Here is a 136,860-nt window from a genome sequence, read left to right as displayed (position 1 = left end):
GTGGTCCCACCCGTGTCTCAGTTTTCAGGTGGATTTCAGGTGGGTGTGAAGACAGCAGGCGGCAGTGCCCTGGGCAACCTCACCTGCCCGTCAACCCGCACGGCAGCGGCGCTCCAGCGCCTCCCATGCCGGCTCTGAGGGTCTTCGGTGCCACATTCCAGTGCTGGTCGCCGCCCTCCATCCCGCCTGGGGGACGGGTGGCTCCCCGCTCCCCACCCCAGCCTGGTCCAGCTCTGCCGGGCAGTGGGAATTTCCCCAAACCGGGGCCACTTCTGGGCTCTTTTCTCTGGGGCCTCAGGGGGTTGGCAGCAGCTGTGGCCGCAGAAGGCAGTCATGACGGTGCTGGTGGAGGCCGGGAACCCGCTCTGCCCACCCCCTTGTATAAACAGGGCCCTCCTGGCTTGAGACTTTGTCTCTGTTATCTAATCCGACCCCCAGAGCATCCCGTTCCGTCCCTCACAGCGCTGGGGAGCGAGGTGCTGGTTCACCGTCACTGTGGGTCTCCCTGAATCACTGTAGCCCCCACAAAGTCTGACTCCCCCGATGCAGCCTGCACTCTGCGCGCTGCCCTGTGGGAATCAGAGGTCCCCGCTGTCTTTGTGCTCAGGGATTTCACATGAGGGAAGGCTCTAGAACCCCGGGCTCAGAATGACCAGCTGTGACTTATTTTCCCATCTTATGATTCAGTACATACACCTGTAACACCGCAAACTGCCAGACTGCATTCTCACGTTCTTCCTCAGCACGCATTTGCTGATACAATATTTCCCTGATGTTTTGCTGAGGTGGATCTATAACAGAGCTAGAGGTCACAGCTGCATCTTTTCTAACCCCTTGATTTATTTCTCTCTTATATTAGAGTCCAGATAGACACTGCAGCCCGACCACCAGAGGCCACTGTCCTCAACCCCAGGTGGTCCTCCTGGTGTATAGAGGCTGCTCTGCTCCCTCCATCACACTTTCATCCCAGCCAACAGAAGGAGGAAAAGGCGGAGGCAGCGGCCTTTTCTTTAAGGGTGTAACCTGGAAGTTGTGGGGATCACTTCTCCCAGCCTACTGGACTTAACTTGATCAAGTGGTAACAACCAGATGAGAGAAAGCCAGGGAGACGCCTTCTGCTGGGCAACCATGTATCTGCACACATGCAATAACAGTGAACACACTGTGATTTTTCACTGTGAACTGTTATTCTGTGGGACAGGAGAGACGTTGGAGAAATGAACTTCAATGGAAGGCAGGGCAGCTGTACACCTCATTCAAAAAAAGAACACAGTTGTGAATTTTAAAGAAATAATTCAAACTGCAGTAAAAGAACAAGAGCAAAAGTGGGGACGGATTCGGCTAAAGCCTCTGAGAAAACGGACAGCCCAGCCTCCCTCTGCCTGCGAGAGGCCCCCCGCCCACTTCACCCACCACCACCGGGGCATCTGGAACTGGTCAGCCTAAATTTTCCAAGTACTGTAATTGGAATTAGGGTTAATGTTTTAATGAGAAAGTTTCATTTCTCTGCCTTACTTAGAAAGATTAGCTGGATCTTTTAATTTAAAATTTGCATTTAAAAAGGACATTGGAGGGGTTCCTCTTCTGACCTACCCCTTGGGTGATGGACTAGCACATCTGCTCGCGCGAGTGGTAAACAAATGCGTTTATGAGATGCTGCCAGGTGTTCAGGGGTTCCTTCCTTCACGGAGGGCGGGGGTGGGGTGGGGTTGGGGAGCCCACTCGCCCCTGGGCGGGGCGCTGCTGCCACCTGCTGGACACAGGCTGCACTCAAGAGCCCGGCGCCTCCGCTCTCCCGGTGAGAACTTCCCCAGGATTTCAGGTGGCGAAGGGCATGTGTGTATCAGCGTGTCCTTCCAGCTTCTGTCCGGTCGGCAGGCGTGATGGGAGGGCTGGCCTCACTGGAGACACCTGCCAGAGGCTGCTGACAGCCCTGCCTTTGGGAAAAGCCTTCCCAGGGAGCTGTCCATGATCAACCACAGACCTGACGTCCAAGGACTCCTGTCCAACAGCCAGAGGTGCAGCTGGAGGGCCCCCCGCCGTGGCCGTGTGTCCGGCCGGGTTTGAGGAGCTGGGGCTGCGGGCCGCTGTTCTGGAGACTTCACGACCTCGTGGGCTGTCTCATGAGATGCAGAGGACACTGGCCTCTCAGCAGCATCTGTAAACGCGGGCCGTGTGCCTCCCGAGACCACCCTCTCAGCCATGCCTCCTCCCCTGTGTCGTACTGTCCCTTCCTGCTCCCCCTGGCCCTCGATGCACAGCCGCTCTGACTGGACTGTCTCTTCTTCCCATGTCCCACCCCTCCACTGATCCAGGCCATCTCCTGTCCCCGGATTTCAGGACCCCCTACACACTGATGACAAGTCTGGAACTTTCCCCAACACTCTGAGCTCGCAAACAGACCTGCCCCTTGGATACGTCCACCAGAATCTCCAAGGGGTCTCAGATTCCACCCTGACTTGACGAACCCCCCACCCCCCAGAAAGCTGCTTTTGCCCCAGTCGTCCTCTATTTGGTAAATGTTGCCTCTGCCCCCATGTTTGCTGAGCCCACTCCCTGGAAGGCCCCCACTTCCTAGCTGTCCCCCGGCCGTAGGCTCTGTCTCCGCGTGTGTGTAGGCCCACGCCCCTCAGCCCGCCTGCACCTCCCTTCGCACAGACGGTTGCAGTAGCACCTCAGCCTGTATTCTCACCCCAGCCCCCCTCCTGTCCTTGCACTGCAGCTGGAGCGGGTTTTTGAACCCGAAGTGCAGCCCCTCCCTCTCCTCTCTCCTGCTTGACCCCTTTCAGTCCCTGGCTTTGCACTTGGAAGACAGCCCTGACGGCGCCCCACGAGGCCCGACACCCTGGCCCCCTGCACACTGCCCACCTCGCGCCTCTCACTCCAGGCGCAGCGGCCCCTCTTCCCGAGGCTGCGTCTCCCTGAGCGGCCCTGTCCTTTCTGCCCAGATCTTCTCTCGCCACGGATCCTGGGTGCTCATCTTCCCAAGATTTGTTGGAAGGGGACCTTCCTGGTGGGGCTCCCTGACCTGTCTACCTGGGAGGGCCCCCACATTGTCACTGCACCCTCTTGGTGGCCTCCCAGGATCTCACACGTGCCTTCCCTGGTTGGTTCTGTGTGTCTCACTATTCAGAGTCTGTGTCCAGCTCGAGATGAGCCATCGTTAGGGCACTGGTGTCTGTCCCATCAGTGACCCCCGGGGCCCAGCACGTGGTTCCACACCTAGTGGGCATGTGTCTAATTAACACACAGGTGAAGATGTGACTCTTAACACATGGATGCTCAGGTGCCTTTTCTGTCCGACTGCCCCTGACCTCGGGGCTGGGCTGTGGCCCTGATTCCACTGAGCTGTGTAAAAAGCACACATTCTTTTGTTCCACTGGCAGAAGGTCCCCGGGGCAGGGGTGGGAATCGGGGGTCCTGTGGTCAGGGCCCTTCTTTTCAACTCTGTGCCTTGTGCCTGGACATGCCTGGCATGCGATCAGTATTGGGTTCCTCTGTTTCCTCCCCATAAACACTTTGGTCCTACCTGAAATGCCAGCATCACTCCTCCCGTTTGTCTTGGTAAGAAGAGTGTGAGTCTCAGGCACTGTGAGATTCAAGTGGAGTGTGGGGGTGACAAAGGGACACAGAGGCGCGGACTCAGGGCAATCTGGGTAGGAATGACGAAGACCCTGCTCTTAAGTCGAGGCCGGGCTTCCCGCACCCTCACCCGGGGGCTTTCCTACCCCACACGCCCACCCCGGCGCTGCTTCACAGCTGAAGAGGAGACGCCGGCCGACGCTCGTCCGGAGCCTAAGCACCGAGGCCTCTCCAGGTGGTGGTTGCCATGGGTACCAGGCAGCTGGGCAGGGCCGGCAGGGCAGCGTCCACTGGTCCTCAGCGCCCGCAAGCCCTTCGCTTCTGGAGACGCTCAAGCTGCAGTCCTGTGTGAGTGGCTGGAGAGCGGGGAGACCCCCGCCAGCGTCGGCAGGACGCCCCCACCCCGCGTGTCTTGCCCGCTGAGGTTGGAAGAGTCCCTCTGTCTGCCTCTCTGTGACGAGCCTGCCCCCCCCCCCGCCCCCGTCGTCAGCCCCTCCCACGTCAAGGTGGGAGTTTACCGCCCCAGCCTCGAGGTTGCTGCGCCCCCTAGGGTTCCCAGGGAATTTTGCTCCCTCACTTTTCCCCCTTTATTTTCACAGCGTTTACCTCTGTCTTGGTAAAAATAATAGCCAATGCATTTTTCCGGGCAAGCACCTCTTAAAATTTTAGGATGCTGGTGTCTGGAATCGAACGTAATATTTTAGAGGAAATTAAAGCTCTAATTGCTTTTACTTATTTTCATTTTTATTTATTTTTACCTTTTGTTGTTGTCGGTGGTGGAGGTTTTGGGATTTGAACCAGGGCCCTGGGCACGCTGTGCACGTGCTCTGCCACTGAGCTACACCCGCCCCCAAAGCACTTGTTGCTTTCAATGTGTTATAAGTAAAATAACATAGAGTTCCAGGCTTGTTAGTAATAATAACAGGTCTATTATCATGCAGTTGGATTAGAGTCTGAAAAACAAATATGATTGCTTCAGAGTTCTAGTAAAAGTGAGAAAAATGAGTCATTAAGGAATTTGAGACTGCCCCCCACCCGGCACCGCTGTGCACATTAGAAACCAAGGCAGTGTCTCCGAGTTTCCCACTGAGCCACGCTCGGGGCCACTCGGAGGGTTCACTTCCCTGAAACGTGTTTATTTTCTCTAGAAGATAGTCCAGGGTGTTTACCCCAAGTTCCTGTTCAGGCTTAAAGAGAGCTCCTTTTCCTGTATTTTTAAATCTGGAGCTAATCAGTCTTGTTAACGGCAGCTCCGTTGTGTTGCAGCTGACGGAAGCGTATCAGAGTTGGCCATCCTGTGTCAGGCAGGGATTAAACGGGGGAGGACTGTGGGGAGACCTGGTTGCTTTTTTTCGTGCTACGTGGAAAACAGTGTCCTAAGAACATGTAGATAATAGAGCAGTCGAGGCTTTTGTACAGAGGGTGGGGACAGGCCTGCCTGCTGTGCTGAACTTTCACGTCCAGCGGTGCTGTGCAAACACAGAGCCTGGTCCCCCTGGGCTGAGCCTAACCTGAGAGCCGTTCGGCTTGATGTGGAGCAGAAACCAAATGCATGAACCTTGGGGACTCTGGACGGTCCCAGGGCCAGCGCAAGAAGATTGAAGGGCAAAGCCGGTGGCAGGGGGCTGACACGTGTCGTGGGGGAAGCCAGGACAGGAGGGCACTCTGGATGGAAGGGTAAAGGCCCGGGCAAAGCCTGAGACGAAGATTATGAAGGAGATGTGAACAAGAGACACTGCGGGGGATGGAAACAGACACAAAGTGTTAAAAACCAAGATTGAAGGTTGGCACCGACAGGCATCGTGGAAACCGCTGCCCCCGACAGAAGGGAAGGCAGGACAGCAAGGGCGGAGGAGAGCACTCCTTCCTGCGTGCCCGCCAGGGCTCCCGGAGGAGCAGAACAGGCAGGTCACACACGCACACACGCAGGTACAGGGGTTTATTTAAGGGAACTGGCTCGCGCGCCTGTGGGGCTGGCAGGCCTGAAACTTGCAGGGCTGGAAGCTCAGGCGGGGCTTCTGTGTTCGGGTCTGGAGGCAGAACTCCTTCTTCTCCCGGAAACTTCCGGTTTTCGGCTCTAGGGCCTTCACCTGATTGGACGAGGCCCACCACATTAGCAAGGGTACTCTCCTCTGCTCAGTGGATGCAGATGTTGACTCATCCACAAACACCTTCATGCGACACCTGGATTAGTGTCTGATGAATCACCAGACACCTGTCTAGCCAAGTGGACACATACAATTAACCATCACACTTACCGAGGAAGGGAAGACGAAAAACCTGTTTGAAACACTAGGAGGTGTAGATCAGGGTCCACGATGGTGTAAATTCTCTCAGGGACCAGAAGGGACGCACACCAGCCCAGACAGGGCTGGCCGCGAAATCCACCTCAGCGGCGTGGTGCCACCCCCACCGAGGCTCGGGGGAGTCTTCACCCAGTGCTGGAGAGCGTCCAGTTTTCAAGAAGAGATACAAATCTATACTTTTAAAATGTAGAGTCTTGGTGGGTTTTTTTAACTACATATAATATAAAAAATTAAAAATAACTTGTGAGCCAATCAAAAGCTGTCTGTTGGCTGAACGCAGCCTTCGGGCAGCCAGTTACAGAGTTCCAAGATGGACAATAATTTAACTGTCTCCACACAGCACACAGGCGAGTCCCCTCCCGCTCCTCCCAGCTGGCAGGCCTGGGGCAGTGACGGCGCCGCGGAGAGCCAGGTGGGCAGGCGCACAGCCAGGGTCTGGATCTGATGCCTCCTCTCTGTCTCACACTCCGTGTCCACCACGCGCACCTCTGTGACCTCCCCTCTGAACCTCTGTCTGCGAGGCTGCCTGGGCACTTGGGAGTGACAGGGACTCCTCCGGGCAGGCTCTCCACCCGTGATCTCCCTTCCCGCACGCAAGAAACCGCTGAGGATATGAAGCGAGATGTCACAGACCAGAGACGAGAGACAAGAGCCTGCGGCACAAAGGAAGGCAAGATCTGTCTGTTCACTGTTTTGAGCTGTGACAGCTCATAGCAGCTCAGCACGCCCTGGGTGTGTGAGTGTAGACCGTCTACACCCTCGGACAGCCTGTCTGATTAGAAGCAGGCCTGTCAGGTTACAGAGGAAGAGAAAACAGCCCGGGCCCTGGGAAAGTGCTCTAACCCCCCGGGGAGGAGACGGCCATGAGATGGGGCTGGCCTGTCCAGCGGTGGTGGCGGGGGGTGGACGGGGGACAGAGCTGGGCTGTGGGTGTGCAGGCCCAGGGAGGGGGCGAGCAGAGGGAGGGAGGAAGGATGGTGCCTCACAGTCACGGTTCTCCTGTTTTCTGATCCCTGCCCCCAGACTGTTATCTGCAGGGTTTGTTCCCTTCCACTGAAGACCCCGGGCATTGAGGGTGGATGGGTCAGGACGTGGCCTGGGCGGGGGGCTGTCTGGCCGGCAGAGCAGCTGCCTCCTTCCAGCTTTGCGTGTTGGTCCGTCCTCGCCGCCATCCTTCCAGGAAAGTGCCATCACCCTCACTTTTCAGATGAAGATGGAGGCTCCGTAAGGTGATGTACCTGAGGTCCTTAAGCTAAACTCCAGCTGAGGCCTCAGCCCATCCCGCCCAATGGCAGCCCATCCCATCCTGACTTCAGAGCCAGCAGCTCCATCATCTCCAGCTGAGCCATCCAGGTGAGAGCTTCTCTGACAGAATTCCCCAGGACACTTGTCCTCGGGCCTGTGGTTTCAGGGAAAAAGAGCCTCAAAATTGAAATTGTGTGAGGTCTCAGTGGACTTGAGGTCACCGTGGCCGCATGACGAATTCACCTCGGGCCTGGGTCGCGTTTTCGCATCCAGGCACAGGGATGTTGTCTTCCGAGTCTCTGAAGTTATTAAGCATTTTCTGATCTTCAAAGAGGCCTTTCTCCAGCTCACTAGCAGGATGTGCTGCTATCCCAAAAACCCCATTGGGTTTGGCTACTTAAGAATAAACCCTGAAAACAGAAAAACAAACAAACAAAAACAAAACCAGGATGCCATAAGTGCTGGCAAGGAGGTGGAGAAATAGGAACCCTTGTACACGGCTGGTGGGAATGTAAAACAGTGTGGCGTGTCCTGGCCAGGTCCACCTGCAGGACGTGTGTGCTCCAGGGAGGGTTCAGTGGCCTGGATTTTGGAAAGAGAAACAAGAAGCTGACCAGGGTTTTGAAACGGTGATAACCTTATCTGCATGGGGAAAGAAATTCATCATTCAGGTGGAAACCTGGGCCCCTGGCCACCCCGGAGCTCAGACGGAGCTGAGATTCCTAAGGCTCATGGTCAGGACCGTGCATCTGCTATATACTAAGAAGTGAGTCACAGGAGAAAAGAAACCGAAACCTGCCACTGGCAGCGAAATAGTTGTGGGGCTGAGGCCCGCTGCATACACGGTCTGCTCACACTTTCCTTTTGAGTCATTTCCTTACTCAAAAAAGTAATTTGGAGAAGAACCGTGTTATTCCACGTCTGTAAAGAACAAAGCCATCTGAGCGCCGAGCGGGGTCTTTGGCATGAGAGACAGGACCCCGGAAACATCCTCAGAGATGCTGTTCCGAGGACCCTGAGATGCCCACGTACAAAAAAATGCCCCCACCACAGGATCCTCAGAAAATACCCAGAAAGGATTTACTAGACAGAACGAATCGCAGCAAAGCCTTGATTTAGCAGAGTTGTTGGGCGTCTCGTTCATGAGGCTCCGTGTTGAGGGTGTGTAGGTGAAAAGCTTTGTCCACAAAGGGCCCTCATCTTGGGGACGTAAACAAAGGTAACAGAGGGAGCTGGCCCCTTGACAATAGCCGAGGGACGTGCACTGGATGCTGTCGTGTGCAGGCTCCGTGCTCAGCGGAGTTTCATGGACAACAATCCCGTGTGCTCTCATGTTATTATCCTCCCGCAGAAGGGGACGGTTCAGAGCGGGGCGGCCACAAGCCGGGAAGGGACGCAGCAGGGTGCTGACCCAAAGGCCCTGACCGTGGTCACTCACCCAGTGTCTCTCAGCCCTGGCTGCACAGTAACGGAACGAATGAAGGGGACTTCAAAGCGACCTGTGCCCCTAGACCCACCGGGCCAGAACGCCTGGGGTTAGAAGAGGCATCAGGGCTTCTAAAGCCTCCTGGATCGCACAGCTGAGCCCAGAGACCGTCAGCGCTGCAGTGAGACCTCCCCATTTCCTCACACTGAGTGTGGGCAGGGAGGTGTGCAGGGCTGCGGCGACAGTGGGACGGGACCATGTTGGGGAGCGGTTATGCACAGCGCTTGCCAGCACGCCTTTCCAGGAATCGGCGCGGGCTGGCTTTACCCCACCCTGGGGCACCTGATGGCTGTCACACTGCGACGTGCTTTCACGTGTGGACTCCCCTGGGTAGAGAATAAGGGACCTAAACGTCCCACAGGAGGAAAGTGGCCAAGAAACATCTTCTGGGTCGATTATCGGGTTATCAATCAGCTTGACGGTGAATTTATCATAATACGGAAAATGTTTCTCTTAAACATGTTAGATTTTTAAAAGCGGTATTTAAAATTGCATATGCGGTAAGACGCAGGAGGAAAAATGGAAACTTTTAAAAAAAGTCTGGTCATTTATTTAATTTATTTATTTTTAAATGGAGGTGCTGGGGGTTGAACCCAGGACCTCACACATGCTGAGCACGCGCTGTGCCCCTGGGCTCTGCCTCCCCCGACACTCCTGGTCTCTAAAAGGGAAGAACACGGGCACAGAGCAGGAGGCTCACGCCGGAGGCTTTTACTCAGCCGTTCCACATCGTCATCTGGGCACATTTCCTTCATTTTCCCCCCAAGCATCAGAGTTCCAGAAAATTCATTTTTTTCTTTTGAAGGATATGTGAAAGACGTGAAATCTAAGGAAGAGATACACAATTCAATATTTTTGCCCTGGAAATCCTATTAAACTAACATGTGAACCAGCAATAAACACAACTTGCCAGCTGCAGGGTTATACTGTTATTGCTCGGCGTCAGGCAGGTGCCACGTGCTTCAGAAGCACAGCAGTAGGGTCACGGCCACGGTTCAGGTCTGGCTCTGATTAGGAGCCTTCCTGGGAGACAAACAGCTCAGGAACGGGACGTAGTTTTGCCATTTTCTATTACCCAGTGCCATCAGTTTTAACCTTAAATATTGCAGAGACCACGGGACTACCCGCTGGGAAAAGCAGGGGGCTCTCTCTGTGGGCAGGACAGGTGTGGCTCCAGGTGAGACCACCTGGTGTGGGCTGCCTGGGACCCTGTTTTACAAGGAGACCCTCTGCCTCGTCTAAGCACTTTGGGGAGTGTACCACCATGTTGAACAGAGAGTGAGAGATAAGGCAGTCAGGAAGGTGACTTTCTAAATCCTTTGTCACCATTGCAAACTACAGATCTGGGACATAATTTAAGAAGAATGAGAGGAGAAGATGCAGCCGTTGCTGGCCCAGGGGCCGGGGCTGGAGGGGGCCCACCTTCTCTGCGGTGGTCTGGCACCTGGGCTGGTCCCCACGTGCCTTCTGCACAAGTGATGCGGTGGCATCGGGTGGAAACAGTCATCTCACACGCAAACTGGGATCTCACACCGCGCGTTTCTCCCAGAAGGTGTAAAATGGGTGACTCTTTTAGAGCAAGGGAAGCAAATTGAGTTTCAAAAGCGTTTAGACATTCAAACTTAAAAAAAGTTCTAGATGCAATATTGAGAGATTTAGTAGGAAAGTAATTCTTACAATAAACTGGGGCACCAGCTGTGTGGCCTTGGATGTCATGTATAATCTGCACGACTGAAGCACCTGTCAATCAAACAGTTGTGCGCTAAGTGGCGCTGAGCTCGGGACACTGACAGCCGGGACCTGCTTTGGGAACCAACGCCCCTCTTCCCCATGTCAATGACCACAAGCCTGTGAAGAGGTAGGAAAGGAGCAGGTTTTTTTCTTTTCTTTTTGCATTTACAAACAAGAATAGGAAGTTAAAATGACTTGCCAAGACCAAGCGGAGTCAGAACCACACTGGCAACACTGCTTTCCGCCTCCTTCTACACCCCCGGTCCACCAGGGCACCTTTCTTCAGTGGTGGGTGTGCGGTTGACCTGCATCCGAATCGTGTGTAAAGGAGGCTCTGGCTGGGTCCCTTCGACTGGCTGCTCTGTCACGTAAATCAGCGGAAGGGAATCCCGGGAGCCAGGCGTGTGGGAGCCCTTGCTGCGGTCGTGCTGACAGTTGAGCCCGACCTTTGTAGTGTGGAATCCTAACTCACCATCATTACTGCTCAGACCCGGTGGTCCCGGGGAAGCGGGTGGGGGGCGGGCGTCCTCAGGAGTCATCGTCCCTGGGCTCACAGCCCCGAGCCTCGGCCTCCGGCCCGCGGCCTCGGAGGGTGTAGAGGACCCTGCGGTAGGAGCGGCGGAAGGCGGGGCTGGAGAAGCAGTGCACCACGGGGTTCAGCACGCCCTGCAGGTAGGTGAGGCTGCCCGCCACGTCGGAGGCGTGCACCGCGGCGCTCAGGGCCCTGCAGCTGCGCCCCCGCCGGGTGGCGGCCAGCAGGACTCGGGCCAGGAAACTGGGCAGGAAGCACAGTGCGAACAGCACCACGACCACGGCCACCAGCGCCTGCGCCCGCCGCAGCTTCGGCTGCTTGTCTGGGTCCCGGAGCCTCCTCTGGAGAACCCTGATGATGCTGGCGCTGCAGAATAGGATGAGGCCAAAGGGAAGGATAAACTGGAGGAAGAAGAGGGCTTCCTGCCAGACGGCACTGAAGGAGGACTCTGTCCGGGGCCCGGAGCCGGGGCACTGGGCCTCGGAGAGGAGCACGCTCTGGTGGGTGAGGGTGGCCACCAGGAGCCACATGAGGGCTGAGATCCCCCAGGCCGCCCGCGGAGCTAGAAGGTTGACCTTGAGCCGAGGGTGGGCCACTCGGAGGTACCGGTCCAGGGCCACGGCGGTGAGGAAGGCGACGCCTGACCCACGGCAAAGGGCCCGCAGGAAGGACATCACCTGGCAGGCGGTGTGACCCAGGCCCCAGGTCTTGTGTCTCAGGTAGAAGGTGGCGAGGAAGGGCAGGCAGGCGGCCAGCAGGAGGTCTGCCAGGACCAAGTTGAACAGGTAGACGGCGTAGGGCTTCCACACCTTTAGGCAGAAGAAGAAGGTCCAGAGGGCCACGGCGTTGCCCAGCGCGCCCAGCACGCACTCCAGCAGCAGCAGCGAGGCCGCCGCCAGCTCCGCCACCTCGCTGTGCACCGAGCAGTTGGGTGGCAGCATGTCCCCAAGTCCCCGGGAGGGCTGAGCCCCAGGGAGCAGGCTGCTGCTGGCAGTGCACTTTCCCACAGAAGAACAGAAAACACACTGACCAGCATCTGAATGAAGTCAGAGGCAAAGTAAAATTTGTTTGAGGAAGGAGGATCGGGGCAGAGGGAAAAAAATCCCTTGTATTTTTGTTTTGCCCTCAAAAAGGGGAAATTATGTTTCGCTTTGCATCATCTGGCATTCAGTGGAAGCTACAGTGTCCTGAGAGTGTCTGGCGTAGCCCGGCTGTGCACCCCAGCTGTCACAGAGGGGAGGGGACCTGGAAAGTTTAATTACATGAAGACGACTCGTCTTTATAAAGTTAAAATCATGATTGAACCAGAAAGTTGTTCTCTAGTTTGAACTGTTTTCCAAGCTCTGGTTCTACGTTCACCTGGAAGAGGATGTGGGGCGACCTGGTCCTTCAGGGTTGCCCGTTTTCACTTGTCCTCTCATTTTGTCAGATTTTATTTTCTGCTGAGGCTGCTTCCCTGCCCTCCCCCTGCCTGGGTCGGGATCTACAGCGCTGGACCGTGCTTGTAAAACTCACGGTTGGTTAAGGTGTGCAGAATCCACCAGGATGTCAGGTCTGTGAACCCAGGGGCGTGCCCTGTGTGCCTGAGACAAAACCATGCCTGGCACAAAATGGAAGTCAGAAAATACATGTGAATGAAGCTGGTCATTCCCACCCAGCGCTGGCCTGGCCCACCTGGGCCCTGGTCCACAGCTGACCCCGATTCCTCCCGGCTCTGCTCAGCCTGGTTTGGGCTTTGCAGTCAAGTCGGCTTTAGTTCTATCTGGTTTCTCCACTCGGCAGCCACATGGTTTTGGGGGAGCAAGTGGACGTCGGCGCGCCCAGCCTCCTCGCCGGGGCGGATGTGACACCACCTGCCTGCAGGCTCCTTGTGAGCCTTTGCGATCCTGTCGCAGGGACTGCACTCGCCCTGGATCTGGGATGCGTGGGTGGCTTGACATTGACTGCGGTCTCATTATTAACCTCTATCTGACATTTAGACTTTTAACAAAACTTCTTCTTCTCTCCCCGGATGGTGATACAGTTTTGCATCACACTTCAATTCCATGGTGCTTCAATGCCTTCGCTTTGGAGACTTAACCTGAGAGCTTTAAGAGGTGTCAGCAGTAAGAACGACGAGAGTTTGCGGCATGTTACCAGGTGTCTAGCACTGCCGTGCGCTCACCTGTGTTACAGCAATGAGCAGAGGGACATGCGGTGCAGCAGGGACAATTTTAAGCTCTATTTTATGGATGAAGGCACGGAGGCTCAGAGAGGTCAGGGGACTTGCTCGGGGTCACAGTGGGTGATGGGAGACCCTCCCAGCTCAGCTGGTGCCAGAGCCCGGGGTCTCGACCACACTGCCCTGCTGGCAGCACCCGCACTCCTGTGTTCATGAGAAGTCCACGTCTCAGGAAGCCTGCCACGGCCACTGATTTGCATGATATTTCAGGTAGCTTGCTTTGTATTCCTTCTGGCTTTAATTTTATCAAGGTTTTCCTCTGGACCACCAGCCCACACATCATCCCATCTCTGCATCATGCAGGTTCACCTGCATCTGGTTTCCTAAGAAGATGCATTCAGAGAATGGTCCAAGCATCTGGAATTGCAGAAGTGTCCCGACTGGTACCTCTAGTGACACCTTCTCTGAACCATATGCCCATCATAAACAGTTCCTCGGGGACACCAGGGGACAAGTTCCAGGCAAGGGTTGGCTGGAGGCCACGTGTCTCATCTCTAAGGGTGCTATAGCTCACGGTGACACTCAGAAAAGCCGGGAACTCACTCAACTATTCAGGGGCCGAAATTACACAAAAGCAGGAAAGCGATGGATTAAATCTCTTTCTCTCAACATACTTAAAACTCAGACCTTCCACGCTACCCTTCAGTGCAGATTTCAGAGCACAGTGTACCCCAAACTTGCTAAATTATAGATATTCTATCTCAACAGGTAACACAAACATGAATAATGACATATTTTCCTTTTTAAATGTAGAAAATCAAAAAGTCACAGACTTTGAAAAAATTCTGCTTCTTTTCCTCAGCACCCTGATTTATTTTCCTTACTCCTGAAAGGTTGACTTGTCCTTTACTTTCTTTTAAAGTTACAATCTTTGAACTTCTCCCTCAGGGGTCTTGTCTTATTAAACCTTATTATCCCAGAAGCCCAGGTTTCAGTAACCGTTCTATTTCCTCAGTGCTCTTCTTATGAAGGAGACTTCTCTGTTCTCAATTCAGTTTGTACGGTGTATGTTTTTTACACGCCTGTTCTTAAATTTAAATGCTGATGGAATCGTTGCTTAAAAGCAACACACAAATTTAATTCTACCCATTCTTCCTTTCTAGTTTTTCTTTTATGTCTGAAAATAACCAGAAGGAAGACTTTGTAAAGACTGAATAAATACTCTGCCTTAGATTTTCCTGTTAGTTGCTTTGAAGGTCCGCAGGGACCAGACTGTTCCTACAACACTGCCTTCTCTCTGCGACCAGCTGTAAGTTTGGGGTCCCCGAGACCACCCCCAGGTTCAATAATTTTCTAGAGGGAGTCACAAGCTCATTTATATTCACAGCTACACTTTATTGTAGAGAAAGGACACAGATGGGGATCAGCCAAGCAGGGATGGGCATGGGACAGGGTCCGGGGAGTAATCGACGTGGGGCGTCCCTCCCGGCAGAGTCAGGACAATACCGCTTTCCCAAGATCCGTGCCCAGAGCGTTGTCGACCAGGGAGGCCCCTGAGCCTCGTGTCCAGAGTCTTCTTCACTTTTAATGAAGTATGGTTGATTTACAATGGTGTGTTGGTTTCTGGTGTACAGCATAGTGATTCAGTCATACAGACATACACATATTCCTTTCCGGGTTCTTTTTCCTTATAGGCTATTACAAGATATTTAATATAGTTTCCTGTGCTCTACAGTAGGACCGCGTCATTTATCTATTTTATATATAATAGTTTGTATCTGCAAATCCTGAACTCCCAGTTTATCCTTCCTCCCCCCTCGTAACCATAAGTTTGTTTTCTATGTCTGTGAGTCTATCTCTGTTTTGTAAATGAGTTCATTTGTGTCTTTTTTGGTGTTTAGATTCTACATATGAGCGACATCATTTGGTGTCTGTCTTCCTCTGTCTGCCTTGCTTCACTTAGTACGAGGCTCTCCAGGCCCGCCCGTGCTGCTGCCAGTGTGTGCAGAGGCTTTTCTGGAGTTCAGGCTGCTGGTCCTCATGCTGGCCTCAGCCTCCAGGCCCCCGGAGGTGGAGCTGAGTCTGTGTGACTCAGAGCCCTGACCCACATCACATTACTCTCTGGCTGGACCCAAGCCCCTGGGTAAGAAAGCTACCCCGGCCAGCCATGACCTTCAAAGGGCTTGGAGATGACCTCTGGCAGCTGGGGGCAAAGGTCAGACATCTTTTGGGCAAAATTTAATTCTTCACTACACACGTAATTACTCAGAAAAGATTCAGAACATATTGTGTTGCTTGTTTTGTGCTGAGGCTGCAGACACTTATAATTCTTACAATACTGCCCAACGGTCAGACACAGATATTCCAGCGAGGACGACCAGCGGGTGCACAGATTTGTAGAGAACGACATGATAGAATTTGACACGGCGTGTTCCTGGCAGGAGTAGGGTCAGGGAGGGAGGGGGAACATCCCAGGTGCACGGGTGCCGGGGTGCGAGGGTGGGTGGGTGGAGCGGGGGAGCCACAGCTCGGCCCCGAGCTGGGACCTTCGTCTCATGTTGGGAGGGTGCGGGTTTCTCGCAGCCTTGGTTGGCGGCTTCCTCACAGACTCTCAGAAGCTCCCACACCCAGGCGACGGCCCGGGGTCCTTCTCCTCGCCTTGGCTTCACTCCCCCGGGATGAGACTCGCTGACTTTTCGTTCTCTTGTCCTGTTTTCACCTCCGGCCTGGGGACAACGAGCATCAGAGAAAGAAGCTATGTCATTTCCAAGAAGGAGTCATTTCAGAAGAAGAAACTGGAAGGACAATCTCAGAGGTGGGAAGTCACGCGTGGGCAGCGCCTGAGGGGCCTGAACATCTGTCTCAGTCTGTGGTTTGTGTCAAGGAATTTTAGCAGCCTCAGAACAGTCCCGCCACACGCACAGCAGCAGAGGAGGGGATGGGTAATGTAGTCAGTGTTTCGTGCATAAGAAATTACTTGTTATAGAAAATTTTTAATCTTAAAAATCAAATAAAAATAAAATTTCTATGAGAGTTGGTTAATTGTCCTCAAACTCCAACCCAGTGTGCAAATGCACTTTTTAGTGTTAAAAAAAATTGTTATTTTCTTCTTTTTTTCAGTATGGGGTAAAATCAAAGCGTTTCAGACTCCGATGGATGGAAAGCCCCTGAACTGACCTTCCCGAGGCCCACGCCAGAGGACAGGGCAGACAGAGGCCAGAGCGCAAGTGCAGCCTCGGCGACAGGGACTGGGTTTTAAACGTGTTCTTTTCCGTTTCATTGCTCTTGGAGAACTTGACGTAACTGATCAAAAAATGGCTTTCCTTATTTTTTGTGAAACTAGTGATTGGTGATTACGTTATGTATTCATTCATTGGTTTGCTTGTTCATTCAGTAAGTTTGCAGAGCACGTGCCACATGCCCAGTCCCGCTCCGGTGCTGGGCGGGCAGCGCTGTCTGGAGACTGGATGATCCGTTCAGGTGGGCACACCTGGACGGCCAGGTGGGGTGAGTGCCGTGAAGCTGGGGGTGGGGCAGCAGTGATGACAGTGGTGCTAGTTTGGAAGGTGGCCCCTCGAAGGCCTGCCTGGTGTTTTTATTTCTGTGGTGTTGTTGTAATGTCTCCATTTTCCTTTCTTGTTTCATTTACTTGTGTTCTGTCTCTTTCCTTCTTGGTGAGCCTGGCCAGAGGTTGGTCAGTTTTGTTTATATTTTACTCTTTCAAAAAACCAGCTCTTGGCTTGACAGATTTTTTCTATTTTTTAGAATCTCTATTTGATTGACTTCCTCCCTGATCTTTATCATTTCTTTCCTTCTGCTGACCTTAGGTCTGGTTTGTTCTTCTTCTGCTAATTCCTTCAGGTGGCAGGTTCGGCTGTTTATCTGAGATTGCTCCTGTTTTCTGAGGAAAGCCTGTATCACTGTGAATTTCCCTCGTAGGACTGCTTTTGCTGCTTTCCATAGATTTTGTGTGGTTGTATTTTCATTGTCATTCGTCTCAAAGTATTTTTAAATTTTCTTCTTTTATTTTATCATTGACCATTGGTTTTTTAGTAGCATGTTGTTTCGTCTCCATGCTGTCATTTTTCTCTCATTTGTTTTTCTGTGGTTGATTTCTAGTTTCATGGTATTGTGGTTGGAAAAGATGCTTGGAAACATTTCTATCCTCTTAACTTTGTTGAGGTTTCTTTTGTGCCCAAGTATGTGGTCTGTCCTAGAGAATGTTCCATGAGAACTCGAAAAGAATGTATATTCTGTTTTTTGGGGATGTAATGTCATAAAATACCAACCAAGTCCAACTGTTCTATTGTGTCCGTTAGTATCTCTGTTGCCTTACTGATTTTCTGCCTGGGAGACCTGTCCAATGCTGTTAGTGGGGTGCTAGCATCTCCTACTGTTATTATATTCCCATAAATCTCTCCCTTTCTGTCTGCTAGTATTTGTTTTATATATGAAGGCCTTCTTGAGAAGGGACATTTAAAGTGGATCCTTGAGGAGAAGTAAGGGCAGGATGCAATGTCTACGTGGGGGATGGGAAAGACACGCAGGATGGTCCCTAGAAATTGACATTTTTGTGACTTTCTTTTGGACGAATGGGTCGAATTAGCCAAGAGCATTAAAAAAAAAAAGAATTCTTTGGAGGGGGATTAGGTTTGTTTATTTATTTAACGGAGGCACTGGGGATTGAACCCAGCACCTCGTGCATGCTAAGCACACACTCCACCACTGAGCTGTACCCTCCCGCCTTCAAGAACATTTTTAAAATTAGACATTACTATGTACTCTTAGGTTATAAAAATGAAAACAATCTCATCCTGATGCAGAATTAGAAAGATCCATGGAAGGGGATAAGTGGCAAATAAAGTCTCATATGTAGAACATGATAAGTTGGTCTTTGAATCCTTTGAATTTTGTTTAAAAAACTTCATTCTGCCCTTTGTTTTCTGTCCCATCATGTGACATCACAGACACCTTTCTGTGGCGCCAGCATGAGTGAGCAGACGTCCCCGGGGGACGGACACAGCAGAGGCCCGTCCCCGGGGGACTGCCTGGGGGCGGCAGCTTTCCACAGGGACATACACGCTGCTGTCCACACCTCTGTGCTGCGTGTGCAGCAGGGGTTACTGGGAGGCGTGTTCCGTCGAGGAAGGCCCCTCTGTCTGCACCCTGAGATAAGCCTCTCTAGCCTGGTCCCCACTGGGCTCACCCCATCTCCCTTTAGCTCTGGGACCTGTACTTCGGCTGCTGGAGTGTGAGTTTCAGGGATAGGCCCTCCTTTTCCTGTTTCTCAGGCTTGTGGTCATGAAAAGCTGGCTGGTCCCCCTGCTGCGATGCTGGGCGGGCAGGTGCTCTTGTGGGTGGGTGGGTGGGGGCTGGTAGATTCCCACAGAGCTTGGAGGTGAGGGCAACTTTGAATGAGAACCACACTTGACTGACCAAGTATTCTTTACTTATCTGTCTCAAACAGAAACTGAAACCACATTTACATTGAAGTCCTCACAATCTGGGGGGCCCAGGGAAAAGGAGGCCCTTAACCTGGTACTCAGAAGGCAGGCAGGGGACATTGAGGAAAGGCAGGATCTGCCCAATATGCCAAAGTCCCACAACAGAAAAAGAAGAAGAGCGGGTGTTCCCAGATGACCCCATTCAGGACCAAAGGGGCTCCTCAACCTGGGACCACCAGTGGAGTTGAGGAATCAGGAGAACATTTAAAATTATACCGCAACTAGGACATCTTGGCTGCAGTGAACTGGCTGTCTTCCAGCATATCTGAGGAACGCTACATCATGATCTGGTCAGGTCGTTCCGCTTAAGGGAATTGCCTGGCCAGGCGCAGTTACGAGTGTGCTTTCAAACTCTTTTCCCCTTGGGCACCCTCAGTCATGTCACCTGAAATAAAACCACACAGCCTGAGAGCTGTGGGCTAAGTTTTACTGGGGGCAAAATGAGGGCTCTAGCCTGGGAGACGGCATCTCAGACAGCTCTGAGGAGCCGCTCCGAACAGGCGGGGGGCTCAGGGTATGTATGGCTTCAGTGATGGGGGGACGTGCTGCCAAGCACACGTTCAGGCAGAGGCTGCTGTTTGCCACCAGGAGCAGACGTCACTGTCAATGGTTTTAGTGCTTCTCTAGAGATGAGGAGATGGGAGAATTTGGGCTGATAAAATCTCCTGAAAATATCTGACTCTCTGAAGGCCTGTTCTGCCAGTTTCCCCAGAACACAGAGCGCCTCCTTCCTGGCCCCGCCCTGGCCTCCCCCCGCCCCCCCCCCGTCGGTGTTGGAGGTCCGTGATTCAATCCCAGCAGAGGGAGATGGTAAGCGCCAGTGGGATCCAATCCTTGGAGAGGCAGGTGGCAAGTGCCAGTTTTTAGTTGGCAGTCACAAATGGTCTTTCTACTAAATCACAGAATCAGAGCTGTTTAGAGCAAAGTGAGCCCTCAGAACCATGTTTATCTCCCTGCACTTTCCTGGAACTCCTGGCCACCGTCTACACCGCTGAGCACACACTTCCCACAGTGCTCGGTGCCCCAGAGCCTGAGCCTCCCGGTCCCCTTGTGCTGCTGCACCCCCCCCCCCGATCCCTGTCTGCAGTGCCAGGGGCAGCACCTCCCCGACCCCCAGTAACTTCGTCTCATTTAACTCGGAGTCTCACCTCCACCGGCTCTCCTCCTCTGTCTGTGGCGACCCTCTCGGATCCCAGCCGGGAACCGCTGCTCTCTGGGCCCCTGGTCCCTGCCCCACAGGCCAGCACGTCTGAGATGAGAACTTCTTTTCTTTAAAGTGTCTGAGTTGGGAAAGAGCCCCACTAAAGCTTTCAGCATGAGGTCAGGCTGTGTTCTGGGTCCAGGGTCACCACCGTAAAACTCACCTCTGAATCATGGAAGGTTGTACTCGAATCCGCTCTGAAAGTTACCCTGGGACGCAAGGTGCACTTTTGCTCTGGGACGGCATGCTGTGGGGTCCACGTCCACATGTTGATGTCTGTCCCCCACTCCCACCCCCCTGAGGTGGTTCTAAGTCCCCTTGTGTTCCAGTGGGTCTGTCTCGTCCATGCTTGTTGGGGATGGTCAGCAGAGGCCGCTGTGATTTTTGCTTTTTGCCACAAAGTGGATGCTGGACCGCAGGCTCCGGGACAAGCCCACAGCACAGAGCTGAGCTGCTGGGATGCTGTCCCGCGTGGAGGCCAGAGGGCAGGAGGCTGCACTTTGGGTTCTGCTGGAGACAAAGCAGCGTGTGCTCTGAAGAAAGCTGCCTGGAGCTTCCTCTGCAAATGCCAAGCTCCACTCCCCCGCCACATCACCGTCCGGGACTCAGCCCAGCATCCTGGCGCAGATCACATCCCTAGTGCACTCCGATTCATTTACTTTGCAGTGTGCTTGGAAACGATAAGAAATAAGAAGGTTCCTGTGTGCTCGGGGCTGGTTGCTGAGAAGGACTAGGAGGTGGGGGTCTCACGTCACCCCATGAGTCACGGCTCACCCACTGTGACACTGTGTGATTCCGGAAAGTCCCCGCATGTGGATGAGGCTCCCCCTGTGGGAGGGTCGAGGGCAAACTATATATTTATCTGTATTTAATTGAGACTCTGTGACATATTTTACCATAAACCCTTGCATTGTTTCTATTAATTTTTTGATAGAAGAAACTAAAGTGATACTGACTGTGGAAGAAATCTCAGGAAATTGAAGGAGAGTGTCGTGTGACTGTGAGGAAGGCTTCCTACTCCCCGGGAAGACGAGAGAACAGGAATGAAGGTACACACGTCTCTTCCTGGAAAGTGGAAAAGTCACACAGCTTCTCGACCAGGAAACGGTGTTCTTTTCTGTTGATACATCCCTGTGTCTAACCAGCCTCCCACCCGCCGCCCTGCCTTCAGCCTGGACCCCTGCCTAATCCCGCAGCACACGCCTGGGCTCCTCGGGGAACAAGCCTCGTGGGCCCGGGTGTTCGTGCCTTTAGTTTCCCCTTGTGTTGAAGAGCGCACACAGAGAGGATTTATGCTGCTCACATTTATAGAGGATTAAATATTAATCCTAAGCATTAATCCTAAGCAACAGTCATTCTTACTTCAAAACTGTGTGTCCTTATTGAGCTTTGATCGCAAAGCACAGACGAGCTGTCGGGTTTGCTGCCTGTGGACCGCGGGAGCTGTTTTAGGAACAGCACAGCCTAAGAGGCTGTGAAGCTGCGTCTGGAGCGGAAAACGGCTTTTCACTGTCACATAATGTGAGTAACTTGGAACCATCTACAAAATTTCCTGCATTCAAGACACTGATGCTCACTGTCCCGAGGCTGGAGCTGTCCTGCGGGACTGTCCACCAGGCCAGTGGCCCTGTGGGTCACAGAGATGGAGGGCACACAACGAGACCATCAGCAGGACGGTCCAGAGCCCTGGGCACTCGGCCACCCCGGTGAACAAAGGCTGCTCCAAGGAGAACGTGAACTTGGAGCCAGAGCAAGTGCTGGGTACCAGACATCTGGGGAGCAGACCCTCTACCCTGATGCAGCTGGAGTCCGACCTGCAGCCCGGCGGCCGCCCGGGGCCAGGACCACTTCCTGTGCTGGGTGGACGGCATGCAGGTGCAGCAGGCCCCTTCTGCCGACGCCTCAACGTTTCATTATTCATCACTGCACATTTGGGCTGCCGGTAAAGGGGACCAACGTTCAGCCCCGAGCCTCAATTCTCCCGCATCATTGCCACAATTTAGAAGGAGAGGAGGCGCTTTGTGGAACGAAGACATTTGGATCGGTTCTCCTGCTTAAACTCGCATTTCTCACTTTCTCCTCAAAAGTATCTCTGCTAGTGTATCACGTGTTTTTCTATCAAAGGACAGCTTTATGTCTTCGAGAACACCTGCAAAGAGGTTCTTACCGCATACTGCACACTGAAAGCTTGATAGTAAACACATTTTTTGGAGTCAGTTGGGATGAGGAATTCTGACATCTTCAGTTCCCTGCATAGGTGACATATTCCACTGACTTTGCACTTACTACATTCAAACGACACATTTGAAAATTTTTAATTGTCATTTAAGTTTGTGAAATCATAAGCTGGCTAGTGTGTGTGATATGTGAAGAGGGCGTGTCCCTTTAAGACTGGGAGACAGTTTAGAATCAATCCATGGTTTTCTGGTTTTCCGAGATGGGGTGGGCGGGTCAGGAGCAGCACTCCCATGGCCGAGAAGATCAGGATCCCAGCCTGGTGGCCGCCATGGACTTGGGGAGGTGACGGGTCCGCTTGTGGCTGAGAGAAGGGGTCTTCCCAAGACTGAGTTTGGGGCCGAGGACGCCGAGATGTTAAAGAAATTGGAAGGAAGTGCCTTTTCCAGGGTTACAGAATGATAAACTCAAGCCAACTTCCAAATGAAACGTCAGTAAAACCCAAGTGAGACAGGAAGGATGGAGCGACGAGGTCACTCGCTGGTCTTTGCTGTTGATACGTCTGATGATTATCTTCCATCAGGAAACAAACGCTTTTCACCTGTCAGTTTTTTCCTACCAGGGTTGAAATATCCCTTTTTAAAAAACTCTTCTTTTTCACTGAAGTGTGGTGGACTTACAGTGTTAGTCTCGGGTGCACAGCGCGGTGATTCAGGCACACATATGCGTACAGACGTGTGTGTTTGCAGATTCTGTTCCATTACGGCTCATTACAAGGGAGTGAGTATAGTTCCCTGTGCTGGACACCTGTTTTATATGTAAGAACGTGTATCTGTTAATCCCAAGCTCCTAATCCATCTTCTCATTCTTATGTTTACAGAAAGTGCGAGGTTTATGAATAAACACATTTCTGTTTATACACAAGGGCCATCACGACTGAGTTCCAGTTTGTCTTTGTAAACCTGCCCCCTCCCGCAAGTGCTCTGTCTTATGAGAGCCGCTGACTTCGTCCTGACTCAGCCTTAATCCTCATCTTGATAAAGACCCCGGTTCCCTTCAGATAGAAAGGAGGGGCAGTCAGCTGGGGCCGGGCTTCGGGAGGACGCCTCGCGCGCTCAGGGAACTTTGTTTTCCTGGTTCGTTTTGTTTCCAGTTGCCTGAGCTCCGGGAACGGCAGGAGCGCCGTCCTCCCCGACGTCTTCCCTCCTGGACCTTCACGCGCCCACAGGCTGTGCGCTGACAAATGTCTCTCGTTGGAAGCCCAGAGCTTGAGAGCTGGAAAATCACCTTTTCGAGCTGTTCGGGGAAGGCGTCTGGAGCAGGGGCACAGCACGTCTGCCTCTCCAGGGGCTGGGCCCTCGGGGTGGTCCCCGGTCCCCAAGCTTCGCCTGCTGCGGGTGTTAGAAAAGTGTCCATTCAACGCTGCAGACAGATGGTCCGTTTTGGTTTTTCAGGCAGGTGTCTACTCAGCTGGTGCTGATCACAGAGCCGAGAGCTCCTAAGGTTCCCTCCGAGACAGCCCCGACCACGTCCGAGGCCGTGCCGCCAGCCAGTCAGTTATGCGTATGTGTTATGCTGACTTTCTATGAATTGAAGCGTTTTCTTCAGGTCACCAAGGGGAGACCACGCGTGGCCCACTCGGGCCTCTTTGTTCCGTGGTTTCCAGACACTGAGACGGCCTTTCTGTGGGTCAATTTTGTAAGCGCTGAGGAGGGTGGGACCGGCTGTGATGAGGTGTCCCATCTTGCAGGGGAGGGGGCGGCCTGCACCCCTCCCCGCCTCGGGCTGGCTCCTGATGGGCCTTCTTCTGCCGCCTCAGGACGCCAAGGAGCCAGCGGAGACGGGCCACGCAGAAGATGGCAGGGCCGGGAAGGACCCCGAGACGGCGGCAGGGCCAAGGAGGTGCTGGTGGGTGGGGTCGACTTAGAGTCACCGGCCGTTACCCGACGGTGCCCGGGAGACCTGGCACTAGGCCTGCCCCGCCTCCTCTTCCCGCAGGACTGTTTCAGTAGAGCTTTGTCTCGGCTCCAGTGTTCTGCTTCCTTCCACAAGGGGTTCTCCCCCCGCAGCTTAACGTCCCGATGGCTGAGCGGAGCCACGGGTCTCAGCTTAACTTCCCTGATACAAGAGAGGGCACAAGAATGTAAACACTGTTAAAAAAAAATCAGAAATAGTCTCATCAAATTCCAGAACTCTGTCAGCATCCACGCCTGACGCCTTGGGAGAGGGTCCGTTTCTCTCTGCTCTGTTTCCACAAAAGCCCCCAGGCACCCCCCGCCCAGGGCCCCTAGCACGGGAGTAGTTCCTGATGGACCCGGCTTAGCAGAGACGGACAAAGGTCTCTGGTTCCCTCGAGTCCACCTGCTGCGAGCTGCATTTGCAGGCCAGGCTCCGGCCTGGCCCGGCCGTGGCCTCTGACCGTTGTCTGTGCTCTCTCCCCGGCACAGCGGCTGCAGCAGCATGTCTCCGGGCTCCGGGAGCAGGTCAGGAGACAGGAGGCTTGCTGCGTAGCCGCTCCCAGCCAGCTCTAGGCCCAGATCGACGTGCTGACGAGGCAGAGCCTGGAGCTGCGGGAGGAGCTGAGAGTCTCCAAGCTCTGGTGCCTGGAGACCAAGAGGAGCTCAGGGGCTCCGTGCACGTGGGCAGCAGCCGGGCACTCGGGTATCGAAGGCTGCTGTCTGCTTCCACGTAGCATCCTTTATAGAGCCCTGTGCATGTCACTGGGGCTCTGGGCCACCTGCTCCTCCAGGAGGCTGGGGACTTGCTCTCTCTAACCAACTCCACTTCCCATGAACAGTGAGTAACAGAACCCAACGGATCAGGACGCCCACTGGAATCCAGCGGGTCTGGTCTGCAGACATCGGCTGACCCTGCAGAGGGCGCTTCCTGGGGTTTTCGTGGGCTGGCCGGGGCTTTCCACCCCTGCTGACTATGATGACCCAGAGATGGGTCTGTTACCAAGCCCGTCGGTAGCCATGTGGCTGGTGAGCCCAGACCGGGATTTGGACCCAGCTCTCTGACCCCGGGACCAGCTCACAGGACCTCAGAGATGCCCCATCTAGGCGTCGGGTGGCTGATGACGTAGAGCCCATCCTGCCTCCTCCCAGACTTCGAGTCCGTATTCTCACCCTGCGGCAGCATGGCTGGACGCGTGGTCCGGCTTCCACGTCTGGGTGGCGGGGCTGCGAGGGGGCTGCGGAGATTGTGGGGGAGGCTGGGCTTTACTGGCCGGTCTGCAGTCTGTTTCCTGCAAATGCATCCAAATCGTTGAATCATCAAAGTTATAGGCCAGACGCCGGCATGAAGCCTTGCAAACACCCTGTGGATGTGAGTGGGGGGTACTTTCTAGCGGATTAAGGGCAGCGCTAACAAGTCTGACCCGCACTCACCGCGTGGACTTGCAAGTCTATGGTGCAAGGAGTTAGTTAGGACACTCCTGAGGCGGCAGGATGATTCTCTGTCTGTCTCTTAGTCTGAACTCTGGTACTTGGTGGATTTCCAGACGCCCGCCGGGTCTGTGCTCAGTGCCCGCCACAGGGCTGCAGGGGTATTCGAAAGGACAGTACCTGCTCTCAGAAGGACACACCTGATTTGAAGGAAACAGGACACGTATATGGTAAGTGTGTGGACACAATTTCATTTTTATTTATTGGGGGGGCAGATAATTAGATTTCTTTATTCATTTTTAATGGAGGTCCTGGGGATTGAACCTAGGACCTTGTGCATGCTAAACACGTGCTCTACCACTGAGCCGTACCCTCCCCCTTGGACACAGCTTTAGGGACAGAAGATCAGAAAGTCAGTGATACCAGGAGCACACGACACACCAGGGATGAAAGCCTGGACCAGCGTCTCCCCTCCCCGCCCACCTCCCCTCCCCTGAGCTCAGAAGCCCGCCCTCCACGGGAAGGGTCCAGCTGTTGTAGAGTTTGCTTTAGAGCAGGGAAGCTCCAGATTCTGCACTCCAAGTCTCTGATGAATTGTGAGAGACGACACCAGAAACGTGATCACTTTGTTTTCCTTCTTTGCTACTTTCTCAGTCGAAGACACTTGACGCAAGGCAATGAATCTGGGTTGAGTTTATGGTGTGGCCTTTGGGAAGCTGGGATATTTTCTTTTATTATTTTTCATTGGTTTCTGGCCACCTTTTTTTTTTTTTTAATTGAAGTGCAGTCAGTTACAAGGTGTCAGTTTCTGGTGTACAGCACAGTGTCCCCGTTATGTGTTTATATATATGCATACACATATATTCATTTTCATTAAAGGTTATTACAAGATACTGAACGTAGTTCCCTGTGCTATACAGAAGAAACTTGCTTTTTAAAAAAATCTACTATTATAGATAATGGCTAACATTTGTAAATCTCAAACTCCCAAATTTATCTGTTCCCACGCCCTTTCCCTGGTAACCGTAAGATTGCTTACTATGTCTGCGAGTCTGTTTCTGTTTTGTAGAGGAGCTCATAGTGTCCTTTTCTTCTTCTTTTTTTGTTTTTAGATCTCACATGTGAGTGATCTCATATGGTATTTTTCTTTCTCTTTCTGGCTTCCTTCACTTAGAATGACGATCTCCAGTCCATCCATGTTGCTGCAAATGGCATTATTTCATTCTTTTTTATGGCTGAGTAGGATTCCATTGTACACGTAAATCACATCTTTATCCAGTCATCTGTCGATGGACATTTGGGTTGTTTCTGTCTTGGTATTGAACACTGGGGTGCATGTGTCTTTTTGAATTGTGTTTTTCTCTGGCTATACCCCAGGAGTGGGATTGCTGGATCATGACATCGCTTACATGTGGAATCCAAAAAAAAGGATACAAATGAACTTATCTACAAAACAGAAATAAACTCACAGACATAGAAAACAAACTTGTAGTTACCAAGGGCGGAAAGGGGTGAGAAGGGATAAACTGGGAATTCAAAATCTGCGCATCTTGGGGGGCGATGGAAGTGCTGGCTGTCTTGATTGTGGTGGTGGCTTCATGGGTGTGTGCAGCCATCAAAATCCATCAAGTTGTGCATCTGGGATCTGTGTAGTTTACTGTGCAGGAACCAGACCACAATAAAGGCGCTAAACAAACAAACAAAGCAACATTACCCTGCTTGGGACATTAGCATCTTGACAGGACGTGGAGAGGTGGCTTACCTGACATCTTTCACCACCCCCCCAAGACTGGTCCTCCCTGCTGGGGAACCAAGAGGCCCAGAAGAGCATCCTTTGCTGCCTCCATGGTCATCTGTGCCACCAGCCAGTTTGCAGCTGGACCGTGATTAATAACTGCACACACACAGTTGCACAGGTGGACATGGGCAGTTTGCTCAACAGACTAGGAAGTCTTGAAGGCGAGGTGGGAGGACCCGGGGGGCAGAGGACCTCGCTCTGCGCTGCTGCGTCTGCGGGGCCCCACACATCTGTGAGATCTGCTTACACTCAGTGCCCATGGGATCTGTTTCAACCTGGCCTGACAGCTGGGCCTCCGTGACCCCTCACCTGTGGTCCTGAGGTGGCTGGAGCACGTGCACCAAGGAGACCTTAACTCTGCCCTGGGGGAATTTGGCGAGTGGGTGCCACGCCTTCACCCTGCCTTCCAGGATCCAGAGTGACTTCAGTGTCACAGGAATGCCCCCTATTTCTTCAGCATTCCTTCTAGAAGATTCTGATCAAGATTTCCTGTTTCCTCTTTTGTTGGTTCCCTCTAACCCTGAGTCAGAGAGAAACAGAATCCAGTTTTAAAATAAAATAAGAACCTTCACTTTCAATGCAAGACATTTCCAGTCCCCCGAAGATTTCTCAGAACCAAACATCCCAGCCCACTTCCCAGACTCCCTTAGTGAGCAGTTTCTGCAGCTGCTCGGTCCCTGGCCCTCCGGCTGGACAGCAGGCTCGGGCTTCTCGGGTCTGAGTCCGCGTCCCTTTCTGGGCTGCCGGCTCCGCCAGCTTGTAGTTTGGGGTATGAGGACAAGGAAGAGCCCCGACACCCCACGCCTGGTTTTCCTGGGGTCCCGAGCTGGGCGGCCTCCGCTCCTCCTCTCAGTGTCTTCCTCTGTCTGGCTCACTCCTGCTCGCGGGGTTTCCAGCGGTATTTTGCGGGGGAAGAAGGAACACACGCCCATTCCATCCTCCCGGACGTGCAGGCCGAGTGTTTCTAGAGAACGACCAGATGCCACCTTGTGGCCCCCTGGCCTCGCGTTCTGTCTGCTCTGCCCCAGCAGGACTGTCTGTGTTCTCTCCTCCCCGTCCCTTAGCGTCTGTGCACCGGATACAAATTTTATGCACAGAGGTTTCCTGTCACTCTGGAAACTCTTACATCAGCACGTTATTATTTCAGTTGAATTGGCCCGTAAGACTCGTACTGCCCAGACTTGGCCTGTTCTTCCTGACGGATGGCTCAAGGCGATTCCTACCCTAAAAACTTCAGAAGCACAAATAAGATCACCTTTCCTTAATAACACATGCTTTCCTCACCTCCGTTAAGACTCACCTTCACATCTAAGGAGTCATCAGAACCTGGCTCACAATAAAGGAGTATTTAAAACAAACACTGAGGGACAGTGAGATCTAATCTCTGGTTTTCCAGTGACGGAGGTCGCAGGACTCGGTCTCACTAGGACCCCGGGCACTTGTGGAAAAGATGTTCCTTTATTTGCCAGACAGTGTAAGGTAGGAGTTTGCTGACAGGTGAGATCAGAGCCACCCTGATGCGCTTGTGTGCTTGGCTCCTCTAATCTTTCCTGGGACGAGGTGGCACTAAATGCATGGATGCTGAAAACAGGCAACGAGCAAGGAGACATCACCGCCTCATGCCTCAGCTTGCTGGAATGTTTTTCTCTCTTCATTTGTTTTCGGAATCATCCAGATATCGTAGTAAAATTCTATTAGCCGTTTAGAAGCGTGTCCACGTGCACCCTAATCACGCTGAGGGATCGCGTTCTTGGCGTGGGTGGTCATCTCGTCCCTGACTTTTGCATCACCCACTAGGCGTCGCCACTCACAAAAATCCAGTCTCACCTTGCTTTAAGTTTTTGCTTTAACTTTTTTTTGTGGTCAAAACAAGCATAAAATAAAATTGGCCCCTTGCGACATTTAGCACCTCTGTCTCATTCTGGAACATTCACAGTGCTGTGCAACCATCATGACTATCACCACCATCTAGTCCCAGAACAGTTTTGTCACCCCCAGAGGAAACCCTGTCCCTATTTGCTGTCGTTTCCCATCCCCCCTCGAGCTCCTGGAAACCACCAATCTGCTTCCTGTTTCTGTGGATTCGCCGGTTCTGGGCGTGCCATGTGAGTGCAATGGTGCGACAGGGGAGCTTTCTGTCTGGCTTCTTAGCATGCGGTTTGCAGTGAATCCTGGATCTTCTGTGTCCTTCCTGTCTGGGAGGAGCGGAGCACACCTGGATCTGGGAGGTTCTGACGCTGCATGCTGGGACAGTCAGCTAACAGTCACAAGGCCGGCGGAAAGGGAGCGAGCTCCTCGCACCGGGTCTGACTTGAGGCCCGGGATCTGTATACAAATAACGGAGTCATTTGTGTGTTTGGAGGAGGGGGAGGTTTTCAGCACTTCACTTTACTCTAGACGGCTGATCATTCTGTTGACAAAAATAATTTTGAACAAAATGTCGTCTATTAAAAAGCAAAAAGTTAACCCCTGGTCTCTTACACTGTTCTCACCTAATAATTCTTGTAAGATGTGATAATAGTCTCACTCACATTAAAAATGCACAACGCAATTGTCGTGAAGCACGTCCAAGAGCAGGCGCGGGGCGAGTGGGGCCTCCCAGGAGAGCTGAGCCGCCAGGCCGGGAGGGCGCCGCGCCCACCCCTGAGCTGGCCCTGCCGCGGCGGAGGTGGTGAACTTGTGTCCAGACCCACGTCTTTGGCCCCAGTGACGTCACTGAGGCTGGGAACAGGTTGCTGCCTTCCCTGAGGTAGACACCTGCGGTTTTCAAAAAGAAAGTTCCTGTCTTTGTTTTTTTTCCTGCCACTTGGGGACGCTGCTTCTGCGTGAGTTCCTGGAGGCCCGGACGATTCTTCTGGCGTTGAATCCGTCCGCAGCAGCTCTGAAAGCAGCTTCACTGAAGGGGAGACGAGCACGAAGCCGCCCGCTCGGGGTCCGGGGCGGCGCTGCCGGCGGGCGGGGCGCGCGGGGAGATGCTGGCCGCGTGGCTGCAGGACCCCACGCGCCGCCTGCGGGGCCCGGCGCCTGGCGGGGGGACCTGCCCGCGGGCCGCGGTTCGGCTCGGGGCGGCTCTCGCCGGCTCTCGTCGACAGAAGCAGGCCCGTCCTCCCGCTGGTCGGTTCTCTAGGCTGGGAGCCCCGTTCGTTCTCAGGGCGCGTTCGTCCCGCTTTCTTCTCAGCAGATGCCTCCTTACCCAGCGTTCTGCTCGGGAGCGCAGGACAGACCCGCAGGCGTGGCCGCATCCGCCGCCGCGCGCGCAACGCAGCGGCTGCGAGCTGCAGTCGCAGCCCTGCTGCGTCCCTTCCTCTCGGTCCGCAGACCGCGGGGGAGACCCAGCTCAGCGGTGTCGCGGGCAGGCTTTCTCCTCACCGGTCCATCCGTCCAACAGTCCAGGGGCGGGGCCGGGCCGAGGCTGACCTCCAACAGCCAGGGCTTCACGAGGTCACCAGCAAAACATCAAACCCAAAGAGCTCGAAGCAGCTGGCCGCGCAGGGGCCCGAGGGAGCGATGGCGCGGAAGCCGAGAGGCCCCCTGTGGCGGGTTCTCCGCCACGGAAGCAGGCCGTCCACGTCCCAGCTCCGCAGGGCCCGCCTGCCCCCGCGGCCACCCCCCTGCCTCTCGGGCGTCTCACACGCGGCCCGGCTTTCGGCCGCTGACGCAGACACGGATGCGGCGGCCACGCCTGCGCCGGCCGCAAGGAGAGGGCTGCAGACACCGGCCTGTGCTGCGCGCGGCGGCACAGAGCAGAGCTTTCACGTCGCTGCCAACGACAGTCCCTCTGCCTCGAGGTGCTCCCGCCGCTCGCGCGCCAGCGGCCGCCTGGGGCCCGGCACCCGCTTCCCGTGAAGTGCGCGGCCTCGGGCACGACGAGCGGCGGGGCGAGCTCGTCGGGGGGGCTGCACGGCCTCGTCATGAGCTTCGGGTCGTGGCCGGGGGTCCTTCCTGGTGAGCCGGCTGGTGCCGGGCGCTGGTGACGCTGAGGTGCTCCGTCACCGGGAGGAGCACGCCCTCCAGTCCTCCACGTTTTGCTCTCGGTGATCAAGCTTGCCCCCCCCCCCCCCCCCCCCCCGGCGCCAGGAGGACACTGCACCACTGCCAGCGTGGTCGCGTCAGCTCGGAACGCCAGGGGTTTCAAGACGGCCCCTGCGGGGTCATCGTCCGCCTTCAGATAAGGTTTCCTTTTCTGAAAATTGATGATCAGAAAAGCTTTAGAGGGCGGGCCGAGAGGTCACAACCTAGTGGGGCTTTCGCTGGAAAGGCTTCACGTCTGCGGTCAGCTGTTTTGTTTGCTTTGCTGCCGGACGTGTGGCCCCGTCTGTTACCTGCCTCTGTTCACAAACACTCCGTCTCTGCTCCCCGTGCACCTCCAGCCCGCCTCCCCTCTCTGGTTATTTCCTTCTGTGAGAGCCTGTTAAATGTGTCTGCAGGGATGCCGTCAACACTCTCAGGGGCCAGTCTCTTGCGGACCCGTAACTGTAGTGAGTCCATTATTTTGACCAAAAAAAGTCCAACTTTGTGCAGCTAAATGAATCTGAACATGTGCCAAGCGCTTGAAACGATGGTGTTGTGTGACCAGCAAGGGTCTCACGGGCCTGAGAAGTCCTAGGAGCAAGGGCGTGGCCCCTGTGATGGCCTCTGGGTTCCCACCTTATACCCCCAGGGCCCGGAGCTGTTTCAGTGGCCAGAGGCCTGGTTTATGCAGATGTGTGGGAATTTGCCAGAAAGAGCTGAGAAGGAAAATTTGAGTTTTTAAAAACTCACTCTGCAATACCAATGGTTATCTGAGGATTGTTCTGACATCCTGCAAGGCCAACAGGAAATGCAGAGTCAACATTTTTATGAACTTTCAAAGAAAGAAAACAAGATCTTTTGGGAGAAAAATTAAAACTGATGACAAAGCCTGACTTTTCATTACGACCTAGGAAAAAAAGGTAAAACTCGTCAAAGCCTCTGAGGGAAAGCACGGACACTCCAAGGTCCTCAAGTGACAAACGCATCAAAAGCCCCACGTTCAGGCAGTTTGCCTTGTCTCTGTGATGGTGTTTGTACTGTCCGTGCATAATTTACCACACAGGTGACATCAGTAACGCATTGGATGGAAATTCTGGGGTGTTGGGGAGAGTCTGACTGATATAAAAGGAATAAATTGTGACGTATACTGTGCTTTCAGGGAAGCCAGTTTGGACAAGAAAGAAAGGAAGGAAGGAAGGAAGCACGGATGGTGGTGGGGGTGGGAGGGAGGGAGAGACGGAGACCTCCCTTGCTCACCCACCTCCTTCTCCTCACTTGACACGGGGAGGAGTTGGCGGGGGCGGGAGGGGGGAAGGAGGCAGTCTGTTGCCGAGTGACCTCGTTTCGAAATCTGAAGCTGCCTGCAGAGTGTGGGTTGCCTCTGATACTGAAGGTGTTAACAGGCTAGGTCGGCGGCTCCAAAGGAGGTTCCGGGAGAGCTGTGAACAAAGCAGCATCAGCAAAGTGCCCCGGCGCCTTCTGCGTTGTTACTGCTTTGACCGGGGACGTACAGGATTTATAAATCTGTCATGGCTGTTAAGAAGATTCAATCTTTGCCACTTATTGTGACGTTTTCAAACTGTGTTCCCTGGAATTAACACGTATATCAAGCAGTGTGTGTGTGTGTGTGTGCGCGTGCGCATGCATGGCAGGGAAGCGGGTGGGGGAGGCTGGGTCACATGATTATGGAGGCAGGATTACACAGAGTTGAAAGATTTCTTCTCTTTGTTTCCAAGAAACAGGCCACGTTTCCCCAAGTTCATTTGATCATGACACACTCTTAACGTGTGTGTGACATCAGTTTCACAAAACCAGCTAAGAAACGCGGAGTCCGGTAGACCAGATGAAACGTTGTCCCATTTCTGGCACCTTCCACCTGCTCCCACCTGGGGAGTAGACCTATCAGAGGCTCAAAAAGAGAAGGTGGGGTGAAAACAGGGCCTGTTTCCTCTGGAATCAGTGCTCAGAGACCAGGGGCTCGCCTTCCCCGGCTCTGCCTGAGCAAAAGCAGAAGTCCCGGCAGGTGCCGCAGCCTGGCTTCCCTACCCCCGTGGAGCCGAGAAGGCCAGCAGGTCATCCTGGGGGGGCTGGGGGGAGGGGGGGTGTCTGAGGAGATGCAAGTCCTGGAGGGCTGGTCCCACAGGGCACCCACTGACCTTGGACTCTATTTCAACTAAGTGTCCCTTTTCCTGTTCAATTTCATTAAGAAACCAAATATGTAATTGAGAGTTTTTTCCTTCTCCATAAAAGTTCTCCTGGACCTACCTGAAATGTCTTTATTCTGCCTGGTTCCCACTGACGGGCGCTGACAAGAGCAAGTAGTTTAGGTGTGTGTAGGGTGCATGTGGAGGGACCGAAGACAGGCTGGGGACAGCCTGAGGCCGTTGTGTCGGGGAGGGCGCCAGGACTCTGTCTGGGGAGGAAGGATGCAGGCAGTGATGGCTGAGGTGGGCGGGGCCAGCAAGGACCCTTCCCCTTCCCAGGAGGGGACGCAGGACTGGGTTCCCACCTCCCTGGCCTGGAAAGGAGAAAATGCTACTTTTAAAGTGGACTGACTGCAGATTTCCCCGTTACTCTAGGTGTGGCATCACCTTTGCCTGCAGGGCAAAGTTGCCCGCATGGGAATAAATAAAAGCAGAGCCCCTTCCACATGCATTTCTGTTCTGAAGCAGCAGGACTCGGCCCCCCAGGGTCAGTGAGTCACACCGGCTCCTCTCCCAAGAGACTCCCTCGTGGGTGAGACGATGCTGTATGTGGAGTTCCCTAACAACTTGTTTCTTTGCTGGTCTGAGCTGTGGGGGAGGTCCTCGCGGCTAGAAGGGGGCATGGTGACATGGGAACGACGCTCATGGCTGAGGCAGGACCTAGCGAGGCTGAGCTTCTGCTCAAGGTGTGGCCAGTGGCCCGTGAATCATGGAAGGAACATCCACGAATACATGGTGTTTCACCCTTCGTGTCCCAGGCTCGTAGTTTTTCCTCATTTCAACCACGAGTAAACAATACTGAAAACACAGAATACATAGAAGTTTCTTATTCATGGCTCATTTCTGCCTAAAATGCCCTTCCCTTTTTATAACATCCCACTACCTTAGTCAGGAACCAGGAGACAGTGGCTAACTCTACCTTCTTGGTTTGGAACCCAAAATTCAGTGGAAAATTCTACTTCTAAATAAAATAAGCATCACAAAATTTATCATTTTACCAGATAAACCCTAGATCTTTACAGCTCTTCCCAAGTGGCCAAGTGCTTAAGTCAGTAACCACGCACACACACACACACACACACACACATTTTAGTATGTGGATTTCTAGGCTGTAATACATAAGATGTATTAGTGGGAAATTGACTAGATGACTGACAATAAAATGAAATTAATTAAAGATACAAAAACCATAAAATTATAGTAGTCTGGGGTATTTTATTGCACAGCCAAAGAGTCCTGGCTATTTCCTGAAGGCATCCATTTATATTAATTGATGCTTATAATAATTTAAAATATTAAATTGAACTCTCTGTGCTCAGACTAAAAAGGCAAAGAAATGCATCACGTGACACACATGCAAAATACAAATATACATATACATATAAAGACACAAAAATGTAGTATGAAATTATTAATTATTTAAATATATTTGCCGCTTATCCAGGACAGAAGCGGAAATACTTGTCAAATCAACAGCCTGAACTTTTACAGTTTTCTAAGTTTGAACGTAGATGGCTCAGCCTGGTTGGAGGAGCTGTCACAGGGCCCACAGTTGTGCTGAAAAGAAGCCAAAAACGTTCTCTTTGAACTTGGAGCGCTTCATCTGGAAGCACAGTTCTCAGCCCCACTGGGCAGACACACTGATGTGTCACGATTGGTTCTGGAATGTGTTAAAGCGTAATCTTATTAACTGTGTGTAAAAAGCTCAAGTTTGCTGCAAAAACCATTGCGGATACCCAGTCATACTGATGGCGTCAAGATCTCCGGCGGATATTTCCATCTCTCTCTCAGGTGCGAGGCCTGGGGGAGGGGCTCTGCAAAGTGGGCCGTCCTTGACAGGTGAGCGCCCACAGACCTGCAGACACTGGGAATATTCCTTGTCGAGGGGCCTGATAGAGAAGGCGTACCTTGGGGGCATTCCCAGAGATCCAGGTCAGCCTCCAAGTAAAAACTCCCAGAAGGAAGCTGGGACCCACCGGACTCCTCCCGTGGTTACTGCCCGATGGGAGAGGGGGTCCCCGGCCCCAAGGATGGAGCCCTGGTGCTGTGTCTCTGTGACTGGAGGAAGAGTCCTGCCCGGAGTCCCCCTCAGCTCCAGGAGAAGAACTGAGCCCCAGGCACAGTCGCTGGGAGCTCTGGGCCTGAGGCCAAGCAGAGCGTCGGCCTGTCGTCAGCACCCGCAGCGGCACCTGCAGGTCACGGAGGCCGCCACCCTCTCTGTGTGTGCCCGATTCCGCTACTGCGAGCATCACCCACTGGACGTTCCTCAGGCCAAAGCCCCACCTGGATGGAAACTAACAGCGCGCGGTGCCCCGGGCCCACCATGCACCCACGCCGCGCGTGAGCCAGAGCCCGCGGGGGCACAGACAACCTGGGAAGGTGCTGCCGGGGACACCCCGCCCAGACAAGTCACGCCCCGTGCCTTCCGACGGCCGTACCGCGGACGACTGCATCCGCGCACGAGCAGCCGCTGAGGACCATCCCGACTCTGGAAGCCGCTTCCAGACGTGTGATTAGGACGTTATCATAATTACAGGGTTTCCTGGGCTCTTGGAGTCTGGTTCAGCCCTGGCCGCACATTCTCCTGGCTTATGGAGGAAGCTTCTCTTTCCCATCCCCTGATGATCTTGTGGGGCCCACGGGGGGAGGGACGTCAGCCAAGACAGCATTTCTATCACTGCGGGAACCGTCATTCCCGGGGACACCCCTGCGGGCCCATTGCTTCTCCCGCAAGACTGATCCCGGCTCGAGAGTTACATGGAGAACGGGCTCCCAGTGCCCGTCACGAGTTCTCACACCCTCTTCTTTTCAAAATAAACCCTCAAAAGAGAATTAGGAGTCAAGTTTTTTTTTTTTTTAATTCACACTTTACTTTTTAGCACCTTCATTGCTTAAAGGACAAACTACCCCTCCAGGCAAACTTCCCATTTGAATCGGGATCCAGCTAAAGTCTCAAACCATCTCATTAAATGTCAAGCCCTTCAGTCATCATAGAACTGAGAGGAAAGATTTGGGGGTCAGGGAGGGGACCCTCCTTGGGTGACCCTGAATCAGATGCTGCAAACCAAAAGAGGTACCACTGAAGCAGAGAACCAGTTTCTCTGAGAAACAGCGGTCAGTGCACATGACCAGTGCTCCTGCTGGCAGCTTACACGTGCACAAGATGAACGTAATAAGACTGCACGTTGCTATAAAAAGACGTTGATTTTTAGAATTTCAAAAAATGAAATCCAAAAATATTTTCCCTGCCTTTATTTGGAATGACTGAAGATTGACTTTACAAAGCCTGTATGTTCATGCATCTCTGGTGAAAATGTGATTTAACTTTTTTTTTTTAACTATTAACAGCCTCACCTTTAGTCATATTGCAAATATCTATTTTTTTAAAATGCCATTTGTTGTGAATGTAAAATTCATACACACAACTGATATTTCACACTGCTTAGCACAGAGATTTTCAAATTTAGGAGTTAGTTGTTTTAACATTTTTTTTTAAATGGAGGCACTGGGGATTAAATGCAGGACCTTGTGCGTGCTAAGCACGTGCTCTACCACTGAGCTGTACCCTCCTGCTGTTAAACATTTTTATCAAATGGGAGCAAACAGCAGCTGGAGGCCCTGGTATGAATTTTCCAGGTAGTGAAGCCAGTTTATGGAGAAGAGTCGGCTTCAGCCACCTGTCTCAGGATCGCCGTCGTCCTGCTCACTCTCCTTTTCTGATGCATAGTTTACAGCTTCCCGCTGTGGTTTCCAGTTTACATGAAACATAGAATGCTTCTCACATAAAAAAAATACCTGTATACATTTTGCCCTATTTTTTAAGTTGGCTGATTTAAAATAAGAGTTCTACACACACTCTATATGGTGCACCTAAACCTGATATCACACTGGAAATCAACTATACTTCAATAATAATTTTAAAAAACGGTTTCTGCATACTATCTACATGTTCTTTAGGGAAAAAGTCGGTATTGCCTTGAACCTGGGACAGTTTGTATTATTCTAGTCAGAGTCCCTGCGCCATTTTCGATGTTGATTATAGGGAAAGGGCTGTTTTATCATTAAAACCTTCAGTTTCCTGAGGGCAAGGCCACTTCCAATCACTCCTTGCCCCCAGAACCCCAGTTCCCGTGTCTCCTTTCTGTAAACACTGGCGAAGGGAACCGACTTGCAATGAAAACCCCAGCATAGTCCCAGGACTCACCAGGCTGAATCTGCTCTTTACAGACTAATACAAAAAGGCAGGGCTTTTGGCCTCTTTGAGAGCCTTTGGTCACTGCCTACGTCTGTCTGAGAGCCACCTGCTCAGCATGGCACCCAAGGCCACCAGCCCTGCTCAGCCCCAGGCCCCATCCCAGCCCCACCTCCCAGCCCCCGGAGGGGGTCAGGACGGTCAGCCTCTACGTTAAGCTCTGGTCCTCAGAAACCTTTGTCGCCGACGTTGTGTTTATCCTGTTCGCCCTGGTGGGGCAGCAACCCAGCACACAGTAGGCCCTCTGAGTATTTTCTGGACTGACCGTGGTTGGAGCGATACATCCCCGCAGGGACAGGTGCAGCAGACTGGACAGTGACCGCAGGTCAGGGCGCGCACTCACCACTCCTGGCGGCCCTGGACCCCTGTGCTCTCGGGAAGGATGGGTCCAGGGACCAAGGCACCACCCATGGGGCCACCCACGGGGCTGCCCTCCAGCTCTGGGCATGACATCCATAGGTGGCTCCCTGAACCAGGCTTGGTGTGAATGGAGGACGGCCTCCTGGTCGGGCCCGGATCCGAGGCTGGGGGTCGGGTCCCCCCCTCAGCAGCCGCAGAGCCCAGTGCACAGGGGCAGGGCTGGAAGCTGCCCTGCTGGCCGCCGAGCAATGCTGCTGCTCCCTCACAAAGGGGTCATCCCCTCAGGGGCAGGGCTGAGGGCCGGGACCCCAGTCAGGATGTGGACGCAGGGTTCCTCCATCTGTGCTCCAGGGGCTTACCTCTTTCCAGGGACCCGCACAGGCCACAGTCTTGGTGGCCCCACCAGCTACACACCTGGGGACTCAGAGAAGAGGCACTGGGCCCCTCCAGGGCATCCTGGGCCTTCCTTGGGCTTTTCTGTAGTGAAAACCTCAAAATATACCATTTCTACCCCAAAACAGTTGAGTTTCCAAAATGAATCTTGATTATTTGTTGAAGCCATGTTTCTACCAGAGAACCGGTTGGACCCACCCTCCAGCCAAGGCTGAACGCTTCCCCCCCACCCCACCGTCTCGCCCCGCCTTCCAGGGCGCAGGGGCCCCGCCTGTGGACTCCGCGGCCTGAACCCGTGAGAACCATCTGGCATTTCCAAGCCGGGAGCAGCTCGACAGCCTCTTTGCGCCCAGCCCATTCAGGTCCGGCGTGTTGCCACCTCTGCTGGAGGATGTTTACTGTTTCACCGTCATCTGCCTGATTACAGGCACTGTTACAGTCGCTCAGGACCAAATGAACCGCTCCATGTAACTGCACGCAAACCGCACGACACGCAGCCGCAGCTGTGGGCTCGCGGTAAAGGGGATGGGGACGGCGGTTTTCTAATTAGCAAACCGAGAACAAAAGGAATTCACTGTACGTGGCCTAGAGGACTTTTTCTTTTTCCGGTTGACGTGTTCGCTTGCCGTTAATTATGTATGGTTGTCCTCCAGCCCTACTTGCTGGTGAATTTTGTAAAAACTTAGTGTCATTAAATTCTTCCCCTGTCTTCAGACACATCGCACAAAGGGCGGGTCTGGCAAGGACTGCAGTGATGTGCACGGCAGGGGAGGCAATCCAGGTGTGAGTCAGGATATCCGGGTTTGCGTCGTTTAGCTGAGCAATTTATACATCCTGAATTTGTTCAACAATTTTTCCATTTTTCCTTCAATCAGAAATGGATGCTTGAGCTTGAGCTTCCAAGACTTCAAGCTCAGTGCCTGCCTGGGCATCTGGGCTGCAAGAGGAGGCAGCGGTCCAGATGAGAGGCGGTTGCCAAGGGAACCTGAACAGTAAGGAAATGCGGGGAGCGCTGATTTGATGAAAATGATTGCTGTTTCCCAAAGGGAGCGCAAGGAGCAAGCATGTTTCTCTGAGCTGTTTCATGTCGAGCCTCCTTCTGATGGTCTCCCTGAATTTCCCACTGGGCTCAGTTCTCTCCTTGGCTTGCGACCCCCACAGGATCCAGGGCCCTCCTCAGACACGGAAAGGCTTCAGGATGGCTCAGTGCCTCCTGGTCAGCGACCACACGCAGTTTGGACTGTGTGGTCAGAAAAGTGACTCAGAGGTGCATCCACGAGCCAGGGCAGTGCTGACCCAGGACCACCTTCCGCCCCGACCCCAGGCTGCAGCTCACGCAGTATGGGGTTCTCTCCCTCATCAGTTACGTGGACCTCGCAAGCGTCCACTATTGACAGCACCAGTCTGACCTCAGCTTCGAGTGCGCACGCCTGCTCTTTGCGCCTGGACGGTTTCATCTGACGTGCCCTCCTCTGATCAGATCAGGAGGGGGTTGGATTCATGGCGATGTTTAAATCTAAAGTTTTGCTGGAGTCCTAGGAAACTCTGAACTCATGATAGAATTTTCACTGTTTTGTTACACCCCAGCCCCACCCAGGGGAGCACAGAGACCCATGCTTCCAGCAGCTGATAGGAGGGGAGTCCCGTTTCCCAAGCCCCAGAGAGGGAGGCGTGGAGAGCAGCACGATTACGGGAACTTGGAACTCTTTCCTGGCCCCACCAGCAGCCAAGTGACCAAGCCTTTGCCGTTCACTGAAACCTGACACTGCAACCCGGTGCACTGGAAGGATGGTAAGTGTTCACTGAGAATGGACTTTTATTGACTCGCACCATCACCTCACTACTGCTTGAAGGACTTAATGAACAGGGTATTTTAATAATAAACACCTTGAGAGAAATACGTGTAAGTGCATAAAACGAGTCTGTGGTTTTGGAAGCTGCTGTTCTTGGGGGAACTGACGTGAGCGGGTCCCCAGGGGTCCAGGTGGGTGGTGGTCTGTTTCCCGGTCTGGGTGCTGGCGACATGGGTGTGTTCCATTTGTGAACTGTACCAAATCATACACGGATAAATGTAAATTTCTGTCCTTATGTTACAATTCAATAAAAAGTTCCAAAACCTTAAGTGCATCTATCTCAGGTGAAAAAGGGCATTTAGGATCATGCCTCTCTCGCCTTCTAGTAGCTAACACCCCCAGCCAGGCGTCACGCAATCAGGTTCGCATCCCATGTCTTCAACTGCGCAGCTGTGGGGCCCGGGACACGCCAGAATCTAACTGACCTGTCTTGCATTTCTCATCAGTATCACCTGAGGAGCCTGAGCTAGACTCACCTAATGCCTTCCTTGCCCTGCCCAACCCCCAGTATTTCAGCTGGGTAATGATCCTTGACCCCCGCGCCGGGCTTTAGCGATGGCCTCTTTCCTGGAGAAACCCCTCCGGGAAGGGCTGATAATCCTCCCCGTCTACACCCCTCTACTTTCTCGGGCCCACTGAGTTCACGTCTTTACCCCCAGACTCCACTGAGCTGCTCTGGCCACGGACCCCAGCAACCTCACTGCTGCTAAGTCAGTGGCCCACCCTCCATCCTCACGTGACGTCACTCCCGGCCGTCCTCGTTCACCTTACTGGTCACTTTTCCCAGCTCCTCCCCCTCATCTTGTTGTCTCAAAAGGAGCTGGGAAGAACCTCGGTCCTTGTCTTACCCGAAAGAGGAGAATTCAGACGGGAGACGAAAGCACTGTGTAATGAAAGATACTGAAGGATTTATTAGCAAAGGGACGTGCACCTCCAAGAGCTGGAGGCAGGCTGATCCAAGGGCGGCAGCAGCACCGGCCTTTGCCTGCCCCTCCTCTTACGCCCTTCAACTGTTAAAGAGAACCAGCCCTCTCAAGCTAAGGGAGTTAGCGCTTTTCTGTGTGTGGGAAGGCGCAAAGGTCCGGGCTCACTGAAATCACTCCTTTGATGTGCACCTGGCCGTCCAGGTCCCCTCAGGGGGCACCGCTGGGGGCGCTGCGGAGCCGGCTGCCTGCTGGTCTGCGTCCTGAGTTCCCTCCATTCCCGGTCGGGGGTCGGGGGCGGCGGTCGCCGCTGATGACGTGATGGCCTCAGGATCCTTGTTCACTGATGTGGCTGCAATATTTTTCATTCACAGAGTGGACACTAATCCAGCCTGGGGGAGGGGGACGGGGGGTCACCCAAGGTTGGGACATCTGCTGTTGGAGTAGAAGCTTCCAGGCTCCTGGAGGGTGAGGTGGGAAGTGACCGACCCACTTCCCTGACAGCCGCCCTCCGGCCTGTTCGGATCACAGTCCAGCAGCAGCAGTCCCTGCCTGTTGTCAACCGTCACGACAACCAGCCCGGCTGAACACGGCCATCTGTCGGAGGCAGCGTCTCCGGGCTGGCCCGAGCTCCTTGCAGGAGTAGTTGTTCAAATTCACAGATGGTGGGAGCCTCCTCGGGACACGAGGGAGGAGAGCACAGGTGGAGAAGAAGGGGTGAGCAGCCTCCCGGGGTGAAAGGAGAAAAGAGAAACCCATGGGGATGCTGTCACAGAGCAGCCAGGGGTGCGGAGACCCGGACGGAGAGCCCGGCTCAGAGAGAGGTGGTGACCGAGTGACCAGCTGCTCCCCCGCGTCAAGGAAGACTGGATGCGCGTAGGTTCTGAGGGTAAGAAGGGCAGATGGCTCTTAGGACGCTGCCCGGCTTCTAGCATCATCAGCCTCACCTGTGTGTCCCGTTGGGGACAACCTTTGCCCGTTGTCCTCCAATGGTCTACAGCATGCGAAGTGACTCACCTGATGACTTCTACGTGTGTGCTCTGGGTGTTCAGGATAAAAGCATCTGGACGGAAGACGGTGCCATGATATAACTGCATTTATTCAGGAACTCGTGTCCCCTGCTCTGGCTTTGGCCCTGACGGACGCCGGGCGGCGGTCCCTGACCGGCCCGAATGTCGTTCAGCGGTTTGTAAAATGACTGGTTTGGGGCTGCTTTTTGGAAGCAGCCTTCAACTCTTAAAAACAACAACAAAACAAGCAGCAGTTGTTGGTGCTAAGAGTCTAAGCCAGTCCCAGTTGGCGGACTGTGCCCTAAATTTCTTTCTTTTGTGCCTGAAACTGATTCCTTCACAAATATTCTGGATTTCCACCAGGAGATGGATGAGATGGTGGACTGCAAAATTTGGTAGGAAAAAAAAACACATAAAAAATGAAATACCATGGACGTCGTTGCAAAGAATCAAGTGTCAACTCGGAGGCGCCTTCAAGCAAAGCCCTCCTGCCCGTGGGCTCCGCCCCACCTGCCGCGGGGTTTGCTGCTTCACATTTTGGTCTGTGCTTCTCCTTCCTCCTCTGGCTTTGTCTGCCGGACGGCAAGCGGCCAGGCCAGCTTCCTGGACTCCAGACACTCGACGACTCCGTACGCCACCACGGCCAGACTCAGGATGCCCAGGAGGATGTAGAGCTTGACGCTGACGCACAGAAACGTGCTGTACCCAAAGGCGACCACGAAGCCCAGGGCCTCCCACAGGCGGTAGTTGGCGAAGGCGGCCTCCTTGTTGTCCTCAAACAGCACCCCGTAGAGAGCTGCGGGGGGGAAACCGCGGTGAGGCCTGGCCGTGGAACTGCACACGCCCCCTGCGATGGCGGCAGGAAGTTGTGCGGCTTTCCACGGCCCCGGCGCTCAGCACAGTCAGGACCTTCCTTTTTGAACCACGGGGCTAGTTCACGTTGTGGATCACAGCCAGTTGGTCATGCTCGCCAGCAGAGGGGAACCATCGCGTACAGAGAACCAGGGCTCATGAACGTGAGTGCTGGGGGGGGTGCCGCCCACGCCCGCGCCGCGTGGGTGAGGGAAGCCAGACCTGACCTGCGTGGGTGCCGGTGAGGGACCCACCCCGCAGAGCCCGAACGTGAGGACGCCTGGAGGCCGTGCTATGGGGGAGGGACGTGCATTCCTGGGTGAGCACGGGGAGCACCCCCATCCCCAGGACGTGAGTGAGGCGGCAGTGTGTCTGGAAGGCGGACAGCTGGGAAGGGGGATGTTGCCAGCAGAGCGACAGGCCTGCGCACCCGGCCGATGTCCTGCTCTGGTCGCCGGAGCTGCCCAGTCACCACGCCTCCCGTCCCTCCACTGGGAACCTCTCAGCCTCCGGGGTGGCCAGGCGCAGACCCTTCTCCTGGTGCCCCCCATCCCCTCCCTCCTTCCTCCGAGGCCCAGGAGGGTGCCCTGAGCAGAGGAGGCCCTCACTCTCGTCACCTGGGGGACGGGACGGTTCACCATCAGTTGGAGCCCCTCTCCTGCACCCTCTCCTGGGCTGCCTCGTTGCCTCCTCCTCCAGCCTTGTTCTCTCCCGTGGGTCCCAAGCTGGAGTCAGGTCACCCTTTGCCCTCCTTCCCCATGACACCACTGCCTCGTCTGCTTCTATGAAGCACCTACTACGTGGCAGTCACAGCTCTGAGCTCTGCAGACACAGAGACAAGGGTGATCAGGAGGCTCGAGGCCCCTTCGTCAGACTTGGACCCTGAGTGTTTAGATTTTTCTGTCCGATCCGACTGTTAGAGCAGGCAGGTAGCTAGATATGAGCAGAGAAAGGGGGCCATGGGCCAAATGGAAGAAAACCATGTCTACATCTTGTAAACAACGGGGGTCCTGGGACAGACCAAGAAAAACAGGATCCTCCAGACTAATAAAAAGCCATACCTTCTGGGTTGACAAGTGTCCTGGAGGCCGAAAGAGAGGACAGGACAGGAATCCCCACCATCCAGCTGTAACCTTTCAATCACTGTGACCTCTGTCCACACGTGACCTTTTGCTTATGATACCTCCCCATCTGAACGTAGCCTTTTGTTCATCATGACCTCATCCAACTTCCCAATCAAGACTAAACAAGGACAAAACTCCCTCCTCCCCACCTGGGAAGGCGGAGCTGGGATGAAGGTCAGGAAAGACGACCCCGCACCCCTCCCTGCCAGTGAATATTCTGCCCATTCATTTTTACACCCAGATAATGAGCTTGCCAAGGAGACTCAGGGCAGCTACCCACCTGGGTCTGCCTGCTCTTTCCTTGAGAGCGTACTGTCTGTCCCTTAGTAAATCCTCGCTTTGCTTTCCTGACCTCCGTGCTTGTTTCTGGGTTCTTTCTGTGACAAGACTCTCCGGCCCCAGCACGACCTGTCTGGTCACCGCTGGGGTCACCTGACTCCACATCTCTGGGCATACTCTACTCCCAGCGGCCCCCGCACTGTTGCTAGAATCATCTTTCTAAGACGCAACGTGTCACACCACTCCCTGCCGAGTCTCTGGCATCCCGCCGGGGGGGACCCAGGCCTTGTGGTGGGGCAGCCCCTCTGCCCCTGGCTGCCCCCGCACACCCCACCACGGCCCACTGACCGTGCTTCTAGCTTCATGCCTTCACTTGTGACAGGCCTCTCGCGAGGACCTCCGCCTCCCCTGTGACTTTCCAAGAGGTTCTCCGCAGCTGATATCCCACGAGCATCCTTGGGGGCTCGACCCGCTTTCCCTGCAACATCCGTCCAGTCCTTTCATGCCTTCCACCTACTCAGTCTGTTTCTCCCTCTGTCCCCTGCTAGGCTGTGGACTCCCGAAAGCAGGAACCCATCTCACTTGGAGCGATCATTCCAGTGCTGCCTAAGAGTCAGCTTGGATACTGCGTGACCGAGGGGACACTGGGGGGTGGTGACTTGTGAATTGAGCAGGGCACCCATGTCCTGCAGGTCATGCCCCACAGGGACCTAGCATAGCCTCTCGCAGGATATCTAGTGACACGAGGGGACGGTGGGGCCATGCCAGCGGGGAGAGTCCTCTCTTCCTCTCCTCCCCTCCTGTTACAAGCCGGAGCCCGCCGCGGGGAGGGAGGCCGGGTAAGCTAGGACCTGGGACCGCAGACAGCAGGGCAGGGCTAAGGCACGGCCTTGGCCTGTGAGTCAGAGAACAAGTGAAGCGAAGTGGCAGGTGTGCACCTCTTGCATGGGCGGGGGGAGAGGACAGCCCCTGCTCGAGCCCCTGCGGGGCCAGGCGGGGTCTGCGCCGGGAACCTGTGCTCCAGGGCTGCCGTCGCCGCGCAGTCATGGTGTGCTCGGAGCGGCCCTGCCGACGGGGGCAGCGGTGGGAGAGGGACCCACAAGGGGACTTCCAGCACCTTCCTTTCTCAGCTTTCTCCCTGTTCCTTTTCCTTTGCCCCTTTCCTTCTCCCCCGCCCCCCCCCCCCCGCAATGAGGCGGGGAGGTGAGAGGGTTTAGGGAGGAGAGGTCCTGCCAGCATCGAGGAGAAGGTCTGAGGCCAGGAGCGAGGTCTCCTGCAGCTCCGCCTGGAACGTCGACCCCAGAAGCTGCTCCTTGGTGTCTGGTTTCTCAGCCTTTACCTGCGTAGGAGCCACGCAGATACGCGGTACAAGGTAAGATACACGTTTCCAGCGACGCGTGTGGGGAACTAGAGGCTGCTCGGAACAGTTGGAAGAAGGTGCCCTTCTCGTGTGCAGTCTGCAAAGTGCCTCCTACATGAAACTTAACAAACAGAATCTAAAAACCACATCCAGGGACTTGGCTCCTGAGATTACTGAAAGGTCTCTTGTCTGTCTTTGGAGGGTGACCTTAAACTGGACCCGGAAACAAGATGCTCGGGAAGGAAATCCAAGTGGAGACACTACGGCCGCAAGGGGAGGCTTCAGTCCCAGTCTGTGGCAGAAACGGTCACCCGCACCCTGGCAGGTTGCGGTCCTGTCACATGCATCCACTTTCCTGAAAATCCAGTAACATGGGCGACTCTAAGTTAAGCTACCACTTCTGGTCTGCAGGGTGATGTCTTTAGGAGATTTCAAGATTTGGTTTAGGTTGTGATGATCATAAATCCCCGAGCCTCAGGAGGATGGGACATGCTTTCTTCTGCTCACATTCTGGCTCAGGTCTGGTCCCACCTCCTGAGCAGTTACGGGCTCTTAAACTTCCTGAGTTGTTTTTTTCCCATAAATGTAAACTTTCTGGGCCCCCGAAGCCTGAAATATCAAGCGAAGAACTTGACGTTCTCTGAGTCTGATTCTGAAATTTGACCCCCGGTGGGGAGTCCACCAGCAGGAAAGAGAGGCCCAGAGTGGCTGCGAGCTCACCTCCTTGCGTTCAGCACAACTGGGCAGCTTGGGAGGCAGGGGAGCCCTTGGGAGGGGAGGACCTGGAACCCAGGAGTCGGCGGGAGCCAGCTGTACCTCTGGCTGAACAGCAGAGACTGAGGAAGACGTGGGGTGGCTGGACAGGAGGCAAGGGCCCCTTCCCCTCTCAGAAGGAGCCGGACCAGAGCCCGCAGAAGGAGCAAGCCAGCGGAGGCTGCCGTCAGCAGCCAGCACTGCCTTTTAAGAAAGCGCAGAGTCTGGGGAGAGCCACCTGTGCCCCTCTGGGAGCGCGGCCCAGCCGGAGTGGGGGAGGGCCCGTTGTAACCAAGCATCCAGCTTCAGGGAAATGACTCATGATCTGTTTTCCATTTTAATACAAACATAAAGAAAGCAACACATTCATTGCGTCCGATTCTAAGAATTAAGGACATGGTGGGCAGAGGGTAAAGACATTAAAGAGAAAACAAAAGTAGGCCGAAAACAGCAGTTCAGCACTTCTGAAGCTGCGTGGACAGTAGGGCCGAACCACTGAGAGGGGAGCCTGGGCTTCCCACTGTCCGAGAAGGAAGCTACGGAGCAGCAGAGGGGGCTGGGGGCTGGGGGGAGCTGGAATGAGCCCGCGGTGCTGGAGCAGCCTGGGCTCACCCCTAGTTTACAGAGGGTGTGCAGATACAGACGTGGATGCCCCCGTGTGTGTGCACAGGGGCCAGTGTGCACGGGGAACCCCCTCACTGTGCAATGGCTGTGCCTGGAAGCAGGGTCATCTCAGCAGCCGTAGGCACACCTAGAACTCAAATCACGCTTTCTAATACCGTTCTCTGATAAAATGCACCCAGGCTCCTTGGAGAAATGGCTAAGCTAGGGCTGGCACGGGAGGGTTACCAGATGAGCCTAGAATATTCCGTAGTGCTAGGAAATAAGGAAGTACTAAAAAAAAAAAAAAAAAATAGATGGAACATGTCAAAAGGACACAGGCGCCAGCGTGAAAGATCCCAATGGCCAAAGCTGGAACCATTCGAGCAACAAAATAAATAATGTTGCACTGGATTGTGACCCAAGGAATATAACAAACACATGAGCCCATGCCGATACAGACAAATGGTTGAGTGAAGACTTACATGTTATATAAATACACACTCGTCTTCCAGGAGGTGGGGATTAATTGCTCCCCCTTAATTGTGGAATTGCTCCTAGCTCCCAAAGAACTCGCCGTGGAAAGGTGAGTAGCCCGCTGCCCTGGAGAAGCCTGACAGATCCTGGGCTGGCCAGCGATCGAGGTTCACAGCAGTGACCAGCCCTGTGCTGCCACGTGCCCCTGACTGGTGTGCTGAGAAAAGCACTTCACTTTGGGGTCTTCCTCCCCAAAACCAAGAACTCCAGCCTAATCACGAGGAAACGTCAGACGAGCCCACGCTCACGGGCAGCCTGCAGAACACCCGACCAGCGTTCCCTACAGGTGCCAAGGGCACCAGCAGCAGGGGAGGAGGAGGATCCGGCACCGACCAGACGAGGAGATGTGATGCCGACGTGGAACGTGGCACCCGCGTGGGGTCCTGAGCACACAGAGGACAGGGGGTGAAGCTGGAGGTACTGGAGCACACAGAGGGCGGGGGGATCTGGAGAAATCCGAATCGAGTCTCAGGTTTCCTTAGGTCGTGTCCCAGTGTCGAGTTCTTGGTTTTGACAAACATATCATCGTTTTATAAGATATTCAAATTAAGCCTGACCTGGCGAAGGAACCGGGGGAAATGATGGATGCTGACCCCTGTCCTCAGATGACCAGATGGGGACATGTCTGGTTTGGTTGGAAAAGATAAGGCATGCAGGAGGAGCCAGGGTTTTGAGTTAATCAACCCGAAAACAGCCCCTTTGGAGGCTGACAGGGCAGAAGGCTATTTTTAGACCAGACATTCCAACCTCAGATGCAGGCATTGGCCTGTACGGGTTTCTGTGGCAACGGCCCCCATCTTCCATGCACTGTCAGGGCAGATAAACAGACAGCCTAGCTGGAGGGCTCCTGAGGCTGGAGGGATGCCTGGAGCCCAGCGGGAGCTCGGAGCAGTGAGCTGCACGACTCTGGCCCGGGGGGAGGCGCTTGGATGCTCCCGCCACTGATGCGCTTCCACACTGGAGAACTGTCACCATCAGTGTTTAAACTGAGAAGTGGTGACTGAAGAGGAGGAACTGAACTGTGTCGTCTCGTCAATTAGGGAAGCATGCAGTTCACGTATTTTCTTAAGAGAGAGACACATTCAGGGAGAACAGGTTTGGGGATCCGACTAGTTACTGAAAAAGCGAAAATGAGAGGGAGCAGATCTTACAAGGTGGCAAAAGCTACACAACGTTTCCAGTTTCAGCAGCACAGAGATGGTGCGGATGCCGGGGGGCGGGAGCTCTGAGGCAGCCAGCCTGCCCGGAACCCCGTTTATTAAAACAGCCCCCCTGGCCAAGGCGGCTGCGGGCGCAGACTCCAAAAGGAGTTCTCAAATCATACATGAAAGGATAGCTTTCTTCAACAACTGATCTTTTTCCTTGAAAAAATCACTTTTTATCTGTACAAAACGACAGAAAGAATTCGTCTTAAATTAGCACTCCTCGCTCAAGGCAGTCTTTATCCAAATTATTCACTGGCCCTCACGGAACTCTGCCCAGTTTTGACTAAGGATCTGCCTGACAGTGTCTGCTGCCCGAGGATGGACAGAGACTGAAAGCAGTGACTCCCGGGTCTGCAGGGGAAAGAAAACCAGACATTTTTGCTGCGAGCATTGGAGACCTCTGGAGAATTACTGCATGGAGCACTGGGTGGCCACGTCCCCCAGGCCCTTACCTGACTTCCCTTTAATGTGTAAATACTCTTTAAAATTCAGCTCGTATTTCAGAAAGCAAGGCGGCACGTGCATTTGGAGAGCTCAGTAAAACACGGGGGCCTTTCACGCCCCCCGGGGTGCTGGAGGCAGGCCTCTCCTGCTGCTCCCAGGGCGAGGTGTCTGGGATTCCTACAGGTGGCGTGGCCTGTCACTGCTGACTAATCTGGACCGTGCTTTCTGTTTCTCTCTCTGCGACGCAGTGTTTCTTCCGTTGAGCAGTCCCGCAGGCCCCACCCGTGACTGGTAGGTCGCTGCTCCCACGCAGTGACCCCTGTCCACACGCCAGATTAGGACACTGAGCCAAACACACCTTTGTCACCTGGTTCTGAACTTCGCCAAAGCCTCCTGCATGACGGGGGCCATAGGAAAGCTTGGGAAACCCACCTCCTGAATCCGACAACATGATGTTTTTCTGCTGTTCTGCAAGCCGGGCAGTCCTGGAATACTGAGTCCACGGGGGGCCGGGGACAGTGGCCAGCTCTCCTGTCCTGGAAACGCTGGCTTGTGGCCTGTTAGTGGATTGACCTGGCCCAGGTTCTAGTCCCAGGTGTTTCCTAGATGAAGACTGAATGGTGGGTGGTGCTCCTGAGGGAAGAGGCCCCTTCGGAGCCAGGTCCACCTCTGGGGCCAGGGCGCATCTCACCGTTCTGCAGGTTGCCAGATGCATAGGCAGCTCAACCCTTGGGCCTCCGACACCCACCGTGTGCCAGGGCCATAGGTGGTCTGTGGGAAACTCAAGGCTAAGGTCCCCATCCTCGGGCCTCAGCCCTGTGGTTTTCAGCCACCACACAAAACGCGGGCTCTCTGCCCCATACTGCCACGTGTGGTCCCCCACCTCTGCTTCCCTCTTCTCTCTTGGGGCCTCCCCTAACCCTCTCCGCTACAGCAGCTTGTCCCCTGGCAGGAAACGCAACCAACCCACCACCAAAGGGCGCTCGACACTGGGGATGTGGTGTCCACACCAGGCCTCCACGCTCCGTGCCCGGGGTCCTCCCTGGGCCTCGGCCCTGTGTGTCCCCCGGGGCTGCGACTACTCCCTCCCCCGCACGTCCCACCCCTGCTCCCCTGCACCCCGCGGGCGACCCCTACCCGACCCGACGGCGGGCCTCGGGGCTCGGGAAGAGCTCCCGCCCCACGGCTGCTCCCTCCACGCCCCGCCTGGACTCTGTGCCTCCACCCCGAAGCCAGGCTCCGGGCTCCAGCCTCTCAGGCTCCCCGGGCCGGGTTCTCAGCCCTGATGCCACCGCCCTCCCCACCTAGTATCCCTCTCGCCATCCTCATGTCCCTCCCATCCACTGACCTCTGCTGCTTCATTGCACATCACGTAATCTGGAAACCCCTCTGGTGCCCATCCCTCCCTGGGCCCCCAGCTCCGTCCCTGAGGACGCCAGACCCACGCCGCACACGCTCCCTGCTCTCAGCTGGCCCACTGCGCTGGCCAGGCCCCTCGCCCTCAGCAGCTCTGCCCGCCTCGCTCCTCCTGGTTCTCTTTGCTCGGGAGGCTGCCTAACACCAGGGCTGGACAACTGGGCCCAGAGCCCAGGCCCTGCACTGTGTGTGGTGCTGCGGGCAGTGTGGGGGGTGGCCTGGGCCACGTGGGTGAGGGGGCCCCTCGCAGGACCTAGCGCCCGGCCGTGATCAGAGCTGCCTGCTGGGGTCCCCACTGGCTGTGCTCCCCAAGGAAGCCACATCTGTCAGGTGTGAGCTTCGCTCCTTCCCCGTGGCGACAATGTCTCCCACGTTCTTCGCTTGGACTGCCTTCCCCTGGTTTCCAAAGAAAGTACCCCGCTCCCAGCCGGGGGCGCCCTCTCAGCCCTCCTGGCCCCGCGTCCCCCAAATCACCATTCAGCTCGCCCTCCTCATCCAACCTTTTCTGGATCCTTCCTCCCCTCCTCTCCTTACAACCCCTCACTTGGAGCCTAAGAACAATCATTGGGATAAACATCCCCTTTCAGAGCTGTGCCCCGTCCGGCGTCCCTCCTCCGTCCCGTTCCAAGTCCGAGGCAAGACCCTCCGTGGATGCCTCTGGCCCTGCCATCTGATGCCCCCCCGGGACCAGGATGCCCAGCCCCACCTGGGGACGCTGGGCATGGGCACCGCAGGGGGCCTGCTGCTGGCCAGTAGCTTCCGCCACGCAGACTCTGCCTCAGGCCCTCTTCCCACCCCTCTGTCTGCCCTGACCGTCTGTCTGCCTGCCTTTCCCCGAGTTATGACAGCATCTCACCCTGCCCCCCTTGGTGTGGATCCTTTCTGTTGCTTCCACCCATGCTGAGTGAAACTGGGCCCTTCCCCAGGCACGTTGGCCCCACGTCGGACCAGCAGCCCCCGCCCCCAGCACTGCCCCCAGCCTGTCCTCAGCTGTGGGGCCAGGGAGCTTGTGGAAACCCCATGGTGACAGTGTCGGGGGGTGGCCTCTGGGGGCGATGAGGACCTGGGGGGGCCCTCCTGGGTGAGATTAGTGTCTTTATAAAGGACCCCGCAGAGTCCCTCACCCCCACCTTCACGGGAGAACCCGGCAAGATGATGGTGTCTGTGAAGCAGGAGGCAGAACCCTCCAGACACTGAATCTTGGACGTTCAGTCCCAGAACTGGGAGCAGCACACGTCTGCTGTTTACTCGCCCCCCAGTCTGTGGGGTCCTATTACGGCATCCCAAACAGACGGACCCCCCACACCCGGCCCCCCAGCCTCCTCTGGGCCCCCCTCTGCCTGGAGGACAGCCAGTCGGGAGACGCAGCCGTGGCCTCCAGGATGGCGCCTGCGTGACCCCTGCTGCCCCGCACGCGGCTCTCGCAGGAAAAGACACCCACCCCAGCCCTGGAGTCACTGCCGGGACGTGTCATGGTCACCTGGGAGCCCCTCTGCTCCAGAAGTGACACATTCATCTCCCCATCATCACCGAGATCGCTGGAGGGCCCTTGTCCTCAGACGCCCAGGGACAAGCACACGGTGCGGGTGGGGGCATCATTCTACTCAGCGAAGCTCCTCCCATGGGAAGGGCCGGGGAGCCGTCACTCTTAGGAAAGGAAGTTGTGCTCTCCGGGGCTTTCTCTCTGGCATCACGGGCCAGAGGAGACACTTAGAATCCCTGGTGTGGGACAGGAGCCCTCCTGCCTGTCTGGCCCCCGTTCCACCTCCTGAGCGCCACTGAGGACGTCTGTCTCCCCGGGACCCCAAGCTGGCGGACCGTCCACACACCCACCATGTGTTCCCCCACGGCTGGCCCCAGAGTGGGAACGGCCCCGGGCCGGGCGCTCACCATTGTTCTGTGTCTGCCAGACGGCGTCGGCCACGCCCCAGAGGCCGGAAAATACGAAGAACACAGCCAGCTGACTGGGGTGCGGTCTCCACAGCAGGAGGGCGATGATGCAGGAGAGGTGGGTAATGGCACCTGCGAGCACGCAGACGGAGGGACATGAGCTCACCTGAGGTGCTCGGTGCTAAAGGACACGTCTTCTTGACCCTTGGCTTTCTGGCTTAAGTCACGTTTCCTTAAAATACTCCTGGGGGGTTTTGACACAGCATGTGCAGGGCCAGGGCAGGGGAGTGGGTTCAGACAGAGGGTGGAGAGAAGGGCGACTTCATTAGGGATGAGTCTGGGACCCCCGCTTCCCACCAAGCAGGGGGCGTGGGCAAGGGGCAGGGTCCGTCCAAACAGGACGTGGCAGGAGATGCTGGTGGCAGCGCCTGCTGGTCCCTCCTGACTTTATCCTAACGGGTCCTAAGTCTTGGCCCCATGCCTCTGTGGACACTGAGGTGTCTCTCAAATGGAGTAACAGAGCAGCTTACGGAGAAGGAGCAGGCTCCGCAGAGTCGGGGATGCAGGTGCACCCTGGGTTCCCCAGGCTGTGTGACCTCGGGCAGGTAACCACACTTCTCTGTTCCTCAACATACACGATTCCTTGGCTCCAGGCGGGCACTGACCAGTGGTTACTATTTCCCCCCCTCTTCCTGCGTCACCACAGACCCTTTGGACCTTGGGGGGACCGCCGGGCAACCGTTTTGTTAGCACCCTTATTTCTCATTATTCACATTGTCTCTGACGCTCCCTCCTTCCCTTCTCAAGAGACATGATAAAAAAAAAATCATAAAATAGATTAACAACAAGTGTATACTGTGGAGCCAGGGAACCACATTCAATATCTTGCAGTGACCTATGGTGAAAAAGAATATGAGAACAAATGTACGTGTGTTCCTACGTGACTGAAGCACTGTGCCGTGCACTGGAAATGGACACAACACTGTAAACTGACTACACTTCAATAAAAACATATTTTAAAAACAGAGAGATGGAGGGTGATGCGTGTTTAGAAGGTCACCTTCATCCTCCACGAGAACACAGGTCTCCTTCTGGAAGCTTCCCTGACTCCCGCCTCACCCCACAGCCCCGTGGCTGGTCGGGCCTCCCTTCCTGTGCCTCCACCAAGCCCCCTACTTGCCCCAACCCTGGCCGCACCACACGGCAGAGCCAGGCCAGTCCGGGACCCCATGCAGCACGCGTCCACGGTCACCTACCCAGCGCGAAGAGAGCCGTCCTGCCCGTGTGCGCGGCGAGCTTCCCGTACAGAAGGGAGCAGAGCGCGTTGATGGCCGCAAAGCAGATCATCACGTAGCCGACATACTGGATGCCCAGGGCGCAGGTGGTGTAGGACTGCGGGAAGCACAGACAGGTCACCTGCGCTGGCCGCGGCCCTGCTTGGGGGCCGCGCTCTGGAGCTGCAGTGTGGGGGTTCACTCTGATCAGGGCGTGCCATGTCTGCTACAGTGCTTTCTTCCATGTGACCACTGACTTGATAAATTGGCCTGAAAGCTTTGTTCAGGGTCCCCGTGTGGAGAACAGAGCTGGTGCTTGTAGGAAAAACTCCTCTTTTGAGTCAGAACTAATGAAGAATGGTTTGGACAGACACCCAATACTTATTGTTCATACAGGGGATAATCTGAGCTATTCTTATTGGGGTGGAGGTTTCCCATTCTGTCTGTAAGACAGCTGAGGGTGACCGTGAGTTCAGAGCCTGTCAGCCAGTACGGGTCACTCTCGGTGTCCAGGGTTGGGGCACCGCTCTAGATCTCCCCCCAGAGAGGCGCCCCCCTTAGGCACAAAGTGGGGCAGGCGGGCTTCCAGGCACAGAGGGCATCTGAGTGGACAGGGCCACCATGCCGAGACCCACATCCATTTCCAGGTGGAGATGCGTAATTTAAAACCTCGAGTGATCAGGAATTTCAGTGGATTCGTGGATTTCGTGGTTTTCCCTATTTTTCATTCTAAAATAAACCTCAGGTGAGATGCAGGTATGCATTACAAAGTAAATGATCACGTATGTCCCGAGGAGCTTGGGTCCTTTCCCTGAAGACACAGCTCGGGTGAGAGGGGCTCCCCTGAGAGCATCTCAGCCCAGGGGAGCTGGACGCAGCCAGGCAGCTGGCGTCTTAACCACAGAGGCAGCTCCCCCAGGCGGGGAAGGACCCAGCGCATCATCCGGAGCCCCGCCCGCCCTCCGCCCGGCCGCAGGGCCGTCGGCCTGAGCGCAGCACGGTCAGCATCCCCTTCACCCCCTACCCTCGTGTAGTCGCCAGCCAGGAAGGCTTGCTCGAACCCGCTGTACAGCGGCAGCAGGACCAGGAGACGCAGCCGCTTGTCCCGAAAGAGCTTGAAAGTCGACAGCAGAGCGGACCACACGCGCGGTGCTCTCTCCTTCCCCTCCCGTGTCCGCCGAGCGCCTTTCACGGGCTCGAGCAGCACGGCTGTCAGCAGAACGGCCAGGACGCCGCTCCCTGGAAGGGCGCGAGGGGAAAGGCTGCCGTTACAGGAGCGGGGCCCGCACACACACGGACCCCTCCTCCTCTGGGGACGGAGGGTCGGGTTCAAATCCGACACGAGGCAGGCCGAGCCTGACCAGAGCCCTGCCCTCCCGTGGAGACTTGGATCCCACACACACGTGTTGTTTCTGTGATGAACCTGTGACCCCATGTAACCCGCCACAGCAGGTCCCGGGAAACACAGGCCCCTGGGGAGAGACCCCAGAGGTCCTCAGTGCCCTTCACACCCACTGGTTCTCTCGTCAGGACCCTCAGAGTAGCCTCCGCCAACAGCCAGTCTCCGTCCTCAGGGTCCCGAGTCCCGAAGGTCACGTCTGCTGCTTCTCCTGTCTATCCCCCAAATGTCCCTAAACGTCCTGCCCTGGGAACCAGCTGCGTGTGTCCAGGCGTCTCCCAGCTGCAGTGCGATCGTGAAAAAGAGGCTTTTCATACTGAGACGGGAAAACGCCTCCAAAACAAACGACTGAAGGGAAAACCAGGTGCGGGGCTGGCCATCTGCTGCACTGCCGTTTGTTCTTTTCAGTTTAAACTCTATCTTTCATAACTGAGGTACAGGCAGTTACACTGTGTCGACTTCTGGTGCACGGCACAGTGTCCCAGTCAAGCATGTACACACGTATGTTCATTTTCATATTCTTCCTCATTGAAGGTTATTATAAGAAACTGAATATAGTTCCCTGAGCTCTACAGAAGAAATTTGTCTTTTATCTATTATATATAGTAGTTAATATTTGTAAATCTCAAACTCCCAAATTTATCCCTTCCCACCCCTTTTACCCCGGGAACCATAAGATTGTTTCCTATGTCTGCAAGTCTGTTCGTTTTGTAGAGGAGTTCGTAGTGTCTCTTTTTTTCTTTTTTTAGATTCCACATATGAGTGATAGCATATGGTATTTTTCTTTCTCCTTCTGGCTTACCCATTTCTTTTTGATAAGGAGGGACATAAAGACATATTTGTTTAAAACAGAAAACAAAGTTATGGCTACGGGGCTCTGGGGGAGGGGTGGGGAGGGTTAAACTGGGCGTCTGGGACTAGCAGATATTTGGAATATGTACTATTCCAAAGGCAGCCCTCCAAGCAGTGGTACACCTGTGGCTGTAGGAGGGAAGTCGTTTAGAAAACTATTCACAGAAATACTTGCCATTAAAATGAGTTTCTCACGGCAAGATGCGCTGTGAGGGCTCACTCCCCCAGGCAGCCGTCTTCCCACGGCCCCCCGGGCTTGTGTGCTTTCAGCCGAGCTGGGACCAGCCGGGGGGCCTGGAGCCTCACCGGTGCCGGAGCGGGTGCAGGAGAGACCCGCGCCCAGCGCCAGCCTTTCAGCAGAAACGGTTCAATAGATCCCTCAGGAAAAGGCGATAACGTACAGGGGTCTGGGACTTCCAGGGTCACCTGGGCACAGCTGGGACCCAAGCAGCGGGTCCACCAAAGCGATGGGCTGCCACGGTGCTGTCCGACGAGGTGGCGCTCAGCGCTCGGAATGTGGCTGCTGGGACTTGGGAACAGAATTTTCATCTTTGTAATGTAATTTTTGATGAGTTTTTTGGGGGAGGGGCAGATAATTAGGTTGATTTATTTATTTATTTAATGGCGGGACTGGTGATTGAACCTGGGACCTCGTGCGTGCTAATCACATGCTCAGCCACTGAGCTATACCCTCCACCTCCCAGGAAGAGTATTTTTAATTTAATTAACATTTAAAGAAGCACACGTCATGGCCACCCGCCTGGACTGTGCAGGTGTGAAGCGACTCCCTCCTGCAGGAGAGCATCACACATCGGGGTCGGCTGTGTCGGAGTCCCTGTGGAAAAGGTCTGAGTACAACCGACCGGAACATGTTTTGCGGGGCTTTTGCAGACGAAGAGATATGACTCGTGCTGGGGGGGGGGTGGTGGTCTTTGCAGCCCAGGGGGCCTTAGACTTGCCTGCCCGGATCCCGCCGCGCCGAGCACGTACCCGTGTAAATGCCCAGCAGGGTGTAGATCAGCTCCTGGGACGGGCGGCTGCTGCTGTTCGTGGACGCCGTGGCCATCAAGCAGTCACTGGCCCCGCAGGACAGGAGCTGCTCCTCCGGAACGGCCCCTGTGACGTCGGAAGCAAAGAGGTGGGATGAGAACACAGGTGGTTTGACGGGAGACTGGACCTGAGCAAAGGGGTGCCCCGCGATAAAGGCACGTGGACACGCAGAGAGCCAGACATCGCTGCAGGTCAGCATGACGAGGCACGCATTCACTTCACCAAGGGTCTGAAAATACTTTCCCCCTGGGCATGTGTCCGTACACTTGACCTGAAGGCACTCTGGACATCGTGCGGAAAATGTTGGTTCCTTGTTTATGTTACTTTCCTGACATAATTGAAAATTTTCCACATTTCAAAATTAATAAGAACTAGAGGGCACTAGCTGAATGTTGGGCCCGCTGGCTTCTCTTTCAGATTCATCTGTAACCAGCTCCATGACCTTGGGCAGGTTATCTCATACCTTCTCTGAATGTTAGTTTTCTTATCTGTGAGAAGAATAAAATTTGAAACATCAATGACTCTCAGTCAGACTCACATCAGAATCTCTGGAGAGAGAAGGATGTCGTGGAAGAAAGAATATTCAGTGAATATTATGTCCCCATCACAAAGGTTCCATCACATAAGACGCCACAAAATCCCTTGGCTGGGGAGATACTCAGTGCGTAGCGAAGGCAGTGTGGAGAGCAGAGGCGTAGAAAGGCCGAGAAGCCTCGTGACGCTCAGTGTGCCTCCCAGCCCTCAGCTCTGTCCTGGGATCAGGCAGAGATCCAAGCTCACTAGCCTGCATGCCTTTCAAATAAACCTGGTCCCTCCGTTGCGCACCAGTCCTCTTAGAGGGACTGGACTTTGAGCCCAGTTTCTGCAGGATTCTTGCTGACAGTGACACCAATAATGCGGAGCAGTGGGTATCCATCGACCCTATGGTTTCCCTTCTTTGGGTGCATTTAGCAAGTGATGACATCACATGAGAAAAAAGGAAGAAAGATTTTCATTACAGAGTTTCCCAAAGGCAGGGCTTTGGAGGGGACAGCCGGCTGAGGTCCTCGAGGCCAGGGCAGGGCAGTAATCATGGCTGCACTTAGGAGAGCCAGAACCTCTTCCCTGTTAATACATGTTTCCTGTAAGGAATGAAGAGGTTCCTTCCGTCTGCCCTTGGTTTAAATCCTCAGACATCAAAGTGCGGGCAGAGAAGAGACACCCACGTTACACCCTGTCTGAGGCCAGGGAGAGCAGAGTTAAGACGTCGGTCACCTGATGCTCAAATCAGGTAAGAGGTGAGGGGTCCTTCATGTGCCCCTGGAAACACTGGTGAATGGACCGATTCAGTGGGAAAACGGATGGTCTAGGACAGTGAGGACGCCACACTCCAAGTTCCACAGAGGTGGCCCTTACTTCCCCAGGGCACCCCAGGGCCCCCCGCCCAGGGGACGCCAGGGTCAGAACTGCTGAGGCACCTGTGGGCCAGACGGGCCCTTAGACCTGCCCAGGCTGCCCGGGGAGCAGGAAGCCGGTAACGCTGAGGCACAGGCGGGCCAAGAACCAGGGCTCGGGCCTCACGAGACCACCCGCTCAGGTCCAGGGGCCCTCAGGGGTGGCCACTGAGCCTTCCTGTTACCGTGAGTGGGCGTCTGTCCGAACACCAGAGACGAGATCAGGTTGCCCCACACTCCAGACGACTGGAATATGAGAAAGAAGATGCCGAAATACTGGTTCACCACGTCTTTGCCGGCTTTTCCCGCCTTCTCCGCGTGTGCGTTTCCCATGATGGTGAGGTAGGTGCCTTGAGCGGACCACAGCGGGGCGGCTCCAAGTCCCAGCAGGATGGAGGTGGGGACCAGCGTGTACCTGGGGGATGAAAGGCAGATGGGGGGGTGCTCGGTCCCCTCGGTCTGGAGAGAAGGGGCTCCTCCTGGCCCATGAGGTCGAACTGTGCTGTTGGACTGGGCAGATTGACGGGGTCACCCTTAGACTCAGCTGAATGAGAAATCGGCACCTTTCCTGGTTCTGGCTCGTTTGTAAAAGTGGACGTGGGTGCCAGTGGTTTCTTTGTATTTGGATGCAACTACAGTGAGCTGGAGTTAGAAGTGAGGCTGGGCCGGTGCTGGGTATCTCCAACGGCATCACGTTAAAGACCATTTAGTGTGTGTGTGTGTGTGTGTGTGTGTGTGTACATGTGCATGTGTGTACATGTGCATGTGTGTATATGCATATGTATGTATGCATGTATGTGTGTACATGTGCATGTGTGTGCATGCATGTGTATGCGTGTGTGTGTGTATGTGTGTGTATGTATGTATCTATTGACCTGCCACCCCCCACCTTGAGGATTCTGTAGGAAATAATCTATGGTCCCAAGAAAAAGGAGCACAAGAAGCCGTCATATCAGTGTGTCCTGCGAGCAGTGGGGTGCCCCTCAAAAAGACACTTGCCAGCTGTGCTCCTGGGAAAAGGGGTGTGGCCCACGCCCTCAGAGCTTGGCCCCCCAGGGTCCCTTTCAACTGGGGAGCGGGCAGGGCTCAGGCCTGGCCTGGGGCACCGGCTCCAGCCCTGCTGTGTCCTCTCTGTGACAGGGTGAGGGTATGGGGTTTGGTCCACTGGTCACATCCTGCTAAGTCTCCCTGAAATTCACCCCCAGCATCTTAGTCAGAGTTTCCCCTGGTTGCTGGGGCCACGACAGTGCCTGGGGGGCAGGAGGGAAGCTGAGGGCAGGGTTGAGAATCAGGAGTTGATGGGCCCAGCAGAGGGAACGGAGACATCTCATCTTAAAGCGGGAGTGGCGGAGGGGCCGGGGCGGCTCAATCCAAGCTGCACGCGGACCCGGGGTGGCGAGCGGCGGGTGTACCAGCTGGCGTAGAAGTTGCCCAGGGAGAAGGCCACGTAGCAGCACATGGAGGTGACGATGGTCCACTTGCAGCCCAGCTTCTGAATGAGGACCGGCGGCAGGAACATGGACGAGAGCAGCATCCCGCAGTAGAGCGTGCTGAGCGCGGCCACCCCCAGGCCCGCCTCGCTGTACAGACTGCTCTGCGGGAACAAAACCACCCTGGTCAGCGGTCCAGTGTCGCCTCCAGGTCCCCGAGGCCACCAGCCACAGGCCTCCCGGGCTGGCGTCCTGGGCTGGAGGCCTCTTCTCCAGCTGGCAGGTGGGCAGGGGCGGAGATGCGGTGAATTCTGCACAGGATGGGGCCGCTCTCCTGGACGGGGAGGGGTGCGCAGGGCTGCAGCATGGCAAGGGGCCAGCCTGGGCAGGGAGCCCCACCTGCTGCCCGGCACCTGCCTCCATCCGTGGGATGGCGAGGCAGCCGTAGTGTCTCCAGGCCCCTCGGGCGGTGGGGGGACTCAGGCTGAGCCCGAGGCACGGCAAGAAGCTCCTGCTCAACACTGTGTAAGCGAACACTCCCATTTTTCATATTTTTGTCATTTTTCACTTGAGGGCCTGGCATAGCCTGCTATGAAGCGACCGAGAGGTCAGGTAAGTTCCCAGAGCCAGGCTGGCAAAGGCACTCACAGGGGGGACGTTTGCCTTTTGCTGTGAAAGAAAAACCAGCATAACTGGTTTTTCCTCTTCCTTCACTTGTAAGAGGAAAGAAGGGGGAGGGGGAGAGGGAGGCAAGGGAGGGGGGAGGAGGGGGAAACGGGGGGGGGAGGGGGAAGGGGGAGGAGGAGAGGGAGGAGGGAGACAAGTGTTCCCCTTGGCAGCGGGCTCCCTTCACAAGGGCCCTGCTGCGTGTCCCACTCCCCACGCTCTGTCCCCTTCCCCTCAGTGCCCGGCCCCGTGGTCACTCATGGGGCAGGGGTGGGGGAGGACCTGCTGAGCTCCAGGTAACCGGCCAGACACCAGAGGAGGAAAACGCCTCTGAGAGGGCCTCTTCCCCGGCACAAGCCGGAGCCCTAAGCTGAGCTCACCCCCATTGTCCGAGTGTCGACTGTGCAGACACTGGAATAAGAGCTTGGACGGCTCTCCCCGCCACGGCTGAGGCAGGTGCTGTGTCCCCGCGGGGAAGGCGCCCCGTGCAGACCGCAGACGCCGCTGAGGAGTCCAGATGACCCCGAGCCAGGGCTGGGTCTGCACCATCACCGTCCTTCCCACCTGGGCCCCCAACAACTGTCTCGTAACCAAAGGCCCCACACGCGCAGCCGGGGGCAAGTCTCTGAGGCCCTTCTGAGGGAGAAATAATACAACGGCCGCACTTGGGCTAACAAATTCTTGGCTTTATGCTTACTGCTTGCTTTTAGAACGATCAGCAACCCTGACCGACCGGATGCTGCTCCCAGCCCCAGGCCCGTTGTTATAGCTGAAGTTGTCGATTCTACTGTTTTAAAATTTACAGTCATGCTTGGCGTCTGAGTCATTTCGCAGGAAGGGAGTCACAGGCGATAAGCTCAGGAGAATGACCAGCCGCCCCCCACCCCGTGGCGCTGGCGCTGCCGGATGAGTCTGACCAGATAAAGAAGGTTGCGGGCTGACGACCTCCCAGACCACCAGGTGCCATGATACTAGACACACTCGTCCAGATCGAGGGGGAAGTTTCATCAGAGACCCCTGCTGATCACGACCACCCTTCATGCTCCAACCAACCTCTTCATCTACAGAAGCATGAAGCCCCACCCCCAAGACGGCTCACAGGTTTGAAGGCACCAGCCTGCTGTGAGGCCCCTTTGCCCGGCAAAGTAAGAAAGCTGCCTCTTCTTCTAAGCTCCAAGACCTTGTCTCTGGTTATTCGGCTCCTCAGGGACGGGGCTGATCTTTCAGCAACACCCCCTTCCCATCACTCGCATCTCCTGGAGACTCCAAACCCCACAAGCTGAGTTCTCCCCTCAGGGCTTTCTCTCCCTTTCCTGGGTACGTCCGCCCAAACGCTGCCCTTGCTTCCAGTGCACGGCCAGGGTCTCCAACCCACCCCACCCCCCGACCGAATATCATTGTCCGTGGAGGTCTCTGCTTCGAGCTTGGCTTGGAATCTGCCTCTGGATCAGCCACTGCTTTCTCTGAATTTACCCCAATGCCTTTGCCCCAAACAGGTGCTTAAAGATGTTTGTTGAGTAACTGAACACAAAAGCAAGAACCTCTTGTCCCATGAAAGTTCCAACATCTGGTTGGAAGACAGAGGTTTGCATGCTAATGAGAAGCCTGCTTTCAAGGCGAGGTTATCTGGAAATTTCTGCCCCTAGTTCCAGTTGCCAGGGCGGGGGAGGGAGAGAACCGGCTCGGGGGAGCCTGTTGTTTCCTTATTCTGATGTGTTAAATTCTCCGCACCAGGGAGCGCGCCTCTTCGTGTGCTAATGAGAAGCAGGCGTCCTCTGCCCTGGAATTTCTTTTCCGCCCTCAGCATTGCTGCCAACCGGCAAGGTGCGTCTGTGTGTTGCTTACAACAGAGCCCCACTGCACACCACTGGACAGGAAGGCAGATCTCACTATCCAAAGCGGGAGCCGAATTTCGAAAGCGAGTGTCTCTCTCTACCTGAACGACCCTGTTCCAGCACCTGTGTCTGCACGTGAGAAGAGCCGCCCTGTGGAACACACGCGTGAGGATGAGCGCACGCGAGGGACCCGCTTCACAAACAGTGCAAGTGGTCGCTCATCACCAGCACTGACCAGTGCAGGCCCTGCGTGCGGTCTAGGGACACAAAACGGAAAAACAGGCACCGTCGGGGAGTGGATGATGGACAGAGCGGCCAGGTGTCAGCGACCCCAGCCAACAGGCCACTGCAGTGGGACTGAGTCCTGCAGGGAGGAGGCCCAGGGTCCGAGCTTCCGGGAGTGCACAGGGCCAGCCCAGCGGCGTCAGAAAGGCTTTCTGGAAGGAGAGAAGGTGATGTGGGAACTGCAGGATGGGAAGGAGGCCAGGGAAAGGTCAGAGGCGTGGGTGAGGGGGGACGTTCAGGGGACGTGTTACAGAGGGCGCGTCCTGAGAAGAGAGACCCTGTGAAACATTTAGCTTGGGGGTCAGAGCCATAAGCTCCTCCGGGGAGGTGAGGCCGGACAGCTGGCCAAACTATACCGGGAGGAGCCCTGGACTCCATACTAGGCAACTGGATCGGATCTTTAAGCCCATGGTGAGCACTGAAAGGGAGGAGGTTAACACACATCAACGACTTCATTCACCGGCCAGCCAAGCGCGACGGCTGGGTGCCGAGTGCCGTCCGAGGCAGGGGATGCGGTCATGGAGGGGAGGGTGGGGTCGGGCATTGTGGGACCTGCAGCCATTGTGGGAGGCGTGCCACAGCCCTGGGCATGCACACAGGGGCCTCACCCAGACGTGGGCTCCGGGGCACAGCAAAGGGGGAGGAGGAAGCATGACGTGCAAGCTGAGGCATGACTGACACATAGGTGACCGCAGCAGGACATGGTGAGAACAGCAGCCACCGCAGCGGGAAGCGGTGCCGATGAGAGTCTGGGTCCTGGGGCAGGTGCACGACCTGACCCACACCTGGGCTGGGGCTCTGGGGATGCTTGTGAGCATCTTTGCCTTCTCACTGGGGCCTGAGAATGAAGCCAGCCATCCTCAGAGAGCAGAAGGCAGTGATGGAGACAAGCAGGTGTCCGTCCCCAGCAGCCCCGGGGTTCAGTCATCCCTAAGGTCACTCTGTCCCTGTCATGACACTGCTTTTTCTGAAGCTGGTCCTGAGATGGAGACCATTCTCCCAGCTGAAACATGTTCACATCTTCTGGACAAGAAACATGGCCAGATTAGGGCTGGGAGGGAGGGAGGTAGTGGGTGAGCGGGGTTGTTCCCGTCAGGGCTGGAGGTCTGGTCTCTGACGTCTCCAGTCTTCTGAGGAGGAAGGGACCACACCAGTGACAGTGGATGCCCGGCCCAGGGGCACTGGCCCGGGAGGACGTGGGGGCCAGGGGAGCATCCCCTCAGCTGCTCTGCTCCCCCCCACGCAGGTGCCGTTCCCAGTGTTTCCTGGGTGAGGTGCCCGCTTCCGTCTGTGGCCTCAGCCCCCTGCCCCAGGGGCTCCTGCGGGTCTGAACCACAGAGATCAGACTCCAAACAGAGCCACCTGGGGAGGAGCCTGCAACTCCACTCTGGGCACACGTGACCACAGTCACAGCCTTCAGGGACACCCGGGGAGGAGCGAAAGCCACAGAGTCAGACTATACAGAGGCCATTCATCCAAGTTCACAGCTGTGCTTAAAGCGGGCTGGGGATCTGCGTGGCCTGGTGGCCTCTGATGAATTCACAGCACTGCTTCTGACCACAGGTCCACAGGGGTTCGTCCTGTGTCCCCCTTACCCACACAAAGCAAAGCGAGGCACTCTTATCAAGGCACCAGGCCGAGACTCGGCCTCCTCATCCAAAGGCTGAGTGCTCACGGCTGTGCGGCCCTACCGAACCCAGAGCGGGAGCCACACGGCATGGGATGGCAGCTCAAACCACTGTTTGTCTTAGAGGACTTTTTGGAAGGTGACTTGGGTAACCAGAAACCCCACATTCCTCGTGGCCTGTGAACACAGGCATTCCTGAAGGCCCAGAGACGTCGGGAAGGAAGGGTCACACCATGGCACACCGCTTACCTGCAGATTCTGCAGACCTCCGTAGGCAGTAAAGAGAAGCAGAAACCCGAGGGAGACCACGAGGACGTTCCTCAGGCTTCTGTCCATCGTGCTGATTGGACGTCTCAAGCATCAACAGATTTGTCGTCCCCTAAAAGAAATCGATGGGGCGCTGGAAAAGCCGTCTGTACCAGAAGCCGCGCTCTCTCTCTGAGCTGGGGTGTATCAGTCAGGAAGGCTGTTGCTGAGCGTTACAGAACGTGATTGCCACTGACACCACGAAGCACCTCGGTGCTGTTACTCATTCACCTGCTCGGCAGCCACAGTAATCACTTTCTGGTCGGGCGAAAAATTCAGACTCTTATCAGCTTGTATGTCTTGGAACTTTTTCCCTATTAATTTCTAACAGATATGACCCTCACAGGAATGCGATGATTTTCATATTACATACATTGTATGATATAAGTACGCATATTATATTATATCATTATACATTACATAGTGGTACCTGTGTATATCATTATGTGTATATATGTAAGGGTACCTTCCACATTAAGAGAAATTGTCAATGGTGCACAATGCAGAGTGTACTTCAGTCTTAAAGAACAAAGTATAAATGTCAGCTTCAAGGTACACAGGTCAACTTATGAAAAAGAGTTAATATGATTGTAAGATCCAAGGGCCAAAGTATTAGCATCTCAAAGACTATCTGATTTTACAACACTGCGACAATTTTTTTTTAAAGCTTGTATGACACATTACAATTTGCAAAGCACTTTTCCATGCTGTCTGTAACAGGACTGGGGTGATTATCATTAGAACTTAGACCCATTGCCAGACAAGAAACAGTTCCAGAAGACTTCGGAGGTTTTGGATTTCAGGTTTGGAGCAGTGCTGTCCAAGAGAACTTTCGGCAGCACTAGCCGCTGGTCACAGGTGGCTGCTGGGCGCTTGAAACATGGCAGTGCAACTGAGGAACTGAATGCACGATTGCATTTAATTTTAATTAATTAAAATTTAAATCTAAATAGCTACACGTGGCCAGTGGCTATCGTGTTGGACGGGGCCAGTCTAGAGGTTTAAACCCCTTACCCTGCATCTCACAGCTAATCAGCAAGCAAAATCATTTGTCCATCCAGGTGTGAATTCAATTGTTTTTATTCAGTTGTTCCATTTAATTCAATTGTTAGTGAAAGTTGATGTTTGAAGATTGCTTCCAAAATTCTGTGGTGTTATTTTTACCTAGTTTGGATCAGTCAGGCAAACCGTACAGGGCAGGTAGATGTTAGATGCGGTGGCGATAGTGTTCGGGGAGCCAAGCCAGATCATTTGAATAGCGTGAGAAAGTTCTTGCCCTTCAGCTTAAATTATTCCTATGAAAAATGGCAGTTTGGGGAAAATGCCAGTTTTAGGTATAGACCAAGTATGGGCTGTCACGATTATGGGGACACGTGAGCAGCATGGGCTGGGAAAAGGGGTGATGACCACGGAGACAAAGGAGAGCTGGAGGTCTAACCCTAATCCTGTGACTTCCGAGCTGGACAGTCGCAGCTGGATCACGTGACTCTCCAAACGTCGGTTTCCTCCTGAAATAGGAGGCTTGCCAAAGTTCAAGAAGCTGGTAATTGGAAAAGCCTTTGGCACCGGCCCTGACATACAGAAATCACCAGTGAATGTTAACTGGCTAGGATGGCATTTTAACTTTCAGTGAAGACATCAGATGGGGCAACGTTTACAGAAACGTAACACCAGGCTCAACATGGGCTTCTGACTCCCGTCTTGTTACCAAGTATCTGACCTCCTTTCTGTGTTTCAGCAACGCTTTCCCTTACTTCCATTCTGACCTGTCTTTACCTGCAAATGACTCATATCTTGATGTCAGAAGACCTTCCTGAGGTTTTCTCGTGCCATTCGCTGTTCACAGTGATCACAACGGTCTGGATTTTCTGACCGGCTCCCGCGAGGCGCTCCCAGGAGCTGCTGGTCCAGCCTTTCAACAGGCCCCCGAGGAGCCTGCGTTTGTGCAAGAAACGCTGGAGGTCGGCTTCCGGTCTTCGCCGGCCGCTCCCACCGCCGTCCCTCTCACTGCCCTCGCCCTATCAGGAATTAATCACGGAAATAGTTGCTTTAAGCATGCTTGCTTTACCAGTCTCCCTCCCGTTTTTTCCCTTTTATCTATCTCAAGGGAACTTTTTTTTTTTAACGATCAGGTACTTTACAATTGACGTCACCTCTACCAGGACAAAACGTTTCTTTTTTTTCCCTCCAGTTTTATTGAGAAGTAGCTGACATACACTGCTGTGTGGGCTTGAGAGATACCCCGTGGTGGGCTGATTCACATGTATTGTGAAATGGTGACCATAGTAGTTCCGCTAACTGCCGCCTTCTCATACAGATACAGTAAGAAGAAAAGGAAAGAGAAAAGCTGTTTCCTTGTGACCAGGGCGCTCAGGACTCGCCGCCTCAGTAACCTTCCTACATGTTATGCAGCCGTGTTGACTCGGGTTACATCACTTGTCCTTCCTGGTCTCATAAGTGGGAGTTTGTACATTTGACCACCTTCCTCCAGTCCCCTGTCCCTCCACCCCTCTGCCTTTGGTAACCATAAGTCTGATCCCTTTTTTCTATAAGTTTGTGCTTTAATTTTTTAAACAGATTCCACATATAGGTGAGATCATACAGTATTTCTCTTTTTCTGTTTAACTTAACCTCACTTAGTATAATGCACTCAAGGTCCATCCCATGTTGTCGCAAAGGGTAGGTTTCCCTTTTTTTGGCTGAATAATATTCTGTTGTATATATATACCACAATTTCTTTATTCACTCCTCTGCGGATGAACACTTGGCTGCTGTAAATAACGCTGCTATGAACACGAGGGTGCAGAGATCTTTTTGAGTTTGTGTTTCTGTTCCCTTTGGATATATTCTTGAAGAAGTGGAATTGCTGGTCCAAATGGTAGCTCTGTCTTTAACGTTTTGAGAAGCCCCCTAACCGTCCTCCACGGAGGCCACACCGATTTACACTCCCACTGACGGCGCACAGGGTTCCCTTCTGGCCGCGCTCTCGCCAGCGTTTGCCGCCCCCTGGCTTCCTGATGGCGGCCCTCCCAGCAGGCTGGGAGGTGGCACTTCACTGTGGTTTCCGTTTGCGTTTCCTTGACAACCAGCGGTGCTGACCATCTTGTCATCCACCTGCTGCCCTTTCATATACCTTCTCTGGAGAAATGTTCAGGACTTTTGCCCGTTTTTAAATTTTTCCCTTTTGTTATTGAGCTGTGTGAGTTCTTTGTATGTTTTGGGTGTTAGCCTCTTAGCAGACGCATCATTTGCAGGTGCGCTGTTCCCGCTCTGCAGGCTGTCTTGTCGCTTTGCTGACGGGTTCTCTGCTGTGCAGGAGCTCTTCAGTTTAATGTAGTTCCAGTGGTTTATCTTTCATTTTGTTGCTTGTGCTTGAGGTGCTGTATCCAAAAAATCATTGCCAAGACCCATGTCAGGGAGAGTTTCCCCGTGTTCTCTCCTAGGGCTTTTGTAGTTTCAGGTCTAACATTGAAGGTTTTAATCCAGCTTGAGTTAATTTTTGTGAGTGTGTAAACCATAGGTCCTGTTTCATTCTTCCACATGTAGATATTCAGTCACCCCAATACACCACCTATTGAGTATTCTTGGCTCACGTGTCACATACTAGTTGACTGCATACGACTGGGTTTGTTTCTGGGCTCTTGGTTCTGTTCCCTAGGCCTGACTGTCTGGTTTTAGGCCGGGCCACGCTGTTCGATGCTTGCGCTTCCTGGCCCAGCTGCCAGCCAGGAAGTGGGGTTCTCTTGCTTCGTTCTTCTTTCTCAGGATTTCTTTGGCTATTTGAGGTCTTTGGTGGTTCCAAATAAATTTAGATGTGTTTTTTCTACTTTTGGAAAAAATGCATTGGAATTGATAGAAATTGCACTGAATCCATGGTAGTTTTGATTATATTGGCATTTTAAATATTAATCCTTCCAGTCTATGAACACAGAACAACTTGCCACGCATTGGTGCCTTCAATTTCTTTCATCAACGTCTTGTAGTCTTCAGAGTAGAGATCCTTTACCTTCTTAGTCAAATTTATTCCCAAGTATCTTACTGTTTTCGATGCTATTGTGAGATCAATTTCTTTCTTTCTCTTTCAGAAGACTTGTTGTTAGTGTAGAGAAATGCTACTGATTTTTGTAGGTTAATTTTGTAACCTGCAACTTTACTGAATTCATGGATTAGATTTTTGGTTGAGTCTTTAGGATTTTCTATGTATAAAATTGTGTTATCTGCAAATAGACAACTTTACTTTTTCCTCCAGTTCTAATGGCTTTTACTTCTTTTTCTTGCCTGATGGCTCTGGCAGAGCTGCCAGGACTACACTGAACAGGAGCGGTGAGAACGGGCTTGTCTCGTTCCCGATCTTGGAGGAAAAGCTTTCAGTCTTTCACCGGTGAGTGTGATGTTAGCTGTGGGCTTGTCACATACGGCCTTCATTATGTTGAGATATGTTCCTTCTATGCCTAATTTGCTAGGAGCTTTTTAAAGTCATGAATGGGTGTTAAATTTTGTCAAATGCTTTTTCTGCACCGACTGAGGTGGTCGCATGATTCTTCCCTTTCGCTCCATAAATGCGACGTATCCCGCTGCTAGGTCTGCTTGTGCTGAGCCCTCCTCGTGCGCCAAGGGTAGCTCCCAGCTGCTCATGGTGAAGGGTCCTTCCAAGTGTTGCTGAATTCAGTCTGATGGCGTTTTATTGAGAATCTCTGCATCCATACGCATCAAGGATATTGGCCTGTGGTTTCCTCTTCTAGTAGTGTTCTTTTCTGAATTGGTATCGGGATAATGCTGGTCTTGTAAAATGATTTGGGAGTGTTCCCTCCTCTTTGACTTTCTGAAAGAGTCTGAGGAGGATTGGTGTTAATTCTTGGAAACATTTACCAGTGAAGCCATCTGGTCCTGGGATTTCTTTTTTCTTGCTAGATTTTTAAATTAATGATTCAATTCCCTTACTAGTAATTGATCTGTTTAGATTTTCCATTCTTTCCTGAGTCCGTCTTGGTAAGTTGTATGTTTTTAAGGAACTTTCCATTTTTTCCAGTTGTCCAGTTTGTTCAGAGCAGGCTTGTCTGACCCTTTGAATGTCTGTGACCGTCACTGCAACGTCTCCTTTCTCATTTCTAGCTCTGTTGACTTGAGTCCCTTCTCTTTTTTCTTCGGTTAGTCTAGCTAAGGGTTTGTCAATGTTATTTATCTTGTTGAATAACCAACTTTTCGTTGGGTTAATCTTTTCTATTGTTTTTCTGTTCTTTTATTTATTAGTGCCCTACTATTTATTATCTCCCCTCTTCTGCTAACTTTGGGTTCAACTTGTTCTTTCCTAGTTCCTTAGAGTGTGGAGGTAGGCGGTTTATTTGGGATCTTTCTTGACTTTTAATGTAAGCATTTGTTTTTCCGAACTTTGCTGTTACAGATGCTTTTGCTGCATCCCACAAGCTCTGGTATATTGTGTTTCCATTTTCATTTGTCTTAAGGAACTTTTTTATTTCCCATTGGATTTCTTCTTTGATCCACTGGTTGTTTAGTACAGTGTTGTTTAGTTTTTATGTATTTGTGAGTCTTCCAGTTTCCCTCTAGTTACTGATTTCCGGTTATCATGACATTGTGGTCGGAGAAGACAAGTGGTATGATTTCAATCTTCTTAAATTTGCTAAGACTTTCTTGTGGTCTAATATATGGTCTACCCCAGAAAACGCTCCATGCGTGCCTGAGAAGAATGTGTGTTCTGCTGTTGTCCGACGGAATGTTCTGTGTAGGTCTATTAGGATCATTGGATTTATAGCGTTGTTCAAATTCCTTGTTTCCTTACCGACCCTATGCCTGGGTGATCTATCCATTGTTGGCAGTGGGGTAGCAAAGTCCCCGACTATTACTGTATTACGTTTATTACTCCTTTCTGCTCTGTTAGTTTTTGGTTAGTGTATGTAGGTGCTACCAGGTTGGGAACATAAATATTTACACTTATTACATCTCCTTGATGTAGTGACTTTTTAATTATCATATTGTCTCTTTTTTTTACCAATTTAGTTTAAAGTCTATTTGTCTGATTTTAAATACAGCTACTGCTGCTCTTTTCTTTCTTCTTTGTTTGTTTCTCTCTCTCTCTCTCTCTCTCTCTCTTTTCTTTCTCTCAGTTACCATTTACTTGAAATGTCTCTTCTCAACCCTTCACTCTCAGTCTATGTGTGTCTTTAAGGCTAAAGTAAATCTCTTACAGGCAGCATATTGTTAGATCTTGTGTTGTACATCCATCCATCCATTCTACGTCTTTTAATTGGAGAATCTAATCACTTTATGCTTAAAGTAGTTACTGGTAGGTCAGGGAGTACTCTTGCCATTTTGTCCACTGTTTCACGGTTCCTTGTTTCTTACCCTGCTGCCCTTTTGTGTGTTTTGATGTCTTTTGGTACCAGCGTACTTTGATTTCTTTACTGTGTTCTTGTGTGTAATTTCTACAGGATTTTCCCTTTTGGTTACAATGAGGCTACCAGTAAATATTTTAAACTTGTAATAACCTACTTTAAATGGATAACAACTAAACGTCAATAGAATTCATCAACTTTACACTTTCATTTCTTCTCTCCCTCACATTTTAGGTTATTGCTGTTACAATTTACATTTTTTTCTATATTGTGTAACTGATAACAGATTATTGTAGATTATGGATGTTTTTAAAATTTTAAACTAGAAAATAAGTTATGAATTAAACTAAACTATTTGTGAATGAATCATGCATTGCTATGATCATATTGCAGAATCTAACTATAACTGCTTATTTACTATTGCTTGTGACACTCACTTACACTAACTTTTAACGTTTTTATGAAGTTAATTAGCCTTTTTTTTTTTTTTTTTTTTTACTTCCACTCAAAGAGCTCTGTTCTGCATTTGTGGTGAGATGTGTCCAGGGGTAACAAACTCCCTCAGCTTCTGTTTGTTCGTGAAGGTCTGTCTTCCCTTTGCTTCTGAAGCCCAGCTGAGCCGGGTATGGGGCTCTTGGCTGGCAGTGATTTTCTTTTAAAATTTTGAATATATCGTCCCATTGCCTCTGACCTGACATGCTTCTGTTGAGAAATCTGCCTATAATCTTACAAGCATTTCGTTGTACCTAACTTCTCTCTTTTCTCTTGTTACTTTTAAAATTCTGTCTTTATCTTGGACCATTTAATTATAATGTGTCTCAGCGCAGCCCTGAGTTCACCTTATTTGGAGTCCTTTGGGTCTCATGGATACAGAGGTCCACTGCTGTCCCCAGGTTTGGGAAGTTCTCAGCAGCCGTGTTTGTTTTAAAAGTACTTTCTCTTCCCTTCTCTTTCTCTTCTCCTTATGAAACACCCATAATGTGAATATTGTTTCTTTCCTTTGTGTCCCATAATTCCTGCAGGCTCTCTTCGCTCTTCTTCATTCCTCTTTCTTTTTGCTGCAACTGGGTAATTTCTGATGTCCTGTCTCCCAGGCCACTGACTCTTCCTTCTGCATGGTCAGGTCTACTTTGCAAACTCTCTATTGAATTCTTCAGTTTAGTTATTGTATTTTTCATCTCTAGGATTTCTGGGTTGTATTTTGTTTTGTGATAGTTGTTATTTCCTTATTGAATTTCTTGTTTTATGCTTGTATTTTTATTTTGTTATTTGTCTGTCTGTGTTTCCTTGCAGTTCACTAAACTCCCTTAAGAAGACTATTCTGAAGTCTTTGTCTGGCAGTTCATGCATCTCCTTTTCTTTAGGGTCAGTTACTGGAGCTTTAGTAGTTCTCTTTGGTGGAGTCGTGTCGACCTGATTTTTCATGCCCCTTGATTCCTGATGCTGCTGTCTGTGCATCCGAGGAATGGGGCTCCTCTTCTAAACTTCACAGGTTTGTTTTGGCGGCAATAGATCTCCAGCAGTCAGCTCCAGCTGGGGTTTCTGGGTGTGTCTTCTGGTCAAGCCCTGGGCAGGAGGAACCTGCTATTATGTCTGTTTTTGGACGTGGCAGCTGTTGGAACTCTGAGAGTGAGGCTTGCGGGAATGGTGCCACTGGCTGAGAGCAGTGGGAGAGGGCTGCTGGCGTGGTGCGCTGCCCACGCGAGGCTGCAGAATGGCCTCCATGGTTGCCTGGATCTTCTGGTCAGAACTGGACCCTATATTCATTAGTAGGTGGGCCATGAGTTAGCTTCCCTCCCTGGTGGGGCAGCAGGACAGGGTCTGGGGCTTGCACAGAGTGTTGTCTGGGGACCCAGATCAGACTTGAGTGTGCCCTGAATTCCCTGGTCAAGGAGGCCACTGAGTTTGCTCTGCATGCAGGAGGAGCTACAGGCTGCGTTGGGTTCAAGTCCCACTGCACGTGGGCCTGTGGAATGGGCTTCACAGCTCCCCGTGTGCTCCCGATGGACCCCTTGGTCACACAGGCTGAAGGTTCTCCTCAGCAATAAACAGGACTACAGACTGGATTTCCCGCCCAGGCACTGTGGGAGAAGCGGCTCTAAAGCAGTAAAACTCTTTGTTTTCTTAACTGAAGCAGACCTGCACCCCAGATTGTCTGATCGGACAGTCACTGGCCTTGCTCTGTCAACTCTCAAATCTGCCTGCCTCTCAGCTGGAATGCTGCACAGCTCCCAGGAGTCACTGCCAGCCCTTCTGGGCAGAGGGGCTGGAAGGCCCTCTCTGCAGTGGGCGGGGCTGTGTCACGGCTCCCTGGCCGGGGCGGAGCTCTCTGGCTGGGAGGGGTGGGGGGCGCCCCTCTGCCCTGGCTCTGCATTAGTCCCCTGGCCTGTGTGTAGAACACCCCATGCCCAGTGTGCTCTGCCTGCCTCCTTTTGGCTTGAGCACAGCTGGACCTCACAGCCCCCAGGAGTCCTTGCCAGCCCTTCGGGTCAGATGGGGCTGGAAGGTCCGCTCCGCAGCGGGAGGGGCTGTGACTCAGCTCCTCGTCTGGGTGCTGGCAAATCGGGCTCTTGGGCCAGTAAAACTCCTCATTTGAGGATCCAAATCAGGCAGATCTGCACCCCGCAAAGCGACCCACATTCCTGGGGTCCTCCTGGGTCCTCTTGTCCCACTGGAGGAGCTGAGGAGCTGGAGGCTCGGGGTGCCCTCTCCCCGTGGGGCTGTGCCAGCCTGGGGGAGGGGCCCGCGGCCAGCCGAGGCTGCCTTCTTACCGGCGCGGCGGTCTCCCGCGGTCCCCGTGGTCGGGCTGCGGCGGCCTCGGCCCAGTGTTCCGGGAGCTCAGTGGTGCTTGCTCTTGAATGGCTGTCAGCTGCCCTTCTTGGGAGCAGAGCAAAGTCAGGAACGACCTTGTCGCCATCTTGGTGAGTCAGTCTCCCAAAATACTTCTCAGAAGAAACCGCCAGCGCCACTCCTGACTTGTTAACATGACGAGGACAGTCAACGTGGCACCTTCCTCGTAATCAAAGGGACCCAGACTCAGAAGTACGTCCCCACTGACGCAACACAGTCCTGCAGACAGCTGACTGGGACGGGGAGAGATGGGGAGCTTCCACACACCCGGAAGCTGTCCTGGCAGTTCCAGCAATCTGTCCCTGGAGCCGGGAGCCTGGGCAAACCTCAGACGGCTAGAGGTTAGGCATGAGCGACTCAAAGGTGCCAACAATCATCTCACTCCTCAAAGCGAACATCAACACCGTGTCACTCTGAGGAGAAAAACACGCTTTTGCAGATGTGCCTGAGTTCTCCTGACCCCTTACTGGGTGCTTCAGTGACGGGATGTTCTAGAGAACTGGGGGGCAGCTGACCGCGGGCGCGAGTCTACCAGCCACTTGGGTGTCCCTGTTCTGCTACCCGAGGTCACCAAAAGCCACGTGGGCTTTCAACCGGCAAGCCTCCTGCTAAGAAGCTGGAGGCCGCGCTTAGTTTAAGGGACGTCGAAACAACGGCTTGGTCTTTTAAAGCAATTACTGATGTCCGCAAATGAACATCCACTTTCTCGGCATTTAAATCTGACAGCTTTGTTAATAAAAGCAGCACCAGATACATTCAAGTCTGTCCTCTTCATTAGTTACACTGTTCAGCTACAGAGAGATGAAAAATGGATACATCAGATGCAGAACAAATTAGTGCCTACGTCAGAAAGTCTTACACTTTGGAAATAAACGTATTTAGTGATTTGTTTTTAAGAAAAAAAAAAAATACCGGAGAAGCAATTCATGTTAGCACAACTCTGGCTTGAGAAGTGCTTTCTTGTAGCAAGTATTCCAAAAGGGCCAAAGCCTCAGAGCAGCGGGCTGGCCCGCCGGCCCCGGAGTGAGCCGGGAGGCCGCGGCAATGAACCTGGAGCCAGTGGGGGACCCTCAGCCGAAACCCTTTAGCTCACCCCCCTAACTTTTCAGAGAGAGAAGAGACCCTCTGCAGGGAAACCCAGCCCAATTGGGGCTGGAAAATACTTGAAACAGTGCAAATACTTCCACCCTCAAAACACAAACTGAATCAGCCCCTATCTTCGCGAGATCCTGGGTCTTCTCTGCCCTATGGGTCCTCAGCACCATCTCCACCTGGGGCTTTGAATGGCCTGATTCTGTAGCCAGAATCTTCCAGGGGGAGCTGCAGAGGCCCCTGCCCTGTGGCATCGGGTGAGGCCACCCACCCTCATGCTGAACCAGAGTGGAGGCCAGCCGGCCACCGTCATCACTTTTGACGCCTTTCACATGCCCCATCAGCCTCGCAAGGTGGAATGAGTCAGTCTTCACTCCTGGCTGCCGTATTCAGAGGGAGGAGGGGGCTCCTGGGGTAGAAGACACTCGTGCCTGCACACCTGCACACACACATGTGCTGTGCATACACACACACACACACACACACCCTTTCCTCTCCCAGAGGCATAGCCCTGCCCCCTTCCCAGCGGGCCGTCTGTTGCCCTAGAGGCAGAACTGCTCCCCCAGTCATTCTGCGGCGGCCCGCTGGGTGCCCACCCCATGCCAGCCACCCCTCCAGGGCCAGGGGCCCCACACTGACGGGCGGCAAGGCCCCCGTCCTCACAAAGGCTTAGCTCTAGTGGAGGAACAGGAAACAGACAACTAAGCAAACAGAGAGATCCAACAAATCCAGGTGAGGTGAGCATTGCCCCCCAGCAAAATGGGAAATACGAAAGAAAGCCTGGGGAGGGGGGTCCCATCCGGTTCCCACCCGCATTAAAACAAGGCCCCAGAGAAACCCCCAGCCACTGACACAGCCGCTCAACTCCTCTGAGGCAGATCTGGACCCATTTCTTCCAACAGAAACTGGAAGTTCCGGCCCTGCAGCCTGCAGACCGGCTCGGTGAGCCTGGAGGGTGGGAGCCGCACCTCTGGCGGGTGCGGAGCGCCAAGTAGCTGGGGAAACTAGTGCCTCGGTTTGGACAGCCAAGGGCCAAATGTACGTTTGCCGCAACACCGAGACGGGAGCAAAAGTGCTGATTACACTGGAATTTTCCAGCCGGCTTCCAGCTGATCATTTCATCTGTGCAGGCAGAGCCACAGCGAGGTAAGGTGTTGCTAAACCTCCAAAGATCATTCTGTGCCTTTGCTCCCACAGTACACAAACACCCATAAACCTGAATTTCGTCCCCAAGCTAAATAATGCCATCCTCTGTCAATTTTACCTAGTTCTGTGGCCTCCTCAGTTCCAGTCACCACTGTAGCCCACGGCTCCTGTCCCTTTGGACAGTGTCAGAATGCTGAGATGTTGTCCTGGTTCACTTTTTATTGCGAGAGAAGTGACTCTTTTCAGCAGTACATTGGAAACCATTTCGTGCCACCTCACCGGGCACTTGTGCAGGCGGCACAGCTTGTCTGTGACCTGCAGGTGCCCCAGCAACTGGCGGTATGGGGACTAGTGAAGTCTTTGGAAAAGAGTTGCTGGCAAGATGTAGAAAGGAAGACTGGAGGAGGACTGGATGTGATGGAGTGAGACCATTTTATAAAGGTCTCTATTGCAAATCATTGCCTGGGTTTTGGATAAAAATACTAGAAAATCATTTCAATGAAAAAGCCATCCACACACGTGTGTATGCATATATGAGCACAGATACAGAGGCTCACACATCTATACGGCTACATGCAGTGGGTCTGTAAGTAGCCTCACATCAAACCCTTCTCAGGAAAACAGAGCTTGTGGGAGGACGGGGGTCTGTGCACACCTTCTATCTCATGCCCCTCTGTACCATTTCCATATTTTTAGAAAGAGCATCATCTACTTTTAAAAATAAGGATTTTAAAGGAAAATATATTTTCATAAAGAAATTCTCCAATTCATAAAAATATCTGCAAATGATGAGATCAACAAGGGACTGATTTCCAAAATACACCAACACCTCATACAGTTTAATATCAAAAGAAACCAAACAACCCAATCAAAAAATGAGCAGAAGATCGAAATAGACATTTCTTTAAAGACATCCAGATGGCCAACAGGCACATGAAAAGATGCTCACTGTTGCTAATTATTAGAGAAATGCAAATCAAAACTACAATAAGGTATCATCTCACACCAGTCAGAATGGCCATCATTAAAACATCTACCAATAATAAATACTGGAGAAGTTATGGAGAAAAGGGAACCCTCCTACACTGCTGGTGGGAACGTAAATTGGTGGAGCCACCATGGAGAACAGTACTGAGGGTCCTTAAAAAACTAAAAATAGAGTTACCATATGATCCAGCAATCCTACTCCTGGGCTTATATCCGGAGGGAACTTCAATTCAAAAAGATCCATGCACCCCAATGTTCATAGCAGCACTATTTACAAAAGCCAAGACATGGAAACAGCCTAAATGTCCATCAACAGATGACTGGATAAAGAAGATGTGGTATATATATATACAATGGAATACTACTCAGCCATTAAAAAGAATGAAATAAAGCCATTTGCAGCAACATGGATGAAATTAGAGATCATCGTAGTAAGTGAAGTAAGTCAGACAGAGGCAAATATCATATATCGCTTACATGTGGAATCTGAAAACACGACGCAGATGAACTTATTTGCAAATCAGAAACAGACTCACAGACATGGAAAACAAACTTATGGTTACTGAAGGGGAAATGAGGGGAAAGGAATAAATTGGGAGTTTGGGATTAGCAGATACTACTATATACAAAATGAACACACAACAAAGTCCTACTGTACAGCACAGGGAACTATACTCAGTATCTTGTAATAACTTATAATGGAAAAGAATTTGAAAAAGAATATGTATGTATATGTATAACTGAATCACTTTGCTGTACACCTAGAACTGACACACCATTGTAAATCAACTACACTTCAATAAAAATAAATGCATAAGAAATAAAGAACTTTAAAAATTAAACCAAAACACTGACATTTTTAGGTCTCTTACTTGCATCATTAACCTGTTTCCTGCCGGCCTCTCTGAAGCCCCTCACACCACACGCCGGGGGTCTACAAAGCAAATGCACAGGCCTTGGGCCCCTGACAACCTCTTGTGCTTCCAGATGGAGCCCCGCCCCCCTCCCTGCCCTGCACACCCAGGCCAGCCGTCCTCTGGGCAGAGCAGTCCTACCACTGTGGTCTGGCTGCATCCCCAGGGTTCCCCACTGGACTGGCACCTCCTCGAGAAGTGGCCAGTCTATGGGCAGCTGGAGAGACCCAAGAAGGGTGGCTGGGTCCCTGCAGGAGCCCGGCAGACAGCTGTGCAGATGGCCACCTCGCAGTCCCAAGCTCCCCCAGAGTTCTACTCTGCACAGGACGCAGAGGGCCGTGGAGGAGAAGGCAGGACCCTGTCCCGGCCTGGAGTCCTGGGGCTGGGGACTGCTGTCATGACTGGACACTGCCCTCTGCCCCAGAGCACCAGCTGCCTCCCTCTGAGAGGTCACCACCTACCTGCACACTGTGCTTGGTCCAGAGTCACTTTGTTTCCGCGACAGGGGCACGAGCAGGGCCAGGAGCCAGGAGCGGACGGGAAGGGCAGCCTTGCTCAGGTGAGGCGAGAGCAGGCTATGACGTGCTGTGAGAACTGGAAAGGATTATGACTCACAAGGGGCGTGAGAGTTCTGGCTCCCAGCCCGCCGCCTGCAGGGGGACCTGACCTCTGTGATCTGGGCTTGGTCACCGTGAGCTGAGTGTCCGGAGTTCCTGAGGTGGGGCACCCAGCTGGTGTGGGACCCAAGAGCCTCCGTGGCAGTGACCTCTCCTGAGTGACTGCTCTTAGATGGCCAAGAACCAGCAGGCAACGCGCCCAACTCTGTCGATGACCTTTGGAGCCCAGACAGGGGTCTGCACCCGACCTCGGGACCAGGGCTTGTCCTGGGAAACCAGCTGTGTGTGGGCGCCACAAGCAAAATCGTGCTTTTCCAAGTGATCTCTAATATCTTGCCTTTTTTAAGCCCACGTGCTCTTTCGTTATGGTGTTTAACCGTGTCTTCCCAGTCGCTCAGAAAGCAGTCATCCCTGCTCACGTGGACAACAGGCGAGCTCTGGGTGGTGACGCGGAGTGAGGACAAGGACTGGGGGTTACATCCTAGCCTCCACGCTATAGTTTTGTGTCTTCAACTTTCCTCTTGTGCCCTCCCGAGCCCCGATGGTCCAAAGCTGTTTCAAACATCCATCCTCCACGGCTTTCGCACCTCCGCTCTTATTTCCCAGGAGATGAGGGTCTCGACCCCGTCTCTTACTGACGAGCTGCTGATGAAGTCTGCCCGATGCCGCCACCCACCGCAACTGGGAATCCACGGGAGCCACAGACTGTGGTCCAGGGCCCACGGCAGAAAACGGCCCAGAAGGGGCTTCCCTGGGCTGCAGCAGAAGGTGTACTGGGTTCGCCAAGGTCAGTGCATGTCCCCCGAGTCTCGCTTCTGTGGTCTCGGGGTGAGGACAGCCTGACGTGCGCCCTGAGGGGCCGCCCCAGGCCGGAGCCAGGAGCTGGAGAGGCGTCCTCCATCCTCCATCTGTCTGTCGGTCTGTCCACAGTACTGTGGCCCTGGTTCTGATGGACATGTTCTCCATGCTTTGCCCTTGGCATTCAGTGAATATTTTTCAGATTTGGTAGAACATACGGATTCTACCAAAATAAGACAACACCTGACTTAAGAATGCAATGCTCCCAGAAGGGGTTTAACATTCTGCCAGATTCCAACTCCATAAAATCATTTACTGGAGGGGCCTGGTGTCCATTTACCATTGAGAGCTTTGCAAATGACAGTGTTCGGGCGCCCTGAGTTATGGCTGACATTGCTGGTTGGAAGGCCTTTCCTGTGACCGCGCCCTCAGCAGTGAAGCCTCTTCCATTGCAGGACAGGCCTCGTGTTCTGCAGGCCCGCTAGCAAGGAATGAGGGTGCCACCCTCATGCGGGGGGGGTTGGAGGTCAGCTTGGGTCCCCTTCTGTCGCTGCCGCGGAGGGCGAAGTGAAGCCCCACTGATGGACTCTTCCCAGACCAGCTTTGATTGAACAGCTCACCTGATTCAACCCCTGCTCTGTTTCTTTAACAAGAAAACTCACTTTTTAATTTTTTCTTTCAATTCCACCCCCAAGCAAAGGCCACCTCAACGCTGGCAGCCCCGAAGCAAAATTCTTAGGGAAGAAAGCAGCAGGTTGGGACCAGCTGGAGTGGAGTATCCACCACTGGTCCACCTCCCCCCGTGGGTAGGGGTGGGCGACCGGGGGGCACCAGCCGGAGGCCAGGCCATCCCTGCAGCTGGGGAGCAGCGCCCAGAGGAGGAGGGCGTGTGTGCTCCGGAGCCGGGCGTCACCTGGGAGACGTCCAGTCCTGGCCCCCGTCGTGCTCCTGGCTGAGTGAGGACAGCAGGGACCGTCCCCCCTCCCTCAGGGGACTCTGTGGACTCTCCGGAGATCTCCGTGGATGGTGTTCCTTCTGAAGGAGCAGAAAACCGACAAGGTGACCCCTGAGCTGGTCAGGCCTGTGCGTCCAGCTGAACTGCCCTACGGCGAGCACGCGACCCTCCGCGTGCACTCTTTCCCCAGAATAGCTTACCCTTTCGCCCTAGAGGTCTTGAAAGAGTGTCAAGGACTGAATCTCAAGAAAACGAGCAGATCCTCCTAAACTCCTCTGCAGCAAGTTCTTATCAAGATGAAGAGGATGTGACACCCTGTAAACCGCCCTGACTGTCATCGCCTTTTCTGTCCCATTCAGTTTTCCCGTAAAACCTCCAGACCTCAACCCCAAGAGGCGCACACGGTCTTTAAGGCATAGCCGGCTCTGACCCCCCTTTGCTGGCGACGCAGTGAAGCAGTTCTTCTCTAATTCTCCCCACACTCTGCCCCCGACTTTGACTCGCTCTCGGGGGACAGAGACCGGTGTTTCGGCAGCGGTTGCACCAGCTCTTTCTGCGTTTACCCCCACCTACCAGGGGTAGTGAGTCCGCAGTGATCTTGGCTTCATAGTTTTGAACTCTACAAAGTATCAACTTACTTGCAGCATGACTTTTACTCAGAGCAAATTGTAATGTTAAAAAAAAAAAAACCCAAAACACTCAAAACATGTTTTTCTTCTAATTGGCTTTAAATTCTCAATTCCGGGTGCATATCCAGTATTCTCATCAAATTCAGTGTGTTCACCCAGAGTCATCAAGTGACTCAGTAGAGAATTTGGTCGGAAGCACCTGTCTGTCCCTCACCTGAAGCCAGTCACGTGCTGGCTGACCCGGAGCCCGGCTTCAGCCGCAGCTTCCCCGACGGCCGCAGAGTGCCGTGCAGATCCTGTGCCCTCTAGGGATGGTGGCCTGGAGGTGCTGCCTCCCCTTCCTCCCCCCACGGGGGCTTCTTCTGGGGCAAGTCCTGGCACCTGCTCGTACCTACTTCCCTGAGTGTTATTTATGTGCCGGGAACCAGACATGGCAGGGGGCAGTCACCGTCCTTGACCCCTGGCCCTCACATTCGGGTAGACGCAGATGTGAGGGCTCGTATTGTGACATGAGGAGGCCTGTGACATACGGGAGCCCTGGTACACCTAGAGCGATGCGTAGTCTAGAGGGAGGAGGGAGCTTTGGCGAGGGGCATCTACGCTGACAGCTGAGGGGTAAATTCTCCCACAGAGGGAGCAGTGGTGAAACAGACCAGAGAGCTCAGGGCTCACAAAAGCAAGTCAAAGTAACCAGAACAGCAGGCGGGGGAGGCGGGGGAAGGGGTTGGGGTAGGAGGGGCCCTTCGAGGCTGGAAAAGGAGCCAGGGCTTGTCCCGACCCTAGTGAAGAGTTAGAGCTTCATCAGCACGTGTCGGCACGGAGAGCACGGAGTCTCCGTATTAATCAGCACCAACTCCCTGATAGAAACAGCCCCTGGGATGTGCCTGCAAACACCCCAGCCATCTGCCGTCCTCCCAGGTCTCTCCCGGACAAAGAGATCGCTGTCTACATGCAGTTGTTTTTGCTGGAGATTAATTGTTTTTAGAAAATACTTTCATATGTCAGTATGTCCAGAAAGATACCCTCTGGGCGAGCACCACTGTGTGCGTTCTTTACAGTTGCCTGGGCTGTAATTAGCAAGCAGGTCTGACGAAGTGCATTGGAAATTTACCTGTTATAATGAAACCTTTTAGGGGGCGGTGGAGATTGCTGCTGCTTTTTAAAAATTTCTCCTTCTCTGACATAGCTTCTCCTGCCCTGACGTCCACCCAGTCACAAAGTCTTTCAGAGTCTAACTGTCAGTAGCTCTTCTCCCCCACCACCCCATTACCTGATCAGCTCTACGGGGTCACAGCCACATCACCCTGGTCTCCCCGCTTCTGACACCAGCTCCATTTCTAGCCAGAGCAGTGGGTCCAAGATGGAAATTTGATTGTGTTCCTTCAAAGCTTTAACAGTTTATTTACTATTTTAAGGGGAAAAAGGTCCACTTCCTTGAAAGGGCACACGAAGACCTAGAGTCCTCGCTTCTGCTCCCCTGCCCTGTGTCCCTATTCCTGGACGAGCCACGGGGGCATCTTGGTAAAGGCACCCCTGCTGGTGTCTCTGCTGGAAATTCGCATCCGGCCTTCCTTGCTGGCTAACTTCATCTCTTCTCGGAGGATTCCACTAAGATGTCACTTCCTTCAGAAATCTTTCCTTGCGATATTTCAGTCTTGGTGGACCCCTCCCTGAATTTCTGTTTCCATCGCAGAGTCTGTCCGCTCCCCCGAGTTCCTGCAAAAGACTTTTATCTCTATGTCTCTATGTGTCTCTGCCCAGTGCCTCAAGATTAGGAAGGCACTCCTCGCTGGGGAAAGAAGGAGTGGATGTGGAGTCTGCAAGACCTTGGGCGATTTCATCCAAATAATTACGAAGGGAGTTTGCCTGCACTGCTCATATTGGCCGATTATAAATCACCTGTGAATTCGTACCTTTAACAGCTTGCCACAGTTTTCCGACTTTCATAGCTACAAGATGTGATCAAATGTTTTGGAAGCAGAATAAGCCAAAACCGACTGTAGAGCTGGTAGGCTGGAGGAGGCTAAGGCAGAGCAGGGAGGGATTTATTCATTAAAATGATTTTTAAAATTTAATTTAATTTGAAGTAGCCCAAGGAGCAGGGTTGAGCTGAGTTTTTCTGAGGCTCCATCTTCTCATGCTACATGCAGTGGATTTAAGTTAGAATCCCAGAGCAGAGAATGGTGCTTTACCAGAAAGCTAATTTCCTCTCACTCTTTTGGGGTCTCAGGCTGGTTCACACCCCAGGATTTTTGGTGAATGTTCCAGGGAGCTCTCTTGGGCAGAGCCTCTATGCCAGATGGATCTGGAAACCGACCAGGCTGGAGGAACTGCAAGAGACCCAAAGAAGGCAGGGCAGCAGCATCCTCTCTCATCCACACTGAGTGCAGGACCGCTGGGTCCTGGGACGGGCACAGCTCCTGGCCAGGCTGCCGCGGAGACCCCGCCAGGAGCGGGCACGGACAGGGCGGCGGGAGCCAGGCTGGCGCCCCAGGAATTCAGGTCCAGGCTTACACGCGGCTTTCAGAGCACGAACGGACACCTCCTCATTTCACATGAGGTTTCGTATTTCATCTTCCTTCTTTCAAATAAAAGTAAGTTGGTGTGAGCGATGATCGATTTTGTGACATAGGGCACTTCGCGCTTTATTCAAAAGTCAGGTAGATCCTGGTTTCCCCAGGAACTCAGTTTACTTTTAGGTCAACGAAGCTTCCGAACGAGACCCCCACCCTGTTCTAGGACGGAAGCCCTCACACTCCTGTTCCCAGGATGCAGGCCTGGGCCGCATCGTGACTTCGGGAGACATGAATTGAAGTGCGATTTTAAAACATGACGCGAAGAGACGACTCACAGGGTGGGAGGAAATATCCGCAGTGATTTCTCTCTGACAAGGTTCCAGCATGAAGAGCAGGTAAAGACTCTCACAGCTCCACCACAAGAAGGCCATGCAACTAAAAACTAGCCGTTTATCAGAAAAAGACATTCATCCAAATGGCTGATAAGGTGTGAAAAGATGGGCCGCCTCACAGGCCACTAGGGCAACGCAGATCAGAGCCGTGACGCTCGCGGGGAAATGCGCTTCCCTTGTGTGTTAGCTCAGTGATGTGCGTGCACGTGCCTTCCCTGTTAGGTGGGGCTAGTTTAGTGCGCTTGTCGATCGTCTGCGTCTGTGCTACGCTTTGTCGTCTGGACCTGCTGGTAAGTGAGAGACGTGCAAGACAAGCTCTCAGACTATCAAGGCGGGTTTACCAGCTACTCCCTTGTTCAGCTTCAATTCTGCTTAAAACACTCTAAAGCCTATTTTATTTTTCTTCCTTTTTTCAGAGTTGTTTGTACCTTTTGATTGCTTTTATCCATCCCCCCCTGCCCAGCCCTTACCTCTGGTGACCACAAATCTGGACTCTTTTTCTATGAGCTTATTTGTTTGTTTGTTTTTGAAGTATGATTGACCTACAGTGCTATGCCGGTTCTGGTGAGCCACACGGCAATCCTGTATTTCCATACATTTCAAAACCATCACCGTCGTGAGTCCAGCCCCACCGCTCACCACACAAAGATACTGCCCAGGTTTTGCTGCATTCCCCACGCCGCACACCTCTCACGCGGCCACTGACCTTACACCTGGGGCTTCTGTGTCTCTTGTCTCCCTCCTCTGCTCCCCCCCGCCCTTCCCCTCTGGGAGCCACCTGTTTGTTCTCTGTGTTCCTGACTCGGTTTCTCCTGTGTGTGTTCAGTTGTGCGTTTTAGATCCCGCACGAGTGAAATCAAAGGGTAGCTGTCTTTTTTTGTCTGTCTTATTTCACTTAATAAAGCCTATTTCTTTATAAGTTTAAATTTGTTACGTCTTCTTATTGAGTTGAATTTTTCAAATTATTTCGTGGCCCTATTTATTCATAATAATGCTCTTATTGGTCCTAAAGATTTTTTGATCCAATTATAATAATGATAGATTTCCAAAGCTTACTGTTGGCTTAACATATATATTTCCATCTTTTATTTCCAACTTTTTCATATCCTTATAATTTGGGTGTGTCTGTGGAACTAGGTATAGGTGAATTAAAAAAATCTAATCTGAAAAACCTGCCTATCCACTTGAAATTTAGTTCAATAATAGTGTAGGTACTAAAATATTTAAACTTATGATTTCAATATTATTTGTGCTTTTTCTTTCTCCTAATTTTTTACTCCTTGTGTTCTCCTTTACAGTTTCTTTTTAATTTGTTCAAATTTATACTTGTTTTCTTGCTCCATTTCCGTTCTATTTTAGGTGTCAACCCTCTGCTTTCACTCTTTTAATTATGATCCTTGACACTGAACTACACATATGTGACTAACCGCAAGGAAATTCATGTCTTAAGCCCTCTGCCTGAACAATAAGAATTTAAGGGCACACTCCCCAATTTATATGCTGGTTTTTGCAGTATATTATCTATTTTTAATTGAATCTCCCAAATTTAACTTTATTATTTTCTGCAGACAGTATTAGTGTACATTTACCTGTGTCCTCAACAGCATCTTTACTCGTTATTCTGTCTTATGTGTCAGGCGTTCCTACTGGGTAACTTGCTCTTTTTTTGAAGTTTATTCTATAGAATTTCCTTCAGTGAATTCTTGGGTGGTAAAACTTTCCAGCTTTTTTGTTTGTTTGTTCCTTTTAATCTTAAACTGTATTTATGATACTGTTACTTTTGAAAGGCAGCTAATTCTTGGCATGTATTTCTAGCTCAGCAGCTGTTTTTGTCTAAGAGCTTTGAAGATAATCCAGGTTCTTGTTGTTCGGAAGCTCATGTCAGTCTGCTGCCGTTCATCTGTAGGTGATCTGACTTTTCACTCTGGTTGCTCTTTTTTTTAAAAAAATTTTTTTGTTGGAGTAGAGTTGATTTGCAATGTTGTGCTAGCTCCTGGTGTGCAGCACAGTGATGCAGTTTTATGCATATTCTTTATCATTATAGGTCATTTTAAGCTATTGAATATAGTTCCCTGTGCTCTACAGTAGGATCTTGTTATTTATCTGTCTTACACACAGTAGTTTGTATCTGTTAAATCCCAAACTCCTAATTTATCCCTCCTCCTGCCTTTCCCCTTTGGTAACCATAAGTTTGTTTTCTATGTCTGTGAGTCTATTTCTGTTTTGTAAACAAATTCACTTGTCTCATTTTTTTCGATTTCACATATAAGTGATGTCATATGATATTTGTCTCTGACTTACTTCACTTAGTATGACAATCTCTAGGTCCATCCATGTTGCTGCAAATGGCATTATTTCATTCTTTTTTATGGCTGAGTAGTATTCCATTGTATACATATACCACAATTTCTTTATCCAGTCATTTGTCAAACATTTAGGTTTCTTCCATGTCTTGGCCATTGTGAACAGTGCTGCTATGAACACTGGGGTGCATGTACTTTTTCAAATTAGAGTTTTCTCCAGTATATGCCTGGGAGTGGGATCGTCTGGTTGCTCTGATGCCCCTCTTTTGGCCTCTTCTGGTCCATCTTTTCACTCTAAGGTGTCGAGGTGTGGCTCTCTTAGTCTTGCTGATTCACGTGTTACTGCTGTATCTGTGGATTCATATCACTCATTAGTTCTGGAAAATTCTCAGCTGTAATTTTTTTCAGTTTCCTTTGCTCTGGTCTTTTCTTTTGAACTTCTTTCTAGAGTTGTGTTAAAACTCCTTGTTCTGTTCTTCATGTCCCTTTACCTCTCCTAACTGCCTCTGCTCTCTCTGTATCACAGTCTGGGTGATCTCTCCAGATTTGTTTTCCAATTCACTTGTTTTCTCTTCTGCTTTATCTAGTCAATAGTTTAACCCATTCATTAAAATTTTGATTTAATGTTTTTCATTTAAAAATTCTATTTATTTCTTTTATAATATATCTGTTCATTTTTTTGGTAGTTTTTTGGCCCCTGATCATTTTTTATTCCATTTTTTATTCTTTAAACATTTTAGACATGCTTATTCTATATTTTGTATCTCAAAATTCCACAGAGGATAAGCTTGTTCGTTGTTTCTGTTAATTTTCACGCATGGAGGCATTTTCCTTGTGTTTTCAGTCATGTTTGATTGTAAGCTCATATTTAATCGATAAGCATCGGTCCCCTAAGGCTCCAGAAAGGATCTGCATTTGCCTCTGGAGACAGCTAGAGGCACTCGGCATCCAGAGGGTACGACCAGCCTGGAGCTGTGTGCCCTGCTCGGGAATCCAGCTCCATGCACGAGTCTCTAGTTACCTTCCAGCTTCTTGAAATGGCTTAAGGCGTGGTCTTTTACCCTTTGGCGAGACTCCTTTTTCAGAGTAACTCTCTTCACATTAGCTTTCTCCACACCACTCTCTCCTTTTATTTCAGCTCATGTTTTTTGAGGATTTTACTGCTTTGGCTGTTGGAAATTTCCCTTACAGGAACCAGTTTGGAACAGGGAGTTAGAATGATCTGAATAAATGAGGTGGACAGAATTAAGTAAGAGAACATAAAGGCAGTGGAGGAGAGAACTGCAGTCTGAGCGTCCGTGACCGCACAGGAGAAGGTTCTGGCACGTGACACAGAAATATTGGGGGACTGAACTCCCAGTGATCTCCTCCAAATGATAAACGTCCTTAAGAAACTTTCAGTGGCTTCCCACTGCTGACAGGATAAAGCCCAAGTTTCTTGGCAGTTTATAAAGCTCTTTGTCATGTGACACTTACTCCGTCAGCTTCATCTTTCACCATCTGACTGCTGAAGGGCCGTAAATATACCACCTCAAAGTCTGCCGTTTGGGCATAAGAATTATTTTGAGCTGAAGGAATTTAAGTTCCTATAATCCCTTCTCTGCCTAAAATCAGAGCCTCCCCCCACCACCAAACTAAAAAGAATTCGGTTGTCATTAACCCCCTTCCACGAGCAACCTCGTCTTCTTGGAGAATTCAGCCTGATACCTAGACAGACTTTATCACAAACGATCACCTCACACCTCTTCTCCTGAGGGCCCGTTGTCTTTCCAAAAAGACACTTGCTTTCCCATAAGTGCCCTTTGCCTCCCTCCTTTCCCCTGTGAAGTTAGGTATAGAGACCCCAAGCTCTAGCCGCTCCAGTGAGTCACTCACCTCCAGGTGGCCCATGTGTGCGTGTGACGCACCCGTTAAACTTAGGCTGTTTGTCTCCTATTCATCCGTCTTTTATGAGTCTAATTACAGGGCCCCTGGCAGAGAAACTAAGAAGGCATTTTCCCCCCTACACTGTTCTCTTTTCCCCACGTCGCTCTTTGTGAAGGCAGAACACTGAACAGCCCAGCTTCCCCATCTGTCTCCTGGTCACTGTTGAGCACGTGTCCTCTTTCCCTCCCTGCAATGCCTTCTTCCCTCCTACCCACCGCTCTCTGCCTGGCAAAATTCTATTTATAATTCAAGTCCTGGCAGAGAGTTTTCCTCCTCTGAAAGCCTTCTCCAGTTCTTCCAGCCACGCAGGGATTACGTGTTCTGTTCACCTGGCCGCTTGCTGTAGTGGTCTATCTGTTATGCTCTCCATTGAACTGGGACGGAATTATTCATTGAACATGACTCTCTCCCCTCTCTGAACATTTAGCACACGCCAGCTTCTGTAATAAAAGCTCCATGTACATTAATTCATTTAATGCTCACAATCTTTTGAGATAGGTACTAATATTATTTCTACTTTACAGATGATGAGAGAAAGCTTAGAGATAATGATGGTTGATCTTATGTGTTTTGACTGGGCCACAGGGTGCCCAGATATTTGGTTAAATGTCATTCTGGATGTGTCTGTGAGGGTGCTTCCACGTGAGATTCACATGTGAAAAATAGACTGAGTAAAGCAGATGGCTTTCCCCAGTGTGAGTGAGCCACATCCAATCAGTTGAAGGCATGAATAGACCAAAAAGGCTGAGAAAGGAAAAATTTGCTCTCTGCCTGATAGTTTTCAAGGTGGGACAGCATCTTCTGCTTTCAGACTTGGACTTGGACCAGAACCACACCATCAGCCCTCTTGGGTCTCCAGCTTGTAGACAGCAAATCTTGGGATTTCTCAGCCTCCATAATTCTGTGTGTGAATCAATTCCTTATTTTATGTTTGTCTCCTATTGGCTCTAGTTCTCTGAAGAATCTAACTAATACAAAGGTATTAAAAACTTGTCCACAAACAACTAATAGCTTGCAGAGATAGAGAACCAAGGGGACACTCTGGATCCATATACTGTATCATACCCTAAAGGATGTTTGCAGCATCAGAGTGATATTGAAAAATACTATAAATTAAAAAAAAAATAGAAACCATTTGTAAAGGAAGACAACTGAAGCTCAGAGAGCTAGTAACGAGTTTTCGGCCGTAGAACTGAGGCCCGGGCTCGACCCAATGACTTCCTGGCCGTGCGAAGGCCGTCTCTCTGCTCATCACTGTCCTCTGAGCGCCGCTGTATGTTCTGCCAAACTCTTTGTGCTGTTTGTTTTGGAAGAACCATGGGGTGAAGGGCCGGTGGTGCTGTGCCCTGAATTCTAGGTAGAGGGACTGACTCAGCCCCTCACATCCAAGCAGTGCCTTTCCCAGCACAACACATCGTCTGCACGGTGGCTGAGTTTCTTCTACTGGCCTTCAGATACCCACAGGGTCTCCACTTGCAAATCACAGACTGCCTTCTAACACCTACCCAGGTGCTGCAACCTGGTGCAAAAGCAGAATGTAGTTTTCTCTCTGTAAAAAGAACAATATTTCCTTAGACTATTGGCCTGCTGTCGGTAAGACGCTGTGAAAAATTTCCCTTTACCTTTTGAGTCATCTGCCCGGAAAGCAAAGATTTTGTGTCCTACCAAAATTTCCTGTGCTTCCTGCCTTTCTCAGGTCTTTGACTACTCGGGAGAGCTGAGTCTTCTCGATTTTAAAAGAGCTGAATTTAGTTCACAACGATACAACCATCTGTATTTGCCTTTAAACTCTCTCATTGTCACTTAGTTTCAATAGATAATTAAGCATCATTTCATAATGATCTGTGATCCTATTTGATCAAATGTGAAATCTGTTGACATTTTTGATAACTTCCCAGGATCAGGTTCTAAATGGAATCTTTTTGACCTCGAACTAACTTTGAGGCTTCCCAGAAGGACCCTGGTAAAAGATACATGGACTTAATCAGGTTTGTTTGGGACGTGAAATCACACGGGCAGCACTGCCAACCAGGAGCAGATGGGAACCGTCCTAGGTCATATGTGTATAAACACGTCTTACTAATGTAGGTGTCCAGAAGCTGAGCTTCATGGAAGTTTGTCAATACCCTTGCTATAAAAATTTGTCAGTTGTTATCTTAAGTTGTTGTATGGCACAGAAATAACTGAATTTCCTTATCAATGAACTCTCATCATATCTCTAAAGACGGCCATTTTTCAAACGTCTTCTTGCCATTTACAGACAGTTATTGTTTAACTCTGATGTTTTTACAGAAGTGCCTCATCTTGTGAGAGATTCACGGAGACGCCTCCGGCAAGTGCAGGTTCTGTAACTTTGAGATGGTTCCGCTAAAGTGGAATGAACTGTGCCCTTCAGCCTTCGAAAGGACTGTACCTGGTCTTCCTCACTTCCCGGGGGCAGACAAGCATCAGGGACTTGAGCCTTGGGCCCACATCTCTCAGTTAAAGAGGGCTCTTTCAGACTCCTGGAGCCATGTACCAGCTGCAGATCTAAAATTATAATTAACTAGGGAGGCCTATGAACAAGAATATGAAAAGGGGTATATATATATATATATGTCTGATTCACTATGCTGCACACCAGAAATTAACACAACATTGTAAATCAACTAGACATCATTAGTAAAAAAAAAAAATAATAATAATATAAAAAAAATAATTAGGGAGGTTTTTCCCGAGAAGCAGATGACATCTTAAGGTGGACAGCTCTCCCAAGGTCACAGATCAAAATCCTCATCTTCAGAGTGAAATGTTTTATTCTCTCGCCACTTTCTGCTTGACTTCCCTCCTTGTTAGCGCGCGGGAAGACAACGTTCCTTAACTCTGGCAATTTCACTGACTCTACCTCTAAGGCCGTAGTTGCACAACAAAATCCCTCTGCTTTCTTGCTAAGGTGACTTTAGGCCATAGAATCACTCGAGATGACTTGCTGGCTGAACAAGGAGGAGTCTGCATTACAGCTGATGCCTCGCGCTGGGCCCCCCGATCCACACCTGCCCTGTTGCAGCAAATACCGGAAATTACCCAACAAGCCACTTGGCTGAAACAGGGTGATGCCTCTCGGGGCGTCCTCTGATTTACCTGACTCTGACTCGTTTGGCTCACGGGGGCCCTGGCTCAGGAGTGCACTTCGTTCTCGGGGCGCTGCCCACCTGACTGTCACCGCTGCGGCCCGCCGGCTGCGCTGTGTTCTCGCAGAGGTCGGAACCACCGTGTTCCCAGCCAGCAACAAGCATCAGAAACCAGGCCTCCCTGTGCTTGGAGAAGCAGAAGCCAGGAGAACAGCTGAAACAGACCCTCCACGGACCTGACATCATAACCGACACGTCTCACGACAAGAACAGCCGAACCCTGACAGTGACCGAGAGTGACACCAGCACCATGATGCTTCCCCAGGCCGGGGGGACATTAAGTAAACAAGAGGCCACTACAAGGTCTGAAGGGACTTTGTCCTTAAATGATCCTCCACAAGGATCAGTGCCCTTAAATTAAAAAGGAGGAGGAGGAGGAGGAGGAGGAGGCGGCCACCAGACAGGGTGGTGCGGGCACTTCTGGGTGGTTCTACCGAAGCACATCGCGGGAGCCTGAAATGCCTCCGGGTTTAGACTCCAAAAGCCCAGGGAGCCCGTTGGGCGCTGCTGCCTCGGCTCCGCCCCTTCTCCGTCCCTGTCCCCCGCGGCCCGCTGGGGGACGCTCCGCTCCACTGCTGCTCTGTGCCCCCGCACCCCACACCCAGAACAAGGTGAAGGGGAGGCCAATCGGGCCCACGGCTTTCCTCCTTGTGACACAGGACGCACCAGACAGAGACAAGGGGCACAGCGAGCGCCTCGGGGGGGAGGAGCGCCCGCAAACCAGGCGCGCTCTGCCGAACTTCCCAGACGTTCCCCGGTCGAGGCATAAGCACCGCAGACATATTTCTCCTGCTCATATTATTTTAGAGAAGAAAGCAAAGGACTCTTCCCAGCCTGTTTCCGACAGGCCCTGCAAGCGGCAGAGAGCCTGGAGACTGGTCGGCTGCGTAAACATGCCAGCCCCCTGCCCGCTTTGGTCAGGCGCCCCGGGCCCTCGGAGCTGCGGCGGCCTTGCGGCCAGTAGCGTCCGGCCAGTAGCGTCCGGCCAGCGAAGTTGAATCCAGCCACCTACGCCCACTGTCGGGAGGAAGAAAAGCCCCTCCACCCGCCCAGGCCCTTCGGGCCGGCCTAAGCATTAAACCGACATGAGACAGATAGTCAGGACAAAGCCACACGCAAGTTTAACAACGTGTATCCATGGGAGAGACTCAGGAGAAGTAAGCAACTCACCAACATGGCCAGAATCTTCACCTTCAAGGCCATCTTCAGCTAAAGGCAAAGAGGATGCTGGAAGTTTGGGACGTCACAGTGGGGCAAGGCTGCTCACATGAAGACAGAAGAACAAATGTTCAGTGAATACATGTTTTCTGGGCCAGGCAGAGACAGTGGGACACAGGGACGTCAACAAACACACTCTGCTAGGTTCCTCTGGACACACATCCAGCTCATATTAGAGTCAACTGTGGTGAGAGAGCTCTTCTGGGAACTGGCCCTTTGTCTAAATTCTCAGCAATCCACATGTCCACCACAGGTGGCTGGATAAAGAGGTGTGGTGTATGTATACAATGGAATACTACTCAGCCATGAAAATGAAATAATGCCAGTGCAGCAATGTGGCTGGATCTAGAGATATCATACTAAGTGAAGCAAGTCAGACAGAGAAAGAAAAATACTGAATATCACTCACATGTGGAATCTTAAAAAAAGATGCAAATGAACTTATTTACAAAATAGAGACAGACTCACAGACATAGAAAACAAACTTGTGGTTACCAGGAGGGGAAGTGGGTGGTAGAGGGATAAATTGGGGGTTTGGGATTTGCAGATACGAACTGCTATATATAAAATAGATAAACAACAAGGTCCTTCTGCACAGCACAGGGAACTATATTCAATCCCTTGTAATAACCTATAATGGAAAAGAACATGAAAAGGAGTATATGTATGTGTAAGTGAATCACTATGCTGTACAGCAGAAATGAACACGACATGGTAAACTGACTCGAATTCCATAAAAACAAACAAACAAATTCTTTAGGCAGCTAAAGGGGAGGCAAAAGGAAAGTGCCTGGAGTCTTCTGTTTCCTAAAAATACCCCACCTAAAGGAATCATCATGCCACAGAGACATATCTGGGTGGGAATGTTGCTCCCCTGCCTTGTGCAGGCCCAGCCCTGGCTCTGGGCTCCAGACCCGCCGGGACGCCTCCTCCACCTGCTGCAGAACAGCTGGGCCTGGGTGGGTCTGGGAGCCCAGGTCCTCTGGCCCCCGGACCCTGCACTGTCGCCCTGGGAGCCGGGGCCAGGTGAGCCCAGCTGCGGGCTCCACAAGGGCCATCGCCTGAGGCCTCCTCTCTGCGCCTGCCTCGGGCTTGCTCCGAATCTCTTAAAGACTGGGATGTGAATAACTCTTTTTAATCGTCACTTGAAACGGCAGGACCAAAAACACCCAGAGCTCTGTGAAGCCCTTTGAAGAGAAACCTCAGGGACAAGGAAGGGAAGCTTTAAAAGACAGTTTATTTAGCCGTAAGGGCGCCCACCGCCTTTGCTGCGGACAGCAATTAGGGTGCTGTTGTAAGGAAGTCAGGGTAGGGAGCAGAATTTGCCGCCCTAACATACGCCCCTTTGGAATACCAGTGATTGTAAGTCGGTCATTTTCCTAGAAACAGCAGACATGGGAAAAACGCTGAAAACCATGCAGGAATTGCCTGCTATAAGGCACAGTTAGGTTTGTGAGGGAGACTTCCATCTGTGAGGGTGTCTCCTCTCTGTCCCCGGAGAAAGAAGAAACCCGAGGCGGTGGAAAGAGCAATCTTGAATCCACACCCCAGTCACCCGGGTAACGTCCCCAGACTGACCCTCCGCGCCCGTGGCGTCCTCTTTGCCTTTAGCTGAAGGTGGCCTTGAAGGTGAAGATTTTGGCCATGTTGGTGAGTTACTCATTTTTCCTGGGTCTCGCCCATGGATACATGTTATTAAACTTTTGTTTGATTTTCTGCTGTTAATCTGTCTCATGTCAGCTTAATTCTTAGACAGCCAATAGAACCTAGAAGAAATTTCTTCCTCCCCGACATTAGCATTTTCCCCGTAAAGCATTTTCTTTTCCACAAAAGCAAGTGTGCGCCTGCAGCCCCCTGCCCTGCCCCCACCCCAGGCGGACTCACCTGGGCTGAGAGCAGCCCGTGCAGGGCTCGGCTGGGTGGCGAGGCTGCCCTCCTGGGAACGGCGTTTCTTTTGCCGATTGTGGGACCTGGTTCTCTGCTTTTGAAATCTCATGTACAGTCAAGTCGGTAGCTTGAAAGAGGAGCATGGGTGGTGAACTCTGCTACTGATTCTTATCAACCAAAGGTCACTGTTTGGAGCGGAATGTGAGCTGAGGGTCCTGGGGTTACTGGGAAGCAAACTGTTTTGGCGCTCACGATGACTCTGCTCTGCTGGATTCCTTGGAGAACCCGTGTCACCACGCTGTCCCGTGGTGAACTGCGGATTGCCTGGTGGTGTCCTCTACGTATTTCCCGTAGTCTTATTTTTCCAGCTAATTCAGATTAAAATTCAACTAGCATGTGTTACCAAACCAAGCCTGGGCCCACTCACCCGCAGGCAGCAAAGCCAGTCTACTGCCCCGGGCTGTGGTGAAGGCAAGTGCAGTGTTTACTGCCAGCGCCCAGGACTCGGGGACAGCGAGTGCTTAAAAGGCCCGGACACCCCGATGGGTCTCAGAAGAGCATTGTAAAGGCCAGGTGAGGGAGGGGAGCTGCAGGGCAGCCCACGCACGGTTCTCTGGTTGACAGTGAGGTCGCCGTGGGGGTCACGGGGGTCACCTCATAGATCCTGAGGTGCCAGTACGCGCTTGCGGTCCTCAAGCCCTGGTTGATGGCTTGCAGTTGGTGGGGGTGTTAGCAGCTGCAAAACAAGCTGTCAGATCCCGTTATCTAGATGCTCGAGAGAGGAACGAAGGCAGGGGATACAGGGGGCGTGTGAGCGGAGAAGCGCAGCCAGGCTCGCCAGCGAGCAAAGCTGTGGCTGCCGCTCCGAGGCGAGCCCGGGGCACGCGGGGTGGAGCGCTAGCGCCGCCACAGGGCGCTCGGGGTGCGGAGCGCGGGGCACTGGCCCCGGACAGCCAGGTGCCCTTTGCAGGGGTGATTTCAGTGAGCCCATTGCACCTCCCCACACGTAGAAAGGCGCTGGATTCCTCCCCTTGGGATGTCTGGCTCCCTTGAATTAACAGTGACCTTTTGGTGCTCCAACTGCCTGGCTTCGCTGCAAAACCTCCTGGCTCCTCGTTTGCCTCTTGGGAGCCGCCCCTCGGAGCCACCTGAGGGGTCACCTCCAGGCGCTAGCCCGCAGAAAGTCTGCTGAATAGAAGGGAGTTCTCAGCTTTGAGGCTGTGCTGCTTTTTGTTTTGTTTTCAGTGGACGGGCCTGTCCTTTCTCGCTCTTCAGGGACAGGGCCTGGCTCCTCTGCTCTCCTGCATTTTATGGAGCACACAGTTGGTGCTGACGGAATGCTCTGCTCCTCACCTTTTCTGGGGCAGTGCCCCTCCTGAGGCAAAATGCACCAGTATTTTCTATAGAGATGTTGTAAGTATCGGGCCCTTCCTTGTGGCTGTGCTCAGAACGGAATCAAGACGAGAGGATGCTTTCTGGCTCCTGGAAGTCCAGCACCTAATGCAAGCGTTCACGTGCCACAGGACGTTAGCCGTGAGGCAGAAGTCTGAGCAGCACAGCACATTTTGTGCCCTGGGTCTATTCTATGTGTGAGAGATTGCCAGGGAAAGGTAAAATCAGGCCCCCCACGTCTTTGTGTCCCTTGTTGCTTCTTGCAGGAAACAAGGAGCATGTCAGAGAGGAAAGCATTGTCCCCTCACCCGTCTGCTGGCTGGTCTGAGAATTAAACCGACATGAGGCGGATCAACAGGAGAAAGTCACACAGAAGTTTAATGACATGGATACATGGGAGAGACCCAGGAGAGGCCATTGACCCACAACAGGGCCAAAGCCATCACCTTCAGTGCCATCTTTAAAAGATAGATGAAGAAGGGGGAGGGTGGCTCAGTGGTGGGGCAGGTGCCTAGCGTGCGTGAGGCCCTGGGTTCAGTCCTCAGCACCTCCGTCAAAAGTATAAATAAATAAATAAACCTAATTATCTCCCCCCACCCCAAAGAGACAAAAGAAGATGTTGAGGATGGAGAGAGTCCACTTGGGGAGGTGAACGGAGGCACAGTGAATGAGGCTGATTGCGATACGGGTTTGAGTCACCGCCTTCTCCGCTGATAAGTTTCTAGAGGTTTGGTCCTCCTCCCCTTCCAGGGAGAGAGGCCCTTACAGGTGGGCACTTCCCTTACAAATGTAGATCTTTCTTACTAAAGGGCAGTTCCTACTTGGTTGTCAGAGTTTGCCCCGTGTCTGCTGTTCCTTAGAAAATAACCAGCTTGCAGTAATTAACAGATCAAAGAGGAGTGTTCAGGGTGGCAAATCCTGCTCCCTACCCTTGCATCTAGATGTGAAAAATGGACGCGTGTTGACAATTTTATGTTTTGCATGCAATGGGAGAGAAGCAAGCGTTCATGTATAGGTGAAAACTGGTTCAAATGAAAAGTCAACAAAGCACAAATACATGTAGAATAAAGGAATTTTGAGATGAACTGCAAACGAGGACAAAAGTGGATTTCCCGCAGCAGGAGACCAGGATAGGAGCTCCGCATGGACGAGTTACCTGCAGCGCCCAGAGATGCAGAGTAGCTCAGAGACAGCACGTGTCCTGGAAGGGTGCACTCTAGCCTCCCTTGAAACGCAAATTCCTTTTTCCTAAATAAACTAACAGTATTTTTAAACTAGTTGATTGATACAATTCTCCAGACAGGGTGTTACCCAACAAAAGTTTGTGTGCCCAACACACAGTGAAGTCAGACAAACTGAAACATTGGAGTCTGGAGCAGAGAAAGGTCTACTGCGGGGCGGAGCAGGGAGGCCGGGCGGCTCGTGTTCGGGAACCCCAAACCCTCCGATGGTTTCCGGGGGAAACTTGGGGTGGGGGCTGCAGGGGGTGTGACTTTCTCCTGATTGGCTGGTGGGGAGGTACCAGGGCTGTGCTCCAGGAATCTTGTGCTCAGCGTGAAGTCACCGTCCTCCCCACCGGGTGGGGCCTCAGTTCCTGTGGAAGGACTCAAAGATGTTGTTACGCGTGTCCCTTGAGGAGGAAGCAGGACCCTGTCCCAGGGCTGCACTGTTTTTTCCTGATTGTCCCTCCCTTGTCTCTGCACCCCCTTCCTTCCCTATTAGCAACTGTTTGAATCTGCCCTTGGGAGCTCAGGGAAGGTCAAGGAGGCTGAATGAGCCCTATTTCCTACAAACAAGAAATGGGGGACACGGAAACGGTTTGTGCCAGGAGGGGCCCCGCAGGGTCCTCTGTGTCAGTACTTCCAGTTCACAGTTTCTGCAGAAACTAAGACGCCCCTGGTCCCCCGCCCAGAGGGAGGACGGTGACGGTGCTCAGGACAGGTGCTGGGTTGTTAAGGACGCTCCTTTGGGGGGAGCTGGGGCTCTGCTTTATGACTGGGCTGTTGTTTAAGCCGTGACCGCTTCTCCTGCGGGACTGCGTCTCCTTTGTTTCTGCATTCTCTCACTTCCCTGATTAGTAGCTGTTGAGCCTACTCTTTGGCACTTGGGAAAGGCCTAGGAGACGAAAGCCTTTTTCTGCAAAGAGCTGGGCGCACGCCAAGCTTTTGCTCCCAGGAGGCCCCGCGGCGGCTGCTTGGTTTCGCCTTGAAACAGACAAAGTCTGAATTTTCCCTGTTCGTTGATGAATCTAAATTCTAAAGAATGCTACTCATCAAATTATTCTGCTGAAACTTGAGAAAGGGAGGAGAAGTAGCCGCAAAGGAGTCTTGTGAAAGTTGCCCGAGCAAGCAGGAGGGCTGGGTAAGCTGCAGCCCGGGACCGGCCCAGGTAGGAGGGCCGGGCTCTGCCAGCCTGACGGCAGCCTTCGGCTCTGCCGTGCTGTGAGCCGTGGGTCCGTGAGGAGGACACTGATGTCTGAGCTCGGTTCTCTTGCCGGGGAAGCAGGGACAATGGAGCTGTCTGTGCGAGGTGGCAGAGGCGTGGACTGAGAAGGCAGAGTGGCTGGTGTCACAGCACTTAACAGTTGAGAGCAACTCTTCTTAGACTCCGAGGTTTGCACGCGGGGTGTAGCCCTGAGTGAGGGAGGTGGGGTCCGGATGACACAGCACATCAGGGACTCTGCCCGGGGGACGTCAGGGTGATCTGGGGGGAGCGGGACGTGGGGACCCGCCCTGGGGGCGGTGCGAGCCGCATGCACTGCCCTTGGGGAACCGCTGGCATCGCGCTCTGCTGGGTGCTTATTCCACCTCCGTCGCCGGTCCCCCAGGTCTAACAGGACCTCCGCTGTGCCCGCGAGAAGCAGCGCTGGCGGCTCTCAGCCCTCTCGCAGGCAGATAGGGGTCATCATGGCCCATTCCCTCTGGAAGATCCTTGCAGGAGGCACGGAGGCCGGCACTGCTGCCCCCTCTCTCCAGTGCCGCAGAGGTGAGGGCTGTGCGTATTTGGGGCTCAGGGAGAGGAGGGAGGAAGGAGGAGCTGGTCCCTGCTGTCAGGGGCGCCCCGTGCCAGCCCACACCCCTTGCTGGGGAAGGAATGTCCATGAAGCTGTTCCTGGGGTCAGAGGGCACCATCCCAGCGCTGGGGGAAAATGGGGTGAGAGGAGGGCCGTGTCCCAGGTCTCCGGACGCGCCCCGCCCAGTGAGGGTCCTTGGCTTTGCGCAGGAAGGAATTCAAGAGCGAGCCATCGCAGAGTGAAAGCGAGTTTATTCAGAGGCACACACTCCACAGACAGAGTGTGGGCCGTCTCAGGAGGCGAGGGGCGGCCCCAGAGCGTGGGGCCTTCTAGAAAAGTGAGATCGGCCATGTGGTGTGGAGGTGGCTAGTTTGTAAGGGCTGCGTAACCTCATATGCTAACAAGCGGCAGGATTATTTCAGCTGTTTGGGGAAAGGGGTGTGGACTCCCAGGAATGGGGCCCCCGCCCACTTTTTGGCCTTTCGCGGTCAGCCTGGGACCTGTCAGGCGCCTGTGGGAGGGCCGTTTAGCAGCTGGTGTGTTGCAGTGAGCGTGTGAGACGAGGCTGGGGCCTGCTGGGAGTCAGATCCACCGCCACCCTGGGCTCTGCAGCCTCTAACCAGTTTATGTCGCGTCCCCAGTGGTGTGTCATTCTTTCGATGGCTGTGCCCTGTCCCCTCCCTCCTATCTCGCCAGGATGCTGCTCTAGGAGGCAATGGAGACAGAGCAGACGCAGAGTGAGACCCTACACCCCCACCCCTGTCTGAGAGCAGAGCGTCAGCCCCCTGGTGGGGGTGTCCTCGCTTTCTGTAGCAGGACGAGAACAACCTCACCGCTGGGGCCGGGGCACCGAGAGCGAGTCCACCCAGCAAACTGGCCAGCTGGGCCTCATCGCCCGTCAGCTCCCCGCAGACTCACCTTCCCCCACCCGCCGCCCTGGAAACGCACAGCCCTTTCCTGTGTCCTGTCCCTTCTCTACAGTCCTGCTTTTCTGTTCGTACGCTGAGGAAGCCCCCGTCCTAACCCCCCGGAGTTTACATCACCAAGTTCTCCCATGCGGCTGCACCGTGCACAGATGGATAAACTTCTGTGTGTTCTCTTCTTGCTAACCCGTCCATTGTCAGTCTAATTTGCAGGCCCCCGACAGCAAATCTAGGAGGTAGAAATAAAAAGGTTTTTGCTCCCCTAGACTCCCCTGAGTTGGGGCAAGTCCCAGGACAAGTCTCTTCTCTGGGATCCACGATGGTGAGATGTGGACAAGAGGGCGGACTCCTGCTGGTCCCAGCCCACTGCCCAGGGCGGGGTCTGAGCCACGGTCGGAGGGCGCCCCACATCAGAGGGGCCCTGAGGAACTCCCTTAGGGTGTCCCCGCACGAGCTAGTAGGAAATACTAAGTGACAACATGCTGGAGGTGAATTTTTAAAAACCCAAGCAAGCCTAGAGGGGAGGGGACAGCTCAGTGGTAGAGCACGTGCTTAGCATGGGATGGAGCCCAGGACCTACATGAAATAAATAAGTAAATGAAAGTAAATCAACCTAATTACCCTCCCCCCCAAAGAAAAAAACAAAAAAGGGAGAAAAAGAAACAAGTGAAAAATCCGAACAAGCCACTACTATCGTTCCATTGTGCCCAGTGCTCGCTGTCCTGCTAAAGCCAGCGCTTTTCAGAGCGCAGCACCTGAAAAGGGACGCAGAGGGGCCGCAAAGCCGCGAGCACGTCTCAGGAGCAGCTGCTAGCAAACGGGGCAAGTTCTTCAGGGAAAAGCTTTTCTCTTCCCCGCAGCTGGCCCTGTCCTCAAGGTCTTCTGGTCTCCGCATGCCGAGCTGGTCCCTGTTGCTTCCCGAATCCCGGAGAATGCAGCTCAGACCCAGGTTCAAGGAAAGACTCGTTGCTGGAGAGCCAGCGCCCGGGCTCAGGAGGAGGCCTGCTCTGAGTGCGGCAGAAACAAAGGCAGGGCCGCACCCCGAGGGCTGCCGGTGCTGGGGGGGGTGTGATCGAGGGGAAACCAGCCGGTCAGGCAAGTTTGTCAGCCCGGGTGAGATGCCAGCCCAGGCCTGCTGGCTCTGAGAACCCAACCACATCTATGCAGATGCATCGCAAGTCACCTGTGCAGCTGGTGAGGCCCGGCCCCCACGCTGCACCTGCCGCTGGAGGCCCCACAGGGCATCACCCAAAATGTGCCACCCTGGCACAGGCAGGGTTCTGAGCTGAAAGCACTGAGGAAAAGTAAATCCAAAAAGCCCTCTGCCCTCCCCCTGAAGGAAGGGCCGGAGAATTCTTAACCGTGAGGCCACTCTGGACGGTTCTCAGTCCAGAGATGGCACCAGAGGAACCTCCCGAAACAGCCCTCACCTCCGGCAGCTCCCCCATGAACTTGCCTTCCTGCTTTCACTGCCCCTGGGAACGCGACGTCCCTTCCGCTGTCCTGCCCCCTCCACACGCGTGCCGTCCTCTCCCAGGACGCGACGGAAGCTGCGGGGCTTCTACCCCTCCGAGCGCCGCAGCCCTGGGAATCCGTGTGGATGTGCCGCGCATGCCTTAGTGGCTTCTGCTTGTTCCCCCGTTAGCCTGCCTCAGGTCAGTCTAATCTGCAGGCCCCAGCGGTGACTGCAAGGTGGGTAAAGCCTGAGATGCCCGGGAGGCGGCGGCCAGTGGCCACCAGGTGTCAGGAAAGTCCCCGTCTGGGGGGCTCGTTCTTGGAACCTGTATCCTCGGGGCAGTCCTGAGACTCACCCGGAAAATGGAGGGATGTGAAGAGGCCAAACTTCACGAGACAGACAGACAGACAGACAGACAGCAGGTCCCAGCGTCAGTGAAGCCGCCAGCCGCCTCTGCAGGGACGAGCCCTCCCTGGGCCAGCGGCTGTCCCGGGTGGGCGAGGAGGCAGCAGGATGCCCGGCTGACCCGGCCGCACAGGGGGCCCCAGGGACACCTCGCAGGTTTTCACAGGATGACCTGTTAGTGCAAGTGTCTCTGAGGGCAGCTTCTCCGACCCCCGAACAAGTCAGGCCATGCTGTCGGAAGGAGACCCTGGCTACGCGTCCTGGGTTCCCCTGGGGGCTGGAGAACCAGGGCCTGGCCTGTCCTTGACCACATCCTGGTTCTGGGCGCCGTGTGTGAGAGGTCCCCTCTCTCCCCCTGAGAGGTGCTTTCCCGAGAGCTTAAGGAGGGACCCCGACCAGGTGGCTTTGTGAGAGCCGTTTCCACTGACAGCACGAGCTGCTGAGGAGCGTGGTCCACGGACGGAAGGGGTGACGCCGCATCACGGCTTCCCGGGGCGGCAAGGCTGTCTGTGTGGCGGCTTTGTGGTTCTGTCTGAGGGCAGGGGAGGAAGCTCCAGGCTGGGGAGGGTCCGAAGCAGGGACTCAGGCCTCCTCTGGGGGAGGCGGATCAGCTGAGAGCATCGCGTGCAGGAAATGTCAGCTGTCGCCCAAGGCAATCTCACAGCAGGTGACAGGAACCAGCTGTTCCCACCCAGACCTGCGGTGACCGGTGACTCAAAGGAAGGGCCCGTTCGGGTCGGGGAACGTGGGCAGCGAAGGAAATCACTGCACCTGCCGCCTAGTGTCCCTGTGTCCCCACACACACCGGGACCCACCATCACCATGTACGTGTGGACCTGCTGTCACCACACACGGGCGGACCCATTGTCACTACACATCACACGCGTGCGCACACACACACGCACACACACGCTGTTACCGATCGTGGGCCAGCTGCTCGCCACTCTTTACATAAGTAAGCGAAAGAGGCAATGTTGACAGAGAGGAAAGTTGCTTTCAGTCAGAATGCCGGCAGTCTGGGGAGACGGTGGACTTGGTGTCCCCAGGAGACCTTCTCTGCAGGTTCTGCTCAGCCGTGGAGGCTTTTAAAGGGAAAACAGGGAAGTCATTTCTGTTGACCATCAAGAGGAGGGGTCAGAGGCGCCACCACCGCCGGCCGCGCGTGGCGTGTCTGTGTCTTGCGAATTTTCCTCAGACGCTGTCTTGTTCACACAGTCTGTTCATGAGGTGCCTGAGAGGGGAGCGGGGAAGACGCCGGTCATCTGGGGATTACGCGTTCTCCATTTCTACTCCTTTGGTCTAGGAAAGCGCCCACAGGTTAGGCAAGGTGTTGTGTCATCAGCGGAAAGGCTTGGGGTGCCTGGTTTAAGGTTGGTGACAAGACATAGGGGCCTCTTTCCTGCCCAAAGCTGCTCACCCTGCGGGCCTGCACGCACACGCATACGTGCACGCACGCACACGCGCACACACACACGCACGCACTCAGTTTCTCCCGGTAAACTGTTCAGCTGTTCTTAGCTTCATCTCTCTGAGGGGAATCCCAAACCCATAACCCCTGTCCCTTCCTTTGCCAAACGCCGGTCCTGCCTTCCCTCCGCCCTCAGCTGGGTGCCCCCCTTGGAAACCTCCCACATCTCCTGTTTCTGAGCAGTAGCTCCCCAGTCTTCCAGCCTGTAGCCTGCGGGCTCTTGTCCCTTCCTCGGGGAGATTGCAGGGTCGCTGAGGCCTCCAGGCGTGGCTTCAGCCGCACATCGGTTGGGACAGAGCCTGCCTGTCACTCTGTCGTGGGGACATCAGGCAGACAGCCCTCCCCCACGGTGGGGTTCACAGCCTGGTCTGCATCAGAATCACCTGGAGGCCTGGTTGAACCTTGACCGCTGGGCCCCACCCGGAGCTGCGATCCGGCAGCTGCCGTCTGAGGGACCCCGGGGTCGCGGCGCGGCCGGTCCTAGGAAAGAACTTGGGGAAACACTGCCTCCCCACTCTGGCCACACACGCTTCAGCCCAGTGGGCGGCCCGCACCGGGACACCTGCAGTACGCTGAGAACCTTCCTAGTGCCACTGAAACGAGGCCACCGCGCCCGGTGCCCTCAGACAACGGGCACTCCCAGACTCCCAGATCCGGAGGCTGGAGTTGGCAAAGGCATTGGCGGCCCCGCGAAGGCTCTGGAGGGCAGCCTGCTCCCCTCAGAGTCCGGACGAGTCGGGGTTTACACATGCACACACATCTTCTTGGCGGAGGAGTGACCTGCGACATGGACTCGTTCTAGCGCACGTGTTGGTGTGCGCGCTGCCCCCAGCTCTCCCGGCTCACTGGTGAGTGAGGAGAGGCCCCAGGGAAAGGGAGCTGTGGGCGTCCGTCCCCGCCTCCCTCCCCGCCATCGGTTTCAGCATAAACACAGGGAAGCGATGAGAGCGCCAGCCTGTGGGGGGCCCTGGGCGGTGGCGTCTCTTAGGACACCTTGCAACCCAGCAGGACCCTGCGGGGCCCGCCCGGGTACAGGCCCCTCCGTGCCCCCTGCCACTTGCTGGGCCTCCCCTGAGCTCCAAAGAGCGGCTGCACACAGTTCATGACTGGAGCAGAGGAATTGGCAGGAAGTCAGCCAGGCAGGAAAACTAATCACAGCCTAATCGACAATAGAGCCACAGGCCTCCTGGTCCCCCCGAGGGGCGCACGTGACAATCCAGCTCATGTCTTTAACTCTCTCTGCAGAAGCTAAGACCCCGCCTCCCAGGGGGGGCCCGCGGCTGCGTCCGACCGCGAGCAGGAGGCTCGGGACTAGCTGGAACCCGAAGGCTGGCGATTAAGGTTCCCGAAACATCCCCGTTACCTCACCACCAGCCAGTCAGAAGACAGCGCACGAGCTGGTCACGCACCCGGCAACCCTCACCCATAACGTTGTCTTTAAAACCCCTCCCTGGAAGCCATCGAGCAGTTTGGGTCTTTGAGGCACGAGCTGCCCCTTCTCCTTGCTTGGCGCCTGCAGGAAACACTGTACTTTCCTTCACCACCACCCAGGGTCAGTAGATTGGCTTTGCTGTGTGGCGGGGGAGGGACCTGAGTTCGACGCGATAACCACATGGCCACTGTGCCACGCAAGCGCTCGTTCTGGAGGAAAGCGTGGGCTCACAGGCTGTCAGTGCCCCATGTACCGGGTCGTGGATGGAACACGGTACCTTGAACTTTGCTCAGCGTCATGGCTGCTCGGCGTGAACGGGGCGACCAGGACCACAGCACGTCTGTGGGCTCCGTGTCCTCGCAGACAGAACACAGGCCGAGACAAGATGACTGAGAATTTCCAGGGGCAACAGTGGAGCCCTGAGCGCAGTGCAGTCCTTTGAGTGTGGCCAGGCGAGTGCGGCCAGGTTGGCTGGGAAGCCGCCCACCTCCTCCAGCCCAGCAGGTCCTAGCTGGTCATGTCTCGTCTCCCCTTCCTCTCCCACCACGTCTCCGTTGGTCACTGAGGAACTGGGCATCTTTGTTGGGTCTTTACAACCTCAGCCAGAGCCCCAGAACCCCCTGTCCTCCCCTCCCCTCGGCAACAACTTCCCCACCGTCCCCTTGCTGCTGAGTTCATTGCCGTCTGGTTTTTCAAGCTTACTAACTCTCAGTTGCTTAATGTTCTTTCAGACATTTGAGGGGTTCAGAACACCCACCCCAAACACACCGCTCTGGCAGGTGACTATCCTGCACAGGAAGCAGGTAGGCTCCCTGACTGCCCTGTTTCCAAAGCAGGTCCTGAGGTTCCCCTGGAAGGTGCCCCCCAAGCTGCCTCCCCTGCCCCGGGGGAAAGCATTCTTACCCCCAGGGCCGGGGAGTTGACCCCGAGGTGGACCTGGACAGTCAGACCTGCTCGGACAGCCCCGTCCTCCCTTCCACAGTCTCTCTGGGAGCCCCTGGCCGCCCATCTGCCTCGGGCCTCGTCACAGCCCCACGATGGCTCGTGCTTTGTGTAAAAGGCACATGCACTTTGGGGCCTGATGGCTTCTGCAGGGGTTCATTTTTCTTCTGAAGATTCCTGTGGACACGTAAAAATTCTAAGTAAGTGTTTGCTGTCCTCCTGTTCAGCTGCGTGTGTCAGCTTAATTCTGCGTCCGGCTGCAGGACTAGGAGGGTGGGGGGAGCCTTTGTCCTCCCTTCAGTCGCCGGCCGGGACCCCTTTGGCTGGTGGCTCTGATCCCAGAGCCGAGCTCTCCCCGTGCAAGGAGTACACTCCAGCCGCAGCCAGGAAGGGACCCCCATTGTCCGCAGGGAGGGACGGGGGCATCACACCGAGACAAATGAGCCGGACACAGACCAGCGCCGTGTGGCCTCACCTACCTGGGCATGGAAAACGGTCCCACTCAGAGCCAGAGCAGCGGGGGCTGCAGGGGCCGGGGAGGAGACGGGAGAGAGATGTCTGCGCAAGGGCACACGCCTCCGGTTAAAAGGTAAGTAGGGCCTGGGGTCCCGGGCCCCATGCACACGTGGTGGCTGTGGTTAATAACACTGTTCTGTATCCTTGAACTTTGCTCAGAGAGGAGATTTAAATGTTCTGATCAAGAGAAAGAACAAGGTAACTGTGTGAGGCGGCGGGCGTGTTAGCTAGCTCGACGCGGTAAACGTTGCGGAAGCGTTCCCGTGCAAGACACCACGTCGCCCCTTATGTACAGTTTCCACTTGTCAGCCACACCTCAGTGAAGCTGGGCAAAATAAATACATTTTTTAATTTATTAAAAAATTAATTGAGTTCATTTTGTGCCACCCCCCCCCCCCCCAGGGCTGGGGCTTTGGGACATGCTGGTGTCTGGCCCCAGAAACAGGCTGTGTGGCCGACTCAGGACCGGGGCTCCAGCCAGCCCTGGCGGGGCCCCCGCTTCCCTCCCGGACCCCGGGCTCAGCACGTCTCTGCCTGGATGTGCACTGGCAGACCTATAATTACGAGCTATTAGAGAGTGACTTCAGTCTGGTTCCGACCGGGAGCGACTTAATCATCCTGATAATTACGGGACCGGAGCCCTCCTGTGCTTAGGTGGCGGTTTGATGGGCAGACCCATTTGTGCTGCGTCCTGACTTTGTTCCACTTACTGCACCAAAGGGCAGTGGGGGCTGCAACTCGGAGGAGCCACCACCACAGGGACAGGGTGCAGGCGGCGCCGAGGCACAGCGCTTCCCTCCCGGGATGCCGTGGGCAGCTGTGAGGACGCTGTCTCACCCAAACACACAGAGGGACGGAGAAGGCACAGAGGGAGGCAGAGCAATGAGAGGCGGTTTTAAAGGGGAAAGCAAGTACTTACCAAGCACCTGCCAAGGAGCACCTGGGACTTCATGTCCTGTGATCTTGGCCCGAATACAGCCAGGCACGCGTGGTGCTGTGCAGACGAGAAATCCAGGCTTGGGGAGTTATAGGCCTGTTTCTCAGGGCAGTATGGCTATCCCGACACATAACCCCCCAGTTCTGTGCCTGAATCTAAGAAAGTTAATTTTTGCTTAGGAAACATTCAAGGCCATGTTCCTGGTGGGTAAGTGACTGTCTCCGTGGTCATGCAGGGGTCCCTCGGTGTCCCCATGCTTCCACCCCGCAGGCCATGAAGTCCTCCCCATTCAGCTGGATAATGAGGAGGGAGAGGGGCCCTCCTTCAGTCAGAAGCTTCCAGAGCCAGCCGGCAAGGGACACAGGGATCATCCGCCCACTCCCCACCAGCCAGAATCAGTCACACGGCCACGGCCACTTCCACCGGGTTGGGAGGCTGGAAAAGTCATGGGCTCTGTCAGGCTGGCAGGGCCACCTGCCAGCCGCAGTCAGCTGGAGTCCAAGCTGTGCTCTCTTGGGCTTAAGCTGTCCAGATCCCAGGGGCCGCCCCTACAGAGATGGGGAAATGCGAGACAGAAAAAGAAGATGCCCGTGGAAGGGGCATCAGCAGAAACGGCCGTGGCTTCTCTCCTTAACTCTCAGTTCGGGACCAGGAGCCTCTGCAGACAAAAGTGTCGCCCATTTCCTGGCTCCAGGCGGCCAGCAGAGGGAACCTGACTTCCATCTCTAACCTGTCCCAGCCCTGCCCGCAGGACAGACAGCTGACCTCACACTACTCAGGCAATTTGGTGAAGTGTAATCTAAAACAACAGGGCAGGACAGGTGGTGGGAGTAAATTAAAGGGTAGTTTTAGGCAGAGATGGAGCTCAGAGGTGGAGGGCGTGCTCAGCATGCACGAGGTTCTGGACTCAATCCCCAGTCCTTCCATTAAAAGAAAAAAAAGAGTCCAGGTCACTCAGGGAAATAAATTGCATTAATGATGAGGGGGAGACAGTTTTACTAACTTAGCAGAAAAACCTGATGTAGAAAAGAATATAAAGTTACTTACTTAAAGCGAGCAGTGAATAATGCCAACACATCTCCAAAGCAGCTTTCAAAAATAAAACACTGTGGTATCCAGAACGCCTTCCTTCGGTTCTAGAATCCCTGGATGTGGCCAGGTTTCCTTTCAGACCACACGCACGATGGTTCAGAAGCCTTCAGCTCTCCCAGAGGACCTAAACGTCCGTCGACAGAGGACTGCGTAAAGAAGCTGTGGTACATTTACACAGTGGAACTCTACTCAGCCATAAAAAGAATAAAATAAGGCCATTTGCAGCAACATGCATGGACCTGGAGATCATCATTCTAAGTGAAGTAAGCCAGACAGAGAAAGAAAAATGCCACATGATATTGCTTATCTGTGGAATCTTAAAAAAAAAAAAGAAAGAAAAGAAGACATTAACGAACTCATCTACAAATCAGGAACAGACTCACAGACATAATACACTAACTTATGGTTACCAGGGGGAAAAGGGGTGGGAAGGGACAAGCTGGGAGTTTGATATTTGCAAATATTAGCTATTATAGGTATAACAGATAAAAACAAGTTTTTTCTGTACAGCACAGGGAAGTATATTCAATACCTTGCAGTTACCTATAATGAAAAATAATACAAAAATGAATATATGTGTGTGTATGCATGACTGAAACATGGCACTGTGCGCCAGAAATTGACATGACATTACAAGCTGACTATACTTCATTAAAAAATAAATAAAATTAAAATATATATAAAAAAACAGAATTAAAAAAAAACTCAGAAAAGAACAGAGAAGAGTGAAACAAGTGCTTGACTGACGAAAGCACAGCACGCCTCGGCCCCGCGCTCCTGTCCCGCTGATCTGGGGAAAACGGTGTTGGCTGGGGCCCCAGGGACTATCTTTGCTTCCAGATTCTGTGCGTGGGGGCAGGAGGAGACCCCCCCCCTTGCTGGGCCCCCGGGAAGCCGTGGAGAAGTGGGGGCAGGAGCATCTCCGAGACCCATCGGGCCAGACCTGGGCGTCCACACGAGGCTCTTCACATGTCAGCGATGGGAAGTAAGTGGAAGTCCGTGCCGGCCCGGCCCCGCGCCGCCCCCTGAGTCTGCTCCCTCAACTGTGTGGCCCAGGGAAGAGCGACCCTGGAGGCAGGGCTCCCACTGCCGTCCAGGGGCAGCCGGCAAGCCTCTGGCCTGAGGCTGGGGACACAGAGTCCTCTCCGCCTGCCAAGGGCCTGCACCTGGGGCGATTCCCTCAGGGCCTGAAAATCACTGCTTTAATCCCGTGCTTGGCTCAAAAATAATCATTATTTCAGACTTAATAAGCCTGGATTCAGCTTGTTAGCACGTCATTTTTGCTGTGAAAGGTGCCAGCTGTGAGCTATGACTCGAGGGGCACCGGGGAACCCCCACTTATCCCCGAAATTTCTCTGTCATGTTTCTGAGATCCGCCCCTAGAAACAGTCTTTTAAGGTCTTCAAGCATTTCAGTCTTTAAGAGACCTTGATAAAAATGCCCACAGTAACAGCACAAACAGAGCTTCAAGTCTATCCCGCCCCGCACCTCCCCTGCTGCAACAAATATTTTGTGATGCTCCTCTGTGATCTTCAAATGGAATTCTCAGACAATACAACCTCTTTAAAAAGCAATAAAATGCCCTCATTTTTATATGAAGGAGAAGAAAAAGGAAAGTAATTGTGATGGTGAATTTAAGTCACCTTGACTGGCTGTGGGGCGCCCGGATTGGACGCAACTCTGGTTGTGTGTGTGTGTGTGTGTGTGACCAGCGTTCGAATTGGTGGACTCCAGGAAGCAGATGGCCCAGCCCGGTGTGTGTGGGCATCGGCCAGTCTGCCTGGGGCTCCAAGAGGGCCAAAGCTGCACGGAGGAGAATCCTCCTGTTTTTCCTGCTTCACGAACACGCTGGGTCACCTTCTCCTGCACTTGGCCATGGTTCTCGGGCTTTCAGACCCAGACCGAGTTGCACCAGCTCCCTGGGCGCAGCCTGCAGGCGGCACACGGTGGGGCTCCTCAGCCTCTGTAACCGTGTGAAGTAGCTCCGTTCAGAGGCACATAAATAAATAAATAAATAAATAAATACGTGCACCCTGTTGGTTCTGTTTCCCTGCAGAACCCTGCCTGATCCAGCCATTTAATAAAATAGTGCTGTTTTTGTTAGAGCAGGCAGACACGTAGCTAGACGTGAGCAGGGAAAGGGGAACGCGCGCCAGGTGGCAGGAAACCACTCCTACTGTGAGCAGCGGGGATCCTTGGGCAGACAGAGAAAAGCGGGGACCTCGGGACTGCTGAGAGGTCACGCATTCTGGGCTGACAAGTGGTCTGAAGGCCAACAAAGAAAGGTGGAAGAGGCAGCAATCACCAGTGTCCGAATGTAGCCTTTTGCTCATTCTGCCCTCATTTCAGTAAAACTAGCCTTGCAGATTAGACTCCTCATCATGCACGAGGCCACGGCTCTTCTGATCCAGACTAAATAAGGACACAATCCCTCCTGCCCTCAGGAAGGCGGAGCTGGGGTGGAGATCAGGGAACACAACCGCAGACCCTCCCTCCCCACTGAATATTCCGCCCATTCACTTCTACACCCTTTGTAACCAACTTGCCAAATTTAGTGCAGCCGCTCACCTGAGCCTGCCCGCTCTCCCCTTGAGAGCGGACTGTCTCCACATTAATAATTCCTCACTTTACTTCCTTGACCTCTGCATCTGGTCTCCGAATTCTTTCTGTGACGAGACAAGAAAGTACTCGCCGGCAATGTTTTGATATGTGAATGCTTGGGAGCAGTAGAAGATTGGATGGCACAGTTGGATGCTGGCTGACCACCAGAGACACAGCAAAGATGCAGACTGACACCGAAATACCTATGGTGGGTTGATTAACACAAGTTATTGAAAACTTCAAACAGCCCAGTGCAATCTACCTTCAAGTCAGGTGGTCGTGCATTCCAGGTAAAGTCAGCACCTGGCGACTGTGCGTGAAGACAGTGCAGCCTTAGTCCGTGCTCACGTGATGAGAAGTAGGTTTCCACTTGCAGGATTGGTCCCTTCGTTTCAGGGTGTTCAGCATCCTGCTCCCAGCCCTGGAGGACCAGTTGTCACTGTGATAATGGAGATAATGTGACAACATGTTGAAAATGTCCCCTAGGGGGCGACGTCACATTGGTTGAGAAGCTTTATGATGCACACCATACGGTGCACTGATGGTCCCCAAGAGACAAGGATGAGGAGGGAGACGAGGTCACTAGTGGGAGGCTGAGAGGGGAGCCTGTGCTGCAGAGGAAGGCGGGCGGATGTCCCAGGAGATGGAGGGTCAAGGGGACCCATGCACCCTGCTGTGGAAATCGTGCCCTATTTAAGCCCTTGAACGTTAAAGGAGGCTATTGCACATTGTCCATCCACACTTGAACCCCCAGCCGAGATGGCTCTGCACGCTTGCCCACCTCCCTCCAACAGCTCACACAGCTCAGCAACCAAATTGTGCCAGTTAGGCACCTGGAAAGTGCCTGGTGAAGGAATGAAGGGGCACATTTTCATGCTTAATAGTATTTAAGGTTCAAGGACAAATGGCAGGAGAGGTCTGTCCAACCTTCTCCTAGAAAATGTCATGGAACAGGCTTACATGTGGACCACCTGGGGGGCCGGATCCCTTTCCTTCAATCTGCAGGATGAGATCCTTTCTCAAACATCTGCAAGACCAAAAATATTAATTAGCTTGGTCTCTTCCAAAGACCTAAACAGAATTTTACGGCTGGCTATAGATACCATCCACGTTCAAATTCTAATTCATGAGCCCATTAAAAAACACAAGCAGGGAGCTAACAGTTTTAATAAAAACCTACTATGTCTCAGGTGCCTTCTATGTACTACTCTTTTAATAAGCAAACTTTCCCTTCTATAAGGACCAGAGGAGTTAAGTAACTTCTCCAGAGGTGCACAGCCAGGCAACTCCTTCTGGCAGAGGAGTACATGCTAGACCATTGACTTCTCAGGTTTTTTTTTTTTAACAGTATTCCCTATTTCCTGGGACTAAAAGCGATACTTAACAAAAAATAAGAATGTATTTTCAGGCAGAGAATCTTAACCATTTCGTTTGTGGTATTTTGCAACAGAGCAGCAGTGAAGTTTGTGCTCCATTGATTACCTTAAAACGAGTAAACTGTTGGGCTGTCTCCACACAGTTTTGCAATAAGCATCAAGCAAGCTTGCCAGAGGTGGGCTCTCGCCGAAGGCTACTCCCTTCCTCGAGCAGCAATCACACCCCCTGAGGCCGCCGCCACCCCGGGGCTGAGGCCACCGGTTCCTGTGCAGAAGCCTCTCCCACCACTCCAGCCTGTAAGCTCATCTTTTCAGTGGGGTTTCAAACTGTGTTCCAGAAAGCCAGATCAGACCTGAAAAGAGGCTAATCCTGAAGCAGATTCTTACACCCGAGCTGGGAGTCTGCTGGGGTCATTGCCAAGAGAACAGGCAGCGAACTACTTTGATGATAAGTGTTGCCATTGTTTAAAATCTGGCAGCTTCTGGAGAGGTGACTTCAAATTCTTGAGGTATATCATTATTGAAAAAGTGAAGCTGGATGGGAACCTGTGAGTCTTCTTTTTGGTAACTAACACCTGTAGGAAAAGAGCTGCGTGGACTTCAGCGCCTTCTGGGGAAAGTGTATCCTGCTGCAGGCAAAGCAGCCAGGTCACAGAGAGTCCCCGAGGGACACACAGCCCAGGTCTGAGTGGGGCTGGAGGTGCTTCTGACCCCTTCCTCCCCACTCCCTGCCCGGCTTCCTGCACACAGCCCACCCGGGAGGGGCGCCCCTGACAAAGCAGAGCCCTTTCTTGTCTTCTTTTTCCCATTTAAAATGTCAAACTTGTCATTATCCAGCTGGATTCCACTCCCTGGGCTGCCCCTTGCTCCTTGGCTGCTTACCGTAGACCAAAGCAAATTTGGGTTTGTGCTGGTGTCACAGCTAGAAAGAGCACGCTACCTCATTGCCTCCAGGGACCCTGGGGTGCCTGGCCACCAAGGGGAAGGGGCGTTCAGGTGGGCCACTCACCTAGGACGTCACACTGGTTAGTATTTGACAAATGCTTCTGGAATCTGATGGAAACAGGGAAGCGGATAAGGCTACGGGCAGCCTGTCCTTCCGGGTCCAACAAGGCAGGGGCCCTGTCCACTGCCCCAGCCCAGGCTCTCTTCTGCGGTGGTAGCGGGGTGCTGGATCGTGGGCCAGACACAGAGCCACTGGGCAGGGGCCTTTCAACAGGAAGGCGCCTGAGTGCCCCCGCCGTGAGCGGCTGGTAGCGGTAGTGTCTGCCCAGGTGTTGTTGGGAAGTTGCAGTGAGTTAAACCCCACGAGGTTGTTAGGATGGTGCCAGGATCCTAGGCAGTGTTCAAGGTCTCCCAGCCCCTGTGTGGTCCCCTGGTGTGGCGCTGACTCTCTGCTTCTCCCTCTCTGTCTCTGGTCCCTCTGGTCCCTCTGGTCCCAGTAGATGCTTCATAAACCAAGCTGAGGACTTGCCTTTCGGCCAAAGGCGGCCTCTGTCCCCGGCGGGACGTCAGGTGCCACGCCAGGCACACGTTCTTGTGGAGGAGGTCGGGGCGGAGGTGACGCCTACGGGCTGCCTGGTTAGTTTCATCCAGGACAACCCGGAGAGGACGCCTCCTTTAAAAATCTGCCTTCACGTCCCTGCTTCCGTGCCCCTCTCTGGTCATATGTGACTGTTAGACGTCTCGGGATAGTTCAAGCCTCACACTGCCCCCCCGCAGTGGGTCTGTCAGATCCCTGGGTGTGACGTGGAGTAGAAGGAAAGCGGATGGAAGTGGACACGGTAGTGAGGGGCCGGGGAGGCCCATCACGTGTTTAAAGGAGATGTCGGGGAGAAATCAAAACTGCCTACTTTACAATTTTTTCACAGCACGCAAATGTCTGAACTGAGAGAGTGAGGATTTCATGCCCTCAGCTCACAGAAAGTTGCAGGACTTAGCTCTTTTCCTCTACAAAAGAAGCAGTTGGATTTCAGCAAATTTATGCGTGTGTTTTGTGCTGCGTGTGTGGTGTGTGCGTGTGCTTGTGTGAGTGTGCAGCGAGCATGGTGCATGTGAAGGACACGTAGCACGGGAGCCACCGTGCTAACACCCGGGAAGAGCCCGCGCTCGGCCTGCGTGGCGGCGGCCGCTCCGCACACCCCATTCCGCTCTGCTCCCACGAGCTCCCCCACAGCGGGAGGGTGCAGGCGCGCGGAGCGGCCTCGGCGGGGCGGACCCTGGTGTCCAGGGCTGGGCGGGAAGGCCGCTGCGGACGGGGCGGACGGAGGGCAGTGGCCGCGCGCGGTCCCCTGAAGCCCGTGAGCAGTTTCCGCGGGAGGTGTGCCATCGCAGGGGCACTTTCTCCGTGTGCTGGTGCTGAGCCGGGCCTGGGCCTGAGAGGGTCGCGCTCCTTCCACACACTGTTCCTGGGCCTTGTCCCTGTCAGGACATCACATCGCATCAGTTAGGTTACAAAAACCTGCCGTCGTCGGCCCGCCCTGAGAGGCCCTGCCTGGGACACCCCGCCCCGCCAGGCGCCGCTCGTGATGGGACTTCACGCGTCGTCTCCATCTATGTCGTGGCTGCAAATCTTCAGTCAAAGAGGGTAGAGCTTGGAATGCTGTAGCTTCCCTAATATCCGCTTATGAGCTATTGATACCTTAGTTATGCCCTGAATTCCGTGAAACACCCAGCCTCACACGTTTTGAAATAGTGCAGAACATCACACAGGCTGCTGTTACGGGGGTGGCCGAAGTGCTCATTAATGACGTAACTATAAAGAAGAGTATCTGAATGCCCACGGAACACTCGTTAAAGCCTGGCTCAGGACAGGAACTGGAACACGCTGGCGTCAGTGATTTATTATACTGAAGTTGGTTTACCCTGAATCTTTTTTAACTCTTTATTCCTTTCAGGCTCTTTATTTTGGAGGCCACACGGTGAGCTGGTGAGATCTGCCCCCTCCTGCACCTGTCTCTGGTCCCGAGAGTGGGGGCCATTCTTCTGGCTCCCCATGCTTGGCTTTCTTCAGAGTGTAAGACACTGGACGAGCTTGGCCTTCGAGCCAAGTGCACACCACATGAAGCACATGCCCCCTTCCACTGTCCCTTCCAAGAGACCTGAGCCGGCCTGGGGTCTGGAGCCCAGCTGACCAGCAGTCTGAGGCAGAGCTGTCCAGAGGACTCTGCGAATGAAAGGGCTTCTGTCGTCAGCCACTAAGATCTGGGGCTGTTTGTTACATAGCCAAAAGACTGACTAGTTTATGTGCTTGTGCACTGGTTTTGTTCCAAATGCAAAAGCACAAAAGTGTTTCCAGTGACAAACCTCCTTCAACACTGCCCCTCGGCTTCAGTTTCGCTGTCTTGAGAAAGCTAGTGTTATTATTATACCAATTCTTAATTGTTCTATAGCCATGTATGATTATAGGGAGAGGCATTAAAAAACAAGGACACTAGTGCAGTCTCTACAAAATGCTGCAAAATAATATGGTAAGAGGTCAATAGTGGATCAAAACTCAGTATGTATTGTCTGAAGATTCTGCCTGCCCTATACCTGCCGAACTGTCTGGCCCCAGGAAGAAAAGGGAGGGAAAGAAGGAAGGAAGGAAGGAAGGGAGGGAGGGAGGTGGGGAGGGAGGGGAGGAAAGGCAGAGAACGGCAGAGAGGAGGGGAGAAGGAAGCAATTCCGGAAGGAGCATGGTGGGGATCCACGCGGAGCCTGTCAGAAGGAGGCACCAGCACCAGCTCAGATGTGAATTTCAGATTCTCCTTTTGTGACAGTTGGAGCCTTGGTCTAGACAAAAGCCAGGCTGTTCACCCTCTGTCAGAAAGAGACGCACTCAGTGCTGGGTTCTGGGGATGGTCCTGAGCCATCAGCCCGTCCCTCCTCCTGGACGGAGCCACTTGGGGTGACGGGGGCGGGGGGCAGGGGGCTGCTGGGGCCCCCTCTCCCACCTGGTCCCACTAGGGCTTCCAGTTTCTGTTGGTGCCCTTGTTGCTTGGCTCTGCCCCCTCTCCCCGCTCACTTATGGTTCCCCGAGTCTTGGTGTTTAGAGATGCAGGAGTCATGGCTGAAACTGTTGCCCAGAGGTGTCACCACCAGCTGGTCCCCTCAGGCCACAGACAGACACTAACAGTGACTATGAAGGAGAGTCTTCAGGGGCTGGAAGGAGGAGGAGGACCGAGCAGAGCGGATGGCGTTTCTTCTCTTTTTTCAGTTGAAGTGCAGTCAGTTACAACGTGTCGGTTTCTGGCTGCAGCATCATGCTTCTTAGCCTGCAAGGAGATTCCATGTGGGGCGTGGGAAGGTGATGACCAACGACCTTCTAGGCTCTGGCCACCCCTTCCCCTGGTGGGCCAACTTTCTGCTCCCGGATTCCTGTACCCGGTGTCCCCTCCCCGGCAGCTCTGGGGGACGTGATGCCTGCAGGATTGACCTGAGCTCCTCCCCGTTTCACTGGAAGTCAGGGCTTTACAGGAATCAGAGGGAGACCCTTGCCATCACACAGGCCCTGGGAACTCATCCTCCCATCCTGCGGCTCAGTGGATAAGACCTGGATCAAAAATTTCAAGGAGATTTTAAAACTCTCCCTACAGCAGGCACTGGATGCTCCTTAAGGAAGGAAATGGTTTTGCCAGGACATGATCTTAGCAGGTCGTCTGGGGAAAGGTGAGGTCCCAGGGCCACACGGCCAATGATGTCAGAGCGTCAGGAACGTGACCTCAGAGCCTAAAAACAAACGGGACACAGCTGTGTCTGGGAAACAAGGGGCAGGGCACGAGGGCAGGGGGCTCAGGAGGGGGAGGGCAGCGCCCCCGGCGGGGTGGCCTGAGCGGCGGGACTGGGGGAGCGGACTTGCACGGAGAAGGCGTGCAGAGGGGCAGCATCCCCTCCTTCTGTCTCTCTCCTCCTCAGTTCCCAGCTGCGAAGAGACTTCTCTCACTGTTTGTCAGAAGCGTAGTATTTTTATTGAGATAAGATCCAACGCACAAAATTCACCATTTTAAACAATTTAAAGTGTACATTTCAGTGCTTTGAATATATTCACTAAATTATGCAACTGGACCTCCATTTAACTCCAGAACATTTCCATCACCCCAAAAGGAAATCCCACACCCCTGAACCTCCCTCCCCTCCGCCCCCGGTGACCCCCAGGCTACTTTCTGTCCAGTGAGCGTGCCCGTTCTAGGAACCCCACTCTAGGAATGCAGGGGGCTCACACAGTACTTATTTCATTTCATCTTAGTTTTTTATCTGACTCACTTCACTTAGCGCAGTGTCCTCCAGGTTCAGCCATGCCGTAACGCGCTGTCTTAGTTCTGGCTAAACACACTGCCTAACTGGGCGGCTTAAGCAGCAGGCGTTGACCCTTACAGTCCTGGAGGCCAGAGTCCAAGTTCAAAGCACCCGGTGGGGGCCACAATCTACTGATCGTCTTCTCGCTGCGGCCTCACCGGGAGGAAGGGGTGAGCACGTGGCCAGTCCTGTTCCATCCACATGCCACTGACGCCTGCCCTCCTGAGCCGCTGAGAAGCGTTAATCCAAGGCATCACTGCTTCATCCATTCACGCTCTTTTATCTTTTCCTTTCTCCTTCCAGGATAAATGTGAGGCCCTCAGAACCCACTCTCACTACAGAGTTAGGGTTACTCATAATTTGTCCAACAGTCAAAAATAACGAAAATGCCGTATCTTGGGGTGAGGGCAAGCTCGGTGGTAGAGCGCCTGTCTAGCATGCACGGGGTCCTGGGTTCCACCCCCAGTCCCGCCAACAGACAAATAAAAAAACTTAGTTACCCCCCCTTCTCCCCCCAAAATACAGTATCTCTCAAGACCCCATCTCCAAAGGCTGTCACACTGGGGATTAGGGCATCCACGCATGAATCTGGGGGGACACAACCACCCCATCCGAGTCACAGGGAGCAAAATTTCCTTCCTTTTAAAGGCTGAATAAAGCCCACTGTGTGGACGGACCACCGTCAGTTTTCGCTCTGGGCAAGGTCCTAGGTGGAGACAGAAGACAAGCCTTTAGAGCAGGTCTTCTCAGAAGCTGCCAGGCGTGTCAGCCAAGGACAAATCTTCACAAGCGAGGTCTGTTCTGCTCCCTCCAGAGCCATCCCGGGACTGCAGCCATCCCCGCAGGGCCCCCGCTGAGTTGGGGCACATTGTGTGAAGACCCCACAGGGGTCCTCGTTCTCGGGAGAGGCGGCCCTTCTTCCTGAAGAAGCACTCTCCATCTAGTTTTAAAAAAATGTTTCATTGTGTAGATTTTCTCCCATAAACCAGTGTAGAAAAGCAGTCACAAAACCCAGAAATAATCAACGTGGCCAGTCCTGTTCCATCCACATGCCCGCTGACTCCGGCCCTCCTGAGTTGTTCTGAAGCAAATTCAAGACATCACCGTTTCGTCCATTCACACTCATTTTTATCTTTACCCTTCTCCTTCCAGGATAAAAATGGGGTCCCCAGAGCCCACTCTCCACACAGTTAGACCTATTCAATAATTCATCCAACAGTCGAAAATAACAAAAATAGAATGCAAACCTGGATTAGAAGGACATCAGAGGAGGTCACTTCAAACTGCAGGAAGGAAGAGCCTGTGGACTCCTCTCCCTGGGCTCCCCCCACCCCACGACGGCCGTCCTGTCTCTGCCCAGTTTTGCTCTCAATTAAACACCGTCTTGTTTACCTAGCACACCCCTCCTCTCCTTCCCCCCAGGCCCTTCTCTTTATCACTAAATGACATGAAGGAAAAACCCAACCCTGGATTATGTGTAGTAACTTACAGTCCCCAGCTTCTTCCTTGGTGCAAGCTTTCGGCTGTGACGTCGCCAGCTGACGCCCCACATCCCGCCTTCACGACACTCATGACGGGGACCCGAAGCCTGGGGTTTTGAATGGCCCCAGCGATGAGGCTTTTCCTCATAAGGGGCTAAAATCTTTGGTACTATGACTTCTACTTTTTTATTATTTTTTTCTACATATGTATATTTGGTTTCATATTCTTTTTCACATAAGTTACTATAAAACATTGAATACAGTTCCTTGTGCTGTACAGTATAAACTTATTGTTTATCTATTTTATATATAGTAGTTATTATCTGCAAATCCTGAACTCCCAATTTATCCCTTCCCACCCCTTCACCCCCCAGTAATCATAAGTGTGTTTTCTGTGTCTGTGAGTCTGTTTCTGTTTTGCAAATAAGTTCATTTGTCTCATTTGTTTAGATTCCACATATGAGTGATACCATATGGCATTTTTCTTTCACTTTCTGGCTTATTTCACTTAGAATGATGATGTCCAGGTCCATATACGTTGCTGCAAATGGCATTATTTCATTCTTTTTAATGACTGAACAGTATTCCATTGTGTAAATAGACCACATCTTCCTATCCAGCCATCTGGGATGGACATTTAGGTGCTTCCCTGTTGTGGCTGCTGCATATAGTGCTGCTGTGGGCACTGAGGGGCAGGTGTCTTTTAAAATTAGAGTTTTCTCTGGATACAAGCCCAGGAGCAGGATTCCTGGGTCCTATGGTAAGTCTGTTCCTAGTCTTTTGAGGAATCTCCATACTGTTTTCCACAGTGGCTGCACCAAACTGCATTCCCACCAGCAGTGTAGGAGGGTTCCCTTTTCTCCACAGCCTCTCCAGCATTTGTCATTTGTGGACTTCTGAATGATGGGCATTCTGACTGATGTGAGGTGATACCTCATTGTAGTTTTGATTTGCATTTCTCTGATAATTAGTGATACGGAGCATTTTTCATGTGCCTATTGGCCATTCGTTTGTCTTCACTGGAGAATTGCTTGTTTAGGTCTTCTGCCCATTTTTGGGTGGGTTTTTTTGTGTTATTATGTTGTATGAGCTATTTGTATATTCTGGAAATTAATCCTTTGTCAGTCACATCATTTGCAAATATTTTCTCCCATTTCATAGGTTGTCTTTTTGTTTGTTTATGGTTTCCTTTGCTGTGCAGAAGCTTATAAGTTTAATTAGATCCCATTTGTTTATTGGATATTGTGACTTTTAAAATTGCTTTTAATTCTGCCTTTCGGGGCCTCTTGTTATTAGTTTTTTGTTTATTTGATTTTGATGCTGCTGTTTTCATTGACCGAAGTGTGGTTGCTCCGGGGAGGGCAGAGCTCAGTGGCAGATACACACTGAGCGTGTGCGAGGTCCTGGATTCACTCCCTGCTGCCTCCACTTAAAAAATAAATAAATAGACCTAATGACTCCCCTCCTCCCAAAACTTTTTTAAATAAGATGAGATGCTGCCAAACTGCGCTGAGCGCTGCAACGCAATCTTCTGCACAGGGAAGAGCCAAGCGACGGAGCAGACGCCACTGTTGTCTTATTTTAAGAAATTGCCACAGCCACCCCAGCCTTCAGCAGCCAGCACCCCAACCAGCCAGCCGTCAACCTCAGGGCGAGATCCTCCGCCAGCAAAAGGATTGGGACTCACCGAAGCCTCAGGTGACGGTTAGCATTTGTTAGCAATAAAGTACTTGGTCATTAAGGTGCGAACATGGCCTTTCAGGCATAATGCCGTTGTGGGCCCCGAGCCAGTGTGACCGACGTCCTCACAAGAGGAGGAGATGAGGGCACAGACACGCAGCGGGACGGCCACACAAGGACACGGGAGACTGTGGTGTCTGTAGGCCCCGGAGAGGCCGCGGAAGGCCAGCCCTGCTGACACCTTGACCTCGGGTTTCCAGCTCCAGGGCTGAGGGAAAACGAGTGTCTGCTGTTTAGGTAGCCTGGTCTGTGGCCTGGGCTGTGGGGCCCCGAGCAGGCGGACACAAGCACACACAGACCCAGCTGACCTGCCTCGTGCCCTTAGTTCACGGGAAGTGTTGCACTGGGGGTTTTCAGATCCCTTAACTTGCTGAACCGAAGGATCCTGCGCTGAAGGGACTGGACAGAGACTGTGGGTGGAGAAAAGAGCTCTTCCCCGCTTTCCTGCCCTTTGGGACGCTTTAGGTCCTACCTGAACTTGGAGATTCACTTTCAAGCCCCTGGGTCTTTAAACAACACAACAAGCCTCTGTCCTGGGACTGAGAGGAGAAAAGAGGGAACTGGGAACCTGGTTACTGAAGTGGAAGAATCCTGGTTCCAGGAAGAAGGCGACCCGGCTGGGAATGTCTCCATCTGAACTGGACACGGGGGAAAGTTAGGACTGGATATGAAATAAGCCATCTTAGAAGGGACCTATTCAAGGGAGGAGAGGAAAATGTGATGCTAATTGGTTCAAAGGGCTTCCAGAGTCCGAGGAGTGAGACACCGGAGTTCATCTTACAACTTAAATGGAGAAGCAGGCTCCAGTCTGGAATGCCATCACCCAACTGCCTGAGGGAATGGTGGCCTGACAAGCTTTAAAAGGCTCAGTGTGAACCCCAGGGGTAACCTGGGAGCGGGGCTCTGGGGCCCTGGTGGACGGCAGGTGTCGACAGGTGGGCAGAGGTTACCCCGGGTGGGGAAGGGTCTCAGGAGCTCTGGGTGCCTTCACTCTCGTCCTGTGGTTCCAAACACCCCTCTGTTTAGAATCTGATTTCCCAAGAACTCTGATCCTGGGAGTGAGGCGTCCTGGGGAAAGAAAAAAATCACTGTCATGGCCAGTCTGGTTTAAGCCTCCACGCTGAGTTTGCATGAGGTGAGCCGTTTCTGCAGAGCCGGACACTGCAGGTCAAATGCAAAATCACTGCCTCAGTAAAGCGGACCCCACCCTGGTCCCTTGACGCCCCACGAGGAAACCAGTCCCCGAGTGGCCCTGCAGGGGCGGCCGGCCACCCGCGCTGGCTTTGACATCCCAGAAACCCCACGGTGGTGAGAACCTCTAAATTTACGAACTAGAAACAGGGCTTTTTACACAACAGCAAAAACGTAAAGATGAACCTCGGCCTTGCGGCCTTGGCAACGATAAAGGACTTGCTTCTCTGATCTCCCTTCCGGGTCTAGTTTTTTAAAATCCAGGAAGGTAAGCTGAGACCCTTGGGCAGTGTCCGTGGGAAAGCGGGAGACGGGCGCTCCAGCGGAGGGAGAGGAGGGGGGGCGAGGCTGGCGGCTGACAGTTAACCACGGGCACATCTGGAAGGGGGCTGCGACCAGCTGGTGAACAGCTGGGGAGACACTTCAGATCTGAGAGGGGATGAGAGGTCTAGCATTCAGGCAGCGGGTGGCGCCGCGTGTTTCCCCACCAGAGCAGCAGACAGCTGGGACGGGCGGGGCACAGGGCTGCCAGCCCCGCAGCACCGTCCCCGATCAGCCCGCATCCTTTTCAACACATTGAGACAACTGTCTGACGGGTGATCGGAAGCAACCAGGAATCTGAGGCTCAGAAGCTGTTATCTGCAATGTGTGGCATTTGGATTTTCTGCTTGCAAAGCTGGCTGATCACAAACTGAAAGAATTTCTGGTCCGGTTCCTCACAGCCTTAAAAACCACAAGACTGAAAATGCTGCTGGGACGTCTTCTCCTAGAGCTTCCAGCTCGACGCTGGCTGGGCTGAGAGGGCTGCGGGGTTTGAGCAAAGACAAGTTCGTTTCTTAGGGAGAGAATAATCCAAAACCATTCCGTCTTCTGACTCCGCGGAACCTTTGACCTCAGAGACACTGGGGCTCGCCGTGGGACGTTACATTCCCTGCACCTCCCTGCCTTCCCTCTCTCTCTGGATACAGCCCAGATTTTAAAAATTTTAAAATTTTTAAATTTTCAAATTTTTTGTGGGGGTAATTAGGTTTATTCATTTATTTTAATGGAGGCGCTGGGGATTGAACTCAGGACCTCGTGCGTGCTAAGCATGTGCTCTACCACTGAGCTGTGCCCTCCCCACCACATCTTATTAAAAAAAAAAGCAGCAAGAAGTGTTTGTTGAAGTTTCAGGCTTTGGGCAAACCTGTTGTTTAACATAACCTTTATTACACATTAAATTACATGGGCTTTCAATTATATAAATTATATGTATAACAGGTAATAAATACTCAAACACTTCCTACCAGTTTTTCCACACTTCGCAGTTTCTCTGCTTTTGAGGTTACTCACAGTCTTGTGTCTGTGTGGTGGAGAATCTGTCAGGATGTTGTGTGTTCGCTTGGCTTGAAATGAGTCACAGTGGGAGGGTTTACACCCCGGGAATTGGCAAATGCTACAAACTGGGGCTTGATTTATTATTTTGTTGATTGTCTAGACTAAAGAAAGTAATGGAGAAAATGTTACGAATGCAGATTCACATGTGTTTTATCTACTGCCAAAGCTGAGAGAGGCTTCAGTTAAAAGTACTTAATATGTATTATGTATAATTATCTATATGGGTGAAAACAGTTTGAGTAGATCACAAATCAGATTAATGACAGTGAATTAATTTACAGAGAAAAGAGTTAACAGACTGGCATGTAATTTGATTTGTCAAATCATGGTCCAACAAAAATCAATAAAAACATCCTGTGAGCATCAATTTGCCACATAGAATTTGTCATAAAATTACTGTATATTTTATTATTACATGTGCTTCAGGCCCCTGCATCAGTAGAATTCATCATAACCTTATACATACACTTACACGCACATATGTTAGAAAGCTTTTGTTAAATGTTCGTTAGTCCATCGCTATACACGTAAGTATACATAAACGTGCAGACTGAAAATGCACGCAGTCAGACCCCTCAGACCGCAGACACCGGTGTCTGTGAGGACGAACCACCAGAGAGAGGACGGGGCAGCGTGAGTGGCCCTGCCGCCCTTGGGCCCACTGCCCTGAGGGCTTCTCAGGGCTGTGATCCTGGCTGTGAATCTGGGATTCAGAGTCTGGGAGGCCGCGGGGTCCCTGTGCTCAGGGACCACCAGGGGTTTGCTGCCTGCCCGCTTTGGGATGTGCTGGTCCCACCAGAGGCATTGCAAGATGCCTCCGTCCCTGGCGTGGAGAGGTTTGTGACATTGCCCCCTTAGCAAGGGCGGGCATTGTCTCCGGCCTCAGCGGGGATGCGGCTTCACATCACCTTCTGAGGGTGTCGAAGTGGAACAAAATATCCCCCATCACAGGCCAGGCTCAGAGTGAGCGTGTCGGTCAGCATTCTCCAGAGAAGCAGAACCAGGAGGAGATGACACACACGAAAGGACATCTCTCCTAGGAGTTGGCTCCATGATGATGGAGGCTGCAAAGCCCCACCATTTGCCATCCACAGCTGAGGCCCAGGAGGGGCGGAGGTGCCACTGGCTTGGAGACCAAAGGCCTGAGAACCAGGGGAGCCTGAGGGCAGGAAAAGATGGCCCAGCGCATCCGTGAGGAAGGAAAAGTGGAGGATCCTCCTTCCCGCACCTTTGATCCTCCCAGGGCCCCGGGCAGACTGGGCGCTGCCCGCCCACACTGGGCTGGGCCACCTGCTTCACGGAGTCTGCGATTCCAACATTGGTCTCATCCAGAAACTACCCCCACCCAGAGTCATGTCCAGTCTGGGCCCCGTGGCCCGTCCAGTTGACATAAATTCACCATCATGGAGAGTAAACTCGACAGCTCTGCAGAGCCAGGCTCAGCCACTCCCGTGTTCCAAGGCGGACAGTAAAATTCAGGAGACGCACAGACTAAGCCTTTGCTCATGGCCACGTGTCCCTTCAGGTCTCACAGAGGAAGCGGTTGAACCCAAGTTTGATTAACTTTCCCATCTTCCAGTGATACTTTCTTTTCTCTATTATTTCTCTACTTACCAATCCAGGGCTGGAGCAGGAGGTGGGCGGCGTGTTAAGGCAGCATCTCGGAGCCTGCTCGGCTGCACTCCCCTTCCGGGGCCGCGCCCAGAGCTGGCCCCCCCAAGAGTACCGTTCAGCACAAGCCCCCACATTGCGAGGTCCAAGTCCCGAGGCTCGGGTTTCCCAAGCCAACAGCACCCGACGGAACTGCTTTTCAGTCCTCACATTCTCTCTAAAGAACGTCAAACTAAAAATCAAAAATAAAATATAAAAATAGATTAAAGAAAAAAGTTTCTTCTGTACAGCACAGGAAACTGTGTTCAATATCTTGTAATAACCTTTAATGGAAAAGATTATGAAAATGGATATATGTACATGCATGGCTGGGACACTGAGCTGCACACCAGAGACTGACATTGTAGCTGACTGCCCTTCAATTAAAAAAATAAAATGTAATTACTTGAGGGCAGTATGTTTAAACAAAAATTAAATGCAATGAAAAATTAAGTGGACGGTCCCCCATAGTCGGCCCCCTCTTCTCCCCTCCCCCTCCTCTGGAGCTCCTGACGCCCGAGCTCTCAGGGGCTTAGGTGACATCTGGCCCCTGGGGGAGGGGTGGGATGCTGGGCGAACCAATGAGGCAGCCGGTGGTGCAGGGAGGGGGCTGGACATGGAGCAGGGGCCATATTCTCATCCAAACTCCCCTCTTTTCTTCCTTTTGTGGGAAGCTCATCCTTCTGAGACCTCAGACAGTGTGCCAGCCCGTGGGGATGGCGTAGCATATGAAATTCCATTTGGGAGAAGAGTTTTGGTTTTTTTGTGCCAAGAAGGAAATGGTCTGGGCACCACCTGCTGCGTTTCCCCTGATGTCTCGTCCCGACAGGATGAGCTATGGCCCTGACCAGGGCCAGGATGCCCCGGATATCGCGTGTCGGCCGTGAGGGAGGCGGGGTCCTACTTCCCACTCTGCACCTGGGATCCCGAGGTCACTCAGAGGGAGGAGGAAGGGCATCGAGGAGGGAGGACCCCCAACACGCCACATAAAGACCCACATTACTCGTCAGATGGCCCAGCTGGACCATGAGGAGGCTCACACGTGTCCACAGGGACCCACAGCAAAGGGCTCTGACCGCGACCGGTCACAGGGGACTCGCTGCGGGTGTTCAGGTGTTACCAGGTGCTGTGTCTGCTGAGGTAGGTGGTTAGCCCTCCCAGCCTTTTACTGACCCTTCATTTCCCTACGAGAGTAACGAGGTCCCTCGTGTCATAACTGGCTGTGACTAGACTAAACACTCTTGTCCTGACGGCATCTGACGGCTGGCCAGGAAGGAGGTGAGGGCACCAGGTGACTCCCCTCGGACAGCCCAACCCCACGCTCAGCACCTCCGCCAGCTTTCACAGTGTACCTGCTGTGAACTGTGTCCCCCAAAGTCATATGTTGAAATCCTAACCCCTCTACCGCAGTGGCATTAGGAGGTGGCACTTTGGAGGTGATGAGGTTGCGAGGGTGGAGCCCTCAGGGTGGGATCGGTGCCCTTATAAGAGAGACCCCTGGGGAGCTCCCTCACCCTCCAACCACGTGAGGACACCGTGAGAAGACCCGTCTGTGAACCAGGCAGGGCCTCGCTGGACAGTGAAACTGCCAGCACGTCGACCCTGGACCTCGGCCTCCAGCCATGAGAGATGAACGTCTGCGGTTTGTAAGCTGCCGGTCTGGGTGTTTTTGTCAAAGCCGCCCAGAAGGGCTGAAACTGTTACTTCTTCGGCGATTGAGCAGCTCTTTCCAAAACCCCCTCCTTGGTTTCAGCAGGTGTGTGTGCCCCTCCTTACGCCTGCACTACCTCGAGACAAAGCGTCAGTGTGTGTAGCTGGTTTAGCTTATTAGCAACTGTTTTCTTTTACAAAGAAATTATTATTATATTATCACTGTTAATTACATCATTTATACAGTAGATCTCATTTTGTCAACCTCAGAACAAAGTCTGTTTGTTCAGAGCTTCTTAAAAGTAACTACTTACAAATGCAGAAGCACACCTACATAGTATTTTATTATTCAAACTACACTTAAAATAATTAGGCAGATTACCTGAAGTCATAGAGCCTCACCTGATTCTTCAGCTTTTGTTTGATCTTCATAAAGAATGTTACTTGCAATATTGTAACATATACAAACTGTCACCATTTTCTGTGGGCTTTATTTCCTGACGTGATTTTAAAATAGGAACTATTTCCTTATGATGATGTAGGTTTATACAGAATATATATGTATTTTTTTCTATTATTCTGCATGTATCCAGTTAAAATCAGGGTTGTATTAAGCCTTACAAAGATATGCTGGGGTCCCGGAGGCTGAGCCCTCCCGCCCACATGTGTGGGGCTCACCCTGCAGGGAGAAGGGGGGGCCTCTGAGCTGCAGGAGGAAAGTGCTTGGTGGAAACCAGAGGAGGTTTTCGAGCACAAACAGTCCCTCCCTGTGCTATAATTTGTTCTTTTCTGTTTAAGATACAGTAAACAAAAGATAAAAATATCATTGTGAAAAAAAGACAAAGAATGGTAAGATAAAACACAACAAAGGCCAAGTAGATGAGCAGAATCTACTTTGTTTGTTAAAAACAAAACAAAACAAAGACTCAAGGAGCAGCCTTTGTCTAGACCTCAACAGCTTAAAGCAGCTTGTAAATATTCTAAGGCCGCCAGGCCCAGCGTGGGGACACGGTGGCCAGTGTAATTTCCGGTAGAAGTTCAATGCAAGCCACACACGTAATTGTACACGTTCTGGAAGTCACATTAAGAAGAGTCAAAAGGAACAGCGGACACCAAGTTTAATTCGCGTTTCTGCAGCGCGCTGTGTCTGAAGGCCGTCACTTCCACGTGAAGCCGTGTGATGAGGTGTCTCCCTCTTTGTTACGTCCTCCCAGCCCAGTTTGCATTTCCCTCTTACACTTCGCCTCCGTTTGGGTGAGTCACTTTCAAGGGCCCGGGGCCCCAGTGGCTTCGAGAGGTCGCCCGCGTGGACAGCTCAGTCCCAGCATGAAAGGCGAGGCCGGTCCCCGAGGTGGAGAGCTCCCCAGGCCGAACACCCACAACCGGCCGCGGGGACGGCAGGGAGACCCAGCGGCGGGAGCGGCGGGGGCCGTCGGGGAAGGCGGGGCTGTGCCTCTGTGGAAGATCGTCCTTCCAAACTCAGCCACAGCCTGCGGCCTGGGCCCTTCCCCCACCAGCAGCGGGGGAGACGGAGCCCCCCAGACTCTGGATCCAGTTGATGATCTGACTTTGCTGGTTGTCATTTGCATGTCTGATTATCAGGGAAGCTAGATGATTCTCCCTCGATTATAGGTCATTTTCATTCCTAATTTTATGCTTGAAACCAAATTATTGGCTTAGAAGACTATCGTGTACAATTCACTTACCGTTAAGATGAGGGAGGAGAGAGGAGATTGGGAGGGAGAGAGGAACTGTACAAAGTCCCGCGTGGGAGACACCGGTGACATCAAGTGGCAGCCGTATTCCATTAGTGGTCACGTTCCTGCTCCAGAACCGCCCCTCCCTGCACCACACCCTTAGCCCGGTGACCTTGGACTTTATCCCATCAGAGGCAGGGCCCGTTTCTCCGTCCTGTTGGCATCGACTGTGCCCGTGAGACTTACTTTGTTCTGAACAACTTTCATCACCCTGAGGAGGACATGGCCCCAGCAGCAGACGGAGAGGCATATGGAACAGAGTCTCCCTCTGGTCACAGCCCTGCAGCTGGAGGCCACGCTGACCCATGAGCCAGCTAGCACACACTCGTGGCTGTAGATGTGGAGTTTGGGGTTGCTTGTTACAAAGCATTAGCATGTCAATAATTGACTAACACAACATGTGCCCGGACTGGGGAGGCGGTGACCAAATGCATTACACGGGAAAATTCCCTAACCACGTCGGAGGGGCAGGCAGAACACAGGGCAGAGATACACGTGGAAGTGCAAACAGGTCAGCTCTCTCAATGCCGCGTGGAAGAAAATTCCACAGTCCCCGTGTGCGCAGGGTGACTGACAGAGGGGAGAGAATCAGACGGGCACCGCGGCCCTGTTGTGACACTAAATTTAAAAAACAGTGAGTATAGAGATTTTGAGAGAAAAACTATTAGAAATTTACACTCAGCCAAACTATTGCATAACTTTGAGAGCCAAAGAAAGCTGTTTCACCACCCATGCTCTTTCCGAAAACAAAAAAATTACTCAATGAAATGCATCACCCACACCAAAAATGAAAGAAAACGCCCCAAAGTTCTAGAGTCCAACTCCCAAATCCGCTATTTTTCCTCTGCCCAGATTTTTCAAAAATACGTTCCAAGAAGCATTAGTTTCACAAGATGTTCCTAAAAATAGGATTTACTGGTCTAATAAGTTTGGGAAACTGCAGGCTTTCATGGCAGTACCAGCTAACCTCGTGCACAGTTCGAGCTGTGTCCCCTGTGTCAAGTCACTTGGTCCTCACGCAGCTCTGTGGTGTGGGTACCACTATTCCTGCCGGGCTGCAGGTGGGGAAGGGAGTCATGAAGATTCTGAGTGGGTCGGCCCAGTTATCTGCTGGTGAGGAGCCCTGCAGCTCCAGCGCATCCTGCACTGACTTCCGACAGAGAACCACACCCCACAGGCATGTGCTCAGCCCCGACTCTCACCTGACTGTGGTTCTGCCTGCGAAAGGGAAGCTCAGGTGGCCACAAACCAAGACAAGACGTCCACCTGTTGTCTGCATCCGTCCAGCACCCACCTGTGCTGGGAGGTGTCCTTCCCAGCTGCGTGTACGATGCCTGCCAGGTGCCAGTCCAGGTCTCCATTTACAGGCCCCGGGATGAGGCTGTGAGGGACCCTCAGCTATGGTGCTGGGCCTGGAGAAGCCAGCGACACAAGCTGGGATAAAGAGTGACCTTTCCCCAGTGTCATTTTCAAGACAAGGGAGGAAGGGTTGCAGGATGGACAACTGTGGATGGGGACTACCAGAGGCCTCGGGTCACCCCCACCCCCGGCAGGCGGAGAGCCCCGTCTTCGGCCGTAGACACGCCTGCTGCCATTCCAAGTCCTCAAAGCCGTCTTTTGCTTTTAAGTGACAAGCACGTTCAGCCTGTTAGGTGGCACTTTGGGATCGCTCCTCTTAGCGGAAGGAAGCGTTTTTGTGGTGTGGGATGAAGTGGTAGCAGTGAGACCGGGGGTATTAACCAGGGGTGGGGGCGATGAGAGTACAAAACATTGTATTTTTGTGGGGTTTATCCCAGGATGGCACATGTGGGCTAATACACGGAAAGTAATGCGATTCACCAGATTAATAGAATAAAGGAAAAAGCATAGTCATCTCGGTTCATCTCCAAAAGCACATTTAGCATCTGTGATTAAACAAGTGAATGAGCTACCTCAGCAAAGAAGAGCTGTATTCTGAGGAAAGGCGTCTACAGAACACCAACCTCTGGGCGCACACGCCGACTGAAAGCCCACACGTCCTCTTCTCCCTGAGGCTGTGAACAAGGCGAGGATGTGTGTTCCCACCTCTTCTGTTCCACGCGGTACAGGCCCGTGGAATAAGCCAAGAGAAGAAATAAGGCACACGTATTGGCATAAAATCTGCCTTTATTTGCAAATGGCATGACTAAATATGTAGGAAATTCTAGGGAACCAGCAAAGACGCTTCCAGGGCCATCGAGCAGGTGGGCAGGATTGTAGGAGACAAGGTGATGTGCAAAGCCCACTACATCTCCACGTGCCAGCAGTGCAAACACTGGGAAGTGAAATTAAAAAAAAAAAACCTGTATAAAAGGATAAAAAACATGCTCAAGGAGAAATGTAACGAAATAATGCAAGACCTAAAAAAAAGACACTGAAAATACAATACACAGCTGTGAGAAATTATCGATGACCTAAGTAAATAAAGAAAGAAACCATGCTCACTGACTGGAGGAGCTGCTCTTGTTAAAATGTTAATTCTTCCAAACTGAGCTGTCGATCCGATGCCGTCCCCACTGCACACACCGCAGAAACAAACGTATGTGCACGTGCGTGTGAGTGCCAGTGAGCCCCTCGCGGCACCCACCTGGGGATGTGAACCCACCAGGCAAGGGGACCACAGATGGCGCTGAGGGACATCGAGGGATTTAAGTAGGACTGAACCGACCAGAAGGTGGGGATGTCCTGTTTCAAGGTCGTCTCCTACTGAATTCTTGAAATTGAAAACATGAACAGCCTTGCCTTCACGTGACATCATTACAGCAGAATTTCAGAGCAGGGGCGTTTTCGTCTCCTTTCTCCTGCTGCCCTTCACACGACCACGCCTGGTTCTTCGAATGGCAGAGGTTGGAGATGATCAACAGAAAACCAGCCATAAACCAGCCAGAGCTCTGCCTTCCTGAGTCGGTGACGCAAGGCGAGCTGACGGGGAAACTGACTGAGGAAGAACCGAAAAGAACAAGCCCCACTGAGCCCCTAAGCCAGGTCTGCGGGACCCGAAGCCGCGGCTCCGCTGGCACGTTCTACTCACAAGGGAAAAGGGACAAGGCGGCCCTGCGCATCCCACAGGGTGACGTGACCTGGCACCACCGGGGAAGAAGTGCTGATGGCAAGGAAGGCAGCCTCACCCCCCGTGGGTGTCGGGGCCCCGGGCTCTGCGGTCTGACTCACACGCACCGAGGACCGTTTCAAGAGGGGAAGAGCCGTTAACTAAAAACATTCCACTTCCATTTCTATTGCTGCTCTGGGAGGTTAAGTTCTTACTTTCTCCCTCTCTCGACAGCCTGAGAAGATTTTAGCTGTGCATCGTGCAAGTATTGGGAGCAACTGGGTGTTCCTAGCGAGACTAGCCTCCGCCTCCCTCCACCCCTCCTGCCAGGACCACCCTTTCTCTGAAGGAGGCACAATGCGCTTATCAGCTGCTCCGAATTACGCATGCGTCCGCCTGAGGTTCAGCCAGGCCGGCTCCCCAACAAAGGGGTACAGCCCGGCTAGCATCTCACTTTTGTTCTCGCCAGCCGTCTTTTGTGATGCAGCCTGGGAAAAAATCTGAACGAGGCTGCCCGGCTGCAGCAGGAATTCTTGTCAGATAAAGAGGCAGCCCCCCTCCCGCCACCTGGGAGCTCGCAGAGGACACGCAGCCCCCAGCCCTCACGCAGCCTGGGAACGGCCCTGTTTAATTTCCTAGGCAACCGAGAAAGCCGGATGAAAACAAGATACACGGGAGGCGAGTCTGATGTGGGAAAAGCCAGATGAGAGGAGCTAAGTGGGGAGGCTCTCGGGCAGCACGTCCCGGCCGACAGCTGTGTGGGAGAAGATGGAGGGAACGGCCCCTCCTGCCATGTCCAGGGGGCGGGTCCCGCAGCTGACGGGCGTCAAGGTCGTGGATGCTGCTCTCCCTCCCTGATTTTAACCCCTGACTAATTGTGGTTTCCCCAGCTCTGCCTGATTAAAGCAACACAGTCGTGAAAACAGCATCCTTCAGAATCGTGAAATCTGTGAGATAGACATAGAAAGACGGAACCAGCAGTTGTGTGGACACATCGCTGAGTAACAACCACGCCGAGCAAACACACACGGGAGATAAATTTTGAGCGAGGTGAAAAGCTTAGCGTTGGCCGGGTGCCTCGTGGAGGCTGCTAAGTGCTGAAATTCAGGTAACCATCACTGCGCCCTTGTGTCCATCAGCCCTGCCCTGCCTCCTGCGTGGGTCGAAGGTCCCCTGGCCTGTGTCCTGACCCAGCATTCTGCCCGGGTCGTCCCCGTCCCCTCCCAGGACAGTCTCTGCTTCCACGTGCACAGCTACCCCTGACAGACAAGACGTAGCGCCACGCTTGCGATTAGGTGGCTCTGAGGTGCAAGATGAATGAACGACTCCTGCCCGGCCTGGCATCCTCTGCAGCTGGGGTGGGAGGGAGTCGGGGCAGAAGGACACTAGCAGACAAAGCCCCAGAGGACAGGGGACCGCACACTGTTTGCTCCACTAACTGGGTCAGAAAGTGAGGCTCAGTGAACCGTCCTGCATGTGTGGAATTCAGGAAATAAAGACATATTATGTTTTCAGGCAGGTGGATGTTTTATTTCACAGGCAGGTAATTGTTACCGTCTGAAAGATAGCTTTCCACCTGGGGACAAGGTGGCTGAGGCCCTGGACCTCAGATCAGTGCAAGGAACAAAGACACCACATCCCATGCGCCCGGAGCTCGAGCCGCTGGAAGGCTTTCCCACTCTGTTTCCAAATGTCTTCCTCCCCGCGAGCCCCTGAGGACAAAGGCCATGTCTGCGTGTTGTCACACAGCCGGCTTAGCGTGGAGAGACCTCAGTATCTGTGGTACAAACAGCGATGGTCTCTTGTGCCAAAAGCTTCCAGACTTGGCTCTTTCCAGAAACTCTCTCACCTCCAGCCATTCAGAAAAAACTGGAAGAAAAATACCATTTGACGTCACTTACATGTGGAATCTTAAAAAAAAACCCACAAATGAACTTATTCACAAAACAGACACAGACTCACAGACGTAGAGACAAACTGATGGTTACAGGGGGAGGGGTGGGAAGGGGCAGGACTGGGAGTTTGGGATTTGCAGATACTGACTACTGCACATAAATAGATAAACAACAGGGGCCCGCTGTACAGCGCAGGGAGCTCTGCTCATGTCTTGTAATGGCCTAATGAAAACGAATGCGAAAAGGAATATACGTATGTAAATGAATCATTATGCTGTACACCAGAAATGAACGCATTGTAAATCAGTTACTTCACTTAGAATGATGATCTCTAGGTCCATCCATGTTGCTGGAAATGGCCTTATTTTGGTTTTTAACAAAATGTTTTAGAAGATCTTCAGGCTCCCTGTGAGCTTTTGGTTTTAAATATTTTACCATGATTACCCCCCCAAAATAACCATGATTCATTGCCCGTCACGTGCGGTCTTACAAATTTCCCTTCTGCTCCTGTTCAAAGTCTTTCTGAAGATGACAGCGCAGAGCCCTTCACCACCCAGGATCCTCCTTCTCCTCACGCAAATCGCATCTCTCGGTAGAAGTAGCCATGGTACCTCATGGGCAATCCAGTATCGTCTTGACATCTCAGCAGTTCAGGAGCGCACAACAGCCTGCTGTGCTGGTGACAGTCCTCGTTCTGGTGCAGGAGAGGCGGGCGCTGGGATGCGGAGACTTGGAAACGCCAGTTTGGCCTGGAGGGAAGAATTCACAACAGGTCAACACCCACTTACGCTGTCCAGGTCTCCAAGGAAGGGCTGGGGGGGCTCGGGGCTCGCCCACGGCCCCAGCACAGCCACCCCGAGGCCCCGACGGGGGAAGGCTGACCGGCACGTCTGTTACGTCCTTGTGCTGGGCTGCCTTCCGCCAAGGGGGGGGTGGGGGTGGGGGGTGAGGAAAGAGGTAGGAGGTCTAGGGGAAAGCTGGGATCTCTGAGGAAGCAGCTGTGGTCGCAGCTGGCAATGCGTCGTGCAGACGGGTGGTGCAGAAGAGAAACCTGCCCTGTGAGGACTGGGGAAGCCGGGCCTGGCTGATGACTTGGTTGCCTGAGATTTGTCGTCTGTGGAGACATCAGGATGTTCTGGGGCGACCTGCGCCCCTAGCGGTTGATACGGGGAATCACACCTGAAAGAAATGAATGGCTCTCATCATGTGCCTGTGAGGCACAGGGCCTTTAAAACAGATTATGTAATTCCTGGCACCCAGTGATTTAAAGGTTTTTTAAAGAAAAAAGTGGAAAGTGATAAAGCTGAGTAAGGCAAATGTGTGTGTTCACACATGCGCGCACATGCACACACGCACACAATACACTGCACACACATGCACACACGTGCGCACATGCACAAGTCTGTTAATACACAGTCACAGAAGAAAAGAGCATAATAACAGAGCCCAGGCCCCAGGACCGCTGCCCCCCAGCACAGACAGCACGTCCCAAACCCGGCGTTCTCGCTGTGTCACATCAGAAACCCCCCGCACTCACCAGCCTCCATGGGTGTCAGGAAACGCCCGTCCGGACCAGTCTGGATACAGGAGAAACCCATTTCCCCCGCCATCTGGGTTCCTCGGTGCGCTTGGCCTCAGTCTGAAGACGGACGGCGAGGCAATGTGATCTAGGCAGGTCCTGAGTTCACAGGAATTCATTGGTTTTTCAGAAATAGAAGCGCCCAGCCTCGGGCCCCAACACTGTTATCTCCGTGGGAAGTTCAGCCAGGCTTTACCGTCCATTTACCAACCACTGAAGTGAAGACGTTACGAGCCCTACCCGGCTCGCACAGGCGTGGAGACTAGTTTGGGAACCTCTACGGGAAAGTACGCAGTGGAAGCCTGGACACCCCCTGCACATCTGCTGCGGGCTGACGGCAGCGGGCGACGCGGTCGGAGGGCGCTGGCATCGGCAAGAAAAGGAAACCGGGCTGCGCGGGGCCCCCAGGCACAGAGGCCTGGCCAGCCCGTGTGGCCCTCCCATGACCTGAGCGCACTGCTCCATCGGTCCACCGGGGACTGCCGTCTTGTTGTCTGAACTGGAGCAGCGGGCTTCTGAGCAGGTGCGCCCGTGAGCGCAGAGCCCGGCCCCCGCGCCAGCCAGCACGGTGGGGGACCGTGCGCCGGCCGCGCGCCTCTCGCTGTGCGGTGCTCAGCGCCCCGCAGCGCCCCCACTGGATGGCAGACACTTGGCCTGCATTGAACCGCATCGTGTCCTGTTCATGAGGACGACAGGCCTTCACTGATGAGCATGGGACCAGGGCCTGTGCCCAGACCCACCTCTCAAGAACAGCCCCCTAGACCCTGCGGGGTGGCAGCAGGGTTCCACGGCAGGGCCACTGGCTGTGTCTCCCGACCAGTGTTCCCTTCAGACCCGGGCGTCCTTAGGGTGAGTTCCAGGTGCTGGTCGTGCTTAGAACGCTAAATACATTTCCCCAACGTGAGGCCCTTGGGCAGGAGCCCCCCACGGTGTCCCTGCCCGGGCACAAGGAGCAGGTGCTGAAGGAGGTGGGTGGAGACAGAGGGCAGGTGAGAGGACCAAGGAGGGGGACCCTCCACAGGAGACACATCTGCGACCGGGCCTCCAGGACTCCGGCTGTGGCCCTGCGACCATGGGAGCGGCCACGTCTCCTGTGTGGCCAATTCCTCCCCCACCTGCCACGGAGAGCCCCCCAGGTCAGTCTCACCCTGAGATCCTCGGTGCCTGCTGGGAGCTTGCCAACAGCACTGGGGCGCCAGGACTCACTGTCGAGCCTGAAGGACACGGCACTGGGTCACACGACCTCCGACAGCTTTCCTCGGTCTCTGAGTCACTGGGGCTCTCTCAGTGCTTCCCTCTTCCCCAGCCCGGGCTTCTGTGGTAGGCTGGGTTGTGCTCCCCAAAGAGATGTGCCCCAGCCCAAGCCCCTGATACCTTTGAATCTGACCTCATTTGGAAACAGGGTCTTGGAAAGTAATTAACTTGAGGATTTCAAGATGAAGTCATCCAGGATTTAGACTGGATTCTCCGTCCAGCAGCTGGTGTTCTTGTAAGAAAAAGGAGAGGAAGACTGGAGGCACAGAGACCCAGGGAGGAAGGCCCTGTGAAGATGAGCCGGAGATTGGAGTGATGCTGCCCCAGGGGGCCAGGGATGCAGCCGCTGCCAGAAGGGGAAGAGGCAGAGGGACCTGCCCCGGGGCCCGCTTAAGGAGCCGGGCCGCTGACGCTGTGACCCCGGCCGTCTGGCCCCGCGAACCCCGAGGGCGGACGGTTCTGTTGCAGCCCCAGCCCCGCAACCGGACCCGGCTCCCGGACACGAGCTGAGAAGGTCCAGAGTCACACGGCCGATGTCTGGTCCACACCTCTGCCACCTGCTCCCCACCCCGAGGGTGCTTGCACTTACACGTGCACAGATGCCACACGTGTGGACACCCCCCCCCCAACATTCAGGAGCCTGAACCACAAAACCTCCCAGGGCCGGGGAGGGCGCTGCCCGGCAGAACCATGGCTTTACGTACCGCTGGCCCGCACGCAGTAAAGCCCGCCGTCTGACACCGGGTGGTGGTGGAGGAAAGTGCAGCGTTCATTGTAGGTGCCAAGCAAGGGGTCCCGGACAGCCAGGGCTCAGAACCCCCCCAACACCCCGGTGGGCTTCAGCAAAGCATTTTTAAAGGCCAGGGGAGGGGAGAGGGGCGTCCCAGGCTGTGAGATCGGCTCGTGTAG

The 136,860-nt window shown here is 53.2% G+C and overlaps 3 protein-coding genes and 5 long non-coding RNA genes across 21 annotated transcripts in view; 3 read left to right on the top strand and 5 right to left on the bottom strand.

Moving 5' to 3' along the window:
* Positions 1 to 10,470: 10,470 nt before the first annotated feature.
* GPR31 (G protein-coupled receptor 31) lies at positions 10,471 to 11,922 on the bottom strand. Its single transcript, XM_045506544.2, has one exon. It carries the CDS (start codon positions 11,821 to 11,823, stop codon positions 10,879 to 10,881), a length of 945 nt encoding a protein of 314 aa, XP_045362500.2. The 5' UTR covers positions 11,824 to 11,922; the 3' UTR covers positions 10,471 to 10,878.
* Positions 11,923 to 20,989: 9,067 nt separating this feature from the next.
* LOC123612770 (uncharacterized) lies at positions 20,990 to 28,242 on the bottom strand. 3 transcript variants are annotated; one of them, XR_012508486.1, is made up of 6 exons: positions 27,417 to 28,242; positions 26,806 to 26,996; positions 26,349 to 26,713; positions 25,313 to 25,509; positions 25,052 to 25,170; positions 20,990 to 24,041 (listed from the first exon to the last, which is right to left on the bottom strand). It is a non-coding gene; the product is annotated as an uncharacterized LOC123612770 (long non-coding RNA). The 3 variants fall into 3 exon arrangements; XR_012508485.1 differs by having other exon boundaries at positions 26,349 to 26,996; XR_012508487.1 differs by having other exon boundaries at positions 26,349 to 26,966.
* Positions 28,243 to 29,360: 1,118 nt separating this feature from the next.
* TTLL2 (tubulin tyrosine ligase like 2) lies at positions 29,361 to 31,332 on the bottom strand (the record flags this gene model as incomplete). Its single annotated transcript, XM_074368917.1, is given in 7 exon segments — positions 29,361 to 29,432; positions 29,797 to 29,948; positions 29,951 to 30,013; positions 30,016 to 30,472; positions 30,525 to 30,553; positions 30,556 to 30,707; positions 30,710 to 31,332. Coding segments are annotated over 7 exon segments (1,548 nt in total), but the record flags the coding sequence as incomplete, so codon positions are not given.
* A 9,739-nt stretch (positions 31,333 to 41,071) lies between these two features.
* Positions 41,072 to 94,722, bottom strand: UNC93A (unc-93 homolog A). 7 transcript variants are annotated; one of them, XM_074368000.1, is made up of 11 exons: positions 78,531 to 78,637; positions 73,852 to 74,721; positions 66,507 to 66,748; positions 64,674 to 64,988; positions 59,994 to 60,175; positions 58,767 to 58,996; positions 57,089 to 57,214; positions 54,872 to 55,086; positions 53,830 to 53,965; positions 52,574 to 52,705; positions 41,072 to 42,909 (listed from the first exon to the last, which is right to left on the bottom strand). In XM_074368000.1, exons 4-11 carry the CDS (start codon positions 64,758 to 64,760, stop codon positions 42,644 to 42,646), a joined length of 1,374 nt encoding a protein of 457 aa, XP_074224101.1. In that variant the 5' UTR covers positions 64,761 to 64,988; positions 66,507 to 66,748; positions 73,852 to 74,721; positions 78,531 to 78,637; the 3' UTR covers positions 41,072 to 42,643. The 7 variants fall into 7 exon arrangements, with proteins under 7 accessions (XP_074224101.1, XP_074224103.1, XP_074224102.1 ...); XM_074368002.1 differs by having other exon boundaries at positions 64,674 to 64,803; XM_074368001.1 differs by having other exon boundaries at positions 73,852 to 74,343; positions 78,531 to 78,611.
* On the top strand, positions 61,049 to 67,260 carry LOC123612718 (uncharacterized). Its single transcript, XR_012508484.1, has 3 exons — positions 61,049 to 61,822; positions 62,412 to 62,964; positions 67,048 to 67,260. It is a non-coding gene; the product is annotated as an uncharacterized LOC123612718 (long non-coding RNA).
* Positions 94,723 to 98,050: 3,328 nt separating the features above from the next.
* LOC105080067 (uncharacterized) lies at positions 98,051 to 99,875 on the top strand. Of its 3 annotated transcripts, none has more exons than XR_836318.3 (4): positions 98,051 to 98,233; positions 98,375 to 98,484; positions 98,700 to 98,857; positions 99,582 to 99,875. It is a non-coding gene; the product is annotated as an uncharacterized LOC105080067 (long non-coding RNA). The 3 variants fall into 3 exon arrangements; XR_012508482.1 differs by having other exon boundaries at positions 98,051 to 98,260; XR_006719999.2 differs by having other exon boundaries at positions 98,051 to 98,484.
* Positions 99,876 to 130,294: 30,419 nt separating this feature from the next.
* On the bottom strand, positions 130,295 to 134,424 carry LOC141578457 (uncharacterized). Its single transcript, XR_012508841.1, has 3 exons — positions 133,730 to 134,424; positions 131,206 to 133,092; positions 130,295 to 131,112 (listed from the first exon to the last, which is right to left on the bottom strand). It is a non-coding gene; the product is annotated as an uncharacterized LOC141578457 (long non-coding RNA).
* A 2,406-nt stretch (positions 134,425 to 136,830) lies between these two features.
* Positions 136,831 to 136,860, top strand: part of LOC141578314 (uncharacterized) — a 15,097-nt gene continuing 15,067 nt past the window's right edge. For all 4 annotated transcript variants that reach the window (XR_012508481.1, XR_012508479.1, XR_012508480.1 and 1 more), the window contains exon 1: positions 136,831 to 136,860. This exon is cut by the window's right edge. This is a non-coding gene — a long non-coding RNA (uncharacterized LOC141578314).

Source organism: Camelus bactrianus, chromosome 8, assembly GCF_048773025.1.
Source record: "Camelus bactrianus isolate YW-2024 breed Bactrian camel chromosome 8, ASM4877302v1, whole genome shotgun sequence".
Lineage (NCBI taxonomy): Eukaryota > Metazoa > Chordata > Mammalia > Artiodactyla > Camelidae > Camelus > Camelus bactrianus.
Note: the sequence above shows the minus strand (reverse complement) of the source record. Positions and strands in the feature narration are given on the sequence as shown.

Coding starts and splice junctions, on each gene's coding strand:
- UNC93A (XM_074367999.1), bottom strand. CDS start 60,554: ATGGGAGTGTTCGCTTACACAGTGTTGAGCAGGAGCTTCTTGCCGTGC. Junction 58,997..59,993: donor GGCAACTTCTACGCCAGCTG/GTACACCCGCCG, acceptor TTCATCCCCCAG/GTACACGCTGGTCCCCACCT. Junction 52,706..53,829: donor GACGGCTCTCTTCGCGCTGG/GTAGGTGACCGT, acceptor GCGTGCTCGCAG/GTGCCATTACCCACCTCTCC.
- GPR31 (XM_045506544.2), bottom strand. CDS start 11,823: ATGCTGCCACCCAACTGCTCGGTGCACAGCGAGGTGGCGGAGCTGGCG.